The 121,896-nt window shown below is 37.4% G+C and overlaps 4 protein-coding genes across 7 annotated transcripts; 2 read left to right on the top strand and 2 right to left on the bottom strand.

Moving 5' to 3' along the window:
- The first annotated feature begins 58,230 nt into the window (after nt 1-58,230).
- LOC137243957 (large ribosomal subunit protein eL27-like) lies at nt 58,231-59,373 on the top strand. The gene is made up of 2 exons (XM_067772364.1): nt 58,231-58,367; nt 58,796-59,373. The coding sequence occupies exon 2, from the start codon at nt 58,804-58,806 to the stop codon at nt 59,209-59,211; it is 408 nt and encodes a 135-aa protein (XP_067628465.1). The 5' UTR covers nt 58,231-58,367; nt 58,796-58,803; the 3' UTR covers nt 59,212-59,373.
- Nucleotides 59,374-61,226: 1,853 nt separating this feature from the next.
- Nucleotides 61,227-66,308, bottom strand: Idh3g (Isocitrate dehydrogenase (NAD(+)) 3 non-catalytic subunit gamma). Of its 2 annotated transcripts, XM_067758178.1 has the most exons (8): nt 66,120-66,308; nt 65,907-65,984; nt 65,168-65,839; nt 63,911-64,018; nt 63,662-63,848; nt 63,525-63,600; nt 61,884-62,370; nt 61,227-61,797 (listed from the first exon to the last, which is right to left on the bottom strand). In XM_067758178.1, the coding sequence occupies exons 1-7, from the start codon at nt 66,174-66,176 to the stop codon at nt 62,355-62,357; spliced, it is 1,194 nt and encodes a 397-aa protein (XP_067614279.1). In that variant the 5' UTR covers nt 66,177-66,308; the 3' UTR covers nt 61,227-61,797; nt 61,884-62,354. The 2 variants fall into 2 exon arrangements, with proteins under 2 accessions (XP_067614279.1, XP_067614282.1); XM_067758181.1 differs by lacking the exon at nt 61,884-62,370 and having other exon boundaries at nt 66,120-66,307.
- A 5,857-nt stretch (nt 66,309-72,165) lies between these two features.
- subdued (anoctamin 1) lies at nt 72,166-121,418 on the top strand. 3 transcript variants are annotated; one of them, XM_067758183.1, is made up of 16 exons: nt 72,166-73,170; nt 93,649-94,063; nt 94,127-94,195; nt 99,174-99,245; nt 100,975-101,135; nt 101,201-101,369; nt 104,625-104,745; nt 104,814-104,925; nt 104,999-105,566; nt 105,639-105,842; nt 105,904-106,162; nt 106,240-106,445; nt 106,535-106,710; nt 106,778-106,883; nt 119,744-119,882; nt 119,946-121,418. In XM_067758183.1, exons 1-16 carry the CDS (start codon nt 72,515-72,517, stop codon nt 120,002-120,004), a joined length of 3,492 nt encoding a protein of 1,163 aa, XP_067614284.1. In that variant the 5' UTR covers nt 72,166-72,514; the 3' UTR covers nt 120,005-121,418. The 3 variants fall into 3 exon arrangements, with proteins under 3 accessions (XP_067614284.1, XP_067614286.1, XP_067614288.1); XM_067758187.1 differs by lacking the exon at nt 72,166-73,170 and adding an exon at nt 83,704-83,809; XM_067758185.1 differs by lacking the exon at nt 99,174-99,245 and having other exon boundaries at nt 72,167-73,170.
- Nucleotides 108,647-115,580, bottom strand: LOC137244016 (uncharacterized). The gene is made up of 4 exons (XM_067772469.1): nt 115,195-115,580; nt 109,241-109,362; nt 109,010-109,172; nt 108,647-108,944 (listed from the first exon to the last, which is right to left on the bottom strand). Exons 1-4 carry the CDS (start codon nt 115,382-115,384, stop codon nt 108,814-108,816), a joined length of 606 nt encoding a protein of 201 aa, XP_067628570.1. The 5' UTR covers nt 115,385-115,580; the 3' UTR covers nt 108,647-108,813.
- Nucleotides 121,419-121,896: the final 478 nt, after the last annotated feature.

The raw sequence follows: 121,896 nt of genomic DNA on the forward strand, positions 1-121,896 counted from the left end.
AGGCGGGTGCGTATTTTGGCTGCAACGAGATAATGGTCCGAATCTATGTTAGGTCCTCGGATCGTTCGCACATCTAAAACACTGGAGGCATGCCGTCCGTCTATCACAACGTGATCGATCTGATTGCGAGTATTTCGATCGGGAGACAGACACGTAGCTTGATGTATCTTTTTATGCATGAACCTCGTGCTTGTTATGACCATGTTTCGAGCTCCGGCAAAGTCAATCAGCCTCAGTCCGTTAGGAGAAGTTTCATTGTGTAGGCTGAACTTTCCGACTGTAGGGCCAAGAACACCTTCTTTGCCCACCCTGGCGTTAAAGTCGCCAAGCACGACTTTTATATCATGACGGGGGCAGCGCTCGTATGTGCCTTCTAATTGTTCATAAAAAGTGTCTTTCACCTCATCGTCTTTCTCCTCTGTCGGCGCATGGGCGCAGATGAATGATATATTAAAAAATGTTGCTTTTATTCGAATAGCGGCGAGACGCTTGTCCACAGGCGTGAACGCCAGCACTTGGCAACAAAGTCTCTCTCCCACCACGAATCCGACGCCGAAACTGCGCTTATTCGCATGGCCACTCCAATATATGTCACAATTTTTGATCTTCTTTCTTCCTTGCTTCGTCCAACGCATTTCTTGGATGGCGGTGATTTCAGATTTTGCTTTGACGAGGACATCAACCAGCACCCTCCAACCGTACCGTTATGCAAACAAAATTAATATACTCTGAGAGCTCTGCTCTGCTGAGTATAATTAATGAGGTTACGACTGCGAATTTGTAATTGAGATCGAACAAGGACACAAAGAATCAAACTTTTGTAAGGTTGAGATTACTACATTGAACCGGCCAGTCAACAAAGACCACACATAAACTGAATGTGTCCATAGCGTTACCGAAATTTGTTTTAGGACCAAAAGGAAGAACCACAATCAGGTGCCAGGACTGAGTTCTGTCCTCTTGGAAAATACTAGACGTTTTCTAGGATCTAGCTTAATTGCCATTTCGAGATATGGCTAATCTGCCGCCACTAATAGCTGGAGCCTTGACTTGGCGAGCGGAGGATACGAATACTGTTACTGACGAGACCTAACTTATAAGCATGTGGCGCCAGAAGGCAATGTCCAGTTAGTATGCCTCTGGCGAGCATCTGCAGAGATATATATTGGGACGCCTTTTTTTGTTGTTGTTGTAGCAATAAGGACACTCCCCGAAAGGTAAAAAGCACAATTAAGGTACCAGCCCGACCATCTCGGGAACGATGTAGTATGAACACATGAAACCTTCAAGGCCATACCGCCCTCCCACTCCCTAGATCAGTGAGCAACTTGGAGTCGCCAGAGCCTCGGCTGTTAAAGTAACAGGATTCGCTACGGGTAGGTGAGGTTGACAATTGGGTTGGAGGAGCTACAGCAACACCTTGAAAGTGTTGCGCTACACAACCCCTTCAATCAATTTGATATTTTTGTCGCCTCTTACGACACGCATAGCTGCCGCGGGTATATTCTGAGCCCCTTAGCCCGCTGGGGGACGTCTTTTGTCGTTTCAGCGATTGTTTCACCCACCCCCCTTTGCCAACACATCGGCCTTTCCGTTACCTTCTATTCCTTTATGACAGTGAACCCAGAATAGATGTATGATTTGTCTTGAGCGAAGTTTTTCCAATGCTTCTTTGCATTCCAGAACACTTCTTGATGAAGTACTATTTGAGATTATTACCTTAATCGCCGCCTAACTATCCATATATATATTAACGCAACGAACGCCTATGACAATAAACCTGGAAGAACTCTATCGTTACCTTGTGACCCAAATAATATATTTCCTCTTTAAATGATGACCACTCTACAGAACTTAGTTTCAGACTATCACCAGCTTTTCGAAAAAAACCCTGCAAGATCTTAAGTTCTTTATGTCTTTTTAAAAGGTACATCAAACCTTCTTTCGGGTGTAGTACTTTTTCAAAACCTGGTCCATATGCCTCATGATAGTGTAACGGTGTAACGGTTGCAGATTAGAAGCCAAAGATCATTCTACTTCAATTCAAAAAACGCTGAAGAGTTTTTAAAGGAACAAATGCACTCATAGAAGAGGTGCCCTTATTCAGAAACAATATTCGATCTTTTGTGTTACTTGGACCCTCACTTAAACCTGCAACCTGTGGTGTGGTAGGCTAGGTAAGGGGAAAATATAATTAAATGCAGTTACCAGCTTATGGGACTTTGCTTAAATCATCATAGCATCAAGCATATTCATCTGTAGGTTTGTAACACTAAGCCTCTATAGAAATCTTGTCTTTTACAATAGCACAATACGCATTAATAATTATCTTCTTAATCATTCAAGCAATTTACGCAAAATTACAATGCCGCAAAAGATAACCAGCTTTAATTGGTTTGCCATTAAGGAACTCAAATATTTAACAAGCTTGAATTTATATACGTAAATGATTAGAACCTTCTCGGACGCAACATTAGCAGATCTTGTAAAAACATTCTTAAAATTTATTTTCCTATAAATATCGTTCCATTTTACTCAGCTGCCCACATAATAATGAGTATTTCAGTCGAAACCGCAGTTTGGAAGCTAGAAAGGGGGAGAGCTCCCCTGAGTTGCGAGAGGCAGGTGAAGGACGACTTGACCTGCCTTGGTGCCCCCAACTGGCGTTAGTAACCGCGAAGCAGGATAGCTGGCGTGACTGGTTACGAAACGTCCAAAATCGCTTAGGCGGTTAGAACCAATTAATTGTGATGATTAATGGACATATAATAATCCGACTCTCACTGCAGCTGCCACTCTCACTCCACTCTCACTAAATGCGAGAAGGTTTAATGGAGTTAAGTTGATGAATCTCCTTTAATAACGCGTCCTAAAATATCAAGAGAAAGAAGGCACACGGCTTAGGGTGAAGATAAAGCACTGATGCCCAAGATACCAACGGCCAAGGGTTGAATACTCTGTCTGGTGAGACTGTAGGCCACGCTAACTATGTTGCATCTTTATAACGCGAATATACATATCAACACAGGATTGAGAGGACTTCGCGTTTCTCGACCCACGTAAGATATTGGAAGTGGAAAAACTGTGAACCTTACTAACAACCCCTATACGCAACAAATAAGAGTGGTAGGAACAGATCTATAGAACGAGGAACTAAAGGGAAAATTTATGAAGTAGGCGTAGTTGCGGAGGTGCAAGTAGGGAACAAGCACCTCAATAGTGCAAGCCTTCCAAAGAACTATTATACGATAACAGCATGGGAGGTAGAAAGCGATCAACAGAACCTGAAATTAGTGGCGAAAAACTACAGCGCGTTGGTGAAGAAGTTATAGAAATACAAACAGCTCAATGGCGCTGCGAGTCTTACAAATAAACAGCCAGTAAAGTGGCATGGAGCGAGCTATTTCTGACTCTTGAGGAGGAGTCGGTTGATGTGGTGCTGATGCAGGAGCCATGGCCCTTATCTGAAGTAAAGGTTTCTCAACTCAACACACGCCGATTCAGCGTTTATTACGCAAAGACAGAAAGCAGGGTCAGAGCAGCAGTAATGGTAAGGAAGCACCTACACTCGTGTTCTTATTTTAGCATTGAAGGCCGTGCGGTTGTGATAATATGAGAAGTTTAAGAAAAAGTGCGAACTGGTATTCAACATATATTGGTATTCATTCAGCACCCCTTAGATTTTGCTAGGTTTTAATTTAATCAAAAAAGGCGCATGGAAAAATTGTAACAGGTGGCACTGTGAGCAGAAATTTCGTTCTTCAATTCAATTACAGTTTAATGCGTAGCGCTGTAGGGCGCTATGCTCGTCTGTGGGATCAAGCTGACTTAATTTCTGATAATCTCAGTTCACTATGGGAGATGGAAGCCAGGAGAAAGAGAAAGAGGGATATGGGTGAGAGAGGAAAGAGGGCTATAGAGCTCTTTGATTATATAAAATGATTCATGCACCTGGTCCTTCTGCCAAGTTGGTGTGAGTGTTCTTTTTCTTCGCCTTCCATAGATAGACGTAACTAAGAGTACCTTAGGACCTAGTCAGCGTAGACATTGTGTTTTACCTCTCTGGACCATGTTTTGTGTCCACGTAGACACTTTTAAATCTATGAACTGCATAGAGTTCACACAGCTCATCAGTAGATCTTTTGGGGCGATAGTTGAGTACATGAAAATTGTTTAAAGACAATGAGCGGTATAAACTTCTGTGTTTTCAATTAAACATTTCCTACATTTGTAGATACATACACACAATATTTTGGGACTGTTCTGTTATGAAAAGCCTTTCTTTGTTAGATGTTAAACCATTAGAAGCTATGAAGTTTAATAAGCTCGAAAAATATTGTTCTGTTTTAAAGATTAACGTAAGATATCAGGAGCGTAAAGAATATGTGCAACTGCTTTTAAGTGCAAAACGTGAATGAAAAAAAAAATACAAGGTGCGGTAACCTCCGAAGAGATGTTGGGCCGAGCTTCTCTTCTGATTAGCGTCGTGCTCCTACAATTTTTCCTGCAAATTGGCGGGACATGACCTACATGTTTTACGCCGACTCCGAACAGCATCTACAAGTCAGGTGAGTTTTCACTGAAAGCAGAAAGGGAGGGACAGTTTGTTATACCTTTCATGAAAATGAAATGGTATATTAAGTTTGTAGCGAATCTCAAAATTGGGAATTCCAAAAAGGAAAAGAGATAGACCCACCAAGAAATATACCGAAATGATCAGGATGAAGAGCTGAGTTGATTTAGCCATGTCCGTCTGTCTTTTTGTATGGAAACTAGTCCTTCAATTTTTGAGATATCTGGATAAAATTTGGTGAGCGGGTATATTTAGGTGCCCGGTTAGACATTTGCCTGTACCGGCCGGATCGGACCACAGTAGCATATATCCCTCATACAACCAATTTTTCAGAAAAGAGGATGTTTGTCTTATCTTCCTCAATTTATCCGATTGAAGATTCAAACTTCACCATATACTTTCGTATATTGCACATATTGTTGTCTGAAAAAATGGATGAGCTCGGTCGTATATATCCCCACAACCGATTGTTCAGATAAGAAGCTTGTCGTAATTACGGCCCCATTTTAACAGCTAGAAGCTTCAAATTTCAACAAGCGCTTACGTATACAGAAGCTTACGTCATATCTTGTTGAGATAAGTAATTCATGGTCATAGCTATTTCAAGCAGGCCACAAAAAACTTGAAACCTTGCATCCTCACACAAAGTACCTACCTATTTTTTATATTTTATAAAAATCTTGAGTATGTACATCTGTTCACTATATATGTATTTCATATCTTATACAGCTGATTATTCGGATATTACGAATGGGATAAGATTATTGTTCAGCCCCATTCATGAAATGTATGAAGTCAACGGCACAGCAGACAGTCCCGTCCTTACTTGTTTCTAGTTGAAAAAGCTTCTTTAACAAGTAAGGACGGGACTGTCTTCGGCTGTGCCGAAGACTTCATACCTTTCATGAATGGGCTGAACAATAATCTTATCCCATTCGTAATCTCCGAATAATCGGATGTATAAGATAAGAAATATATATTGTGAACAGATCTACATACCTAAACAATTTTTAAGATAAATATAAAATAAAAAATAGGTAGGTACTTTGTGTGAGGATGCAAAGCTTCACGTTTTTTGTGGTCTGAATGTAAAAACTATGACTACAAATCTCGTATTTCAAAAATATATGACGTAAACGTAACCATTTGATGAAATTTGATGAATTTTGAAGCTTCTAGCCGTAAAAAAGGGGCAAAAATGACAGTTTATATGAAGTATATAATATATATACCACCGATCTCTATGATTTTTTCAGACAACAATATATGCTATACACGTAAACATTTGGTGAAATTTGAACATATCTAAACGATTTTTAAGATAAATAAAAATAAACAAGTAAGGAAGGCTAAGTTCGGGTGTAACCGAACATTACATACTCAGTTGAGAGCTGTGGAGACAAATTAAAGGAAAATCACCATGTTGTAAAAGAAACCTAGGGTAACCCTGGAATGCGTTTGTATGACATGTGTATCAAATGGAAGGTATTAAAGAGTATTTTAAGACGAAGTGGGCCGTAGTTGTATAGATGGACGCCATTTAGGGATATTGCCATAAAGGTGGACCAGGCCTGACTCTAGAATTTGTTTGAACGATATGGGTATCAAATGAAAGGTGTTAATGAGTATTTTAAAAGGGTGTGGCCCTTAGTTCTATTGGTGGAAGCCTTTTCGAGATATCGCCATAAAGGTGGACCAGGGGTGACTCTAGAATTTGTTTGTACGATATGGGTATCAAATGAAAGGTGTTAATGAGTATTTTAAAAGGGCGTGGGCATTAGTTCTATAGGTGGAAGCCTTTTCGAGATACCGCCATAAAGGTGGACCAGGGTGACTCTAGAATTTGTTTGTACGATATGGGTATCAAATGAAAGTTGTTAATGAGTATTTTAAAAGGGCGTGGGCATTAGTTCTATAGGTGGAAGCCTTCTCGAGATATCGCCATAAAGGTGGACCAGGGGTGACTCTAGAATTTGTTTGTACGATATGGGTATCAAATGAAAGGTGTTAATGAGTATTTTAAAAGGGCGTGGGCATTAGTTCTATAGGTGGAAGCCTTTTCGAGATACCGCCATAAAGGTGGACCAGGGGTGACTCTAGAATTTGTTTGTACGATATGGGTAGTATCAACTGAAAAGTGTTAATGAGTATTTTAAAAGGGCGTGGGTCTTAGTTCTATAGGTGGACGCCTTTTCTAGATATCTCCATAAAGGTAGACCAGGGGTGACTCTAGAATTTGTTTGTACGATATGGGTATCAAATGAAAGGTGTTAATGAGTATTTTAAAAGGGTGTGGCCCTTAGTTCTATTGGTGGAAGCCTTTTCGAGATATCGCCATAAAGGTGGACCAGGGGTGACTCTAGAATTTGTTTGTACGATATGGGTATCAAATGAAAGGTGTTAATGAGTATTTTAAAAGGGCGTGGGCATTAGTGCTATAGGTGGACGCCTTTTCGAGATATCTCCATAAAGGTAGACCAGGGGTGACTCTATAATTTGTTTGTACGATATGGGTAGTATCAACTGAAAATTGTTAATGAGTATTTTAAAAGGGCGTGGGTCTTAGTTCTATAGGTGGACGCCTTTTCTAGATATCTCCATAAAGGTAGACCAGGGGTGACTCTAGAATTTGTTTGTACGATATGGGTATCAAATGAAAGGTGTTAATGAGTATTTTAAAAGGGAGTGGGCCTTAGTTCTATAGGTGGATGCCTTTTCGAGATATCGCCATAAAGGTGGGCCAGGGGTGACTCTAGAATTTTTGTGTACGATATGGGTATCAAATGAAAGGTGTTAATGAGTATTTTAAAAGGGAGTGGACCTTTGTTCTATGGGTGGACGCCTTTTCGGGATATCGCCATAAACGTGCACCAGGGGTGACTCTAGAATGCGTTTGTACAACATGGGTATCAAATGAAAGGTGTTAATGAGTATTTTAAGAGGGTGTGGGCCTTAGTTCTATAGGTGGAAGCCTTTTCGGGATATCGCCATAGGGGTTGACCAGGGGTGACTCTAGAATTTGTTTGTACGATATGGGTATCAAATGAAAGGTGTTAATGAGTATTTTAAAAGGGCGTGGGCATTAGTTCTATAGGTGGACGCCTTTTCGAGATATCGACATAAAGGTGGACCAGGGGTGACTCTAGAATTTGTTTATATGATATGGGTATCAAATGAAAGGTGTTAATGAGTATTTTAAAAGGAAGTGGGCCTTAGTTCTATAGGTGGATGCCTTTTCGAGATATCGCCATAAAGGTGGGCCAGGGGTGACTCTAGAATTTTTTTGTACGATATGGGTATCAAATGAAAGGTGCTAATGAGTATTTTAAAAGGGCGTGGGCCTTAGTTCTATAGGTGGACGCCTTTTCGAGATATCGACATAAAGGTGGACCAGGGGTGACTCTAGAATTTGTTTGTACGATATGGGTATCAAATGAAAGGTGTTAATGAGTATTTTAAAAAGGAGTGGGCCTTAGTTCTATATGTGGACGCCTTTTCGAGATATCGCCATAAGCGTGGACCAGGGGTGACTCTAGAATGTGTTTGTATGATATGAGTATCAAATTAAGGTATTAATGAGGGTTTTAAAAGGGAGTGGCCCTCAGGTGTATATCTGAAGGCGTTTTCGAGATATCTACCAAAATGTGGACCAGGATGATCCAGAACATCATCTGTCGGGTACCGCTAATTTATTTATATATGTAATACGTTTTTTTTTTTATGTAATACCACGTACAGTATTCCTTCCAAGATTCCAAGGGCTTTTGATTTCGCCCTGCAAAACTTTTTCATTTTCTTCTACTTAATATGGAAGGTGTCACACCCATTTTACTAAGTTTTTTCTAAAGTTATATTTTGCGTCAATAGAGCAATACAATTACCATGTTTCATCTCTTTTTTCGTATTTGGTATATAATTATGGCATTTTTTTCATTTTTCGTAATTTTCGATATCGAAAAAGTGGGCGTGGTCATAGTCGGATTTCGACCATTTTTTACACCAATACAAAGTGAGTTCAGATAAGTACGTGAACTGAGGTTAGTAAAGATATATCGATTTTTGCTCAAGTTATCGTGTTAACGGCCGAGCGGAAGGACAGACGGTCGACTGTGTATAAAAACTGGGCGTGGCTTCAACCGATTTCGCTCTTTTTCACAGAAAACAGTTATCGCCCTAGGAGCTAAGCCTCTACCAAATTTCACAAGGATTGGTAAATTTTTGTTCGACTTATGGCATTAAAAGCATCCTAGACAAATTAAATGAAAAAGGGCGGAGCCACGCCCATTTTGAAATTTTCTTTTATTTTTGTATTTTGATGCACCATATCATTACTGGAGTTGAATGTTGGCATAATTTACTTATATGCTGTAAAGATATTAACTTTTCTTTTAAAATTTGAATTAAAAAAAATTTTTTTTTAAAAAGTGGGCGTGGTCGTTCTCCGATTTTGCTAATTTTTATTAGGCAGACATACAGTAATAAGAGTAACGTTCCTGCCAAATTTCATCATGATATCTTCAACGACTGCCAAATTACAGCTTGCAAAACTTCTAAATTACCTTCATTTAAAAGTGGGCGGTGCCACGCCCATTGTCCAAAATTTTACTAGTCTTCTATTCTGCATCATAAGCTCAACTCACCTATCAAGTTTCATCGCTTAATCTGTATTTGGTAATGCATTATCGCCCTTTTTCGATTTTTCGAAATTTTCGATATCGAAAAAGTGGGCGTGGTTATTGTCCGATATCGTTCATTTTAAATATTGATCTGAGATGAGTGCCCAGGAACCTACATACCAAATTTGATCAAGATACCTCAAAATTTAATCAAGTTATCGTGTTAACGGACAGACTGACGGACGGACGGACGGACATGGCTCAATCGAATTTTTTTTCGATACTGATGATTTTGATATATGGAAGTCTATATCTATCTCGATTCCTTTATACCTGTACAACCAACCGTTATGCAATCAAAGTTAATATACTCTGTGAGCTCTGCTCAACTGAGTATACAAATAGGTAGGTACTTTGTGTGAGGATGCAAAGCTTCACGTTTTTTGTGGTCTGAATGTAAAAACTATGACTACGAATCACGTATTTCAAAAATATATGACGTAAACGTAACTATTTGATGAAATTTGATGAATTTTGAAGCTTCTATCCGTAAAAAAGGGGCAAAAATGACAGTTTACATGAAGTATATAATATATATACCACCGATCTCTATGATTTTTTCAGGCAAAAATATATGCTATATACGCAAGCATTTGGTGAAATTTGAAGCTTCTAGCTGTTAAAATGGGGCCGAAATCGCAAAAAAAAAATATATATACTATATACATATACCATCATATATATATTATATATATCACCGATCTCTATGATTTTTTGACACAACAATATATACTATATGCGTAAGCAATCGGTGAAATTTGAAGCTTATAGCTGTTAAAATGGGGTAGAAATTTCGAAAAGTTTCTTATCTGAACAATCGGTTGGATGAGATATATACTATATATACAACCGATCTCTATGATTTTTTCAGACAACAATATATGCAATATATGTAAGCAGTCGGTGAAATTTGAAGCTTCTAGCTGTTAAAATGGGGCTAAAATTGCGAAAATATATATATATAATATATATATATACTATATATACCACCGATCTGTATGATTTTTTCAGACAACAATATGTGCAATATACGAAAGTATATGGTGAAGTTTGAAGCTTCAATCTGTTAAATTGAGTAAGATATTACAAAAATCCTCTTTTTCTGAAAAATCGGTTGTATGGAGGATATATGCTATAGTGGTCCGCCGGTTCCGACAAATCGGACACCCAAATACACCCGCTCACCAAATTTTATCAAGATATCTCCAAAATTGGCGGACTAGTTTGCATACAAACAGACAGACGGACAGACGGACATGGCTAAATCAACTCAGCTCATCAACCTAATTATTTCGGTATACTTAATGGTGGGTCTATCTATTTTCCTTTAAGGACTTACAATTTTGGGTTTCGTGACGAAATTAATATACCATTTCATTTTCATGAAATGTATAAAAATGTTTGGTGTTGATTTGCCGAAGAACCCAGGACCTTCGGTGTGGTAGACGAAGCACGCGGCCACCGTGAAAAAAAAATATTATAAAAGAACTTAACTTACAAATTTATATATGTCTCTCTTTGTACATAGAGTTATACTGTTATATTCACTATCGGCGTGTAAAGAACACATTTTTGTCATGAATGACAGCAAACGGCATTTCGCACGTTCAGCTTTGCCTTTTTTATCTCCGCTGCAATTTCATAAAAGTGCAAAATTCTTTTGGGAAATTAACAACAGGCAACTCAATGAATTTTCATTACGTAAACTGTAATAGCCCAATGGAAAGATAAAAAAAAATTTACATTAAAATAAAATTAAAAGAAAGAAAAATACACACACGGCCAGCAAACGGCGTTAGTTGCGAAAAACGTAGCATAGCCAACAGGCGCTCTTGTTGATTTTGCCATGACACTGACTATTTGCTATTGCTGGTGCTGCTACAAGAATACAAATTACTACACCCGTTACACACACTAAATAGCGCACCTGTTTTTTAAAGCTACGCCTTGTGTTATGCAACTCTATTTTGACACACACATGTATACATACTATCTACATTATTCACCAAGAACGAGCAACGTGTAATTGTGCTCATACCTGCACGTGTCATCTCTGTCAACTGTCATGGTGCTACACTAACACAAACATACATAGCTAGATGTGCATGTGTGTCAATTCGAGACTTTTTTATTGAGCTGTTGGACGGAGTGACAACTTGGTAAAACGTGACTTTTTTTATCAGACAAAGAAAAAAAGAGAGGAAAAGAAAAAAACTAAATGAGCAGCACTATTTATTAGGGATGTTACAAAAGTACTTTACTGGAAGCGGAAAATAATACGTGGGTATTACAAATTTATGCTCCCTGACTACCCATAATGCAATAGGACCACCGCTCTTGTACTACACATATGCGGGTTCGTAGCCTACTTTCAAACAAACAAATTGGAGCGAGCTGCTCCCCTGTGAAAACACTCTGCTCAAAACTGCCATCTGCCCGTCTCCTTATGGCAGCTGTACATCATATACACCTCGAGGCCGAAAGGCTTTCTCTAAGGGAGAGCTATGAAATGCTGAGTAAACAGTTTCTGTTAAATCCTCGCTTCACCGTAACATAAGCGAGCATCTCCGTACACAACCAACAGCGGAAGCACTGCTAAAATCCCAATGTTGCTAAGCTCTTGAGAGCGCCTCTGTAAGTATTCCAAACAATTTGGATTCAAAAGCTTATAGAATTAGTACGCACCTAATGATGTATAAAGGAACAGAAACAAAAAGGCAATACTTAGAGACCAATTGCAAAGCGAGCAGCGGGGCATTAATATGACTGAGTGGTAAATGTTGGAGATTTCGAGTTCAATACTCAGCTCCCGAGAAGCTACCTGGTGAAAAAATGAAATATGTCCTAGTAACCTTCACCGTTTGTAAATTTTTTAATTTTTCTCTAACATCAATAACAAATCCGTTGCTTACTTTTCATATCATCACCTTGTTTCAACTAACTTCATTCCCTTTCTCTTCCACTTCTCTCACACTTCTTTGTTATTTTCGGATTTATTTCCTTACTAATTTTTTTTCAGCTTTATCACCGTTTTCTATTCTTACCCTTTCCCGTTTTGCTTCCTTTTCCACTCTTTTTCCCTCTTTTTCATCCTTTATAATCTCTTTACCTCGAATATCTATTTATTTTTCTCTTCTTCCGCCCCGTTTCTCACTTTTTACGTTCCTATTGCTCATCACTCTGTTTCCATTTTTTCCCTTTCCGTTTGCGAACCCTTCTCTCTTTTCTCCTCACCTTTCGCTTTCGCCCTTTTGATCTTATCCCTTGTCCCCTTCCCCCTCCTTCTTACTCTTTAAATCGTATTCCATATGAATGGGGACTCTATGCCAAGTACTTGATATCTACTTCATATCAATTGAGATATAAAGAGCTTAGGCCTTCTTTAGAAAGGGGCGTGGCAGCACGCACTCTTTCTAATTTGTATACTGTTTTATCTTTGAAGCACATACATCAAATCCTTTTTAAATACTGGCCTTATATTTTAGAAGGTTTCTATTTTTATTTTTCCTCTCTTTACCATATTTCGTTCATTCTCTCTTCTTACATCCTTTCCCCTCCTTTGTTTAGCTCCGTATCTCCTCATCACATTTATTCCCGACGTATACATTTGACTGGGTCGATTTATTAACCGAAATTGCGCCATCGATTTTTCGATAGGATTTGAGCTCAGGAAAAAAGTTCCACTACGCATACCCCAAAAAAGTGTTCAAGCCTGCGAAAAAAAATGGCGAAAGAGTAAATTTTTCGACCAAAACACTCCCCAAAACCCAAAAAATAAAAGAAAAAAAATATTTTTTGGGATTTGGAGAGTGTTTTGGTCGAAAAATTTACCCTTTCGCCATTTTTTTTCGGAAGCTCGAAAATTATTTTTTTGGGTATGCGTAGAGGAACTTTTTTTCATGAGCCCAAATCCTATCGAAAAATCGATGGCGTGATATCGGTTAACTTTCATCCATAAAAATTGACCCAGGTTAGTATACATCTTTCCAAACTTTCATTTCTCTTCTTCAGCCTCGGGATATATACGCATTTCCTTCCCCCTTTTCCACCTAATTTTTCCCCTCCCTCTTCCCACTCACTTACGACCTTCCAATCTTCTTAAGCATAGATATTGTGAAATCTATCAACGGATATAAGCGAGTTTGGTTATTTTCCCGATTGGGTCGTGACTTAACCCATTTATACAGACCTGAGTCTGTTATACGTTACGACGTATATATCCAAAAATCTGGCCATGCCTTTCATTTTGGCGTAATATCCCTATTTATATCATTAAATAGCGCTTCGCCGCCAAGGCGAGGTTGATGGTTTCGTTACTAATCGCCAGTAATCTATGTCGCACGAGAACTGACATCAATTGAAAGAGTTCTAGTCTTCCCACACCCCTTTGAAGTCCGTGGAGGTCACACCATCCTCTGCTTACAAATATGGGGCCCATATGAACAGTTTTTGAGCCAAAGAATATTCTTTTATTCTCACAATATATCTTAGCCAGTGACGCTTTTGGGCTTTTATTCGATGCACTATATTCTTGTGCAGGCGGCCACCGTGGTGTGATGGTAGCGTGCTCCGCCTACCACACCATATGCCCTGGGTTCGCACCCCGGGCGAAGCAACATCGAAATTTTAGAAATAAGGTTTTTCAATTAGAAGAAAATTTGTCTAAGCGGGGTCGCCCCTCGGCAGTGTTTGGCAAGCGCTCCGAGTGTATTTCTGTCATGAAAAGCTCTCAGGGAAAACTCATCTGCCTTGCAGATGCCGTTCGGGGTCGGCATAAAACATGTAGGTCCCGTCCGGCCAATTTGTAGGGAAAATCAAGAGGAGCACGACGCAAATTGGAAGAGAAGCTCGGCCTTGGATCTCTTCGGAGGTTATCGCGTCTTATATTTATTTTTCTTTTTTATGTTCGTGTGTGCACAAAACTCACGCAGCTCAGCGTTAAAACTGCTGCGATGCGTAGGGACCACAGTTTTAGTGAGGAGCTTTTTTCACGAATATTCTAAAGGCATCCCTTCTTCCCTTAATACCCTCCATAATGTGGAGCCTTATATAAGCCAGAATCGCCTATGCTTACCGCCAGTTTATGATGTTGTTGATGTTATCAGGACAGGTGTAATAAGAGACTAATTGACTTTGGTTCTTACTCGTCGAGAGAGAACGTTACTTTTTAGTTTATCCTCCATATGATTTTTATACGGCCGATGTTTTAACGGTTAAGATATGGTGTCCAAGTATTGCAATAACGAAAAAATATGCTGAAGGCGGCACAGCGTCGAAACCGGTTTGTCTTCAAACCAAATTTAACAAGGGATGACGGAAAATCGTTCAAATATACTAATGGCACTAAGCACTTTCTTTCGAAATTTTTCAACACAATACCCATTTCTTTCACCTCATTATTCAAGCAAGAGAACTTACGCCATGTTTCTCAAGGTCAATGATGCCAGCATCATAGGAAGCTGCTTTCGCTGAAGCCTAGTTCAGTTGCAAATATCTCTAAGGAGTCTTTCACTTAACAAAGCAGTATAAGCTTCATAGGGAGCTTTCATACTTCGAAAGCAACGACTTTTCAAAAAGGGAAACGAATCTTCCAAACATCCCTATCACTGAACTAACTAAATATTTTAACTTATGCGATTTAAAACTATACGTAACTTTCTATACATGCTTAGCAGGTACGTAGATATATATAAAACCTTCATATCTTACTGGTGTAAAAATCGCCCGAAAAAGTCTCATTTAAGTACTTGACAGTGTGGCAAGTGAATGGAATAAGTAAAACTTTTTAACGCTACCGATAAGAATGTTGTAACAATGCCCCTAGGTCAAATAACTGTGCATATAAAATGGTCAATTTGCATTGACACAAATTTGTATTTATGTAAATATAGCAATTTTTAAAAGTTGATAAGATTTGTAATGGTCATTCAGTTTGGCTCTAAAGGATAATATTTGTTGATAACCAGTGAATATTGAATTCTTGTTCTCTCAATGTTAGATAACAATTGCATGGCCAAAGCGTTGAGAAAATTTTTCAAATAACATAACATACAAAAATTTAAAAGTGCATAACTAAGTTAATGTATTATAACAAAGTATTCAACTAAACGACTCTCCTTCCCACCCCACTCCCACTTTCACTTACAATCTCACTTCCACTTGCATTCTCACTCCCACTCTCACTACCATTAAAACTGCCACTCTTAAAAAATAAATAAATGTAAGGCGCGATAACCTCCGAAGAGATCTAAGGCCGAGCTTCTCTTCCAATTTGCGTCGTGCTCCTCTTGATTTTCCCTACAAATTGGCCGGACGGGACCTACATGTTTTTTGCCGACTGCGAACGGCATCTGCAAAGCAGCTGAGAGCTTTTCATGGCAGAAATACACCCGGAGTGCTTGCCAAACACTGCCGAGGAGCGACCCCGCTTAGAAAAATTTTCTTCTAATTGAAAAATCTTATTTCTAAAATTTTGATGTTGCTCTGCCCGGGAGTTGAACCCAGGGCATACGGTGTGATAGGCGGAGCACGCTACCATCACACCACGGTGGCCGCCTGCCACTCTTACTACTACAAATACTCCCACTCTCACTCCCAATCCCACTCCTACTAATAATCTCTCTTTCACCCCCAGTCCCACACCCACCCCCACATCTATCTGGGAAATGATTTGTTTTGACCACTTCGAACTTGCTAGGTTACCCCTTCTATCCCAAACGGTACTTTCGTAATATGCGCTTCGTGTAGGCGAGGTTGACAATTGGGTTGGAAAGTCTAAATATCTAAAAAGCTATACAATGTGCTGAAATAATCCCCTCAATTCCCAGGAGGCCACTGCATCCTCTATAACTGTTAATATTTAATAATACCAGTCCACCTTTACTACTTCTTATTGGTAAACGGCGCACTAAATTGTATTTGTTGTAATTTGCTTTTCCATGCCCAAAAGGTTATGGTGAATTTCGAACGAATGTTTTTTAAATTTCACTCTGTAAAAACTTGCGAGATGGACGCAGTTCAACGCGCATAACGGAAAAGCAAATCGGTTGAAAACGCCCTTCACGAAAAGTCAACTTCATCGATAAATCATTAACCTACAAGGCTGAAGGCTTCCTCAACATTGAGGTTGCCTTCAACAACCTTTAAACGAATGCCATCTGCTGATCACTTATACGACATTGAACCCAAGACTTTACAGTTGCATGTATCGATTCTATCCCAGGAGAAGGGTCGTCAACGTAACTTTAGGAGCTGGCTCAGTTTGTAAAATGGATACCAAAGGCATCCCTCTGGGCGGCGGACTATCGCCTCTTTTATGGATACTGGTAGTTCATGAAGTTCTAGTAATCTTCAGGACCAGAGGAACAAGAGTAGTTGCATACACCGACGACTTAGTTATTCTGATCACAGGTTAATTCCTGTCAACCATTAGCAAGCTCATTTTAGCAATGGGAGTAAATTCAACAAAAGCAATACTTGCCCTGTTCACAAGAAAAAAAATCTCGACCTTGAACTTAACGAGGCTAAACTGGGCAACGATAAATCTCTCTTCTGAAGCCAAGTACCTTGGCATGATTCTCGACGATATTAAATGGCAAGATAAGGGGATGCCTAAATGGTAATGTAACTGACCTACCATCCCAGGGAGGAATGGGAGGAAGGCCTAAACAATAGTAGGGGCTTTTCAGCCTACACAGACGGCTCGAAAAGAGAAAAGGGAGCTGGAGCTGAACTGTATCCAAAACATCTGCAGGTAAATCAGTCGTATGGACTTCTAGACTTATACAGTGTTTCCATGCGGGGGTTTATGTCGTATATTGAGCAGCCAGACTGTTCCGGGCAGTAGGTTCCTTCTCAAGCTAAATAAATCTGCAGTCACAGTACCTACAGGGCGTAGCGCTTTTGCACCGACTTTCCGACCTGGCGCATACCAACAAACTCCATCTACAGAAGCTGTCGAGATGAAACTTTTATCACGTTTATAACTTTGCTACACAGACGTTTTTTCCTACACAATTCAAAATACGCCCTATAGTACATATTGATTTGATAAACTCATTCCAAACAATTCACATTCCGAGTCTTTCTACTTTAATTAAATTTTTGGACATTTTGCTTTATTATGTTAAGCCTAAAAGTATGCAGCAACATACTTAGTGTCACTTACATGTTTTGGCATTTCAATGAAGGCAAATTTTTCTTTTTATTAATAAATTAACAAAGTATGTATGTATATAAATGCATGTTGGGGTCCTTTGTACGCATGTCGGTGTCATACTTTTATTTAACAATATGTTTTCATGATTTTATTAATATGCCATCAACGAAAGTCTTAATACTTCCCTTCCCATAGATACAAACCGAAAAGCCACTGTCAACAGTTTTTGGCCATAGTAGACAGTCGTTTTGCATTAGTGCAAACTGTTGATATATAAAAGCCAGTTTCGGGAGTACATGAATTGACAGCTTTTGTTTTTGTTTCAAACAAAACCACGCTTTGAAATACTGATCGTATTTGTCCTTTTCACTCGAATGTATACTTTTAGGCGTCAATAAAGCAATAATGAGGTAAGTGCTGTATTCACATGCTAGAGTTTCGGGCCTCAAAGTCCACAGCACTCACTGGATGCGAGCCGTTCCCAGCCACTTTGCTAGTGAAATACACTTATGTTCATCTAACTTATAGGAAATTTTTTGTAAAGGTGGATACACAATAAGTTCTTTTGTCGTTGACACATGTGTTCATTGTATGGCTTAGGTTCGGCCTCGCCTTCTAGGTTAATCTAGCCTATGTTCGGAAGGTTGGCCTTAAAATCTATGGCTAAGTATTAATAATATTATATATATGTACATCAAAACTTGTTGTGGAATTCGGGAGGAATAATTGAAGTTCGGTTTATCTTTTATACACATTTTACTCTAATGGACTTTAACTATGGCTTTCCTAACAGCGCATGATAGTGATCTCGTTTTCTTTCTGGACAACATCCTAGCATTCAAATTGCTTAAATCAAATATTCTTAACATCCCCACTCGCACTTCTAGTTCTACTTTCACTTCCACTCCCACTTTAACTCCCACTCCTTTTCACACTCACACTCACACTCCCATTCCCACTCTGACTTCCAGTTTCACTCCTACTATCGCTTCCACTCCCGCTTCTACTCCCAGTCTCCCTCCGATTTTTATGACAAGAAGGATACAAAGTAGAGCTCTAGATCAGAGGTTACCAACACAGCAACTGTTTCAATTTTAGTGACCACTGCGCTAGATACCCGGGTATCGTGGACTTCGAGTACCTCGACACTCATTCCAAAGTCGTTACAAATATAGTAAATACATACATGGAAAATTTTGGAGCTAACAATTTTCCGCTAGAAACATATCACTGATGCACGGGAGTATCCTGCCACTTTCTGGGGATAAGTAGCTTCATGAGTCTCGACGTACTGAGTAGCTCGAGACACATTGTCCTATGCAAGGACGGCATTGCAATATATTGCAGTGATGGGTTATATCAAAACTTCTTCAACAAATTGAAAGATTTTTGACTTCGTGGCTCATTCAGTGGCTTCCAGGCGGAGGTCTATGCGATTGAAAGAGCAACCACACTGCTCCGGGATAGTAAATCCCCAGACATCAATATTATGATCTTTGTCGACGGCCAGTCCACCTTAAAGGCAGTAGAATCCAACGTCGGATAGCATGCGGAGGTGTGTTTCCCTTTGCTGATTTTCGTGGCACAACAATATTGAATGGAAAAAATTTGCAGATGAGATGGCCAGAAAATGTTCCGAAATAAACATAAGCGAGGCGGACAGCTCGGTACGACTACCGCTGGGTTATCTCCCGAGGAATATGGGATTATGGCAACGGACTTGCTGTGGACCAACGAGGAAAATTGCGAGGTCTTATGGTCATTATGGCCATGTTTGCATAAGAAAATGTATTCCTTTTCAAGCTAAACAACTCTGCAGTGAGTATACTTACGGGTGTCATGTTGTTGTTGTTGTTTTAATGATAAAGTCTCTCCCCGAAGGCTTTGGGGAGTTTTATCGATGTTGATGGTCCTTTGTGGGATGCACATCCGGTACGTTCCGGTAACAAAGCACCATTAAGGTACTAGTCCGGCCATTTCGGGAACGCTTAATATAACCACATTAAACCTTCTAGGCCATGCCGAGCTCCCCAACCCCCTAGTTAAATAAGGAGCTTGGGGTAGGCAGAGCTTCGCCTGCTAAGTACGTGTATAATACAATTCATATGCGTAACAGGATTCCCGGCGCGTAGGCGAGGTTGAAAATTTGGTTGCGGAAGCTTTGAAGATATAAAGCTTTGTATTGCGTTTGTCAGCACCTTGAATCACTTACGAATGTCATCACAGGTCATTGCGCTATTGACCAACGCTCGACTGTGGCGCACACCAACAAGCTCCCTCTGCAGAAGCTGTCAGGAGGAAAAGGAGAGGAGTAGATTTATCACGTTCTCTGCCAATGTGCAGGACTATAAATAAGACGACTCAGATTTCTTTCTGGACGCACTGTTTTTACACAAGGTTGGAAAGCTGGATCTTTCACAACTTCTTAAGTTCGGCAGACAAACCAAGTGGTTCGTTGAGAACCACTGAAAAGTAATCTGGGACGAATGTGCTGTCTCCCGGCATTTTATGGGGAACACGCAATGGACAAAAATGTCCCCTGGTAGAAGTGTGGGATTTTTTCACGTACACCCTCTTAAACTAAACTAACCTAACTAAATGATGACGTTTTGCGATGCCGATTTCTCAGTTTTGACAATTCCGAATAATGAGCAGTTGTGCGAGTAATAGTGACTCGAATACCCGGGCCCGAAAATGTGCGAAACAAATCGGGAGCTCTAATATAAACAGTATCAATTTACCGAACATTTGTTTGTCCCCAATACATGTGACTATCAAATGCGCGCTAATACCACATCCTCTCGAACTGCGCATAGTCTCTCCCACTCTGCATGTGGCATTATAGCTGTGTATATGAAAATCGTGTGTATTTTCAATTATTCATTGACATGTCCTTTAAAGATGTTTGGGTGTTCAAGCGTATTATTCATTAACTATTCAGCGCCGAAATGTTTTAGGTTTGAATATGACCGTTAATACCAATAGTTTCACACTGAGACCGCACTCATCAAAGTTGTCTTTTGTACTCGTACTTTATATGTATGTGAAATTGTTTTTGTTGTGGCTTGTGCAACTGAAAGGTGTCAATTTAATAATCGATATTTCTAATCATAAATTAATAACAGCATATGAAACTCATTTGCAAAAACATCTCACACACCACCCACTTGTGGCATCAAATATCAGCAAAGCTGACAGTTTACGAGGTGTCAAAAATTTGAAAAGGGTTCAGAATGTTAAGAGCCATTGAATTGGCAAATATTTGTTAACGCATATTTTCGAATACAAGCTGCACACTTTAAAGTTAGATTCGCAGAGCGTAAAAGTGTTGTTATATGTAGCGATAGGGAAACTCCCCGAAGGCCTTGGGGAGTGTTATCGATGTTGATGGTCCTTTGCCGGATGCAGATCCAGTACGTTCCGGTAACAAGCACCATCTCGGGGACGATTTAATATGACCACATGAAACCTTCTAAGCCATTCCACCCTCCCACCCCCTCGATCCATGAGTAACTTGGGGAAATAGGGTTTTCCATGGGTAGGTTAGGTTGACAATTGGGTTGGAGAAGCTATACAAAGCGCTGGCAACACCTTGAAAGAGTTGCGCAACACAGCCCCTTGAATAAATTTGATATTTTAGTCACCTCTCACGAGAGGCATGCCTTCCATGGGTATATTCTAAACCTCCTAACCCGCTGGGGGTCTGAAAGACGGCATTTACGTCTTTGTGTGGCAACATTTGGTCGTTCCGACTTATACGACGTAGTGCTTAACAGTATTTCTCCCTGTCTGATTGACAGGACCGCTCTGAGAATCGTCATCATCCACGAAATTGACACTTAACCGTAACGGATAGATAAGATGTTGATTTTAGAAACGTTACACTCCATCACAGGAGAAATGATGGTAGGAGTTTATATGAAACGATTGGATCTGTAATAAAAATATTGTGACGAATACTAGCAACACTAAGGGGTATTATCATCTCTAAGCCGATCCTAAGCAGTGACTTGCATGCACATCAAGACGATGCGATTTAAGGACATGTATGTGCCACTTAATTTCGGCTACGAGAGAGGCTACAGCAGTAAGCAAGTGCTGGTGGAAGAGAGTCAGCAAATACCACCAAAATCAGAAACAGTGATCTGGGCAAAGGTTGATAGAGATTGTGGGAAAACAAATTGTGGGTTATCGAAGCAGCAAACAAATCAACACCGAACGTACTTGTAGGAAAAACCCTGGCTATAACAAAACAAGATGGATGTATCGCGGTAAGAGTAATCAATGAGCTCAAGTCACCGCTCAAACTGACCAGAGGAGCTATTTTGGGAAGATGCCAAGAGGCTGAAGTAATAATCAATTGTGAACAGCTCCAGGACGAGGTTTGAACTAGCAATATTGAATTTTCAGATGACATCATGGCAAGGACGGAGGGACTAAAGGAAGACTATCAGAGTAAGGCAAAACAACTGCCCCTAAAGTACGCAAACATATTTGACCAGGATGGTTCCAAACCAGGCCGCACCAATGTTGTGAAACATCAAATTGACACTGGAGACGCGAGGCCGATACGTCAAGCTCCTCGTAGTGTTCCACTGGCGAAGCGGGAAGTTGTGAGTCAAATCGTACAAGAAATGAGCGACAGCGGCGTCATCGAATCATCAGCTAGTCCATGGAGCTCACCGGTGGTACTTGTATAGAAGAAGGATGGGAACATGAGGTTTTGCGTGGACTACCGCAAGTTGAACGACGTCACGAAAAGGATAGCTATCCATTGCCAAGAATTGACGATACTGTGGACTCGCTATCTGGTACGAAATGGTTTTCCACACTGGACTTGAAAAGTAGCTACTGGCGCAAGTGGAGGTGAAGGAGGAAGACAAAGAGAAAACAGCCTTCAGCGTCGGAGATGGTCTTTGGCAATGTACATTAATGCCCTTTGTACTATGTAATGCACCAGCTACTTTCGAGAGACTCATGTATCAGGTATTGAAAGGACTAGATTGGAAAACATGCTTGGTGTGCCTGGACGACATCATCGTATTGGGCAAGAACTTTGATGAACATCTTAAAAACTTAGAAGAAATTTTCCAGAGAATAGCTGGCACTGGTCTGAAACTAAGTCCCAAAAGTGTTCGTTGTTTAAAAAGGAAGTAAATTACTTGGGTCACAAGGTAACGACAGAAGGTATCTGTACAGCGAATGAAAAGATAAAGGCAGTAAAGGATTGGCCAAGACCACAGAATTTGCATGAATTAAGAAGTTTCCTTGGGCTGTGCACATATTACCGCCGATTTGTACCAAACTTTTCCAGCGTAGCCCATAGCCTCCATGAGCTTACACGAAAAAATAAAGATCTGGAATGGAAAAAGGAGCAAGAAGTGGATTTCCAAACATTGAAGGAGCGTTTCTGCACTGCCCCAATGTTGGCATATCCGATTCCAGGAGCAACATTTATTCTAGATACAGATGCGAGTGGATATGCTATAGGAGGCGTTTTATCACAACCAGTGGATGGACAGGAGAAGGTAGTTGCATATTATAGCCGTTCGATTGGAAAACCAGAGAGGAACTATTGTGTTACACGGAGAGAGCTGTTGGCATTGGTAGAGTGCATTAAACATGTTCACAAATACCTCTACGGCCAGCGATTCCGCGTCAGGACAGATCACGCAGTGTTGAAATGGCTTCTGCAGTTCCGTAATCCGAAAGGACAATAGGCACGGTGGATCGAGCGACTACAAAGCTATGACTTTTCCATTGAGCATCGAAAAGGTAGTACCCATGTAAATGATGATGCAATGTCACGAAGACCATGTAGTTTGGAATGCAAGCACTGTTCAAAGACCGAGGCTAAAGAAGACATTATAGATGTCCGGCTAATGGCTATAACGTGTACGGATGAATGGGACAAAGAACAACTAAGAAAGTGTCAGCTAGAAGATACAGATCTGTCACATGTTATGCAAGGGCTGGAACGAAACGAAAGACCAAACAGAGAAGAGATGTCAGCAGAGAGTCCCATTGCGAAGTCATATTGGGTACAGTGGAACAGTTTAGAATTGATATCCGGTTGCTTGCATCGAGTAGGGGAGAGTGAGGATGGTCAATGCAAAAAGAAACTAATAGTTGTTCCCAGAAAGATGATTCCTGACGTGCTCAACGAGCTGCATAACAGTCCAAACGGAGGTCATCTTGGAATCACGAAGACGCTCGAGAAGATTAAACAGAGATTCTATTGGGTTGGTTGCCGTCAGTCGGTCACTGAGTGGATTGCGAACTGCGAGGTTTGGAGCAGAGCGAAAGGGCCGAAAACCCGAAGTCATTGCCAGATGAAGCAATATAACTTAGGTGCGCCATTTGAAAGGATCGTTAGGATGTCGCAGGTCCATTTCCTACTAGCAACTGCGGAAACAAATATGTACTGGTGGTTATGGATTATTTAAGAAAATGGCCAGAGGTATACCCAATCCCAAATCAAGAAGCGGAAACAGTAGCAGAAGTGTTTATAAACAATTGGGTTGCAAGGTATGGTGTACCAATGGAGTTACATTCTGACCAAGGCAGGAATTTCGAATCAGCTATGTTCCAGGAAATGATTAAATCATTGGGCATTCGAAAAACACGGACAACTGCATTGCATCCTCAGTTCGATGGAATGGTGGAACATTTCAATAGAACATTGGAGGAGCATTTAAGAAAAGTAGTAGACAAGTACCATAAGGAGTGGGATACACACATATCATTATTCTTGATGGCTTACCAATCGGCAGTGCATGAGACAACGGGCCAAACTCCCGCAAAAGTAATTTTTGGCAATGATTTTCAACCGCCAGCTGATTTAAAGTTTGGGATAGATGCCGATGCGGAGAGAAATGTCAAGAAATCCACTGGTGTCTTGGAAGAAGAGCTGAGAGAGATACACGATCTGGTAAGGCAACGAGCAAAGATTATGAGTGACAAGATGAAATTCGGAAGGGTTTCAGGAAGGAGATTTGGTGCTGTTATACAACCCACAACGACAAAAGGGTTTGTCCCCGAAATTGCAGTGTAATTGGGAAGGCCCACACAAAGTTGTAAAACGGATCAACGATGCAGTGTGCCGCATACAAACCATTGGCAAACCACGAACCAAAATGAAAGTGGTTCATTTGGAAAGGCTGGCAGCGTTTAGATCGAGAGATTTGTCTGATCGGGAAGATCAAACTTAGGTGGAGGGCAGTGTGACGAATACTAGCAACACTAAGGGGTACTATCATCTCTAAGCCGATGCTAAGCAGTGACTTGCATGCACATCAATAATTCAATCATTATGTTTACACATATGTACGTACACGCAGCGGAGAAGCAACGCACAACCACATGCACATATCTTATCTAAAATGCTCACAAAAGAAGGCAATAATTTGTGCAAGTATCACTCACATATACACGCGCATATGAGAAGCTATAAACGTAGTTATAGCTGGTAATTTTATAGCTGATAACTAACTAGTAAATTCTAGAATAGAAAAGCCCAGAAATATGCAACGAGGAAACCAGACAGTATAAAAGGCAGCAACAGTAGAGGCACGACAATCAGTTTTGGTTAAGCACGCTATCTATCGAGCAATAGAAGTGTTATTTTGAAAGTAGTCTAATAAAGACCATTTTGCATTATCGAATATTGGAGTTATTTATTCAACAGTTTAGTGATTCGAACGTTAGCAGAAGGTTGCAAATAAGCGGAATTGCACTAAATTCGTTGCAATATAAAAAAATATTCATTAAAATGGGTCCAGTTTTTTAGGAGGAGTTTAGTCATAAACAAACGTGCATTTGATGTACATATATATTTTAACGTAGGTATGATAGGAATAATGAAGATACCATTACCTAAAAACTCACAAATTTTGCGTAACGCCTCATTGCCAAAGCGAGAGAGATGATAAACTCTCTAACATAGTCCATGAACCTGGTGCCAGGACAAACATCGTACTGTGAGGAGGTGGAAATGCAAATATCTCGACTTAAAATCAATGAGACACAAAATAACATCTGACCACTAAACTTTTTAAACTAGGAAGCAAAACGATGCATAACGCAAACTTTTAAATATAAAAAAGCATTTTGCATTGACCAATGTAGTAGCACCTGGTGCCGATATACCTTAGTTACACTTCACTTCAAACGCTGCTGAAGTTTTATACGGACGACTTGTCATTGTCTGATCTAATATTATTTATAACAATATGGTTCAGAACAGGCAACTATGAATGGATCAAAAGATCAAGAATACGAGAAAAATGTTTTCCGCAACATTGATGGTGTTTACGTTATGCCAACTGCACGTATCCAAGAAAATTGAAAAGTATGCTGCTTTCCTATAGCCACCATCCTTTGATAGCGGAGGAAGGAAAGGAGATGCCCTTTCTTAGCTGCGAACTTTAAGAGGATAATGATTTTATATTCACTGGTGTTTCCAAATGCTTTCAGTTACCACTCAGAAGAAAAATCTGATGAAATAATGAAAAGTGTGACCCGAAAAGTCACCCACATCAACCGTAGTAAGTTCCTGTACACAAACTGACTTGTAGTTTTGCAATTCCCTTGACGAATGGAATGGGAAATTCGAAAGTAATTTTTCCATTCCTTGTAATGTAATTGGAAAATTTTCAATTACATTTGCAATTCCTTTCGAAGGTACTGGGAAAAAAATTATAATTGCGCAAAGTATTTTTACACTCAGCTCACAGAGTATATTAATTTTGTGCACATAACGGTAATCCGTAACGGCATAAACTAATCGAGATACATATACACTTCTATATATCAAAATGATCTGGGTGAAAAAAGAAATTCATTTAGCCATGTCCGTCCGTTCGTCTGTCCGTTAACACGATAACTTGAGTAAGTTTCGAGGTATCTTGATGAAATTTGGTATGTAGATTTCTGGGCACTCATATCAGATGGCTGTTTAAAATGTACGAAATCGGACCATAACCACGCCCACTTTTTCGATATCGAAAATTTCGAAAAATCGAACTTAGTTCACGTACTTATCTGAACTCACTTTATCTTGGTATAAAAAATGGCCGAAATCCGACTATGAGCACGCCCACTTTTTCGATATCAAAAATTACGAAAAATTTAAAAAATTCCATAATTCTATACCAAATATGAAAAAAGGGATGAAACTTGGCGATTGGATTGGTTTATTGATGCAAAATATAACTTTTTAAAATACTTTGTAAAATGGGTGTGACACCTACCATATTAAATAGAAGAAAATGAAAAAGTTCTGCAGGGCGAAATCAAAAGCCCTTGGAATCTTGGCAGGAATACTGTTCGTCGTACTACATATATAAATAAATTAGCGGTACCCGACAGATGATGTTCTGGGTCACCCTGGTGCACATTTTTGTCGATATCTCAAAAACACCTTCACATATGTTGTAAGGGCCACTCCATTTTAAAACCCTCATTAATACCTTTCATTTGATACCCATATCGTACAAACAAATTCTAGAGTCACCCCTGGTCCAACTTAATGGCGATATACCGAAACGGTGTCCACCTATAGAACTATGGCCCCCTCCCTTTTCAAATACTCTTTAATACCTTCCATTTAATACCCATGTCATACAAACACATTCCAGGGTTACCCTAGGTTCATTTTCCGACATGGTAATTTTCCCTTATTTTGTCTCCAAAGCTCTCAGCTGAGTATGTTATGTTCGGTTACATCCGAACTTAGCCTTCTTTACTTGTTTTTCAATTACAAACACAAAAACTTTTGTACTCGAGCCTCAAAAAAACAAAATTACTTTTGGTATTTTTTTTTTTTTTTTGAGGAATTGAAATGTAATCAATTCCTTTACTGTGGAGGAGAGGAGAATTTAATAGGTAATGTGAGGGAATTGAATTTACCCAGCTCTGGATGTATTAACAATTTTTGTTGTTATATCGGCCTACTGATTTATAAGATCGCGGGTTCGAATCCAGCTCAAGACCTAACAATAATTATTTTATTATTATTATTGTTATAATAATTTTTTCCTTCACATCGTTTCTGCAACAGATGTTGCAGCGCTGTGAAAATCAATCGGCAAGAACCAGGATAGAGTAGAAATAATGAAGACAAATTAGAACTTAGCAGCTCCCGAAATGCATATATACAACGAGCTTTGGCAGTTATCTAAATTTTTTCTTTCTTCTATTCTAAATTAAAATTTGTTTCGTATTAATTGCTTTTAAATATCTGAAAACATTTATTTGAAGCATTATTTATGAATTATATAATTGGGAAAAATTTAAACAATGTGACATCAGGACGGACAAGGCGACAGCTGGTTCGAGTATACCTTGTAAAAATCCGGGAGAAAGGGATTTGAAGAGTGTTACAAGGTATAATGGAAACTGCTGTCGCCTTGTACGTCCTGATGTCACATTGTTTAAATTTTTTCCAACATAATAAATAAAAAAATTTCATTTAAGGAAAAATGTAACAACACAATAATAATAATAAAATAATTATTGTTAGGCCTGTGCACGATTTGAACCCTCGATTTAAGAAAAATGTCTAGTAAAAATGGCCTAGATCGAATTATATAATATAATATAATTATATAATTAGGTTTTTTGTCTTTTCCAAAATGCTATATATACAAAAACTGGGCGTGGTTATCATCCCATTTCGCTTCAAATAGCAATGGGAGATGAGTGCCAAGGAACCCATATATCAAATTTCAATAAGATATCTCACTCTTTACTCAAGTTATCGTGATTACATGGCTAAATCAATTCCTCTTTTCATCCTGGGTATTTTGATATATGAAAGTCTATATTTATGTATCTCAATTTGTTTATGCCGTTACGATCAACCGTTATGTTACCACAGTTCATAATATTGAAACATATCGAAAGCTTCAAGTTTTAAGTACATTTCCTTAAAATGCTGATATGTAATAAATATGCAAAATAAACAGCAGAGTAAATCCAACTTCGGTTACACACGAACTTAGACTCCCTTATTTTTGGGGAACAGTTTGTGTAGAATTATAAAAGTAGTTTATCTGAAATGAACTATATATTTGAAACTCACGTTGAGTATATAATGTTCTGTTACACCCGAACTTAGAAACCCTTATTTATTTTACATTTGGTTTGGGTCTAAAGAGTATAAATGGTGATATCGTCCTTAAAGATTTAGCTACGTTTATGTCTCTTCTACCATGTTCCCACTTTGGATTTCTATTCCGCATCCGTTAAATTCACTTCCGTAGCATACCTAAAATATGTATGTATGTATGCAATTATACATAAATACATGCTGCTATAAACACACAAATCTCAAATTTTTGTGAGATAAACTTGAATTACCGTTCCTACATTGTTGCATCGAAAGGCACTTTGGGAATGTGAACAATGTTGAAGGAGTCCAGTTACATAAATTCTAATTCCGAAGTACATAGGTAAAGTATACCACACATATACACAAGTGTCACACATACACAATACATAGGTGTTAAATGTATAAACTACCAATTTCTTTCAATAAACTCGAAAAATAGTAATATTGCACTCATAAATACGTTTTACAGACGTGTTACGTATTTGTCCTCATACCTACCCTGCAATCAAAATACAAACTTGTTAGGACACAGGCGAGTTTATAACTAGAATTAAATGATTGAGATCGACCTACTTTTCCCAACATCAAACTTATACCAACTTCCAATCTAAAGTTGAGCATAAAACAAAAGTTTTCGCAGTTAGGAGAAACGAGAACAAATTTATTGAAATGTTCCCGTTTTCGTCACTGGTGCTCGAACCCAGGACCCCTCATATGCTAACTTGCGCTTCACACACGGCCTGTCATATTTTTACATCCTCTATCCCTGAATATTCTCTGCCGAGTCAAAAAACCGGGCATAACCCGGTCGGGTTGAACGCACATGCTACACCGCACCCAGTTCTATTTAATGGTTTCTGGTGACCGCTGTTAGCATCGACAATGGCCCTTGCATTTCTCTTCTTTTTCGGAACCGCTTCCTTCTTGGTTTCTTGCCCTGATCTCTCTTTCTGAGATACTTTACCGCCCGAGTCTGTTTGTTTGCAGTATTAGAGGCACGGACGCTTTGGGAGCTTCTGTACTTTTCTACCTTCGATTTGTAGTAGGCGAGGTCTTTAAAACCGCTTGCGGCGTCACCGTTTTTGGCTTTTCAAGCACATACATCACCCGTTGGTTTCTTGGAGTTGGATCTTATTTATATGGCCACATTAAACCTTCAGGCCATCCCTCCCTCCCCATGCCCATGCTCTATGAGGAGGTTGGGGTCGCCAGAGCCTCGTCTGTTAGTGAAACAGGATTCGCCACGGATAGGTGAGGTTGGCAATTGGGTTTGGAAAAGCTACATATTGCGCTGGCAACCTGAAAGCGTTGCGCTACACAGCCCCTTGAATCTGGTATTTTAGTCGCCTCTTACGACAGGCATCCCTACCGCTGGTATATAAAAATTATATAAGTTGATTGTGGCCGATTTCTATGTTTCTGATCTGCAATTAAATCAGCCACGCGCTGGCCATTAATCTATCGGCACTTCTAGCCGACCACCTTATTTTAGGGCAATACTCTTGTAGTCGAAGAAGGATGCATACCAACCTATTGAATATTATTTTTACCTCTCATACATATTTAAGAAATGAGTGCATTCCTTTCAGTGCACCACTGTTTCATGTTTCGTACATGTACGCATATCTCAGACTGTAGTTTAAGTCCCCTCTCCGCGAAGTGGCCAGAAATGAGGATTAGTCTTCTTACTAGTTGTGAGTTAATTTGTATCTAGTTGGCTTGGCTGGGCGATATGCGTGTACTTTATAACCTACCTTAGTATACCTCAACTCTGCGAGGAAAATTTATTTTTCCGTTTTTACCTTTATCGGCAGCTTCTAATCCTCAGCATTTCGCACATTCAAATGTAACTAATTTTTTGTTTGAATTCGAAGGTGTGCTTGCGTAAGCCTAGTTAATTGCTTTTCCGAATTATGACATTGACATATATGAATAAGACATAGCACTCGAAGCTGGGTTATACGCAAATTAAAGTTTACAGCAAATGCCACTTGAACCTGTTCTTACTAGTAATTGGCTACTGGAATTTTGAAAAATGCAGGGAAATTTTTAGATAAACGGAAAGCAATTAATAACCCAGTAAGCATGAGGGGTTACCTCGTCCATGTGATAAAACGGAGCCACCATCTGCATGTTGGGCAAAATGACCCGCCGAAACAAGTAGGAGGGGAATCGGCCGGATTATTTGCACAGATTTGCCACACCATCTAAGGGAGCTCTGATACCAAAAAGAGGGATGACTCTTTTTTACTTCATTGTAGAAGAGGGTCTCTATATAAGTTACAAGAAAGGTGGTCCGGGAGGAGTAAATTACCGTCGGGCTAGAAACTCTGCATTGTAAATTTAGTAATGTTTAAGCGATAACTTAACCTACTTAAGAGTAGTCAATCAGTCTATCGGGACTCGAGGAGAAATATGCACGAAAACGTTAAAGGCTGCAATGAATATTCGAGACTCAGGGGCATTTTCTCCTGGAGTCGGTTTGGGTACCTGCCTGTTGTTTAGGGGTATTTAGAGCTCAAAAGATGTGCTCGGTGTGCCTTCCCAGACATAGAATATCAATATTCTGGGACCTGGTTGGCTAAGGGCTCTGATTGATTTCATTATCCAAGTTCAGTGCAACATAACTGTCAGTAAGGAGTGCTGCAATCCATCGGGAGATGTTTCCGTCGGAACCTATTTCAAGCCACAAGTTTCCGCGATACAGCCATGAGTACAACTGTAGAGGAGTGCCTAACCTCTCTTGCGATTGCGTCGAACTATTTTAAAATTAAGATCATCTGAATATCGTGCTTTAGCAGCGTTCCGGGCAACTAGTATGCGGATCCCTTGGCTCGCATGTGTACAACTAAATCGGATATATATTTGGCTGTAGGAAACTCGGAGCGCTGTTGGCAACTAATCAAACGCTGAACGGACATTGCTCGTTTTTACTATCGAAACTTTTTTGGTCGAAAGTGGATAGCAGGACGTATGCGGGAATTGTAGGGTTCATCAGACTCAATGATGATTGGGGTTATAATTGATCATTCAGAAGGTCTTAACGCACTGGAGACCCCTTCTGCCGCAGCACACTACAACATCCTTATTAAAAATATAATCAAAAAGTTGTTTTTATGCTACCGCATGAGGGGACCCTCTTAGTTTTCACCTTCGCTACGCCGATCACGAAGCAAGACACCATCCAATTAACAGTACACACCTCATCTTTGAGATCCTGCAGGATTTTCAACAGGTTCACTCTGTCCGTGTTAATCCTCCGAATCAGTACCGAAGCCCGGTGTCTTTTTTAGATTGTCTGGAGCTTTTATACTCACATTTGATCACCATGAAGTTGCGGACAACCTCCGCTAAGTCGAGGGTGGGAGAATAACCCCCAGGCGAGTTATTATAAAGTCGATTCTCATCTGATATAGCCTAGTGTCGTTCTTCCTTCACTTGTCAAAGACGGGTTTCCCACTCTTTGTTGGCGTATCGACTACAGCACCTTGCATCTAATTCCGGACCACTTCCGCAAATAATTCTGATCTCACCAACACTCCAGCTGATGTGGGAGCATCTCCTCAGTTTTGTCGCCCAAAAACGTTCTACGGGCGACCACATCCTTAGGATGAACGATAGCATATGGCCTGTTTCTTTCTATTCTACCTAAGACAGATAGAGCAGCCTGCTACGCAAAAACCGGTCGCTTCCTAGCAGCCCTCGTGAATTCTTATTCTTCATTCCTAGCCTTAGTCCGCCCTTAGCTTGTTTTACTGGCGCCTAATCTTTAATTAAAGTTTCACAAAAATTGTTGTAAGCTGGGTAAATTGTTTAAGAATGCATTTGTAAATGTGTAAGTGAATGAAGAAAAATGAGCATAAGCTTTTAGGCTCAGCAAAAATTAAAGTTTTGCAATTAGTAAGAATTTTATGAAGTAAACCCTGCACTACCAACATTTGCAGGAAAGGCAAAGAAAATGCATTAAAGGAAGTAAAAAGGAAATGCTAAAAATCAGACAGACAGATTGCCCTACGGAAGTATATGCATACATACATACGTAAACTTTTTTTTTATTTTATTCAAATAAGTTGGAAGCAAAGTTAAATTGATGATATGCAGAAGCAGAAATAAAAGCTGTACAATCTGCTAATCGACATGATCGATGGTCTCACATAGATTCAATGTACCAGTGGTGTTTTATAGGTGGAGACTAACATTTGCCTTATATGCGTCGTATTTTGTTAACTACCACATACGTATGTACTGTTGACAAATTGACACACTTAGATGAAAGAAATGTACAACTGGGCCCATGAGGTTTAAAATAAGATACTTAGGCAGATTACATGATTAACAGCTTAAGGTACTTTAATGATAGGTGGCAAACGTATTGTCACGGATATTAACATCACTAAGTTATACCATCACTAAGGCGATGCCAAGGCCACGATAAGCAGTATTTACGTCAATAATCAAATCATGTATACACATATATAAGACAGCCGAAAATGTCACACACAGATGCATTTACTTATACGCCTATGTGCGCGCGAGAGACTGTAAACTACAAACATTCACATCAATAATTCAATCTTTATGTATCTACATAAACGAATAAATAATTGCGTCTACACATATGTACCATGTACGAATACGAGCAGCGGTGAGTCAATGCGCAAACACATGCATATAGCTGAGAAGTTTGAGAGCTCATGGACAATGCTAGTCGATTCTGGAAAAATGCGAACGAGGAAACCAAAGGGTATAAAAGGCAACAGATGTAGAGGCGCTAAAATTCAGTTTGAGTTGAGCTATCAATCAGTTTGATTAAGCACGCGATCTGTCGGCCAATAGTAGAGTTTCATTTGAGTTATCAATCAGTTTGGTTATTAAGCCAGCGAGTAGCAAAGTATACGTGTGATTGTGAAGTACTTTAATAAAGGCCATTTTTCCATTCTTCAATATTGGAGTTATTTATTCAACAGTTTAGTGATTCGAACTTAGCAAAAGGGCAAATAAGAGGATTTGCAGAAAATTCGTTACAGTATGTATATGTGTATGTAAAATCTTCTTCTATACCAACTTACAAAAAGCTGCCTTCGGAGTGACATTAAAATCGTGTAATGTAATGTTTTATTAGGCTTTGTAATGCCGTGTTATGTTAAGTTATGCTTTGTCATGTTATGTTGTATCATGTTAGATTATGTTATGTCATGTTATGTTTTGTTAGATTATTTTATGTTATGTTGCGTTATGTTATGCAATGTTGTATTATGATCTGTTCTAATTTTATTTTATGTAATATTATGTTTTGTTATGTAATGTTATTTTGTTATGTTAAGTTTAATATAATTTTGTGTTATGTTATGTTATTTTATGTTATGTTAAGTTATGTAACGTTGTGTTATGTTAAGTGATGTAATGTAATGCTATGTTATGTTATGTTTGAACTGAGATTTTGGTCTTTGCAACAGCAAGTGCCGCTCTGAAAACTCTGCATTCTCCAAATGCAGTGACATGACAGGTACTTGGTGTCATCAAAAGCAGTGTCATCAAAAACATGACCTACCGAAGAGGCAGATGGGATACGGTCAGCACATATATGAGGTATGTACTTATCAGTAAACGAGAAGACGGATGCCTACCCCATAAGCGTGAGAGTAGCCATAGAGCTCATGTAGCGCGCACCCGTACCCGAGGTAGTGCTAAACGCGGTCCCAGGTACGGGAATTAGCGCGGGCCTTAGGGGGTTAGATTTTAGTGGATAGCCCTTCATGAAAGAAGGAAGAAGGAAAGTCTTGCAGTGAGGCTTAAATATGCAGGCCAGTGCATAAAGCATTTCTTCCTACCACGAAACACAAAAAAAATGTATGTATGTTACGTTTTTTTATGCTATAATTGCTGCCTCGAAATTTGGCAACTGCTAGATCTGCCGCCCTCATTAGCTAGAGCCGACGAACAAGAACTTCGGCTTCAATCCATGCACTGCCTGCTTGACAAGTCATATGCAACTCATGCTCCATCCATCCATATGTTTCGAATATTGGACCATGCCTTGCTATGCGAGATTATCGCATTATGGTCCACTTGGTTGTCAATGTTAAAGTTGACACGGCTGTACTTTACGCAGTTTTCCTTCAGTTACTTGCTTTGGTGTCACAACTTCCACCCGCAAAGCGCTGAAGAGATCTGGAAGCTAGAACCATCGGCCTTTTACAGGATCAGCACAGTACACAGTATAAGCTGCCACACTCTGTCAGTTTTTATACTCAGCTGAGCAGAGCTAACAGTGTATATTACTTTTGTTCCCATAAGGGTACCCTGTAACGGCATAAACTAATCGAGATATATATAGACTTCTATATATCAAAATGATCTGGGCGAAAAAAAAATTCATTTAGCCATGTCCGTCCGTCTGTCCATAAACACGATAACTTGAGTAAATATTGAGGTATCTTAATGAAATTTGGTATGTAAGTTTCTGGGCGCTCATCTCAGATCGCTGTTTAAAGCGAAAGTGAAGTGTTCTAGGCAGCTCGTCTGCTCTGCAATTGCCTTCGATATCCCTGTGCCCAGGTACCCATATAAGGCTGATACTGAAGTGCTGAGCCATCTCGTTAAGAGATGTGCGGCATTCAGTGACCGACTTTGCGTTGTCGACAAATGATTCCAGGGCCTTTAATGCGGCCTGGCTGTCTGAGAAAATAAACACCCGTTTACCATCCTTAGGCATAGACCCGAGATGGTTCACAGCCCTGTGTATTGACAGCATTTCCGCTTGGTAGGAATCACCTAAGCCGTTTTTCTTGTTTTCGAAGGTTTTCTCTGTGTTTATGATCCATTCATGTTATTTTTATTTTCAACAAACACTTTTCCATGATAAGTAAATGAAAGGCATTGAAGGGCATGCGAGCTCAAGAGCTTAAATACAAAGTGCCTAAGTGTGAAGAGAGTTATGCAGTGAATACATATAAGCCTATATGAGCATAAAAAGGCGTGGCGCAATTGGTATGAATCGCTTTTATATAAGTTTTTAGTCTCGTACAGCACAGAGGGACAAATGCGCCTTTGTTTTTTTTTTTTTTTGTATAACTTTCATTTTATGAATTTTTGTCTTGAGCACTGACTTTGTTGCTGTTAGAGAACTTGGAAGACTGCCCAACATTGGGCGCACATTCATATAGCTCATACTTCATAACAATTGCTTCGCTTTAACCTCTTTACCACTTAGCTAAGTGCTGCAATGTTAATAGTGTTGCAGGCGCATTTACTCAACATTTTGCAGCCAACTTTATTTGAATTGTTGCTACTGCTGTTGCACAGCTGACGATATGAATACATCTACATTTGAATGTATGAAAAAAAACTGTTTAAACGTTAAAATTTCCTTGGATAAAACTATTGCAGCTCTTATGCTTTTATAGTTCAGTTCGAGTCTAAATTCGGCAGACCCTGTGTGTGTTTTTGTCTGTATGTATGTATGTACTTGTTAAAGTATAGCTTTGAAGTGCTAACATCACTTCCGGTCTGTAGTTGATTTGCATTTAGCATTGTTGCCGGAATAACCACTCCAACTTGTCGTCTTGTTTCTTTTCGTTCTTCCGTGCTTTGTTTCCTGTAAATTTTTTGGAAGTTGGTTTTTTTCTGGGCTGGCCCATTTGTGGAGCTCAAAATTTCGTGCTTGATGTTTTGCCACTTTGCGGCTCATTTATAATTCAACATTGGTTCATTTCGTGTTGAGCTCATAATGTTCTGTCACTTTGATAAACATACAAAACTATGTACATGAAAAAGGAGTGGTGCTAATTCACAGCAATGCCCAAATGAATGCGTTGCCCTTCACTTAACTATGACATATGAATATTTAATTTTCACGCCGTTTGTTTACGATTTCGGTATGTCAACTTAAAATTTGAGTATTTAACATCTTATTGATAAATTGACTACAGTTATTAAAATTTAATGCTTTTAAGCTCTATGACAATTGCAATAATACCATTTATGGGTGCTTTTGTATTGTACGAGGGATGGCTGTTAAGATTGAGATTAAGTTTCTAGGCCTGGGTGCGAACATAACGATGATTTGTAACCCTAGCGGATTAAGGGGCTTAGGATATATCCGCGGCCGTTTATGCCTGTCGTGAGAAGCGACTAAAATACCCAAATGATTCAAGGGGTTGTGAGCGCAATTTAAAGCATCGTCAAACAATTGCGAGCCTCACCTGCCTGTGTTGAATACTGCATTTTTAGCAGGCGAGGCTCTGGCCACCCCAAGTTCATAATAGAAGTAGGGGATGGAGGGTGGGATGGCTCAGAAGGTACAATGTAGTAATATTAAATAGTTCCTTATATAGCCGTGCTTGTACCTTAATGGTACTTGTTACCGAAGCGTGTCGGGTCTATATCCGGCAAAGGACCATCCTCATCGATAGCAATTTCCAAAACCTTCGTCTTTATCGCTACAATAACAATAATAATATGATTGGTTACCACGTGATTTTACTGTTAGTGGCTTAGTGGCGGAGTTGGAAAGAATGATTCGATAAAAGCTGAGTGATGGTGCTACCCTCCATGGTGGTGCTCTCCCACATAAGTTTGTCAATGATATTCATGATGACTAGTTGGTGTGGTTGTTGCATGCTCCTCCTGCCGCACCGAAGGTAATGGGTTCAAGTTCCGGCCAAAGCAATATAAAAATTTATAAGCAATTATTTTTCAATTAGAAAAAAGATTTTCTAAGCGGGTTCGGCGGGGATTTGTCAAACACTCCGAGTGTATTTTTACCATGAGAAGCTTCTCAGTGAAAATTCATCTGCCTTGCAGCTGCCGTTCGGAGTCGGTATAAAGTATGCAGGTACCGTCCCCACCGCGATCTTTCAGATCATTAAAGTGAAACTAAATGTACGGGCCAGGATAGTGTTCCTGAGTATGAACGTTTTCTATATGAACAAAGCAATGAGCAACAAGGGGGTACAGAAGGGAAAACAGTATAGTTTCGGAAAAACCAAACACGGTGTGGGACAGAACGTGGCAGACTGGGAAGCCAGCGACAGCAACACGCGTCATCGTGTGGACTTGCATTAAGACGGACGGCACGCCGAAAATCACCCAAATAACGGAGTGAGAATAAACATCCCTTTCAACGGTCGAAGTGCTGAGCAAACTAATATGATTGAGCTAGAGCTAAAAACAACCTCGAGAACTAACAAGTACAGCAGATCCCCATGAACAACAACAACTGGAAAAGCCCTCGTAACAGAATGGGAACGTGGAGCGATGGAAGGGAGTTGAAGCCTACTCATGACACCGCCTAAGCATCCGAAAAGAAGCCTCAGACGTAAATAAAGGAGATTGGACATGTAGACAAGGCACAATCCATTTTTTTATAGGTTATAATAGAAAGAGTATCGGCTGTCAAATACACTTAAGATTGTTTAAACATCCAAATCACAGTACGTAATAGCATGATACAAAAAATAGAGGTAGTTCCATTTAGTATGACGTTAGCGACTTGACTTTTGCGGGAACAATGACAATTTCATCAAAAACAAGCCACCAGATTGAAAAATGTTACGCATTTTTCTAATATTGATGGATTTTATATTAACGAATACGACTAAATTACTTTCATAGTTATTTTAAATATAAAAGAAAAAATGATGCATGCGTTGGAAATATTTTAATACGAAATATCAGCCTAGAAAAGAAGGTTTTTAATAAGTTTTTCGAGCTCTCGAAAATTGCTTTGGTGGAAGAATCATGGGTCGAAGTATTATTATTATTATTACTAGGTCTGGAAACACTGCGACCTTTGTGTAGATCTATTGTGGGTCAAAGTATATAAAGCAAGGGAGTATAGCCTTCTTAAGTGTCCGTACGTTTGCTCAGAACTTGTTGACAAAACATACACGTTTGTCAATTGATTGACCAAAGGAGGTCCTTATAAACCGATACCGCAATTTCTAAAGAGTTTGGCATATTTAAACGCTATTTTTATGAAATTGAATGGTGATAAATTGGCTACAAGTCCACATTTTTTATTTATTGTATAATTCAAGCGTAGCTTTTGAGGAGGGAATTGTTAAACCATTTTTTAAGGAGAACATTGCCCTGTAGCTCTGCAGGTTAGCCACTAGTTATGAGAGTTCTTTTGCCCATTATACCAGGGGCACCTTGGGGCAAGCCTCACCTACACATATTCTGTGCCCTTTTAGCATTGACATGGACCTGGCGTCCCACAAACGTAACAAATTAAACACCTACCACTCACTGCAGACTTTGGAGGTAGACTTTTTCTCAACATGCCTTGAGAAATAGAGAATAGGGCCATGCTAGAACAACAGAATTTTTCGTGTATTTTTATCTGTCTGGGGGTCAAGATGCCATAAAAGTATGAGTCATTAACCAATGCAGGAGTCATTATCCACTATTTTTCAATAAAATTCCATATTTTACTGTATTCTCAATCGATATTTATGCACATAAATCATGCTAAGCATATTATTATGGTCTCAGATGACCATTGCGTTTTCATCCTGAAGCAATTTCAATCTCGCCTTAAACAGTAACGGTATGGCAACGCTTTTAGCAGAACAACAACCATTATGAAACTTCAAAAATCCCCAAATACGTCAAAAAAATTTAGTGGAACTACCTTCTTTTTATAACTAAGTAGTAAATAATAAGCGGCCCCAAGCTGACGCTGCAAACCTCAAAGTGTCCTTAGTCGGACTATGTTAGTCCATCCCACATACACCCCTCCCCCTCTCCCCTTAAGTAGACCACAACTGTTTAATCTTTATTTTTACTACATATTTTTCACAAAATTTACAAAACTTCACTTTAAATTTCTGAAAAAAATGTCAAAACACAAATTTCCGTTGTAAGGATAACAAAACATAAGAAATGTAAATGAATTGCAATGCTCTAGCACTTAGTACATAAATACATTCCGTTGCGTCTTAAGATGCTTTGAAATATTTTCCTCATTTCTGTTGTTACGCCTTTAAGCGAGACATTTATATACCTACTTATTACATTACGCCATTTCTTTCTGCAATTCTTTCCTTTTCGTGCATTATTTTGACATGAAAATCCTCATAGTAATGGCGAATTTCCGCCTTTTTCCGTTTGCTACAAATTCTTTTGCGAGCATTCAAATATAATTTTCTTTTTTTTCTTGTCCTTTCTCTACTGTCATCAAAGGACTATTTTGGAGGGAGACTTTGGTACACCATTAACATAGTGAGTCGCAGTACTTTTCCCCGCATGTTAAATGGTCAAAGAAATACAAAAATAATTTTGCGAAAATTTTGTCAGAATTAATTTTTATTGCTTAACCATTGGAAAGAAGTCCAAATAAGATTTAATAAAAATTTAACTGTTGGCTCACCATCTGACAGAGCAATAATTAACCAATGGCTAATGTTTGAAAATCGGATAGTGCTTCTTATCCTACTACACTCATGGCATTGGACTGAAATGCCTAAGTTGTTGCAAGGACCAGACATCAAACAGTTTTGAGAGATATAAAGGAAAACTGATCCAATAATAGCTGTTTATTTACATGTTTACACATATACACTTAAACTCTATATGGACTGCTAAGCGCATAACTTTATCTACACTTATGAATTTACTGCGCAAAAATTTAGTACTGCTAAATTTCAATAAGCATTATACTCAGTTGCAACTAAAATGTGTCTCTCCATTTTATCTCTATACTATTCTCCACTTCTATGACCGAAAAGTTTGTGTGTCCATGATTCATCGCTACCGATTCAGCTATAGGTTATACACCATGACAAACAGTATGGTGCGTGTCTCCGCTATTAAGCACAACTCGTTTTGTAGCGAGTTATTTAACACTGCAGTGAGTCTTCATTAATTGCCGCTAGATAGGTCTCCTAAACATTAGACAAGTGATTAAAAGCGGTCTTTTACCCACAAATGTAGATGTGTAAACACGTACGAGGGAAGTTTAATTTGAGCTGCATGGGCTTTGTACGGATATGAAAAGGGTACAGAGTGTACTGCAGTTTTACGTGGGTACCTGTCAAGTATGACCTAACCTCACATTGTTCTTAAACAAACAGATCAATATATGTACATTGCTCAAATGCCCAATAAAGTTAGTACCAGTAGATCGAGGTTCGTGTCAAGTCGACCAACTTTGGTGAAGTATGAGGCCTATCGGAACCTCTACATTTTCTCGTTGCTCCATTGTAAGTTCCCAGCCTGTTTTCAGTAACCCACTCAAGAAGTGAAGAAGGCCTCGACGACACTTTATGCATGTAAAAGAATGCTGGGGTGTACGTGAGTTCCATCGCCCTCATTGGGTATTTACAGCGATTGTTAAGCCTATCCTATACTATGTAGTATTTAGGGTGTATGCAGGCTATCAATGCTTAGCATTACGGAAGCCCTGAAAACAACCCCGATGGCTTCACTGTATACCGTTCTGCTTATTTCACCTGTAGACCTGGTGGCGAAGAACATAGGGTTAACAACTGCAACGATCTCAGTGCCGTACAGCTGCTTGAGTGCAGACCATATAGCCATAATATATCGGCATCAATTACTAAATGAACATACTACCTGATTCCGTATCTGCGCATCGATCTTGCATCTTGAAGCCACAATAGAGGTGGCTGGTTGGCGCCACGATATCCAAATAGCGGAAGAGGCGAAGTAGTAGCCGAAACTAAAGCCGCGTCAAGGTTTATATTGACAGCCAAACAGCAATAAAGGCAATAATCTTCCATAACACAGCATCCAAACTGTGTTAGAGTGTAAGCAATCCCTAGAAAGAATCGGGATAGGGAGAAGCATACATCTTTATTCGGTCACAGGGCATATGGGAATAGATGGGAATTAAAAAGCGAATGATCTAGGGCATCCCTCTAAGCATGCTATGTAGACGTCCCAATTAGATCAGGCGAGATTAAGAGAACGCGAGAGTTGCAGATGATCGACCAAGCGGCAAAGGCATGGACCCAAGCACGGGGATAAAACTTATATACAGTAAATAGCTTGGCTTCCAGCTTCCCCAGGGACTCGTTTTTGTTGAGGTGGGTCTCACAAGAGGTAGACAAGGTAGCAAATTGTTACCTTTAAATAAGGTCACCTTACTACGAATATGGTACCCTTGGTCTTTTCGCCCGGCATGCCTGCCGCGAGTATATTTTAAACCCTTAATCCATGGGGGAGTGGAAATTGTACAGCAAACAAAAACCCTAAGTCTTCGGTGGGTACATCGTGTATGGACGAAAACGTTTCTGTTTCGCCAGCCGCATTTTCCAGCAGGGTAAGAAATATAGCTCCACTTAGCTGGGAGAAGAAGTCAACATTTCCTGTGATTTCCCCAATTTGCATTATTGATCGTCAATCAAAGGTGGTGGAGAAAAACTTTGCCTCCAAGTACCCTGTTGGAAGCCTGATCAACCTATGAAGCTGTAAGTTACATATCCACGCAGTATCATTCTATTAGGCCTTGATGCAATGCGACCTTTATAAAAATCTATTTTGCCTATCCCGCCGATAACCCACTCTCCTTGCTTGATTGCGCCAAACATACTTATTTTCTCTTTAACTTTTTTGTAAATATTTTGATTATGCATTTCAACGCCACAATTTAAAAAGAGATTAATAGTTTTTCTGCTAGCAAGAACAATTCGTATATAAATTTTTTTTATTTTCAAATAATGCACATTAATGCCAACCACCACGCTGGTGCGCTGTGTTGACCACAGCTACTGAGCATTTGCTCATCCATTTACTCATCCTTATATATTTTCATTCCTCCATGTAACGACCACAGCGAAGTGTTCCGGGCAACTGCCGCCGCATAGCACCACAAGTTAACCAACACACGCCCAATTACAGCCTACCACACCGTATGCCCTGTGTTCACACCCCGGGCAAAGCAACATCAAAATTTTAGAAATAAGGTTTTTCAATTAGAAGAAAATTTGTCTAAGCGGGGTCGCCCTTCGGCAGTGTTTGGCAAGCGCTCCGGGTGTATTTCTGCCATGAAAAGCTCTCAGTGAAAACTTATCTGCCTTGCAGACGCCGTTCGGAGTCGACATAAAACATGTAGGTCCCGTCCAGCCAATTTGTAGGCAAAATCAAGAGGAGCACGACGCAAATTGGAAGAGAAGCTCGGCCTTAGATCTTTTCGGAGGTTATCGCGCCTTACATTTATTTATTTTTTTTATTTATGGCGGCAACTCAACGAACCAAAGAAACTTTTACCGCCATCATCCGTCGACCCACCTCTACGCGTATTTGCATTCCCAATAAGTAATTCTCTTGTACAGTCGGAGTATAATTTTCTTCTCGTGTTGCTATTGCATCTACCGTTGTACAGTGGCGCCTCTGCCGTTAAAGCATGGCAAAAATCAAAAAATCATGAAAGCGTTCGCTAAATCTAATACATGTTTCAAATAGAGAATTTTCTAGGGATCAAGAATATACAACTGCTTTTTCACGGAAAATTATTGTTTACCAGGTAGAGCCGCTCATATTTGACCAATTTTCAACATTGGGAAAAATTTTAAATTTTTCTTCTTTTTCCGTGTATTTAAATGGTTTTGTGAGTAAATAAGGCGGTCGGTTGTCATTTTCTTGTATAGCAATTAAAGATAATTTAATTTAGGATTGAAACGAAAAAAAAATTGTTTTGCATTTGGTAAAAGTTGGCGGATATACCTGTTTTTCGAAATGCCTATTTTTAGGCCCTTTTTAAAACTTTGTTGGAAAAAAAAAAAATTTTTAAATATGTGCTCCGTCAAATTAACAGTAGTTAATTGTGAAATATTTAGTTACCTAAATTCATAAAGTCTACCCGCGTCCAGCTGCAACTTCACTTTTTATATCAAATAAAGTTAAACAACCTCGGGCAGAAATACGCGCCTGAGCAGGTATATATAATTCAGTACGGCCGTAAGGTCGTTTTTGTTATTGGAACTTATTAACAACATACATTTTTTTAGTTACGAATTGTATACCTCAAATTCATTTTAATAATTTGAGTAGGTATATAAAGCTATCCATCATACAATGCACATTATCATTCGTCTTTTGGAGATTAAGGAACTAAGTATTCTGTTTACTTAAATGAAGTGAATAGTATTTTTAAATATAGTTCACAGTTTAATATTTAGTCAGATACACTTGAAGCCAATTCTAATATGTATCTAGAAAACTCTAAACTATTTTCGGTGTTTAAATCTACAAAGTCAAGACGGGACTTCGCTGAGGCAGGCCTGGAAGAAAAAATTTGTTTACAATACATTATGATAGAAAGAAAATGGAAGGACTTCTATCGGAACAATTCAAAATTTCTCAGTAAGCATGAAAAGTGGCTGACAAAATTTTTTGGACGAAGAAACGCCTAGCACGTCAACCAATCCAACTAGAGGGAGACCAACAAAACCCATAGAAGAGTGTTCTACCTACACAAGGAAAATGCAGCTGTCTGATACCACAAAAGCTATGGCCACGACTCATCTTTCAGAAGCACTGGCTATTAAATATAAAACAAGTAAGGAAGGCTAAGTTCGGGTGTAACCGAACATTACATACTCAGTTGAGAGCTATGGAGACAAAATAAGGAAAATGAACCTGGGGTAACCCTGGAATGTGGTTGTATGACATGTGTATCAAATGAAAGGTATTAAAGAGTATTTTAAGAGAGAGTAGGCCATAGTTCTATGTATGGACGCCATTTAGGGATATCGCCATAAAGGTGGACCAGGGCTGACTCTATAATTTGTTTGTACGATATGGGTATCAAATGAAAGGTGCTACTGAGCATTTTAAGAGGGAGTGGGCCTTAGGTCTATCGGTGGACGCGTTTTCGAGATGTCCCCATTAAGGTGGACCAGGGGTGACTCTATAATGTGTTTGTACGATATGGGTATCAAATGAAAGGTGGTAATGAGTATTTTAAAAGGGAATGGGCTTTAGTTCTATAGGTGAACGCCTTTTCGAGAAATCGCCATAAAGGTGGACCAGGGGTGACTCTAGAATATGTTTGTAAGATATGGGTATCAAATGAAAGCTGTTAATGAGTATTTTGAAAAGGAGTGATCCTTAGCTCCATAGGTGGACGCCGTTTCGAGATATCGCCATAAAGGTGGACCAGGGGTGTTTCTAGAATGTGTTTGTACGATATGGGAATCAAATGAAAGGTGTTGCTGAGCATTTTAGAGTGGGCATTAGGTCTATAGGTGGACGCCTTTTCGAAATGTCGCCATTAGGGTGGGCCAGGGGTGACTCTAGAATGTGTTTGTATGATATGGGTATCAAATGAAAGATGGTAGTGAGTATTTTAAAAGGGAGTAATCCTTAGTTCTATAGGTGGACGCTTTTCGAGATATCGCCATAAAGGTGGACCAAGGGACACTCCAGAACGTTTGTACGATATGGGTATCAAACGAAGGGTGTTACTGAGCATTTTAAGAGGGAGTGGGCATGAGGTCTATAGGTGGACGCCTTTTCGAGATATCGTCATTAGGGTGGGCCAGGGGTGACTCTAGAATGTGTTTGTACGATATGGGCATCAAACGAAAGGTGTTACTGAGCATTTTAAGAGGGAGTGGGCATTAGGTCTATAGGTGGACGCCCTTTCGAGATATCGCCATTAGGGTGGGCCAGGGGTGACTCTAGAATGTTTGTACGATATGGGTATCAAACGAAAGGTGTTACTGAGCATTTTAAGAGGGAGTGGGCATTAGGTCTATAGGTGGACGCCTTTTCGAGATATCGCCATTAGGGTGGGCCAGGGGTGACTCTAGAATGTGTTTGTACGATATGGGTATCAAATGAAAGGTGGTAAGGAGTATTTTAAAAGGGAGTAATCCTTAGTTCTATAAGTGGACGCCTTTTCGAGATATCGCCATAAAGGTGGACCAAGGGTGACTCTAGAATGTTTGTACGATATGGGTATCAAACGAAAGGTGTTACTGAGCATTTTAAGAGGGAGTGGGCATTAGGTGTATAGGTGGACGCCTTTTCGAGATATCGCCATTAGGGTGGGCCAGGGTGACTCTAGAATGTGTTTGTACGATATGGGTATCAAATGAAAGGTGGTAATGAGTATTTTAAAAGGGAGTAATCCTTAGTTCTATAGGTGGACGCCTTTTCGAGATATCGCCATAAAGGTGGACCAAGGGTGACTCTAGAATGTTTGTACGATATGGGTATCAAACGAAAGGTATTACTGAGCATTTTAAGAGGGAGTCGGAATTAGGTCTATAGGTGGACACCTTTTCGAGATATCGCCATTAGGGTGGGCCAGGTGTGACTCTAGAATGTTTGTACGATATGGGTATCAAACGAAAGGTGTTACTGAGCATTTTAAGAGGGAGTGGGCATTAGGTCTATAGGTGGACGCCTTTTCGAGATATCGCCAATAGGGTGGGACAGGGGTGACTCTAGTATGTGTTTGTACGATATGGATATCAAATTAAAGGTATTAATGAGGGTTTTAAAAGCGAGTGGCCCTTAGATGTATATGTGAAGGCGTTCTCGCGATATCGACCAAATTTTGGCCAGGTGATCCAGAAATACATCTGTCGGGTACTGTTAATTTATTTATATATGCAATACCACTAACAGTATTCCTGCCAAGGGTCCAAAGGCTGTTGATTTCGCCTTGTAGAACTTTTTCATTTTCTTCTACTTAATATGGTAGGTGTCACACCCATTTTACAAAGTTTTTTCCAAAGTTATATTTTGCGTCAATAAACCAATCCAGTTACCATGCTTCATCCCTTTTTTCGTATTTGGTATAGAATTATGGCATTTTTTCATTTTTCGTAATTTTCGATATCGATAAAGTGGGCGTGGTTATGGTCGGATTTCGGCCATTTTTTATACCAAGATAAAGTGAGTTCAGATAAGTACGTGGGCTAAGTTTAGTAAAGATATATCAGATTTTGCTCAAGTTATTGTGTTAAGGGTCGAGCGGAAGGACAGACGGTGGACTGTGTATAAAAACTGGGCGTGGCTTCTACCGATTTCGCCCATTTTCACAGAGAACAGTTACCGTCATAGAATCTATGCTCCTACCAAATTTGAGAAGGATTGGCAAATTTTTGTTCGACTTATGGCAATAAAAGTATTCTAGACAAACTAAATGAAAATGGGCGTAGCCACGCCCATTTTGAAATTTTCTTTTATTTTTATATTTTGTTGCATCATATCATTACTGGAGTTGAATTTTGACTTAATTTACTTATATACAGTAAAGATATTAAATTTCTTGTTAAAATTTGAATTTAAAAAAATTTTTTTTTAAAAAGTGGGCGTGTTCTTCCTCCAATTTTGCTAATTTTTATTTAACACAAATATAGTAATAGTAGTAACGTTCCTGCCAAATTTCATCATGATATCTTCAACGACTGCCAAATTACAGCTTGCAAAACTTTTAAATTACCTTCTTGTTAAAGTGGGCGGTGCCACGCCCATTGTCCAAAATCTTACTAATTTTTTATTCTGCGTCATAACCTCAACCCATCTACCAAGTTTCGTCGCTTTATCTGTCTTTTGTAATGAATTATCGCACTTTTTCGGTTTTTCGAAATTTTCGATATCGAAAAAGTGGGCGTGGTTATAGTCCGATATCGTTCATTTTAAATAGCGATCTGAGATGAGCGCTCAGGAACCTACATACCAAATTTCATCAAGATACCTCAAAATTTACTCAAGTTATCGTGTTAACGGACGGACGGACATGGCTCAATCAAATTTTTTTTAGATCCTGATTATTTTGATATATGGAAGTCTATATCTATCTCGATTCCTTTATATATGTACAACCAACCGTTATCCAATCAAACTTAATATACTCTGTGAGCTCTGCTCAACTGAGTATAAAAAGACGAAGAAAACGTGAAGTCTCATATAACAGAAGCAGTTGCGGTAGCAAGTCCAGTACGACTGATGAGGATCAAAAACCGCATTCCCACACCACCAAATGCGCTACCTAGGAAATACACTCCCGAAGAAGCTTTGGCGCTGTTTATAGATCTCGGTTTAACGAAGAAAAAATATATTATATTGCGTAAGTCATTATTGCAACGTAATGCCGATATTTTACCTGGATACAAAAAAATTTACTGAAGAAAAGTTGAAATCACTGCCAAAGGAGCTAGCATTGATAACTAAGTGGTGCTGTTATGCATCATCAGGACAAAGCGCATATAAACAAAGAATAAATGTAGACGATGAAACAATTACAGATAGTAATATGTTTATGGCTTCTATTGTTCCATTACGACTAAAAGATGAAGCTTCAGAATATTGGAAAAATTTACGTCCGTCATCAACTATATTGTGCCACCCGATATTTTTTCAATACGAGAAGGAGTCTTCCGAACTCATAAAATCTACAGTGAGTGATATAAAAAATCAAATTGCCAAATTAGAACCAACAATAATTGAAATTGAAGAGGGGAATGTCATTACAATAAAGCATGATTTTCTTCTAACAATGGTCGATGGAAAAGTTTTGAACTTAATAACAAATACGACATCTACAATGAAATGTCCAATTTGATTCAATAACTGACGAACTAAATTATGAGTATGGAATATCTCCTTTGCATGCTAGGATAAGATGTACGGAATTTGTTTTGAAGCTGGCTTATACACTACCACAACAAGAAGTTTTCGACGACCATACAACATGTAAGGAGAAACAAAACAGGAGAAGAAAATAATTCAGGATGCATTCTATAAAGAGATAGGCTTTAGAGTTAACTGTCCAAAGTACGGATACGGAAATACAAATGATGGTAACTCCTCAAGAAGATTTTTTGAAAACGATGAAGTGACTGCTCGCATAACAGGAGTTGATAGAGATATTGTGAAAAGATTGGGAGTAATTTAAATATTTTAAACTGCCACGAACCAGTTAATGGACCCAAATTTGGAGAATATGCATCTAAAACTACAGAGTTGCTGCATCAAAAGTATCCTGAGACGAAACTTACACCAACGGTACATAAAATTTTAGCACATGGAAAAGATTTAATAGAGTACCAATGCTTACCATTAGGAAAATTGTCTGAAGAAGCTCAAGAATCTAAGAACAAGGACTACAAAAGATATAGATGTATGAACACCTGCAAAGTATCAGGAGTTAGACAAAACGAAGACATTTTCAACATGTTAGCTATCTGTTCTGATCCAGTCATATCATCTATGAGGTATGTAAGAACACAAAAAGATCTTACGGATGCGTATAGCTCAGAAATGGTTGCTTTGTTAGATATATGTTCCAGTGACGATGACTATTAAGATAAAAGAAGTTTCTCACTTCTTATCACAACAATTAAAAATAGATTTACTAATCAATTTTGTTTCTTTATTGAAAAATAAGATATCTATGTAGGGTAGAAGGGGGTGGCTTCGACATGAGGGAGGCTTCGACTTTTTCAAATTTGGCCGCCGTTATGACTGCCATTGTTCTTATTCCACGAATAAACAGTAACCAAATTGAGTGTGACGCTGTCATGCTTGTGCAACGGCGATAGTATGCAGACGAGGTTCTTTATTTTTGAAAAGTGTTGATGTAAAAATTGTTGGTAAATATTCGCGTGTAAAGTGTACAATATAGAATATATAACATGAGTTTTCCGCCCATTAATATTGCAATAAAACTAAGATTTATTGCTTTTAAAGACTTTTTCAATAACATTAAGCTGTATTTTTTGAAGCGAAAAATCTGAAATAAGTGCACGGGGGAGGGTTCGACAATATGTTTTGGGAGGCTTCGACAAATTGGCGAAGCCTCCCTTCTAGCTTTTTTACTTAGCAAGTAATATTTTACAGCCATCAAGATGCCAAATATCTACAAAAGAAAGTTCCCTGAAAAGATCAACAACGAAGACAAAATGATAAAAGCCATCGAGGAGATAAAACAAAAAAAAGAAACACCATCAAGGGCTGCTCGGAAATATAACTTGAAGCGGACAACACTAATATCTCGAATTTCAAAAGAGCAAAGAAATTTCGGAACTGTTAAAAATTTTCGGTCGAAGTTTTCTTCCAATCAAGTACTTACAGCTGCAGAAGAAATGTTCAAAACTTCATCATGGATCGACGTATGACTTGGCTAGACGATTCGTTTTTATGCTCAGCTGAGCAGAGCTCACAGAGTATACTAACTTTGTTCGCATAACGGTAATGGCATAAACTAATCGAGATAGATATAGACTTCTATATATCAAAATGATCTGGATGAAAAAAGAAATTAATTTAGCCATTTCCGACCGTTCGTCTGTCCGTCCATCTGTAAACACGATAACTTGAGTAAATTTTGAGGTATCTTGATGAAATTTGGTACGTAGGTTCCTGGGCGCTCATCTCAGATCGCTATTTAAAATGAACCAAATCGGAGTACAACCACGCCCACTTTTTCGATATCGAAAATTTCAAAAAATCGAAAAAGTGCGATAATTCACAACCAAAGACGGATAAAGCGATGAAACTTGGTAAGTGCGTTGACCTTATGACACAAAATAGAAAATTAGTAAATATTTGGACAATGGGCGTGGCACCGCCCACTTTTAAAAGAAGTAATTTAAAAGTTTTGCAAGATGTAATTTGCCAGTCGTTGAATATATGATGATGAAATTTGGCACGCACGTTACTCCTATTACTATATGTGCGCTAAATAAAAATTAGCAAAATCGGATGACGAACAGCCCACTTTAAAAAAAAAAAATTTTTAGTCAAATTTTAACAAAAAAATTAAAATCTTTACAGTATATAAGTAAATTATGCCAACATTCAACTCCAGTAATGATATGGTGCAACAAAATACAAAAATAAAGGAAAATTTCAAAATGGGCGTGGCTCCGCCCTTTTCAATTTAATTGTTCTAGAATACTTTTGATGACATAAGTCGCCAAAGCTCTCAGCTGAGTATGTAATGTTCGGTTACACCCGAACTTAGCCTTCCTTACTTGTTGTTTTTGTTTTTATGTTCACTGACAAAACAAATTTCTTTTACACTGGTGTAGTCGTGGAAGTTGAAAATTCGACTTGCGTCGCGAAATTCCTCAGACGTCAAAGTAAAACCCAATATTTCTATGTACCGATTGTAGAAGACAGACACTTGGTTTCAAAGCAGGATATAATACGTATATTGCCCACACCTGAACATCCATCAGGAACGTCACGCGCGCAAAGCAAGTTTATTTTTAACTTTGAGTTTTTAAATTTAGATGTTCGTTAAAAGTACAGTTATACTTTATTTTATGCTTACATTTTTTATGTTTTTTTTTCGAAAAATTGGTTACTGTATTAAAATAAATAACATCAAATATGAATTAAAAATTGTATTTAGAGTTTTTTCCAACATCCTTTTTTATTTTGCTGGTTAAATGGCTATATTTGATAAATTTTGAAACCTCCCACCCAATGTCGAAGCCACCCAGATGACTGACAAAGCCTCCCTGAAAAAGGGAGGTTTCGTCATATTTTTTGTTTTTGGTTATTTGATTATAACTTAAAAAAAAAAAACATGTGGAATATTAACCACAAATCCGAAGTGTCATAAACATACATGGCATCAGTAATTATGAAAGGAGCTATCTATTTCTCATTCTAGTTTCTCTAAAAAATCATTTTTTCTTAACCTGTCGAAGCCTCCCCCCTCTACCTTACAAGTTAATTTTTTATTTCAAATAAAAGAATTAATTAATTTAGTAATTTATAAATATATACTTTTCGTTATTGCATTTCTTTAAAGTTTATCAAATTTATTTTAAAACTTAGGCATTTCGCCTTCAAACGATTATTAAATTTTTATAGAAATCAATACGTCTATCGAGTTTGGTACAAATTGGTAAAGCGTTACAAAGATCAAACTTTTTAGCATAAATGGGCAGTGCCACTCCCCTTTTCCAAAATTCGTTGGCTGTTTAATCTTTAGCTCAAATAAAATTTCATTGAACCATTTTCAATAACTTTTAGTTATTAATAAAATACATATTTGGCTTGTAAATTAAAAAAAAATATGTAAAATTTTACGATGAATTTTGAAGCACCTTGTTATTGTGGCACCAAAAACGGACATTTGAGTTTTATAAGAGTATTTCCATTTAAAAGAAACAATACGTCTATCGATTTTGGTAGTTATTGATTACGTGACTACTTAGATACAACTTTTTATCATAAGTGGGCAGTGCCACGCTATCTTATCAAAATCATTAGTTTATCTTATTTAATGCTTAAATACGTCATTATAAGACAAATCTCATTTTATTTATTTTTTTTTTTTTACTCAACAAATTTTGTTTTTGCATTTTCTAAAAATTTTCGACTTTGACGAATTTTTTTTAAGCACCCTGTATCTGTGACATTCTGAACTTTCACACAATAAATTAGCTTTCATTTGCATTTTAAATATCTTCATTGGTACAAAAGTTATGATTTTTGCAAAGAAAAAACTCAAAAGGCGCCACTGTGCGTTGGCTGTACATTACCTGGGCAAGCATTTATTATTGCCATTTCATTGGCGTTCTGCTACTTATTTTTTTTTTTAGTTTAATTATTGCAATATTATTTTATTACATTTACAGACGATGTAGTGCAGTGAAAAATCGTTGTGTTTGTGTACCGTTATGTTTGCCGGAAGTGCAAAAATGGTGCCCGTAATGAGAAGAGAAAATCGATTCGTGATTTAAAAGTATGTGTTAAATAAAGAAGTACCAAGTTGGTATAGGTCTCATTCCTGTAGTCTTAAGAACGTGTTCTTTATAACGGAGATCATGTCTCGGCAATGTTGTGCCACAATGCCTCCCAAATTATTGTGTCCCACAAAAGTGTAACAAAACTGTTTTTCAGTTAGAGAAATTGTACCCTGCCTGAAACCGCATTTGTACTTGAACAAACAAAAATGCAGCGATTTAAAAGAAAACTTAGTAAATAAGTTTGAGCTTACCTGAAAAGTCAGCATGCAAAATTAAGTAGAGATGAAACAGTAAACTCACCCACAAAGAAAAGTGTATTTGTAAACCTCAGTGCTTAGCGCCCACCGTATCAGAACGTATCACTATAAAATACAAAAAGTACTCGCACAATTTCACTACCCGTAGTTATGGGTTAACATTAGATACTTGTGACAAAGTTCATTTTTTTTGTATTCTCTTCTAAACTTTCAACTGCAAGTGCAGTTGATTTTGACACTTTTAAAAAGTAGCGGTACCCATCACCTGATCGATGAACATGATTCAATTACTAGAGGTTTGTTCTCCAATGATGACAGATCTTTGACACTCCCAAAGTGAAAAATCTGGACGGGTTACTTTTACGAAGTAAGGAAAACGGGGAATAATTCAATCCCCTTCAGCGAAAATTGTAGTAGAAAAGTATCTTTGGTAGTATATTAGTAAAAAAAAAAGAAATAAATGTAAGGCGCGATAACCTCCAAAGAGATATAAGGCCGAGCTTCTCTTCCAATTTGCGTCGTGCTCCTGTTTGATTTTCCCTACAAATTGGCCGGACGGGACCTATGTTTTATGCCGATTCCGAACGGCATCTGCAAGGCAGATGAGTTTTCACTGAGAGCTTTTCGTGGCAGAAATACACTCGAAGTGCTTGCCAAACACTGCCGAGGGCGACCCCGCTTAGAAAAATTTTCTTCTAATTGAAAAACCTTATTTCTAAAATTTTGATGTTGCTTTGCCCGGGGTGCGAACCCAGGGCATACGGTGTGGTAGGCGGAGCACGCTACCATCACACCACGGTGGCCGCCAGTAGTATATTAGTAGTGATAGCAAATTTGTAAACGCCAAAAGTTTTTGGGGAAATAATTCATTTTCTACTAAATATTTCGTGAACTGATAAAGTTATGTTGGTTTTGTCATTCTTTCAGAATTTGTTTGAAGAATGCTTTGCGTTAGAATTTTATTCAAAAATGCACTATCTCAAAATTTGTTTCAAAACTCCCTATATAAGCATAGGTTCAATGCATTTTGACATAAAAGGGAGTTAATGAAAAGCATTGTGAGGAAAAGCGTTCTTCAATCTAGCTCTAATATATGGCGGTTTTGTGACAAATCCTGAAATGGGAAATTTTTGAAAAATATTTTTAGATAGCACGATTTTGAACAGGCAGCCGACATGGGATGATACTTTACTCAGCAGCCGTAATGAACTGACACAAACAAAAATAAAATAAAATGGCTTAATGTCTTAAAACTTTATACTTCGACCTTGACTTTGAAAGAAGAGTTAAGCTTGTGTGCGGTCCTGTTACACAGGGAGTATTCGCCTTTTTATTCTGAAATATCGGAAAGCTCTTTGCCGTTAACTATTCATGGAAGTGTTCCGGATGAACCGAAGGTCGACTTCAAATACGCGCGCAAAAATATCGACAGAGGCGTATTGACCTCGATAACAATAATTCGAAGGCTGAAATAAAAATTGTATTTCGTTCAAAAGATATTAACGAAAAACCGAAAAGTTAGACCGGGTTTCGTTGGCGGCCTTCAGTCGAGCTTATAAAAAATTACCCTGGCCGGTGGGATCAATGAGGTGGAAAGGATGACGAAGGGTAAGTGAAAAGGAGTCAGACGGAGCATAAAGAAAAGGGGACCGCTGATAGCCGAAATAATCGAGCGGTCCAAGGTAGGGTGGGCTTCCTACGAGGTGTGTGCATCTCTACAGGAAGAGGAGATGGTTGTAACATCCGCCCCGCATCATGGTGGACAAGGGTTGAGGACCCCGACCCTTCACACTGAGCTAGCTGGGGGAAATCCACCTTGATTGCGCAAAGAGGCGGATTCATACTAGGTGTACGTTACAATAATTAATAATAACATATTAATTAATAATTGTCACGTACACCTGTTAGAGGTGAATCCGCCCCTTTTCGCAGTCAAGGTGGAATGTCCCCCAGCTAGCTCAGGACGAGAGGCCGGGGCCCTTAACCCTTGTCCACCTTGATGCGGAGCGGATGTAACAATCGTCATTATATTACCTTCAATACACACCCCTCGCAAGAAGCCCACCCTACCTTGGACCGCTCGAGTAATTCGGTTTCAGCAGGTCCCCTTTTCCTCTGCTCCAAATGACTCCTCCTACCTACGCTAATGTCATCTTTCCCCTCCCCAACCGGTTAAATTTAGCAAAGCATTTTAATTTCTTCTTTCAGTTCAATTTACTTCTAACATATTTATTTAAATTTCTTAAAACTATCCAAGGCTGTAAAAAGGACTTTGGTTCCTAACTAACCACGTATCTTAAATGTACATTGAGTTATTTAAAATGGAATATGTATACCGAGATTTTTACATTAATTACACTATTTATGAGGTGGGATCAAAATTAAAAGCGTGCAAAATGTACACAAAATCCTTTTCAGAGCACAACAACATTACTACAACCACACGAAAATTGTCAACTTCATCTGCAAATATCTCCGGACAGAGATACAATTTTTCTGTTCCGCCTTCGGATTATTGTTGTCCACCTCTCTCGATATTTTTGGACGCGTATTATTAGTCGACTTCTGTTCTAGAGTACATTTCGTTATGGCATCTCCATTATTTACTAATGACATTTTCACATGAGTCGTGACTAGTCCGGTTTTTGACGTTGAACGATGAATTTTGAATTGGTTCAGGTTTCGTATGTTCATAGGTTTACGAAAGTGAACAATTTCTTGGTGTCCGTACTTTTCATAAAACCTATGTTCAGCCACACTAATAGATCGTGGCATAGTTAATAAATTCACAATAAAATTTAAAAAAATGTTCTAAGGAATTATGCAGTTTGGTATTTATCGGGTATTTGTAAACTGATTGCTTCCTATTTCTACTACTAATATTTTTCGAAAAATCGCAAAGAAACAACACAGTTAACGGATGTCAATTCGATTTGGGAGCAAAATGGCTGCAATTGTCAAAAAATGTATCAGTCGAACAAACCTCTTGTGATTGAATCATGATCGATGAATAAATAAAAAAAGTAGGGCTGCCATGTCTGGAAAAACTTCACAAAAACAATTAAATACTCGTTTGAGATATTTCCATTTGCTAGCAAGCTGTGATTTTAATGAAGATTTCGTTTGAACAAAACAGGCTTGAGCTCGTTTTGAACCCGCGATCTTATAAATCAGTAGGCTGACATGAAAAATTGTTAATACATCCTAGAGAACGGGGAAAAAGTGTCAATAAATATGGCACTATGGCATCATTGCCTTGATACAAATTCAATTTTCACATCGTTTATGCAGCAGATGTCGCAGCGCTGTGAAAATCAATTTGCAAGAAACAAGGATAGAAGTAGAAATAATGAAGGCAAACAAACAACCGCTGTAATAGCCGAATGGTTATAGCAGCGGCGCCTAAGCGATGCTGATGAAGGAATTTAGCAGTTTTTTCTTTCTTCTATTCTAATTTAAAAAAAAATTCATTTAAGAAAAAATTTATCATAACAATAATAATGATAAAATAATTATTGTTACGTCTTGAGCTCGATTTGAACCCGCGATCTTATAAATCAGTAGGCTGACATGACAACAATAATTGTAAAAAAAGGAACATTTTTATTGCCTTTTAATTTTTTCGTGCTGAATTGCTAACGTCAGGCTAAACGTCATACAGTCAGGGCCCGTATTACGTGTACGATCCGTGATCATTTTTTAAATCACAATAGCTCTGAAATGGTGGATCAGATTAATGGCATATTTGAACTAGCGACAAACAGTACTCGTTAGATCCATAACTTATTATAATTTTTAGAAATAGTTTGACAGTTGCAAGTGAAAATGGTTTTCAGTCACTGATCGTGACACGCAATACGGGCTAAGGCTTAACGTTATACAAAAGTGTATTTCAAAAATGCAGAAAGGTAAATTTTCTGCCCTGTTAAGCTTTGACAAGGTGGCCGATTGCCCTGCAATTCAGTTGCCGCTAGCATAATTTGGCGGATTAGTTTGGTAAAACTAATAGTCATAGTAAAATAAAATAGGTTTTAAATTCAGTTGCAGCTTTTTGACATAATTTTCTATGAGCTATCTGGCAAAAAAGCTACAACTAATTTTAAAACTAATTTTGGTGGCCTTTTGGATAATTCATCAGCTGCAAAATTAATTCTTTGATGGTGGTCTGAATCGATCTTTGTATATCCAAGGCCGCGCACATCCAGGACTATGGTGCTTTCCCTGCTTCAACATGATAGGCGTTTTTCCGCTGTTTTTGACCAGGTGACTGTGAGGTAAATTAAGTTTAGTACTACGATTGAGCCATTTTTAGATGGTTATTTTTATATTATCGTGGAGGAAATTCTTATTTTCTATCTGGTTTCGTTCCTAAAGCAGGAGGCCTAACCACTCAAAAGGCTTTAAAAAAGTCAATATTTATCATAAATTTCAGAATTTACCTAAACATAATGGTCAGCGCTGACTTCGGCTCGATGAACTTAGCCCAAAACTCATACTGGAAAGACTAATCGGTTGAAAGGGCCCTACACGAGGTGGCTAGCGTCTTCGAGAAATCCTTGACCTGCATAGAGAGGAAGAAAGCGGACTTTCCCGACATCTTTCAATAACGTTAAAGCTGAGTCCATCTACATGCCACTTATACCAAATGGAATTGACTGGATGGGAAAACTATTGACGCGGGATTGATATGCAGAAGGCTGTGTTGACTCTCCTATAGATACTACTAATAGTAAAAAAATCCTGGAAACCTTCAGAGCAAAAATAACGAGGGCAGTCGCCTACTGCAACGACTAAGTAATACTAGGCGAAGGGTCAGTAACACGTCTTGGAACATCCATGCTATGCACCTTACAGAAATTTGAAAGATTGCAACGTATGGCGTTTTCGAGTTTGATGGACGCACTAGAAAAAAAAATCAATTTACTTAATGTTGGGCAGGGGCAAAGCCTAGTACATTTACCTGGAAATATCAAGTACAGTGAACAGACTGAGAGAATCCAACATGAAGAAGCCAAGTACGGTCACACAAGGATATTGGATTTGCACGCGGTCATTTTTCGGTTTTTCGTTTTTACTTTTTGACTTCGGATTCTCGATCCTGTGGATCCAAAACGCGTCTTTTGGTAACCCTCTTAATATTTTTGTATGTGTATTAAGAATGTCTTGCTGTCGTATAGAAGTATTCCCTTGACTCCCAGAATAACGCCAAATCCTCCGTAGCGATCTCAAGCACTGCCGACATTCCTTAAGGGCCCATTACTGATACTTAGCATAGACTTGACTTGACTTAGCAACTTAGCCACGATTATACTCCACTTAGCGCATACAATTTGGCATAATAATCAATAAATGTCAATTTGTATGACAAAATGTCAAAATGAAATGGAAACAAACAAATGGCATCTCGAAATGTAAACGACACTTAGAACTTACATAGAAAATCAAAATTCAACAGACTTCTAAGTTAAGTGTTGCTAAGTTTTGAGTAATCAGTAACATGCAATGTTCATTTAACAGAACTGTAAGTGACAGTTCTCAAGTCAAGTCAAGTATATGCTAAGTATCAGTAATGGGCCCTTTAATTTAATTTGAGTATCATTTGGCACACACACTGCGTTAATTCTATGGCCCATAGTCATAGTCAAAATAAAATGGATTTTACATTTAGTTACAGCTTTTTTGACAGATAGCTCAAAGAAAATTAAGTCAAAAAGGTGTAAATAAATTTAAAACCTATTTTATTTTGACTGTGATTATGCGCCTATAATTTTCCTTTGCTGAATTCTCGCTGCTGGCAATGCTTGTTTACGCTGAATATAATGACATTTGGAAAATGTCAAAGTGACGTGCGAAATGTCAACCCATTTCTCTTTCTCTATATCCGTTCAACCATAAAACCTGTAAGTGAAAATTTCGTTGAAAATTATGTATTTTCCATAAAATCATGCGAAATATGGAAAAATCACAGTAAAAGCATTTAATAAATTGTTAAATGATGCTTTCGTACATATTATGGAGACGTTATTTTGTGGGATTCGTTTGATATAAACGGAGTAAAAGGGTGCTAAAATTTGGCTTAGCTATATTATATTTGATTATATATCAATGCAAAGTTCTCAAGGCAATTTATGGAAACAACTTTATTTTATTATGCTGTTATTTAAAAAATTTTGTGATTTTAGGCATTGCAATTGATTTGCAAAACAACTATGATGGTGCTTTGTATTTACATTTGTGCCCACTTTTCTCTTATATTTTCATGTATCTACCTGCATCCATACATCATGATGCTCTCACAAATGGCATTGTTTTCCTCTGCTAACAACAGCCGCAAAGATGAGGAAAATTATGAAACAGGGCAAAATCGTAATCGTCCTTAGTGGACGTTACGCAGGCCGCAAGGCTATCATTGTGAAAACGTCAGATGACGGCACACCGGAGAAACCATTCGGACATGCACTCGTCGCCGGCATTGATCGGTATCCACGTAAAGTGACGAAGAAAATGGGCAAGACCAAGTTGAAGAAGAAGTCAAAGATCAAGCCTTTCCTCAAAGTATTAAACTACAATCATCTGATGCCAACTCGTTATACTGTGCATGATATTTCTTTCGATAAGCTGTCGCAAAAAGACTTGAAGGATCCCGTAAAGAAGAAGACACATCGTTTCCAAACGCGCGTTAAATTCGAGTCGACATACAAGGAAGGCAAGAACAAGTGGTTCTTCCAAAAGCTGCGTTTCTAAATATTAGTTTAATTGGTACGTAGTTAAGCCCCCTTTAGTTTTTATACATTTAAAAACATAATTTTTTATGTTTTTATTGTGATGAGATCAGTTGGAGATGTGAGAGTGTTATAATGCAATCAATAACATTCTTAAATAAAATGTTTCTTAAAAATAAACAAACGATGTGTTCTTAAGTAAAAATTGATGTATAGGAGAATATTGTCGTGGTTTCATTTCAGTAATATTATCAACATAACGGTTAAACCCAACAAATATTCGGACTCAGAAAGGTGTCTTAATCAGATCGTCTATGCTCATTTATTAGTCCGGAATGAATGTATTTCACTTCTTGCGATGGTCGAGCGATATAAGCTTAATTTCAAATAAAAGTTGGTGTTGGTGTTGTAGCGATTAGGTTACTTTTCGAAGGCTTTGGGGAGTGTTATCGATGTGATGGTCTTTTGCCGGATACAGATCAGGTACGCTCCGGTAACACAGCACCTTAGGGTGCTGGCCCGACCATCTCGGGAACGATTTATATGGCCACATTAAACCATCAGGCCACCCCTCCCTCCCTACCCCCAAGTACCATGAGGAGCTTGGGGTCGCCAGAGCCTCGTATGTTAGTGAAACGGGATTCGCCGCTCGAAGGTGAGGTTGACAATTGGGTTGGAGAAGCTATATATTTCGCTACGCAACCCCTTGAATCCCCTCAAATAAGAGTCCAATTTGACTCCTATAAACTCATAATTTGCTTCATATAAGGAACTAGATTGGCTAGATCAAGGGCGGATTTTGGACGCATGGCATCAGAAATGGGAAAGTATATCAATATAAATGTAGGGCATGCTTAACGACAGGCTCGAAAGACCAACCTGAGATGATTAGATAGAAGCGTCCATGCCAAACTAAATCGGCAACAGCAATACATAAGCTATAATTTTATTCAAATTGAATATAAAAGAAAATGGTTGCTGAACACTCTTGGCATATGACTTATAATTTTCATCATATCGGTGTCACAAATGACCTACATATATGATCATAATTCTGAGGGTCATATTTTGGACTCATATCGGTTTCCTAAATTATAAGCGCTCTGAGGATGTTTGAGGGGTTTGGTGCTTTGAAAAGCTAGGCTAGCTAGGTTTTACAAAATTTCAGGATTTGGCTGAATCATGATTCAATGAAATAGCTTCCATATGAAAATTTGCTACACAACGCTAAATTATATCGCAAACCAGTCAAAGATGAAAGTGAACAAGCGACCCCTTGAACGTTCTAGTCGAATCTTAAGACATACGGCCTACCGCAGTTATATTCTTGAATCCTCATCTGGGATGTGAACCTTCGCGCTTGTGTAGACGATTTCGTTCTTCGAAACTAACAACTGGTAAATAGCTAAGGGATTAAACTCTGCGGCTCTAGTCTGACATTGACATCTTGACACTTGAATCTAAAAGGAAGTTACTGAAGAATGAAATTTTTAAAAGTGCGTATAATATCCACCGATATGTATACGTGATCAATAATCGATTACTCTTTTGCCGAGTCTTTCGATCGCTGTTAAGATCCAGGTAGTGATACTTTCTGTATGGACAGTTGTTAACGTATCAGTGCTTTCTGTTGTTGAGTCCGTACGTCCGTTTACATAAACGTGATGTATATAACATGTCTATATTTAAATAGCAGCACTGTGAGTATGAAACGTGGCATTCCGGGACGTAGACCTGGCTAACGTGGGAATAATGTATGCGGTAGGGCATCCCCCGTTGTTGTTGTTGTAGCAATGCTTCGCCCCACCTAATAGCTGCGACCGATCACAAACCTCCGTAATGTTGTGCAGTATTTTGCCGGACTGAGTCCGCAGCTTTCACCTCTTCACAAGACCCTTGATCATACCGCGCCTTGGTTACAATGCTGCTGAAAAGAATTTCCAAACATTTCTGTTCAATCCCCTATGATCACTTTGCAGATATTCCTTAAATACAATACTGCTTCAAACTTGACTACATGAAGAACAAATTCTGCCATTTTTCGTTTACAAGTCAAATATTTATTTGCACAGTTTCGTTCTTAATTTACCATATGAGATTTTAACAATTGTATAGCAGTTGGTAAAATAATGTATGTTTAGCAATTATCGCCCAGTAAACGGCGTATATGCCTTTGCTAAACCGCTTATAGAACATTGTCGTACATGCAAGACGACTAAGCTAGACCACTTATGGCAATATATTAAATAAACATTTTAAGTATACTCCACATCGGATAAGTCTGTTTTGCAAAGGCATAGTAGATATGAAATAAAATCATTTAACAACTTTTTTACTTAAAATAATCATAAATAAATTAAAAAATATAAAAACATTTTAAATATTGTAGTACAACTTTAAACTATAAGGAGATGATTAACTTGCTATTGTATATTGTAGTATAGCGCTTTATCTGACTTAAGTAATTAATAAAAATATAAATTTGCATGGTTAGCGTGCAAAATAAAAAAAGTTAAGAAAATGAGATAGCAAAAATTAAAAAGTGTAGCATAGTTTAAAGATTTCTTGTTGTCCATAGTTGAGGGTCGCAGTAGCCTTCTTGTAGAATCTGTAAGAAAAAATAAAAGAAATGTTTAGTAGGTTTGCGCGTGAATATGGAAATCATAAAATATTCTTAATTGTTCTAAAAATTACCTGCTACTCCACTGCCCTCCAAGCACGCAACACAGGGAATTACATGAGGACTTGGCAATACACATCTCAATTAGTAGCGCACGTACGAGCTGCTGAAGGTTTTTCATAAACGAAGCGGGGTTTTTTCGACATTGAACATTTTAAAATTTTGCAGCTTAGGTGAATAGACTTATGATTTTGGTATACATAAAACACTTGGAATTAACAATTTTTTTTTTTTTAATTTTTTACCAATTAGCTTAGTTGCTGTGGAAATTTTATGCTGATTTTTTAAGCTGTTAAACATTTGGCTGCTTACAATTATACAACATAAATAGACATAGCTTAGATAAAACATATGGAAAAGCAATCAAATATTGACAATAATCACTCGTTTTGTTCACATAGAATTTGTTACTGAGTTATGCTAGAATTGATTAATTTTTTTTTTTTTTTATTAATAATTTGTTTTTTTATTATTATTTAAACACGTTAATCTCCTTGAGGCCTGTTTGGTGTATAAGCAATACGTTGTGTGGTGTCCCACATAACCAGTTTATGTTATTGGTTGACAATTAAACGGATATCGGATAAGCAGGAAAGGCAGCGTGAAAGTAAATTTGAGGTTTTTGTTTTGTGATAAAAATCGGCATAATTAAGTTAAATGTACAAGAAAAGGTATTTAAAATTTTTAAATAAAATTCAAATAACTAACAAAAGGCTGCCAAAACCAATGCAGAAAAACAGAGGCACAATACTCTACGTTTACTAGTTAATATTGGTGTTGTGTATGTGCTTTAAGATGTCGATTTGTATGGGGTTTATTGTAGAAAACGTGTACGATACTACTAAAAGATAAATATAAAATATTAGTAGCAAATAGAATTACACTAAGTAAATGCAATCGGTACCATACACTAACAAAACTGGCAACGCTATAAAGAACGGGTTAGCTAAAACACAATAGAAGGCAACCATTTCTTTTCAAATATAAGCTAATAACTTATGCATAAGCAAGTTATTAGTAAAAGCATGTTAGACTGTCAAAAAAATACAAATTGCTTAGTAGTAATTAGTAAACAAAATTTCATAATTGAAAAAAGGTACTTATAATAACATTACGGTAGGTAGGTATCAATAAAATGGTGAATAATTAAGAAAAAATATAATTTTTAATACATATACATAAATATTCAAGTGAATAAAGGTACAATAAAACTAGATACGAATTACAATTTTAACCGTTCAATGCGCAGTATCATTCAATAAATTTGATTAAGAAATATGCTTAAATAGATACTGATGAACTATAATTCGATCAAAAACAAGAAAAAGACTGCTAAAGTTCTAAGAATCAATATTTTTATGACTATGCATGCATTGAAAGGTTAAGCACCGTTCTCCCAATATACGCATAACCACTTGACACTGAATTGCTTGATAAATCACAAAACTATTTATAACAATGTGGCGTTAAACGTTAAACGTACATTGAGTGATAAGCACCAAATCTTTCACATAACAAACTAAGAGGAAGGCACTAAAAAAGGTATATTGTCATTATTAGATAAGATTGTGACCGGTGTACAAAGTTTTTGTATGCAGGTAGACGTGACACATTGTAAAAGATAGAGGCAATTTCATTTGATGCAATAGCTTTACCAATTCACACGTTTCTTAGCCAAAATCTTGAGAATATTTTCGACTATATCAGTGCTGGAATGAGAGCCACCCAAGTCTAAAAAAAAGAAAATTGTTAACTTTTATTTCCACTATTGAACTTGTATTAGTCATTATACCTGGCGTGCGTATACCATCGGTAACAATTGTTTCGTAAACTGCATCAGATATAGCACGAGCATGTTCTTTATGTCCCAAGTGATTTAACATATCAATGCTGGCATTTATCATGGCTACAGGATTGGCAATGTTCTTGCCAGCAATTGCTGTACCAGTGTTACGGGTGCCAGGCTCGAAAACAGCGAACTAATATTATCGGGATAAAAATGTTTTAATTATATGATTATATGGTATTTTATATATGTTACATGATCTCCATAGTTGGCTCCTGAAAGTAGGCCAGCGCCACCAATTAAACCGCAAATAACGTTAGATACGATGGAACCATACAAATTGGTCATGTTCATGACATCGAACTAAAAAGAAAGAAAACAAATAGTGTTTTGTTGTTTTTGGACACATTCAGCCCAATTCTAAACCAAACATCCGTGCGAGTTTTTTCCCTTCTCCCATTCCTCGTATTCTAAATAAAAATTCATTGTGAGTTTTTTCACATCTCCCTTTCCTCCTATTCTGAACAATGTTCGAAAAAGGGGAAACCGGTTATTGGAGAAAAGTAGGTATTATGAATGTGAGGGAGAGGGAGATTTCTCTGCCATTTCATAGGAACTTTTTCACTTGGTTAAATTAAAGGGAATGCATCAAAATAGTTAAAGGAAATTGGTTCTTTTAAGAAAGAACCCTTATTTGTATAAATTTGTGCTAAAATATGTATTTGCATTCTACCACAATATTCTCACTGTTAATACAACAACAACTTCAACCACAATATTCTTTATTTTAAGTAGAAAAGTATATCATAAGCAACGGTAGAGCTCTTGGTATACATATTTGATGCAGCCATCCAGAAATTGCGCAAGGATTTTTTAATAAGGCTTAAATAGATTTTGGCATATGACGAAGGACGAATTCAACTCAACTTGGCCGCCAGAAAATTGCTTTGCTGAATGAAAGCAGGCAACTACGGCAGGTTTGTGTTATGCGGCCGTCTTCTTCTTATGTTTCGTTCTTGATGTTACTGTGGCACCAATTCATTACTCATTTCATTGCATACCACATGAAATGCAATAAATACTGTGCATTGTTTATATTTTATTTCTTAATTTCCAACAAATTTGCAACAATAATTAAACTTCAATTTTTTAAACAAAATAAGAAATGTGCAACGAAATTTCAATTGACAAAACAGCTGCCTTCGAAAATTCGAAACTCCTATTCCCCAATTATTGTTCTACCTAGGAGAACAGAATTGGAGGAATTTTTCCGCGGGCATAAAAAAATTCGCGAGAACAAAATTCCGCGAGAATATTTAGAATTGGTCTGATTTAATTTGTTGTTGTTGTTTCTATTGGTACTTTTTATCTTCCAAAATTAAACTTTGCATTTGGTTCAACACCGCACATGCCGTTAGATAATCACTAAGACCACCCATAATTTGATGTGAGTTAGGCAAGGTTGAGTGCGGCAATAAAAACAAAACAACAAATATTTTCTTCTTGGCTTACTTGATGTGGATTGGATACCAATTGCATGCATGTATTATCAATAATCATATTGTCATGTGCAATTTCGGGATAATCCTTATGCACAGCTTTGGCAACATCCAGGAAAAGACCATCAGATAATTTCATAATATTGGCTTTGTGTATTGTTGTAACCTTTTTGCGATTATTTTGTTTAGCATATTCAAAAGCATAACGTGCTACACGTTCAGCATTTGCAGTAGTCACCACTTTCATACTTTCCACAATACCGCGTACAGACTCGTGTTCCAACATAGCATATTCACCATCGGTATTTTGACGTACCAATATAATATCTACATTTTTGTGTCTTGACGGAATGCCAGGATATGAGCGACAATGTATGACATTAACATACAAGTCAAGTTCGTTACGTATGGCTACATTACGTGAAACCTCATCTATACCATGTGATATTGTTTCAATGTTACCCTTAAGGGCAACACCATTTCGTTTTATTGAAGTGATGGCATAGTCCAAGTCTTCATTACCCTCAGTGGAGGGATCAATTTCAATAACTTCGAAATCAACAGGAGCTCCAACAAAACGGAAAATTTCGCGAATATAATGCATCAGTTCAGGTCCGATACCACCACCGGGTAGCATAGTGGCTGCATGACGTCCGCCATATTGTGCCGATGGTATATCTTGCCCCTAAAGAGTAGCGAAGTTAAACGGTTAACTCAATAGATTTCATATTTGTTTGAGTATAAATCCTTACCGTCCATTTTTTCTGTAGTGAGGATTTAGTGTGTGCAACATCTTCTGATTTCTCTTTGGTTACAAGCATTGGGTATCCCTATAAAAATAAATAATTTCACTGTTTTGTTGGTTTAAGCCTTTCTTTCTGCAGTTTCTTATGTAATTTGCCATTTGCATTTGCCACCTTACAGGTTTTCCTTGTAGGTGCATTTGATTGAACTTGATAACTTACTCGCGCCATAAACGGGACTTGGTTTTGCAACAAGCGTTGTGTAAAACGTAAAGCCATTTTTAATTTATAACACTTTATACTTAATAACTCAATACTAAATAATTTTCCAAACCTAATTGCCGAATTCTACAGTGACAAGTGAAAAGTTGACTCGAATATGGGTATGCAAATTTTTACAGAACAGCTGTCAAAATTAGTGATCGTGCGATGCAAGCACTGATGACGATGCTAGCACTAACGATATCTTGCATGAACGAGTACGGCCGGAACAAATGAGTAGTGAGTCAAGTATCGTTAGCTCAATTCACAAAGACCGAATAACCAGCGGGTAAAGGGGTCAGAATATACCCGCGGTTGGTATGCCTGTCGTAAGAGGCGACTAAAATACCAGATTCAAGGGGTGTAGCGCAACCCTTCAGGTTGCCAGCGCAATATATAGCTTATCCAAACCCAATTGTCAACCTCACCTATCCGCGGCGAATCCTGTTTCACTAACAGACGAGGCTCTGGCGACCCCAAGCTCCTCATGGAACTTGAGGGTGGGGAGGGAGGGGATGGCCTGAAGGTTTAATGTGACCACATAAATCGTTCCCGAGATGGTCGGGCTAGCACCTTAATGGTGCTGTGGTACCGGAGCGTACCGGATCTGTATCCGGCAAAGGACCATCACATCGATAACACTCCCCAAACCCCTCGGGGAGCAACCTTATCGCTACAACAACAACAACAACCAGCGGATTTTCTGAAAATATTTTTCGCAGATTTTGGTACGATATATTAATACACAACTTTTTGGAGAATATGCATAGTCGAAATACAGTATGCACTTAAAGTACGATAAAGCTTTTTGACATACCCTGCAAAAATTGTTGGATTACATATTCCATTTTCTTCATGTTGGAGTATTCTAAAAATACTCCTTTGCAAAGCGTTTGCGAACCACAATCAGCCGATCATTGCTGGTTTTTTAACGACCGTGATCACGACACGATGACGATCGAACAGAGTTGCCAAAAATAAATTATTGCATACAAATAACTGATAATAAAATTTTACTATGGCAACTCTAATAAAATGCAACCGCTTTATGTATAGGGAGATATTAGTTTCTTTATTCACGCAAATGCTAACCTTTCAAAAAACCCGAGTACTACATAAATAGTGTAAGGAATACTCCTTTAGGAGTATAGGAGTGTTCCAAAACTAATCTGTATTCAGACAAAAAATGTGCTCCAATTAACATTGCGATGTCCTAGGAGAGGAGTAGTTGATCCCACTCTCGCTTTGTTTGTGAGTATTCCATAGAGTACATACGTGAGAGTACATTTCAAAGTACTTTCACTGTAGTACTCCATGGAGCACCCACAGAGGATCATATGCCAAAGTATTAAAGAGGAATTGTGTTGTCGGAAAGAAATATCGGAGTGAATTTAACTTAAAATGAAAGTAAAAGAAGAGGGGCAATACAACTTTTATATTTTATACTACGAATATTCTTATGTTATTTAGCATTTGCGTGAATGAAGAAACTAATATTTCTCTCTACTATAGTATGTATACATAAAACCAGTGCGCGGTTGCATTTTATCAGAGTAGCCATAGTAAAATTTTATTATCCGTTACCCTTCAAAAAACGCGAGTACTCTATAAATAATGTAAGGAAAACTCCTTTGGGAGTATAGGACTGCTCCAAATCTAATCTGTATTCATACAAAAAATGTGCTCCAATTAACATTGCGATGTCCTAGGAGAGGAGTAGGTGATTCCACTCTCGCTTTGTTTGTGAGTATTCCATAGAGTACATACGTGAGAGTACATTTCAAAGTACTTTCACTGTAGTACTCCATGGAGCACCCACAGAGGATCATATGCCAAAGTATTAAAGAGGAATTGTGTTGTCGGAAAGAAATATCGGAGTGAATTTAATTTAAAATGAAAGTAAATGAAGAGAGGCAATACAACTTTTATATTTTATACTACGAATATTCTTATGTTATTTAGAATTTGCGTGAATAAAGAAACTAATATTTCTTTATACTATAGTATGTATACATAAAACCAGTGCGCTGTTGCATTTTATCAGAGTTGCCAAAGTAAAATTTTATTATCAGTTATTTGTATGCAATATTTTTATTTTGGCAACTCTTTTCGATCGTCATCGTGTTGTGATCACGGTCGTTAAAAAACGAGCAATGATCGGCTGATGGTGGTCCGCAAACGCATTGCAAAGGAGTATTGTTAGAGTACTCCAACATGAAGAAAATGGAACACGTAATCCAACAATTTTTGCAGGATATTTTTATGCAATATTTTACTTTTGGCAACTCTGTTCGATCGTTATCGTGTCATGATCACGGTCGTTAAAAACGAGCATTGATCGGCTGATGGTGGTCCGCAAACGCATTGCAAAGGAGTATTGTTAGAGTACTCCAACATGAAGAATATTGGCAAAAAAACACTGTGTTTTCATAAAAATTTCACAAAAAAGTTTTTGAAAATGTTAAAAAATACTTAAATTGTGGTTATTATATATAAATAAAATTTTTTCACATTTCCACAACGGTGAATACCTACCGCGATTTGATGTTGGTGGTTCTCTTTACCTTACGTCTCTGCTTAAGAGTACATTTGACTCTTTGAGTATTTTTAATGATTGTTGATATCGTTCCAAACTTGTTACGAAAGTTCATCACTAAGCAAAATTTGACAACAAACAACCTTGACGAATAACGCTAAAAGCAATTGATAAAAAGACAACAAAAATAAAAAGGAAATGTAACGAAAATCTGTGGAAAGCAGTGTTGCTCACACTTAAGGCTGGTACACATTCGCCTTCAGGGTCGTTTTGCCTTTGTCGAAACCATGGTCGAAACGTCGACATAAAGGTCAAATTAATGGTGACTTATAACCATAACCAGATAAAACAGCTGATCGAACCTACCTTATGGAAATCAATTTAATCGATTAATGGTGCATGGTATGGTACGCTAACGCCATAACCATACCATAGCCAGCCAATTGGTTTTTGGTTTCTCGCCATATGCATAACCTAAAAATATTTGAGTTGGTGAATTTATTAACTTTTTGTAGATTTTATTCATTGCTTAGGTTACGTGATGACTAAGAGACTTATTTTTTGTGGAGAATGTTTTTAATTTTTTGCGTTTTCTTCATTTTTATGAAATTTAATACTAGGTTCAAACACACACCAAATTGGCAATTTATACTATTTGGGCAATTTATTACGCAATTTGTCATATAATAAATTGTAATAATAAATTGCCAATTTAAAAAAAATTGCGTAATAAATTGTTTCAAACTGCAAATGCAACATTGTAAAGTGTGTTTATTGAGTACATTTAAACGTCAGTTACGCATGGCTAAACTATATGGTTGGCTAATCTCATCAGCTGATTTTATGTCTTTCAGTTCACTGAAGTAGGGGTTGTCAAAAGAAGATGCCAAACTCAAAATGAAACTAAAACATTAAACACATTTTCTTACAACACACAAAAATTTCAAAATTTTATGTTTTCATTCCATTTCATTCGCCTAATAATGTGCGTGTTTATTTTTACAGTCTGAACAAAGGTATGTTCTTGCTGTAGAGATGAGCCAACCACTATCAAATTACTATTGTGCAAGCTAAATCGAGTTGTATGAACAGCACTCAATTCAAATCGAAATTTCCTAAATTTATTTTTCTGTTTGAACATAGTATAAGGCACCACTAATCGATCACATTGGAGATGGAGATGGATATGGGTATGGTTACGACTATGGCGTTAGGGTTAAGGAATTTTAATTTGGCCTTAATGCTAGTAATGTCAAAGAGAATTGATATATCTATTTGCTATTATCGGCAATTCTCTTTTGGTGTCGGTAAAAATGTTGCTCATTCCTGGGCCTGAAACTGGAGCTGGGACTATGGCCCCTATTATGAGACAAATTCGATCTTCGACTGTGGGCGAAAGAGCTGATCGAATGAATTTTCATTCCGTATTACGACGCGCGTTCGATGAAGGCAAGCGTTATTGTGAATTTCGATAAATTCAAAAATTCACAATAGCACATTTCCAATACTCTGTCAAATAAAATAAAATAAATAAACAAAAGCAGAACTAGTTATTAAATGCAAATATTAAAAATAAAAGTATGACTACAACGGAATTGTGGTTTGATGATTCGTCAGATGAAGAGGAAAGCTTACTGGAGCCAGCCAGAAGTAGAAGACGGGGGAGATGCTTCAAATCCTTTGGAAATGAATACCACCACGAAAGTGTAGCTTTCTAAATAAGTTGATAAATTGTTGAAATTATAAGTTTTCTTATAGATTTATTCAAAATTTCAGAGTGTCCAAAGAAGCGTTCATGGACTTGTTGTCCAGTACAAATGAACTGCTGCAGCAATGCACAAGAGCCAAGTATATTCCTAATATTTTTTAATTTTGGCAACAGTTCTCCGATTTTGTGCTCAGGGATCCTACCAACTGAGCGTTGAAAACGAAAATGCACTCGGACTTGCCCAGCCGACTGTGTCTGTGGTACTATCAGAGGTGTTGAATGTCTTGGAAAATTTTATTTGTGAAAGATGGATAAAATTTAATTACGAGGAGGCTGAGCTGCATTAAGTAAAGTTGCATTTGTATAATGTGAAAGTTTCTTTGCTATATGGGGATTTAGTTCCATAATTGAAACCAGTCTTTCAAGCTGTTGTTTTGTACTCACGACCTTGAACCTATATAAAATTATTTCAAATAGTTTAAAATTACTAGTAGGTAGTAAAAAAGGAGAACATAAATACAAAAAACTAACATTTTAAACAATTCTTTTTCTATTCGATACAGCATCGACAACAAATTTCTATTCGCTTGAAAATTAGATACACAGCGAAAATTTCGACAGAGATGAGTTGTCGTAATACCAATTTCAAATTCGATTTTCGATGTTCGATAGCCAGCGAAGATCGAAGATCGAATAATGCTCATAATTGGGGCCTATGACTTGGAATAAATGGTGGAGAAGAATAAAGTTAGAAAATGATAGAGAGAGGAGAAAAGACGGAGAAGGAGAAAGGGACACAGATTATGAGAAAGACAGAAGGAGTGAATAAAAGGATATGGTAAAGGGGAGAAAGGAGGAGGGAGAGAAAGAGGTAGAAACTTCTTAAACATTATGCAGATAGACCAAAATTAGGACCAAACAACGTCTGCCAGATTATCTATAAATCCACATTTTTTTTTAAATAAAATTAAGTTTCAAGGGCATTCGAACGTCTTTTTTCGATCGAATAGAAATTTGTAAGGCTTACAATTTGTTGGCTACGTTCACTGTACTCATAATACCACATTACGATAGCAGCTATACGTTCACGTTAGCGCCAATTAAGTAAGTAAGTATACGCTTACGTATCACTTGATACCAAAAACGCAACTTTTATAACGTTTTATTTTCTGGCAAAAGTGTTACGGGTTTTGTACGCCGCACAAGGGTTGTTAATATATTTTGTTCTATTCTAAAAAGCAGGTAACGCCTTTACGGGGAATTTCGTTCTTTTGTGAAAATTGTTGTCTGCTCGCAACGCAAAAGCGTTACACTTTTACTTACCCTGCATAAAATGGCGGTGTGGCAGTACAACTCTGCTAAACCAGCTGATCGTGACAATTTATTTTCGTAACTTCACAAATTTTTAGCGCAGAAAATTGAAATGAAGGAAATAATTTTTTATTATCATTGACAGCGCGTTTGTGAAAATCAGCTAATACATGGGGTAGCCATTTATGTTCTTTGCATGCACTACAAATGTTCAAAATTGTCTGGAGTAGAAGTAACTCTATTAAGGCTTTACCATTTATTTAGGTAACAATTTATTTCAGAAGAGAAAACGCGATTAGAGACCAGTTTTCAGTTCACGGAATACCTAATACGGGCCCTGTATGTAGTTGACAGTTTAATGAAACGAAACGAGAAATCGAGTTTTCCGTAAATGCGCCGGCAGCCCTATAATCAGCTGTTTTTGGTAGTTAACTGTCAAATCAGTTCTTGTTTGTTTTCGGCGTTTTTCGCAAAGAAAATTTTAGCGAAGTTGCGAAAGAATAGGTGATACGTTCAGCATTGCGCTGCTGTTTATAGAACGACCCAAATAGCTTGTCCAGCATCCGATCAAAGTACTAATTTAATAAGTGTAATGCATTTGTGAAAGCCATAGCCAATACCCTGGTCTAATTGACAAATTATTGGCAGCTAATAATTTGCTAAATTGCGTGCGTGTAAAATTGTTTACTGGCTAGAAATGTTGCCAAAATAGTCAAATGATATATTTGTCCAAATCTTCTAATAATAGAAACCGACGATGATGATGATTTTGGCAGCAAATCAAATATAATTGTAAAACAAATGCAGTCAGACGAATCGTATGAATTGTACGCGACCAAAACAACAGCATCGTTGGAGACTCCACCGTCAACACCGCCGCACGAAGACCCTAAAAATACTAGTATATTAGAAGCTGACAAACATAATAAAGATAATAAACATAAGCAGCACAATCGCAGTGACGAAGATCACACCACTACTACAGCTTGTTCGCAATCCGAGCACGATGATTCAAGTCTGGTTTTTTTTAGTGAAGGCGACTTGCCGGCAGTTGCATTCCAGGCTCCATACACAGCACCTCTTGCACCGTTGCTTACTCCAAAGGAGTGGAAGAGGAAACATAGTAACAACAGCAGGAAAGAAAAGCAAGCGGATCATCGATCGAAAGCGAATGTAAAAACTAGAAGTCGATGTTTGAGGGCAAGGCCTAAAGAAATAATTAAAAGTTATGATAGTCTTTGCGAGATGTTTATCAATCGTGAGAGATATGCTAGTGCGTCCGGAGATGCGGGAAGTGAGTTGGGTATTAGTACTTATGAGCTTGATGACAAACCGAGCGGAAGGGAAAGCATGGAATTTTATCATGATGACAAGGGCGATGGTGGTGGTGTGGATGAAAATGTTGAGCTTGATGACACACTTTTGCAAGGACAGGTACACAAGTATGGTGATAAAAGGTAAGTGAAAACGATACGAGAACAATTGCATTTGACTGTAGATGTGCGTACGTCTAAACATGAAATCAGTCGCGTTGGCGGTCTTTATTCGCGAGTTTGCGTTATGATAATTCAAGCAAATAAACATACATATTTATAGTTATTATAATCGGCACATATTTATTTAATTTTTTAGGGCATCTTTGTTTCTAGAAGAAGGTGGTTAGGCTTAATTTTTAATGTGATTATCTCATTAAACAAATCTAACGACACAAATTGTGCAATACAACATAATATGTATATACATATTGTAGCTCGCAGTACATATTGGGAGATAACTTGATCGGTAGTAAAATATATTTGCACACCTACTATGTCTTTTTAGATTTTATCAGGTTAAAAAGTCCACTTTTAAGCCAACTTTCTTGAACGTCTGATTGCTGTAGTAACGACTTCCCACTTCCAAGGATTTGAAAAACTGATACATGTCAATCTCTGGCGGTTGAAAGTATAATGACGAGGAATGTTTATCGTAAAACGCTATTTACTGCCCTTCAGGCGAATGACACTTTCCCATTATGTTTTGTTAAGTTAGACAACTTACCCACATGAGCATAAGTTTCAGGTTGTTGTTGTAGCGATAAGGACACTCTCCGAAGGCCTTGGGGGGAGTGTTATCGATGTTGATGGTCCTTCGCCGGATGCAGATCCGGTACGTTCCGGTACCAAGCCCGACCATATTGGGAACGAGGAGGAGTTCGGGGTCGCCAGAGCCTCGGTTGTTAATGAAACTGGATTCGCCACGGATATGTGAGGCTGCCAATTGAGTTGGAGAAGCTATATATTGCGCTGGCAACCCCTTGAATTCATTTGCTATTTTAGTCGCCTCTTACGACAGGCGTACCTACCGCGGGTATATTCTAACCCCCTAACCCGCTGGGGAAGGGTTTCAGGTCCTGATGTGCTCTTCCTATTTGGCTCGTTAATATTTATCGATCAGTTGATTGATGATATCCCTTATTTGGCATATCTGTGGTTGAAGTGTCGTTGATTACGTTCCTTCGCTAAGGCTGCGGTTTCAGTTTGAAAATTTAAGTTATAGCGATAAAGACACTTCCGAAGGTTTTGGGAATTGTTATCGATGTTGTAAGGTAGTAGCCTGATAATGTTTTAATATGACAACGTTTTTCTATTGTTTAAATATTTTTTATAACTTGAAGAATGTATTAAAAATTTGTAATAAGTGTATTAATTATCAACTATTGGCCCCACGGCGTCACTATTCCCAAACCGTCCTCGTACATACATATATATTTACATGTGGGTGTATGTCCATGTATATAGATATGTCTACGTATCAGTCTGCCGTAGTGGTTTTACGGATTGTAAAATATGCGTTTTTAAATATTGAATATTGAACCCAGCAAACATTCAGAGCAAAAAAAGACTCAGAAAAGATATCTCATTCTGAGCATGTATGCTCAAATAAAAGCACGGAATTAATCAATTTCAATTTTTGAGTTGGTAGTTCCTTAATAGTAGATTGCAAAAACCTGTTTCCATAAGAACATTTTTGTTCTGTTAATAAGCTTGTAGATCCACAACAGTTCCGTGCATTCTCCAAGCACTCCTCTCGGTTCACCGCTTTTGCTCCTTAAAGAACAGCATTTATTGTACGAATTTACTAATGCCTTGGTAACGATATTTTGGATTACCTTGAAGTGGTGCAGTGATAATCTCCTAAGGTCTAAGAAGTTTTGGAATTTGGTCCTTGCTCTTCTTAAGCGCATATGGCAGTGCCTGTCAGTATCTTATTTCCTAATGTTGTTGTTGTTGTAGCAGTGCTTCTAATCAACGATGATTCTTATGCTTACATAAGCACTTATGTACATTTATGTATGCTAATCTCCTAACATTGATGTAGGTTTATTTGTATGTGGCAAAACAGGGTGAATTACAAAAATTTAAACTTAAGAATTTTACGTAAACAATCTAGTTCGTCTACCCGCTTTACAGCATTGTCGGGTAGCAGCCTAGTTTTCGGTTGCTGACAGACAAAGTGACAGTAAAAAAAAAATACTCTGCGTGGTTTATCTCCGAGGAGATTAAGGCCGAGCTTAACTTCCAGTTAACGTGGTGCTGTTTGGTTTTCATCAACTTACTTAATTTGTTGTATCCACATTGTACTTATCTCACCTTGTACTTTACTAACCCTACTCCTAAAATTTATCGATTAATCTTAATATCAAGTATTCGTCAGCACTACTTGTTAACAATCACTACTTTGAACAAAACAAAAGATATTAGCAGCAAAATTCAATCGTGTTGAGTATTTATTTATTTTCAATGCACTAAAGTTAAGGTAGTGAGTTCTTTTTCTATTAATGTATCCAACATTAAATGGTGCCGAACCCGGGAATAACTGATTCTACAATCATCCCACATCAATTGCCAAACTTACCAGCTAAGTAAAGAAAAGTAATCACGTGGATTACCTAACCTCTTTATATCTATACACTTTATAAAAATTTCTAATATGGCCACCGTCGATTCGATGATCGAGGACCAGCGAAAGACATACAAGCAACTACAAAGGTTCCAAAAAAACTTTGACGAAAAACCCACTGCATCAAAAACTGCGGGTCTTATACAAGGCCTTCTTATAGAAATTGAATTGCTGTTCCGTACTTTTAAGCAAGGCCACGACGACATCTGCGCGGAAGTACGAGCAAACTCTATTGCTGATGCCGACGTTCCTTACCTAAAAGATGAGACCTTTTACGACTGCTATGATCTTTTTATCAATTTCAAATCAAAACTGTTAGACTTACAATTGGAACTTGCTTTGCATACGACACCTGGTACAAACAGTACATTCGCCGTCACTACTTCACGCAACGATAACATTTCAGCTGCCGCTCGCTTGCCTAAAATCGATATTCCTACGTTCTCAGGGGATTACTTGGAGTGGATTCCGTTCCGCGACATGTTTCTGTCGCTCGTACACAACAATACCAACCTAACGCAGGTGCAAAAATATTTTTATTTAAAGGGTTCGTGTACTGGAAATCCCAGAAAAATGGTAGAGGAGTATCCAGCTACAAATACCAGTTATGAACCAGCTTGGGCTGCGCTCGTGAATCGGTATCACAACAAACGCAAACTCGTTGACCAAATTCTAAGAAAATTGGTTAATGCTGAAAACACAGACGGACGTCTTCGTACTATACAACAATTGCTAGACATAACACGCAATTGCTTGGCGCTTTTAAGAACATTAGAGGTGGACACCTCGAACTGGGATCCAATTCTTATGTTTTTGTTAACCCAAAAAATTGACAAGCAAACTCGAAAGCAGTGGGAGCAATTACTTCACGGCAGCACTGAAGCACCACAAGTGAAAGAATTTCTGGAATTTTTAGATTCCAATTACAAGGCATTAGAGTTTGTTGAAGAAGGGCTTCCTATTGCGAAACTGGCAAAACCTTCTGTCAATTCCCATAAAGATTTACGGCGTGGTGCTTACGCAAAATCAGAACTTACAGCAACAACTGCCACTGCCAATAACAGCTGTTCCTGCTGTCAACAAAACCATTTTCTTTATAAATATTTTAAATTCGCTGCGTTGCCAGCAGTGGATAAAAAGGAGTTCTTTAAACAAAACAAACTGTGCATGAACTGTCTAGGTAAGGGTCACACCTACAGTAACTGTACAACAACATCACGATGCAAAGTCTGTGGAAACATGCATCATACATTACTTCACAGCGATTCCTCAATTGGAAACTCAACTTACAACTCTCACCAATCTGGCGTATCTAACACCTCTAAAGCTGCAACCATGCAGTCAACCAACGTTCACACTTTGTCCACTAATATTAGTACACAAGTACTCTTAGCTACCGTTCGCGTAATAGTCGAAACGCCCAGTAGGAAATTTTGATTCAAGGCTCCTGTAGATCAAGGAGCTCAAGCGTCTTTTATATCTGAGGATGCAGCTCAATTGTTAAGGTTAAATACACGTAACGTTACTGCAAATATTTCGGGTATTTGAGGTTCTCAATTTTTTACAACAAGAAGGGCTGCCCACATAAGTTTGCGGTCAGCTTACAACAAGTACCTTAATCTAGAATGCCAATTTCTTTTACTGCCAAGGGTTACAACATACTCTCCTACTGCAATCGATCCCAATTACCTGAAGGATTTACCAAACGTATTCCTTGCAGATCCAGAATTCAATTCTCCATCTAAAGTCGATTTTATTTTGGGTGCTGAGCTTTATTGTAACATTTTGCTCTCGGGAATGATAAAATGTGAAAATGGTTTACTACTGCATGAAACCTACTTTGGGTGGATGATTTCAGGTCCTGTAAAAACCAATTTTAATGAGTGCACTCCTTCTGCAATCGATTCCATCGATAACCAACTGCGTCTGTTTTGGGAACAAGAAGATATGGTGGATCTTCCTTTAATTTCTACTGAGAAAGCTGCAGTAGAGGAACATTTTTTGGAAACTCACTTTCGTGACGACACTGGTCGATATCAAGTCCACTTGCCATTCAAACGTCTTGTTTTGCAAAATGAGTTACCAACGTTCAGTCACACCAATTTTAACGCCCTTCGAAGACTGAATCAGCTCGAAAAACGATTCAGATCTCAACCTGAGTTTTCGAGGCTTTATAGAAACTTTATGGAGGAGTACGTTCGTTTAGGTCACATGAAGGAAATCGGAAACTATCCGCAAGATCTTCCAGCTAACTCATATTTCCTATGTCATCACGGCGTCTTGAGAGACAGCAGCAGCACTACTCAGTTAAGAGTAGTATTCGATGGCGGAAATCATCATCAAAACCAAAACTCCCTTAACCTGGAACTCACTGCAGGAACTCCTTTACAAAATAGTTTGCCGCTTATATTGTTTCGATGGAGACTACATTGCATAGCTTTTACCGACGACGTAGAAAAAATGTTTCGACAGATCAATATCTGTGAAGAACACCAGCTGTTCCAATGTATACTCTGGAGAGACGCTCCTGCAAAACCAATAAAAATATACAAACTCTGCACAGTTACTTACGGTACTACTTCAGCACCTTTCTTGGCCATACGTGTGCTACATCAGCTAGCAAATGATGAGCGGAGCTCATATCCTCTTGCAAGTAAGATCCTCCTAACTGACTGCTACGTCGATGATATACTTTCAGGTGGAGACTCTATTCAAGAGGTAACCGAATTATACCAACAGCTGACGATGCTTACCAAAAGTGGTGGTTTCAATTTAAGGAAGTGGAACTCTAACTCGGCAGAGTTGCTGGAATCTATTCCACTAGACCACATTGATAAGCATCACTCATTCGGGGTAACTTCCGAAAATTTTAATGCGCTTGGACTTCATTGGGAAACAAAAGATGATAATTTCTACTTCAAAATTAACTTTGAATTTTCTGCCACCGTAACTAAGAGCAGCCTTCTTTCTGAAGCGACCAAGCTCTTTGATCCACTTGGTTGGCTAGCTCCTACCATTATCATTGCAAAAATTATATTTCAAAAATTATGGTTAGAAGGACTGGATTGGCAAGATCCGCTTCCACCTCAACTTCATTCAGAATGGGTTCGATATCGTCACTCTTTGAGAGAGCTAGAGCAAATCAAGATTTCAAGATGGATTGGCTGCAAACAAACAAGTACAGTTGATTTACACGGGTTTTTCGACGCCTCTCAAGCCGCTTACGGGGCTGTAGTGTATGCAGTAGTATGTACAGATGGCGTTCTCTCATCAACATTAATACAATCGAAAACAAAGGTAGCGCCGCTTAAAGCCGTATCCATTCCTCGACTTGAATTATGTGCAGCAACACTTCTGGTAAAACTAATGGCCACAGTAAAAACTTACTTCACGTCAAATCTTAGAACTACTTATTACTGGACCGACAGCACCACTGTTCTAAGTTGGATTCGAAGTCATTCGAATCGGTGGGCAGTATATGTCGCGAATAGGTTTGCTGAGATTCAACGGCAATCCAGCACATCTCAATGGAAATACGTTTCAACTAGCGAAAATCCCGCCGACTGTTTAACACGAGGTCTAACACCTTCAAAACTTCGCACACATGTGCTGTGGTGGAATGGACCACCATGGATAGCAACTCCATCTCGTTGGCCGACGCAAAATTTGAATTTAAATACTGAGCTTGAAGAACAAAAGACTAAGGTCAACTTTCACAACACTGCTGTAACCTCAGATAAGCATGAATATTTTTCTTTAATTACCAAATACTCTACTCTTTCGAAGCTTCTTCGCATTACAGGGTACATTCTTCGGTTTTGTAATACGCTTAAATCAGCTGCGAACAAACGCAAACAGCAAATGCAAGAGAATGTAAGCCACGAAACAGGTTTTTTAAAATCGTACGAGTTAAAGCGAGCACTTGTCACTATCGTTAAAGTAGTCCAACGTGTCGACTTTGCAATTGAAATCGACTGTTTATCAAAGAAGAACACGTTAGGCAAAACCAATCGCCTCCTACAACTTGCTCCATTTCTCGACGACAACAATATACTTCGAGTGGGAGGCTGACTGTCTAAGGCCAACATTGCCTCCGACAGTAAACATCCAATAGTGCTAACTAAGCAAAATCCAATATCGTTACTCATATTTAGAGATTCTCACAATGAAACACTTCACGGTGGAGTGCAACAAATGATGGCATACGTTACGCGTCGATTTTGGATCTTATCTGCCCGAAGCCTGGCTAGATCAGTACTTCGACACTGCCTTGTGTGTTTCAAATATGTTGCGAAAATGCATGAACAAAAGATGGGTGATCTACCAACAGTGAGACTTCAACCTACCAGACCATTCAAACACAGCGGACTAGACTATGCTGGACCCGTTTTAATAAGAAATTCTACATCACGTAAAGCGCCAGCTGTTAAGGCTTATATCTGCATTTTCGTCTGCATGTGCACGAAAGCTATTCACCTTGAAGTAGTATCCAGCTTAACTACGGAGGCCTTCATGGCAGCTTACCGAAGATTTATTTCAAGAAGAGGACGTTGCACAGACTTGTATTCTGATTGCGGCTCAACGTTCATTGGAGCCGAAACAGAACTTAAAATTTGCTTCGAAATTCAAAAATTAGAGTTACCCGAGTATTTGGCAGCTGGAAGGAACCACCTGGCATTTTATTCCGCCCGGCTCACCTAACTTCGGTGGTTTATGGGAAGCGGGTGTAAAATCCGAAAGGCATCATCTGCGACGTGTTATGCGTGATCAAAGACTTACATTTGAAGAATTAACCACGCTTTTAGCCCAAATTGAGAGCTGCTTGAACTCACGACCACTGTGTCCTTTATCCGGCCAACTTTCCGACAACCACGCGCTAACTCCCGTACATTTTCTTGTTGGTGAACTAACAACCTGTGTATCTGAATATGATCTACTAGCTTACGAGGAAAATTCTTTAAGCTGCTGGAAGTTAGCTGAACGATTTAACAGCATTTTTGGAAGAGATGGAGCAGTGAGTATATTCACACCCTACAAACACGTTCCAAATGGCCTCATACTAATCGAAACCTAGAAGTTGGCGACATTGTTTTACTGCAGCACGGACGAAGTGCACCAGGGTGCTGGCCCTTAGCGAGAGTACATCAAACCCATCCTGGGACAGATGGACTGGTAAGGGTGGTTACACTTTTACTCAACGGTAAACTGCTGAAACGTCCGATATCCAAGGTGTGTCTGGTACCAATAATGGAGTCTACCAACAAGGACCAGGAACAACCTGAACCACAAGATAACACCTAAGTAATTCAAGAACAGTCGTTCTTAGTTTGGTTTTCATCAACTTACTTAATTTGTTTTATCCACATTGTACTTATCTCACCTTGTACTTTACTAACCCTACTCCTAAAATTTATCGATTAATCTTAATATCAAGTATTCATCAGCACTACTTGTTAACAATCACTACTTTGAACAAAACAAAAGATATTAGCAACAAAATTCAATCGTGTTGAGTATTTATTTATTTTCAATGCACTAAAGTCAAGGTAGTGAGTTCTTTTTCTATTAGTGTATCCAACATGTGCTTCTTTAAAATTTCCTTACAAATTGGCGGGACGGTACCCCAACGATTCCGAACGACATCCGTACAGTAGATGAATTCACTGAGGAGCTTTTCATGGCAGAAATATACTCGGAGTGTCGGGCGACCCCAATACTAATTGACAACATTTTTTTTAAAATTTTTGATGCTACTTTGCCGGGGACTTGAATCCAGGACCCTCGGTGCGGTATACGGAGCTCGCTACCACCACACCACGGCCGCCGCCAAATTAAAAGCGATGAGATATTAATACCAAGGTAGGAAACAATGGATATTACTTCCTATAAATAATTGTGAATGCTTGGAGATGTGACACACAGATGAGCTCGGGCCAATTTGACCTAATATGTGAATTACCCCAGCCAATTTCTTATATCCTAAACAAGTTTTAATTATCTACTGCTATGCAAAGATTGCAATCGCCCAACCATTTCCTCAATAATTTTCACAATTTCCGTAGTCGCAAAGGCCTAAACTGCATCATCTTAAATTTATTAATTCTTCCGGTAACAAGCACCATACCAGGCACTGGCCCGACCTCGGGAACAATTTAGTATGACCATATGATACCTTCGAGGAGCAAGGCCTTGGGTTTCGCTCATATATAAATGCCTGTTAACTCTTTGCTAATTTTTTCGTCCAGCGAGGAGGGAGACGGCTCACATAGAAATTCCCCTTAAAGATTTGCGGGTACCCAATTTTTTTCTGACTGCTATAGGAGAGCGATCGGCGACTAATTGCTTCTAGTTAAGATTTTTATCAACAACCCTGTATATGATTTGTATGTACGCATGTGTGTTAGGGTGGTTTTTATAAATCAATTAAACAACTTTTTTCTAGTCTCACCCCTTCAAACGGCAATACCAAGATCAAAATTATCCTATACAAGTTTTGGTATTCGTTGGAAACGGTTTGGGGGTCTCGCACAGGGATCAACAATATTAACTTTGGTAATATAACGGTTGATCGTAACGGCATAAACGAATCGAGCTAAATATAGACTTCCATATATCAAAATCATCAGTATCGAATAAAAATTTGACTAAGCCATGTACGTCCGTCCGTCCGTCTGTCCGTCCGTTAACGATAACTTGAGCAAATATTGAGATATCTTAACCAAATTCGGTATACGGGCTTACCTGGACCCAGTATAGATTGATATTGAAAATGAGTGAAATCGGATGATAACCACGCCCACTTTCTATATATATAACATTTTGGAATACGCAAAAAACCTGATTATACACATAGAATGTTGAAATTTGATGTGTGGACTGATATTAAAATTCTTGAATCATTCTTGATAAAAATTTTAAAACATTTTTGAAAATGTTTCGGGAGCCATAAATCGAAGAAAAATTGACATATGGTAATAACATTGGAAACACAAACTTTCTTTATAGCAGAAAATATTTCTAGTAAAAAACGGAAGGAATCGTTTAAGGACCACGTCCACTTTTATATAAAAGATGTTTTAAAAGGGTCGTAGACTAGAATAATAAGGTATATCTTAGCGAAAAATAGTTACACCCGAACTTAGATGCTCTAAATTTTTTTGTGAAAAGTTTGTGTTTGAAATATGCCTCAAAAGGATAAGAAGTCATTTATCTAAAACTCACGCTGAGTATATAATGTTCGGTTACACCCTAACTTAGACACCCTTACTTGTTTTAAAAATTTTTGTTTTCTAATACTCAAAATCGGTAATATTATAAATCGAATACCGGGTGGTATCAGCTGCCGTTATAGAAAAACGACCTGTTTAAGAGCATAATTTTTTTGTATTACGAAACGAACGTTCGTTTCGCCTCGGAGTCAAGTCACTAGTGTTTTTCACTATGTTAAACGATGGCAACATATAATTTCACTATTTCTTTACCTTCCTGTTTGAAATAACGTAAGAAACGTAAATGCCGAACGAAAATGATAAAGAATACCATTGCTATACGAACTCGCTTGGAGGCGTATCGTTTGTCTGCGCTATCGTTCGCAATACAGAATGAAGCAATAAAGCTTTGTTTGAAGAAGCCCTATCTCGGAATTTGTTTCAAAAACGCCCTATCCCAGCAAAAATTCAATATTTCTTATATTAGATAGGAAATTTATGAGCAAATTCTGAGATAGAGTATTCTGCAGCCGAAATCTGCAATTGAATGTTTTCAAAAAGTTTCCAATATACGGTGTTTGCTACTGACAGCCGAGATAGGGCGATATTCGACGCAGCAGTTGAAATTGCGATATAAATAAATTTTTATTAAAAAAGTTAGTTTGTTGTATGAGGACCACCCTAATGCATATATACCTATGTACATCTGCATTAAATATTGCACAAGCGCTTTGTTCTTCCACTGCGTGGGGCTGAATTGCGATACATTGAGCCGCATGAGGCTGTTAAGACGTCCAGCAAAAATGAAAACTTAAACAGTCTATAAAAGAAATTCGTCGTCGTTGCTAATATGTGTGCGCTTTCCGTTTGCTTATCAATTTTATAGCAGCCGCGAAATACTTTTTCACATCTTTCAGTGCGCGCATATAATGGACTCAAAAAAGAGGCAAGAATAAAAATAGTAGTTATAATGTTTAAAAGTAAAAATAAAAAACAAAACCTATTACGCAGGCACAGCAAATATAATTATGTTTAATATAATATAAATTTAACTACCTGGCTATGAAATGTATCCGTATTGACTAGGGTGTTTTAACCAACTAATGTAAAAAAAAATTTTAATATTAATTTGTATTTATGCTCGTACATTAGACCGTTGCTGAAAACGGGTTTCTTTTTGTCTTCCTAGCGGTATTAAAATTCTCGATACGTGAAGAAAATGGAATGCTAACACATATATGAGCTCGTTATATGAGTTTTATAATGTCAAGCGAAACTACCTTATTCTAGTATGAAAATTGTTCCCCTTCTAGGTATCTGCCTTGCAACGAATTAGGTAACTTAACATTGGAGGTATCATTCTTTTCCGCATTACCTGTGCATAAGGGTGTACAATACTGAAACGTAGTACTTAAGAACGATTTATTTGTATGGACCTTCCAGATCTAGTATTAAAACTGCTTACATGATCTAGTCAAGACTAGTTTAAATATTAATTATCATGAAAAAACCGAAGATATCATAAAATTAAGTTTCATTTAACGCTCGTTTGTCTGAAAGTCTTAAAGTCTATTCTCTGCAGTTTCAACTGTTGGATGGTATAATTCATGTGGACATTTTTCTGATGATTTTCTTGAGGAAGGCATTTTCGAAGGTATTAGGACAAGGTTCTGCAATATATAACACAAGTCTTTCGTTCAAGAGTGCACCGTGAAGCCATCAATTGCATTCAAGCAGGGTCGTTTAATTGTTCTGTAAACTTTAACCCTAGAAAACCATTGCCAATGGGTAAATGGGACAAGAGATGATCCGTACACATTTATACAAGTAAAGAACGTCACATACCAAAGGGGACGCGAGTTACTCTGGCTCCTGTTCAAGTAATGAGTAAAACTCTTATCGAAGCTAGGTTGAACTAACCGATTCGTGAGGACTTCACCTAGACTAAATGAGTCCATTGAGGATAAATCTTGACATACCTAATGTATGCCCCAACAGGAGGGTCTTCAAAGCACACAAGTTCAACTGTATATTCTATAAGTGACAAGACATTTGCTAACAGCAATATCACCATGACCTGACCTAATATCGCTGCAATTCCTTGATTCTGAGAACTGCGGTTGGAATATCTTCTTGATAATCCTAAGGGAGGACCTAACGAATTATTGTTTGGGAAACCCCACGATTGTTTTTGTATCATGCAAAGCTTAAATTAGTGGTGTTAGATGAAATTGTTTTAGAACGTTTTTTTACTGCATATTCGTTTGAACGCTAGCAGAGTGGAAGTAAGAGTTATTTTCTGTGTATACAAAAGTTCAACGACGGTTTGGTAGTAAAGGGAAATATTTTTTTTTTAAGAAACGGTCTAATGTAAGTATAAAAACCCCAGGGCTAGTTGTTTTGCAGTTCATAACCAATTTACCATTCACGCTAATTTATTAATCATCAAAGTTCATTGCAGTAAATGCAAAATTAACAAAAAGCAAATGTAATGTAAAATGCAAAGCCAAGATACATACAGCAGCGGACACAAAAATAGCACAGGCATTTTTTTCAAATATCGTCAATAGTAATTCATTTTTTCTTTTTTCGATAGTTAACCATAACTGAAACGATGAAAACAAATCTTAAAAAAACGTTTTCGAAAAACTTCGAAAATTCGAGAAAACTACGAAAATTTGGTTTTTTATACTCAGCGTGCTTTGCACACAAAGTATATTAACTTTGATTGGATAACGGTTGGTTGTACAGGTATAAAGGAATCGAGATAGATATAGATTTCCATATATCAAAATCATCAGTATCGAAAAAAAAATTTGATTGAGTCATGTCCATCCGTCCGTCCGTCTGTCCGTTAACACGATAACTTTAGTAAATTTTGAGGTATCTTGATGTAGGTTCCTGGGCACTCATTTCAGATCGCTATTTAAAATGAACGCTATCGGACTAGGTAATATATAAAGTATAACCACGACCACTTTTTCGATATCGAAAATTTCGAAAAACTGAAAAAATTGCGATAATTCATTACCAAAGACGGATAAAGCGATGAAACTTGGTAGGTGGGTTGACCTTACGACGCAGAATAGAAAATTAGTAAAATTTTGGACAATGGGCGTGGCACTGCCCACTTTCAAAAGAAGGTAATTTAAAAAATTTGCAAGCTGTAATTTGGCATGATGAAATTTGGCAGGAACGTTACTACTATTACTATATATGTGTTAAATAAAAATTAGCAAAATTGCCCTCTTTAAAAAAAAAAATCTTTTAAAGTCAAATTTCAACAAAAAATTGAATATCTTTACAGTATATAAGTAACTTATGTCAACATTCAACTCCAGTAATGATATGGTGCAACAAAATACAAAAATAAAAGAAAATTTCAAAATGGGCGTGGCTCCGCCCTTTTTCATTTAATTTGTCTAGAATACTTTTAATGCCATAAGTCGAACAAAAATTTACCAATCCTTGTGAAATTTGGTAGGGGCATAGATTCTATGACGATAACTGTTTTCTGTAAAAATGGGCGAAATCGTTTGAAGCCACGCCCAGTTTTTATACACAGTCGACCGTCTGTCCTTCCTCTCGGCCGTTAACACGATAACTTGAGCAAAAATCGATATATCTTTACCAAACTTAGTTCACGTATTTATCTGAACTCACTTTATCTTGGTATAAAAAATGACCGAAATCCGACTATGACCACGCCCACTTTTTCGATATCGAAAATTACGAAAAATTAAAAAATTCCATAATTCTATACCAAATACGAAAAAAGAGATGAAACATGGTAATTGGATTGGTTTATTCACGCAAAATATAACTTTAGAAAAAACTTTGTAAAATGGGTGTGACACCTACTATATTAAGTAGAAGAAAATGAAAAAGTTCTGCAGAAATTAAAATTCAAATTCAAATTCAAATTTATTAGTTGAACAAAGTGGTTGTGACAGTAAGACGGAGTCTTTTATAGCACATCGTCCGTTTTATAAATACAATATAATTACCATAAAACTATATTCGAGTTTAAAATTAACAATAAAACGATTTTCTTATAATTCAGATTAATGTTAAAACTAAATTTAATGTTAAACCTTAAATACACACTTAAGACTAAAGAGTACAGCCATTTAAATATGGTAGGACAGAAAACACAGAGATAGGAAGTGAAAGAGATGTAGTCATGCAGTTATGTTGAAATCACAATATTCACGCTGAGCTGAAGTAATCATGGATCACCTTATTGTAATTGCTCCTACTCAAAGTACCCTTGAGAAAATCAGGTATAGAGTTCCAAAGCCTTACAGCATTTACAAAAAATAGCCTCGATGAGGCCAGATAGTAATGTTTGGGGATTATCAGATTGCGGTGCCTACAAGACTTTGGGAATTTAAGCTTTTCGTAAAGATATTGAGGGGTTTTGAACTCGATGAGCTTGAACATATAAATACAGTTTCGCGCCTCAATGTACTCAAAAAAAAAAACATCCTTGTATTTCGCGCTTAAATAGAGAGATGTGATCATATTTCCTTAGGCCGTAGACATAAAGCATGATATTGTTGAACGCAACATCAATTTTGTGGTACGAGGCAGAATCAAACTGACTATAAACTAGCTCTGAGTACGTTATGTGTGGGACTATAAGCTGAACAGCTAGCTTTTTTCTCTCAAAAAGGCGTCCATCTATAGAACTAAGGCCCACTACCTTTTAAATAATCATTAATACCTTTCATTTGGTACCCATTACGTACAAACGCATTCTAGAGTCACCCCTAGTCCACCTTTATAGCGATATCTCGAAAAGGCGTCCACCTATAGAACTAAGGACCACTCCCTTTTAAAATACTCATTAACACCTTCCATTTGATACCCATGTCATACAAACACATTCCAGGGTTACCCTAGGTTCATTTTCCTACATGGTGATTTTCCCTTATTTTGTCTCCAAAGCTCTCAGCTGAGTATGTAATGTTCGGTTACACCCGAACTTAGCCTTCCTTACTTGTTTTATTTAGATTTTATTGAAAATTTTTGAGTATGCAGTATAGGTTATGTGTACATAGGTCTCTTAAAAATCGTATTGATATTTTAATATTTTTTTTTCGAAGAACGTTTTATATTTTCTTCCAAGCGAAGGCCACAAAACTTTATTTTATATGTGGCAGAAAACCCTTGGAAAAAATTGTAAAAAATCAATGAAAATTTAGAGAGACCTATAACTTGTACTTTGTTATACTGAAGTTGATTGGGCTACAAAACTGCATACTCAAACAAATTCAGAAAACCATAAATAAAAAAATTGAATTTTTTGCAAAATTTTCTCGAATTTAAGAAATTTTTCTAAAACGTTTTTGAGATTCGTTTCCGTAGTTTCACTTACAAATTTATAGACGTTTTTTTTAGTTATCCAAAATAATTTAACTTTTCGTGTCCGCTGCTGTAAATCAAGCGTTTTCCAATGCTTCTTGATTTTAAAGAGGACTAGCGTCTAAGCACATTTTTTTCAGTTCAACATTTGTTTGTTTGCAATTCTTCCAAGTAAAATAGTTTTATTGCTTGTTTTATCAACATGACTGTGTTTTTTTCTTGTTTTGTTTGATGATATTTTTGTATCTATCATCTATTTGTGATAGAGGTGCTATCTTTTCTTAATTTTGTGATTTTCACGTTTTTTGATGCTTCTTTGACAACCTATACTATATAGTATAAAAAATTATACAATTTAAAGAAATTATTTCTATAAATGTTTTTGCTTAACACATATTTTTGCGGTTTTATCGGTGCTTTCTATAGAATTTAATGTTTGTCACCTATTTGGTGAATAATAAACGAAAACATAGTGTAGGTAAAATATGAGTGGGCATCGGTTAGGAGTACGAGGGTCCAAGCAAAATTTATCAAATTTATTTGTGTTACTAATACCTAGTTTAATTTTTTACCCAGCTGTACTTATACATAGGGCAATATAACTTTGGTTCGATAACGGTTAGTTGTACAGGTATAAAGGAATCCAGATAGATATACTTCGACTTTCATACATATGTATACCAAAATCATCAGTATCGAAAAAATATTTGATTCAGCCATGTCCATCCTTCCGTACGCTAACACGATAACTTGAGCAAATATTGAGATATATTCACCAAATACGGTATAAGGGCTTTTGATATTGATGTATCTTGGAACGATTTTCAGCCATCCCTTGTCAAATTTGGCTTCGAAACAAACCGGTTTCGGCGTTGTGCCATCGTTCGAGAACGAAAATCGACACTGATTTGAGCTTTTGACATTGAAAATTAGTGAAGTCGGACCATAATCACACCCACTTTTTCGTTATCGAAAATTTAGAAAAATGGAAAAAATGAGATAGTGCAAAAACGAATTCCGCCAAGCTATTGAAATTTGGTAGGCGGATTGGTTTTATAGAGCAAAACATAAATTCCAAAAAATTTTTGAATATGGGCGTGGTACCACTCACATTTAGAAGAAAAAAATTTGGAAGTTTAACAAGCCGTAAATCAAAAGCCGTTAAAGATATTATACTGAAATTTGACAGAGACGCTACACTTTCCAAATTATATAGACTGAGCGAAGATAATTAAAATCGGTTAAAGACCACGCCCACTTTTTCTAAAGGTCTAATCTTAACAAAGTTTGCAATAACTATGGTATTCCACTACATTTGATTGATATTCTAACTCAGTAGTGGTATGGTTGAGCCAATAAAATTTTGTTCTGTTGTTGTTGTTGTATCAGTGCTTGTTGTTGTTGTTGCATTAACGATAAAGACACTCCCCGAAGGTTTCCGTTACAAAGCACCTTTGAGGTATTAACTCGATTATCTCGGGAACGATTAATATGACCATATTAAACCTTCTAGGCCATAACTTGAAGCTTCAACGCGGGTGGACCAAAGAGAAAGGGGTGTTAGAGATGTTGGCTCCACATTGTAATTGAAGAGCTGGTTGGTGTCATGTGAGGACACGTTACAAACAGGACGTACATTATGAATGTCGGGGCTGATTATGGATAGGTAAGAGTTTAACGCAGTGAGAGTGGGGAAGTTGATTTCTTCTACTGCGAGTTCAGTGTATTTGATTTTAAAAACGTTGCTCACCAGGAAATTTCTGGCATAGAGGTTCGCAGGCTTTTTGTGAATATCGCTGAAGGCCTTTTTGTGTTCTTCTACATGCAGCTGCATTCTCAGGCGCCGTATTTCCTCATAATAATGAGATTACTTATTTAGTTCCTGGGAGGCGGGACCTCTTTAATCAGATATCTGCTGGGATGCCCAGGCTTCTGGGTTTTAAACAAACCTGTTTGTTCAGCATTTCATTTCTCTCGCTTGTGGGTAGTACGCTCGCCTCACGGTGTAGGTAATGTTCTTGGGACATAAGAAGACAGCCCGTAGCATTTATAAGAGAGGTGTTTTGATAGGCCTTTTGTTTCTTTCATTGTGTATCTCAGCTCGGCGACTATATTTTGGATTCGTAGTATGTAGGCTTTATAATTGGTAAACAGCGTTTCTTAATATTTACGCCAAGTGCTGCCGGCAAGAGATATGAGTATTTGTTACGGCTCTGCATTTTAGGTACAATTGCGGATCCATGCTCGCCAAAATGTAGATTCGGATCGAACGTGACACCCAGAATTTTTGGATGTAACACAGCCGGCAGCGTAATGCCACCGACGTGGATGTGCAATATGGTCAACATTTGCCTTGTCCACGTTGTAAATAAGGACGACGAGCATTTGGTCGGTAACAATGTCAGGTTCCGCAAGGCGAAGAAACTGGAAATACTAGGGAGATAGTCCTTTATTTTATTGCAGAGCACATCAATGGGTGGGCCGGGACATGTTGCTATTATAGTGCAGTCATCGGCGTAGAATACAATTGTACCTCCCTAAAGTGGCGAAAGGAGTTTCGATATATAGACAGAAAGTATCAAAAGAAAGTGAAAATCGGTTGATGTAAGGAAAATCGACGAATATTTGGTGATAGTAAATGCTTAGTAAAATTCAAAAGTTAAAGCTAGTTCCAGATTTGCAATAAACTGACGAATGTCACTGTATACCATCCAGTGGCACCGCCGAGTATCGGCTGCTAAAGAAATAGGATTCCCCACGGGTAGGTGAGGCTGACAATTGGGTTGGAGAAGCTAAACATGGGACGCCCTTGAATCATTTGGGTATTTGAACGCCTCTTACGACAGGCATACCTCTCGTGGATATATTCAAAGCTGCTGGTAGTACACTAAGCTCTCTAGTCACTGGTCTATACGTACTCTGCAGTCAAATCAAACCCGTATCTCCAAAACGCGTGATTTCGTTTGAACTTCTTTGACATCTATCAATAATTTCTAGTCGTGAACTAGTATTTTTTCTTACATCTTTGGATTTTTCACTGTTGGCTATTTGCATTAGTCCGAACCATTTGAAAGATGTGTATATCTCAATTTTCATTTTGTCCCACGAACATTCTTATAAAATTTCATGCAAAAACATCAATGTTAGGACTGATCGGTCGCCATTTAGTGGTGCTGCGTAGAGTTGTAAAATGCATGAAGCTTCAATTGCGTGTAAGGCATGTGAAACGATTAGTGTTTCGGTTCTTTGGGGCGCTTTCTGTTGCTGTTTTTCAAACGAGCTGGCCTAATGTACAGACATAATTGTGAGTAAACGCATAACCATAACACGAACGCGCTATATTGGCGCCAATTAAATAGGTCATCCCATGGGAAGAACAATTTAAAGGAGGGGTAAGGATGGATGTGTTACAGAAATCATATTGCTGGATACTACCCTTGTATATGCACTTATGTACATTTATGTCAAGGCCAGTGCCCATCCTAAAGCAAATATCCTGCTAAGAGAGCATTATTACTTTGGCGAAACATTTGCTCTAATTTCCTTTCAAATCACTAGCGTGCGAAGCAAGCTAGAAGTTTTATCAGAAACTTGTTGAGCCTTTTGTTATAGCTTTTGAGTGTGGAAGTATGTACGTATAAGCATGTATGTCTGGTATCCTTTTAGGTGCGTAATATACACACTAGGGAAGCTCCATATTATCATATTAATTGTATAAATTGGCATAACAGCGAATTTCTATGCATAAAGGTGCACCCTGGAGTTAAGAATGTGATAAAAGACCAATCATTTGTGGACAGGCATGTACATTAGACTGGGTCAGTGCCACTGAGAAATAAAAAAACTGGCCATACACTGCTCGTAAATTTTAAGCTTATGCTCAGAGGGTCTCGGAAATATTTATTTTTTTTATACCTTGGTTATTTGACATGTGATTTATAAAATTTATGTGTCATTGTTTTGGTCTTGTGAGTCCTTTTAATGCCCTTTTGAGCCCTGCAGTCGTTTACACATAGTCGTTTTTTCATAGTTTGATTAAACTTGAAGCATAATTCAAGGCGCCACATTTGTTTAACTGACAAAATCGATACATCTTTCTTATAAATCGAAGTCCTTAAATATCAATAATAAAATTGCAGTTTACTATGAATCACTTGAAATTAAACTTAATTAAATATTTACTTTAATATAGCCAAAACTTTTTGACATTTATTCAAAAAAGGGTAGTTTGTGTGCGTGTTCGCTGTCAACCATCCGTTTTAAAATGCGTTCAGCGAGATCATTCCACCACATCAGATATTGATTAAGTTCAAACGATGAATAAGGCCAGCTTTGGCATGCCTGCCTACGTATATTTGATTTCGGCCCCATGTACACATTGAAACAGAACCGATTAAAGCCACATATGTACATCTTTTGAAACATATTTTGTTCTTAAAACTTTTAAATTATTGGTAAAAACAATATTAAATATCGACTGCTGAATGGAATGTCACCCTATCTCGGCTGACGTTTTAAAAACGCCATATCTCAGAAAAAATTTTAATAATGCCCTTTTTCAGAATTGGTTTCTAAAACGCCCTATCTCAGAATTCAGTTAAAGAACTTGATTCAAAAACGCCCTATCTGCGCTCAAACTCAAAACGTTTTGACATAGGCTAAGGCGTTTATGAAAGAAATTTTAAGATAGGGCGTTCTTAAAGCGAGGTTTGAGATAGAGCCGTTTTGAAACCAATTCTGGAATAGAACTTTATTTTCTTAGATATGATGATATTCCACTCAGCAGTCGATATATGCATGTTGTCCCACTACACTCAGCCGAGTTTGTACCTGTCAAGTTTATTTGGTGAAGTGGACCAGAGATCGCTCAATTTTAAGAAATGATATTAAGGATGCGACTGCATACATTGATAGCTTCTTGCCTACATTTCAGGTCCTTACGACAGTATTTTTAAGAAATAGAGGAAGCGGCGATGATGTCAAAAATCGAGAGGACGGGAGAGACAAAGAGACAGAGAGAGAGAGACAGCAAGAGATGCATGGAGAAAGGGAGAAGAGGCTAATAAAAGGAAGAGGGAAGGGTTGAGAGGAGGGAGCAGATAGATCAAAATTAGGACGGAACAACTTATGCTGGGTCTGCTAGTTATATAAATTGAAAAAAAAAAACTCTCAGCGACTTTTAAAATATTTTTTTCCGCCCAGTCTTATGTAATGAATAAGTAAAAGCTAATAATTCTTACTAGAAACTGCAAAAGTGGGCTTGTGCATATTTTCGCATTTCAGTGCTAATTAAAATCTCCAACTTTCCGTAAGAAACAAAATAAAGCCAATTTGGTTGTGAAAGCCAAAGTACTAAATTGAAAAAATTGCAGGTATAAAAATATTTTTACTAACTTCATTCCTTTCTTTATTTTGCAGAAAACTGTCGCACTCAACGAGTTTAATACTCGATGCAAAGTCAACGCAACAGCAACGCAATCGTCTCGACGCAAATAATCGGCATTATCGACGTAAAGGTAGTTCAAATAATAATAGCTCAAAATATGTAACAACACCGTTAGCGCCAATGACTGATAATAATATAGTAGAAAGTAATTTTGTTAATGAAGAAGATCAAGAAGACTGTTGTCCACAAATTAAATTCAATGAAACGCTATTCTTTTTGGATGGTGTACGTTCAATTGATTTTGTGCTTGCCTATAAAGTAGATCCGTTGCCAAATCAGGAGGCACTGAATGCACATAAACGATTCAAGTTTGAATCGAATCTAGCGGAAAATGGATTACATATGGAATTGGATTATAAGGAGGAGCAGCAGATACATTTTGTTAAGGTGAAATAAAAATTTATCTATTTCATTTTTCATTTTGCTAAACATATTGTTTTATTTTGTTAGATACATGCACCATTGGATGTACTACGTCGCTATGCTGAAATTCTAAAGCTACGTATGCCCATGAAAGAAGTAAGAGACATGATTATTTGTGATTATTTTATTGCTATGGGTGGAGGAAGTTTTTGGGTGGCAGAATTCAGTTTTTATGACCCGTTTCACAGATAATGCACTTTCTTCATCAGGTTTAAGGATATCGCTTTCGTCATTTCCCTCGCTTATAATGGTCGCTCCTATAATTTAAATACGATCTGTAAGTTGGCTAAAATGTACCCGTTGCCTTTTGGAACCTTCAGTCATAGCGTATAGATAAGTTCCTATTTGCAATGGTTTCCTTTATATTGTGGAATATTTCACTTTGACTTATTATACAAATTATGTATATACAAATATTATATCTACATACATACATGTTTATGCATAAGAAGGGGTTAGTCTCCATTAGAAACAAAAAAAATTTTTTTAAAAGCTGTCTCTAAATTTGCTTAAGTTGAGTCTTAGCTACCCCGTTAGGAAAAGCTCACTAGGAAAACATGAAAATCCGTTGTAATACCACACGAGATAGCGGTGATATAGCCATAGCTACTTAAAAATCTATAGTTTCTAGTAAATCCGAACTGAACTCTGCCTACTAATAAGCCGAAACCGAACTTTCGCCTAGTTCTGCCAAAAGTTGGACAGTCGAACGTGTCGCAGGAAGGATTTTATATATTAAGAACGTAGCGGATGCTCGCTACAGTGACACTCTGTACGAATGCATCATGCGCTCTAACGTTTTTAGGAGAAGCGAAGCCCCTCGGGCGTACGTTGAGAGCCCTTACCAGCCTTTCCAACAAAGGTAGCTTTGACTATATTTCAATAGTTCGGTAAGTAGCGAAAGAACATTGTCAGTCAGCCCTGGAGACCTGCAGGGGTTGCTAGAACTAATAGCCGGCGTCAGTTCTCTTCCCGCAAAAGGAAGGATACCACTGATCCGGCAACCGTCGGCGATACATGCTGCGGTTACTGCGACACCGGGACATAAGGAAAATAATTGTGCAACAACAGTAAAAATGATTCCTGGCTACTCATCATCCAGCTAACTTCCACATTTTTCAAATGCCCAAAGGCGCAGGATTCCTTAAGATAATTTTGCTGACCCTCTGTTGAAGGGCCGCCTATTTAAAGTTCAAAGGTCGACCAGAGATTCCACTTGTTCTTCCCCCTATAAGTTTTCGTTGGGCAGGACTATTGGAAGGTGCTTTTAATGGCCGAGGTTGACACAGCTGCAAATTAGTCCAAACCCACGGCAGGAACTGCCGGCAATATCACCTCCAACTTCTTGCAACACAGGATGCTTTTAGGGTTTCTAAAATATATCTTATCAAAGAACTGAATGAACCAGTGATAAGAGAAAGTTGTTAGTTAGGAACCCTCCAACCTCATATCCGATCCTTCAGTTCTCTACAAGGTTAGATTTGGTTAACAGGGCGTGCATGAGAACTTCTCAAAATTGCTTTCGAATACATTTTGTCCATAGTGAATGTCTTCGGCAAGTACCGGGCGAGCTCACGTTCATTGAACCATGTAGCTACTTCCTTATTAATCTTCAATAAACCAGTTTTGAGGTATCTTGATGAAATTTGGTATGTAGGTTCCTGGGCACTCATCTCAGATCGCCACGCCCACTTTTTCGATATCGAAAATTTCGAAAAATGGAAAAAGTGCGATAATTCATTACCAAATACGGATAAAGCGATGAAACTTGGTAGGTGAGTTGAACTTATGACGCAGAATAGAAAACTAGTAAAATTTTGGACAATGGGCGTGGCACCGCCCACTTTTAAAAGAAGGCAATTTAGAAGTTTTGCAAACTGTAATTTGGCAGTCGTTGAAGATATCATGATGAAATTTGGCAGGAACGTTACTCTTATTACTATATGTACGCTTAATAAAAATTAGCAAAATCGGAGAACGACCACGCCCACTTTTTGAAAAAAAAAATTTTTTTAGTCAAATTTTAAAAGAAAAGGTAATATCGTTACAGTATATAAGTAAATTATGTCAACATTCAACTCCAGTAATGATATGGTGCAAAAAAATACAAAAATAAAAGAAAGTTTCAAAATTGGCGTGGCTCCGCCCTTTTTCATTTAATTTGTCTAGGATACTTTTAATGCCATATGTCGAACAAAACATTACCAATCCTTGTGAAATTTGGTAGAGGCTTACGTTCTAGGACGACTACTGTTTTCTGTGAAAAAGGGCGAAATCGGTTGAAGCCACGCCCAGTTTTTATACACAGTCGACCGTCTGTCCTTCCGCTCGGCCGTTAATACGATAACTTTATCAAAAATCGATATATCTTTACTAAACTCAGTTCACGTACTTATCTGAACTCACTTTATATTGGTGTAAAAAATGGCCGAAATCCGACTACGACCACGCCCACTTTTTCGATATCGAAAACTACTAAAAATGAAAAAAATGCCATAATAATATACCAAATACGAAAAAAGGTATGATTCATGGTAATTGGATTGGTCTATTGACGCAAAATATAACTTTAGAAAAAAACTTTGTAAAATGGGTGCGACACCTACCATATTAAGTAGAAGAAAATGAAAAAGTTTTGTAGGGCGAAATCAAAAGCCCTTGGAATCTTGGAAGGATAACTGTTCGTGGTATTACATATATAAATAAATTAGCGGTACCCGACAGATGATGTTCTGGGTCACCCTGGTCCACATTTTGGTTGACATCGCGAAAACGCCTTCACATATACAACTACCACCACTCCTTTTTAAAACCCTCATTAATACCTTCAATTTGATACCCATATCTTACAAACACATTACAGAGTCACCCTGGTCCACCTTTATGGCGATATCTCGACAAGGCGTCCACCTATAGAACTAAGGCCCAATCCCTTTTAAAATACTCATGATACCCATATCGTACAAACAAATTCTAGAGTCAGCCCTGGTCCATCTTTATGGCGATATCTCGAAAAGGCGTCCACCCATAGAACTAAGGCCCACTCCGTTTTAAAATACTCATCAACACCTTTCGTTTGATACCCATATTGTACAAACGCATTCTAGAGTCACCCCTGGTCCACGTTTATGGTGATATCTCGAAAAGGCGTCCACTTATAGATTTAGGACCACTCCCTTTTAAAATACTTATTAACACCTTTCATTTGATACCAATAACAAATTCTAGAGTCAACCCTGATCCACCTTTATGGCGATATCTCGAAAATGCGTCCACCTATAGAATTAAGACCCACTCCCTTTTAAAATACTCATTAACACCTTTCATTTGATAGCCATATCCAACAAACAAATTCTAGAGTCACCCCTGGTCAACCTTTATGGCGATATCTCGAAAAGGCGTCCACCCATAGAACTAAGGCCCACTCCCTTTTAAAATACTCATTAACACCTTTCATTTAATACCCATATCGTACAAACAAATTCTAGAGTCAACCCTGATCCACCTTTATGGCGATATCCCTAAATGGCGTCAACCTATGGAACTATGGGCCACTCCCTCTTAAAATACTCTTTAATACCTTCCATTTGATACACATGTCATACAAACACATTCCAGGGTTACCCTAGGTTCATTTTAGTACGAGATGATTTTCCCTTATTTTGTCTCCATAGCTCTCAACTGAGTATGTAATGTTCGGTTACACCCGAACTTAACGTTCCTTACTTGTTTATATGTAATTAAATAGGAGCGAAAGATCAGGTTTCCTTACCTACGCCAGACTACCAAAAATCTGAGTTATCTTATTAGCACCCCAAGCCATCCACGGTGAAAGTGATGAATAGACGTTGTAATAGCACAATGGCTTGTGTGGACGGCAGTAAGCTTTGTCCAGTTTGAGGAGGAAGTTTGTTCCTTTCCACATCTCATATTGGTATGCAATTTCTCCAGATGACATGGCGCACCAACGGTCAGATCGACTCCTACCCCTTGCTTCGCAAATACCTTGCCAAAGACGACCCCATTCCATCGTCATAGGACCAAAACCTCTTACAAATTACCGTGGACTCTCTCGACGCTGACTGTAATCACTCCTTGCTGTTGAAAAGTCGCCACAAATATTTAGCGTCTTAAACACAATTCTTTCATTCTTCTAAAAACAGCCAAAAAGGATTTTTTCAATTTCGTTATTTGATATTTGATTAATAAAATTGATATCAATTATTCGGTAAAAACGCCTAAAGAGCTCGCACAGCCAAACAGAAAAAGTAGACGGATCTATGGGTTATAACATATCTATTCACGTATGTTTCGATGATCTGAGACCGGGTGAAAGTATAGGTTTTTTTCAAAGTAAATCCGTTTTCACATGTGGCTTTAAAATTTATCAGCCCTACAAACACAAATTTTGTTCACTAAGAATAATGTTTTTATCGGACAGATAAACTTTTAAGCTTACTTAAGACAACGGTTGTTGTTGTTGTTGTTGTAGCGATAAGGACACTCCCCGAAGGTCTTGGGGAGTGTTATCGATGTTGATGGTTCTTTGCCGGATGCAGATCCTGTACGTTCCGGTACCAAGCCTGACCATCTCGGGAACGAATTGTTATGACCACATGCGATCTTCTTGGCCATAACCACCCTCCAACCCCCTACATCCATAAGGAGTTCGGGGTCGCCAGAGCCTCGACTGTTAATAAAACAGGATTCGCCACGGATAGGTGAGGTTGACAATTGGGTTTGGAGAAGCTATATATTGCGCTGGCAACCTGAAAGGAGATGCGCTACACAACCTTTTGAATCTATTTGGTATTTTAGTCGCCTCTTACGACAGGCATACCTACCGCGGGTATATTCTAACCCCTAACCCGCTGGGGGAGGCAACGGTCCTTAATAGTTTAGTTATAGAACTTCTCTGACTGTGTAGTTTATAATAATAACACGATTTTCTCATAATTTACACTATATTCATACTTTAGTTGTTAAGAAAATATTGGATGTTGTAATATGTTTTTACAAAAAGCATTAATTATTTGCCAAATTCTATTTCAAACATATTGCACTACAATTACAGGAACTTTGTAGGACCACATCTTACAGCAATTACAGTCGTTTTCAACATGCAGCGCAGTTTCTTTCACGAAAGGTCTGAATAACATACATACACACGCGCTCTTGTTTCACATTAATTCCAATATAATTTAACGCTGCTCACTATTGACAAAACTTATTTTCTTAAACATTTTCAACTGCTTCAGCTCAACAAATTATTCCTTTAAACAAATTAATTGTTTATTTGCGCTGCTGTTGTTATGTGCAATAATTTCCAGTATAAACTTTTTATACTCAGCGTGCTTTGCACGCTTTTAACTTTGATTGGATAACTTTTCGTTGTACAGGTATAAAGGAATCGAGATAGATATAGACTTCCATATATCAAAATTATCAGTATCGAAAAAAATTTGATTGAGCCATGTCCGTCCGTCCGTCCGTCCGTTAGCACGATAACTTGAGTAAATATTGAGATATCTTCACCAAATTTGGTACACGAGCTTATCTGGACCCAGAATAGACTGGTATTGAAAATGAGCGAAATCGGATGATAACCACGCCCAAATTTTGGAAAACACAAAAAATCTGATAATTTAGTAGATAATACACCTAGAATTTAGTAAATAATACACCTTGAAATTAGACATGAGGACTGATATTGAGACTCTTGATAAAAATTTGGAAAACATGTTTAAAATAGGCGTGGCACCGCCCACTTGTGATAAAATCAATTTTACAAATATTATTAATCATAAATCAAAAACCGTTAAACCTATCGTAACAAAATTCGGCAGAGAGGTTGCCTTTACTATAAGGAATGCTTTGAAGAAAAATTAACGAAGTCGGTTAAGGACCACGCCCACTTTTATATAAAAGATTTTTAAAAGGGTTGTGGACGAATAAAATAAGCTATATCTTTTCAAAAAAGGGCTTTATATCAATGGTATCTCATTTCCCAAGTGGATATAAAACAATAAATAGGAAAAACTTCAAATTTTAAAAAACTGGTCTGGCATCGCCCCTTTTATGACTAAGCAATTTTCTATGTTTCGGGAGACATAACTCGAAGAAAAATTAACGGATCGTAATGAAATTGGGTACACACATTTTCCCTATAGCAGGAAATATTTCTAGAAAAAATGGACGAGATCGGTTAAAGACTACGACCACTTTTCTATAAAAGATTTTTAAAAGGGTCGTAGACGAAAATAATAAGCTATATCTTAGCGAAAAAGAGCTTTGGATCAATAGAATTTTACTTTTTGAATTGAATTATAACATTAAATTGGAAAACACTAAAATTTTTGAAAATGGGTGTGGCACCGCCCCTTTTATGACTAAGCTATTTTCTATTTGTCGGGAGCCAGAACTCGAAGAAAAATTAACATATCGTAATGAAATTGTGTACACATATTTTCCTTATAGCAGAAAATATTTCTAGTAAAAATGGACGGGATCGGTTAAAGACCACGGCAACTTAGATATAAAACAAGTCTAAAAGGGTTGTAGCCTAGAATAATAAGCAATAACTTAGCAAAAATAGTTTTGAATCAATGATATTTCACTTATCAAGTTTTATTGTAAGAGGAAATCGGGAGACATTTTTTTTAAACGGGTGGTGCCATGTGTTATGTAGAAAAGTAATTTATCTGAAATGAAATGTGCAATTTAAGCTCACGCTGAGTATATAATGTTCGGTTACACCCGAACTTAGACACCTTGACTTGTTTTCTATTTACGTTTTAACTGTACTTTTACTAATATTTTCTTAACACCTAATTTTTACAAAAATTAACAAAAAATTTGAATATGCTTGTTTTTAGATTCCTGGTATGTCCGCTGTGAATCGTTCTACCCGCAGTATGTTCTCTAGTCTCAAAAGTGTTGTACAATTTTTCCTGCGCAATATATTTGTGGATGAAAAATATTTTCCCCGTCGTGCACATCGCTTTACTGCCATCTATAGTCGTGATAAGGAGTATTTGTAAGTGTAATTAAATAGAAAAATATTTATTTTATATTCTTGGGTATGCTTTCCTTAATTTGTAGATTCGATATTAATCATCGCTGCTTCTTCACCAATTCCGTCTGCTCACGTATTGTACAATTCATTCTGGATCGCCAATATTTCGAAGATCGTAGTAAGGATCCACGCGCTTTCGGCATCGATCGCTTGGTAGCGTTGAATGTTTATTGCGCAGCCTATGCCCTGCATGATGTGAGTGAAAACTTGTAAATTATTGTTTATTGTTTCTTTTGATAAAACAGTTTAAAATCAGCGATCGCAATAACACGATCGATTCCAATAACACTTTGATAACAAGCCGATAACTTGTTAATAACACACCGATATCAATTCAAATTGATAACTTTCGATAATAAGGCGATAACTTTTCGAAAGAAAAACTACCTGTTTTCGATTACAAATCGATTTTTTTTCAATAATAAACCGATAACTCATCGATAACAATTGTGTCGTTAATAAGTCGATAACCAGCCGATAAAACGTCGACAACAAACCAAAAACGACCCTATAACTTTTCGTATTCTGAAATAAGTTTTTCCGAACCCTGCAAAATGATTCCAAATAGTCACAGAAATAATCCCTTCGTAGTTGCTAATGTAATATCAAAATAGTTCTGGAATAATCCTAAGATAATTCCAAATTAAGCTCAAAATAGCCCGAAAATTATCTCGAAGTAGTCGTGCAAACAATACCGAGTTGTTATTTAACACTCGAAGTAGTACCTATAACAATTCCAAAAAAAAAAAAAACAAAAACTAAATAATCCCGAAATCATCTCAAAAAAGTCCCAGAATGATTTCAGCATTACAAAAAAAAAATGTCTTGAAATGATCCGAAAAAGTCCAGAAATTATCTCAAAATGGTCCCGGAAATAGCCCCAAAAAATATACCATCGAGACGCAATGATGTGGTGGTAGCATGCTCCGCCTAACACACCTAAAGTTGTGGGTGCAAGTCCCGGGCAAAGCAACATCAAAATTTAGAAAGAAGTTTTTCCAATTAGAAACAAGTATTTTTTGAGTGGGGATGCCACTCGACAATGGCTTGACAAACACTGCAAGTATTTCTGCCACAAAAAGCTTCTCAGTGAAAATTTATCTGCCTGGCAGCTGCCGTTCGGAGTCGGCAAAGAGGTAGATCCCGTCCCGCCAATTTTTAGGAAAAATTGAAAAGAAGCACAACGCAAATCGGAAGAGAAGCTCGCCCTAAATCCACTCGGCGTTAAATCGGACCGACTATTTATATATTTTTTTCGCTTCTTCGCCGTATTCCCTTTCCGCCCCCTTTTTTCCTCGTTTTGCTTGCGCAGGGATTCTCCGAAGGTGTTGGGATGTTTTATTGATATTTATCGTCCTTTGCCGGATATATTGATACGTTACGTTCCGAAAACAGGCACCGTTAAGGTACTAAGATTTGAGCAAGTTGAACTTTATAGGTCATCCAACTCCCTACTTACGTATGGAGCCAAAGCATGCCCTGCTAAATAATCCGAGTTCGCCACGGGTAGGTGAGGCTGATAACTATCCACTCTCTTTCATCCTTCACATTCATTTCCTTCCCACTTTTTGTATCCCAAATGGTTCATTAATTTTCCTCTCATGCTACACACTCCTGTATTGCAATTGCAGCCGTACAACATTCTGCAGCATCAACACCACATAAATTCAGACTGTGGGTTGCACAAGGCGAGTAATCTTTTAATAGGATTTCATGTTTACCTAGAGTATGGCAAATTAAATCAGCGATTTCCTCACCAGTTTTTTGGCTACAATCAAAGCCAAAAACCGTTTTCAAATTGTAAAATTTGTTACTTTCGAATTGAAATGGAGGTAGCTCAAAATGAACGCAGTCTGTTCAACGTGACTAGCATCAGGCGTAGCATCAACGATAATAGTAAAATACTTGGCTTTCTTCCGTTGATTTTATATAGATAATAGCAAAATACTTGGCTTTCTTCCGTTGATCTAATATAGTTTCCCTCACGTGTTTTGCACAAATTTCTATAAACTCGTTCTGAATGTCTGGGGAAAGATAGTGAACTTGTAAAAGTTTGTGCTGCTGTTGTGAAATCCTAACTTTCCCCAAATGATTTCTAAGTATCGGATCATAATGGCTTATGAGTTCTAAGAGGCCCAAAAAATTTGTATATACTTTCGCCTCTGAAAGCTAGGCCTCTTTCACCCAAAAATAAAGTAGTGTCTAAAATTCTATATAAAATTTCTTTCCCCTTTTGAGTTTCAGTGATTAGCTGTTCATTGATAAGTGTATCAATTGTAGCCTCCTTTTGAATTAAATTTTGTAAAGATCGCCACTGAATATAACATTTAATGTGATCACAACAAATTTTAGGTCGATTTAAAGTATTGGTCCTTAACAGACGACATGGTAGGCAATAAAAAGTATTGATAGTGGCACTCCACACCAACCAGTCACACTCCACTTTCTCTCCATTTGGCAAGATTCTGTTTAACAACGAGGTAGGAAATGCGTCATGACGATCACGTGGAAAAATGACAGGACACTTTTGATGACATCGACGATTTATTTCGTTGACTTCTTCAGATCGCTAAAACTCATTATTCACGATACCGATGTTAAAGTCGTTTAAATAATCTGGACTTTGATACAGAGTTGGTGGTATTGTTGGAAGACTTTTTGAAGATGAACCTTCATCAGTGTCACCACGAAAACTTTAAGATTTCGGATTCATGTAAACATACATTTTTGTTTGATGTTTTTATTGTCTCCTCACTGTTCGAAGGCCCAGGCAATAGTCGATTCGGATGCGGAACCTGAATGGTTTTGAGCCAGCGGCCAAATTAAATATTTCGGCTCGAAAATTGCACATGTAACAGCTAAGGACTCTCCTGAATTAAAAAAAAAATGTTTTAGTACCTCTAAATCGCGGGCCCCCTCAGAAACTCCTGGCCCGGAGGGAATGCCCCCATTCCCCCTCCCCTCTCGTCTGGTCTGCCTACACATCTCTATACCCACTATTACAAATATCCACTCTCTTTCATCCTTCACATACTTTTCCTTCCCACTTTTTGTATACCCAATGGTTCATTCATTTTCATCTCATCCTACACACTTCTGTCTTCCGCCGCCCTCTCCCATTCTCTCCACCCACTTATCCTTTCCCTCACCGCTCTCTTCCATGATGCTATTTCTCTTCTCTCCTTTTCCCTCTCTTTTTCCCACCTTATTTTCTCCTTTTCCCCCTACCTCGCTGCCACATCTTTCCAGCAGTTTTCTGTCCCTTTTCACCTCCTACACATCTCTAAACCATCTCTATACCCACAATTGAATACATACTTGAATTATTTTCTAAGATATACCGTATTGCACTTTTTTTCTCAAGGGGGCGTGGCACCACGGTATTTTCAAAGTTTGGAAATCGAAAAATTTATTATTGATTTCACTCATCTTATACTGTTTTCATTTCAGGGCGAAATCACAGAAAAAGGCACAATGCGTGAAGCTCTCTATACACACTGGGCTTCCATCAACAAATGGTATCGTTATCAACCGCTTGATTATGTGAAGGATTATTTTGGCGTAAAAATCGGTATTTTGCATATATATTAATTATATACAATTATCCTTTATAACATTGTTATCTTTACTTTACCAAAGGTTTATACTTTGCTTGGTTGGGGTTCTATACTTACATGTTGCTGCTTGCCTCTCTATTCGGTGTTTTATGTTTTATTTACTCTTTAATAACATTAAAAGATTATGTGCCAGTGTAAGTTGATGAGTAAAATGTCTTCTTCTACAACTTTAATGAGTAAAACTCTTATTTTCCTTTTTTTATTTAGTCAAGATGTATGTGTCAACAAACATACTGACAATCTTACTATGTGCCCTTTATGTGATTGGTGCAATTTTTGGTACCTCAAGGAGACATGTTTCTATGCCAAAATTACCTACCTCTTCGATAATCCCAGTACTGTGTTCTTTGCTGTCTTTATGTCCTTTTGGGCTACACTATTTTTGGAATTATGGAAACGTTATTCTGCCGAAATAACGCATCGTTGGGATTTAACTGGTTTTGATGCGCATGAAGAACATCCCCGCCTCGAATATCTAACACGTTTGGAACATTTGAAAAATATACGCACGCGTATTGACTATGTGACGAATATTAAAGAGCCCACAGTGCCATTTTGGCGTATGAAATTTCCTGCCACTGTTTTTAGTGTTTCTGTAGTATTTTTATTAATATTTTTGGCTTTTGTGGCGTTGGTTGCTGTAGTTGTGTATCGGATGTCTATGTTGGCCACTCTTAAATTGGGTTCCAGCACAATGACCACATCGAGCGCAATTATGTTAGCTACAGCATCGGCGGCGTTTGTAAATTTATGTCTACTTTATGTGTTGAATTATGTAAGTATGTCCATAATTAATTGAATGAACTGAGGTATTTTGAATTACAATATTTTCTTACTTCCTTTACAGATGTATACGCAACTTGCCGAATACCTGACTGAGTTGGAAATGTGGCGCACGCAAACACAATTTGACGATTCATTAACATTAAAAATTTATTTATTGCAATTCGTTAATTACTATGCATCAATATTTTACATCGCATTCTTTAAAGGAAAATTCGTGGGACACCCGGGGCAATATAATAAAATATTTGACTATAGACAAGAAGAGGTATGCAGAGTAGCAATATTTCTTAAGAGACAAAGTTCAACTGTTTATAATGCTTTTCTAGTGCTCCTCCGGTGGTTGTTTGACTGAACTCTGCATACAATTGGCAATCATAATGATTGGAAAGCAAGCTTTTAACTCCATACTGGAGGTGATAATGCCAAGGATATGGCGTAAAATAATGGCCATACAAGTGGGTCTGTCGCGTTTGTTTAATATTAATAAGCAAGAAGTTAATAAAGAAAAAGTGGAACGATATCTGCGTGATTTAAAATTGTTGGAATGGGGTCCACGTAGTTTGTTTCCCGAATATTTAGAAATGGGCAAGTGGTTTCTTTAATTTCTTCATAAGATTTTTCAAAACTCACTTAACTAACTTCTCCAACTTCATATTTTTCAGTGCTACAATATGGGTTTGTTACATTATTTGTTTCCGCTTTCCCTTTGGCACCATTCTTTGCATTAATCAATAATATTTTTGAAATGCGTTTGGATGCGAAAAAGTTGCTGGCCAACTATAGACGTCCAGTTTCACAGCGTGTACGTAATATTGGCGTTTGGTATAGCATATTGGATAGCATAGGAAAGCTGAGCGTTATAACCAATGTTAGTTAAGATTTTTCTTCTTGAAAAATATAAAAGTTTCTCTAAGTTTATTATAGTTAACTAATACATTGCTTTTTTGTTTGCCACAGGGTTTTATCATTGCTTTTACTTCCGACTTCATACCTCGCCTTGTTTATAGAGCACAAGTATCAGCCGATCATACTCTTGCCGGTTATTTGGATTTTACACTTTCGGAATATAATATCAGTGAATCAGCAGCTTTACGCAGTTTAGCTGGAGATAATTCAAATATAACAACTTGCTTGTAAGTACAATTAAATATTGCGTATCTTTTTTTAAAAGCGAATAATTTATGCCATCTGTCATTTCAGCTATGCCGACTATCGTGAACCACCTACCTCAGAACATAAATATAGTTTAACTAGCATGTATTACATTATACTCGCTTGTCGGTTGGCTTTCGTTGTTGTATTTGAGGTGAGTTAATCTATATAATATAAAGTTGTGTAGTTCGCGAATGAACTAGTTTAATGGTACGACTCAGTTCAATGTTGACCAATGCCATTCAGCGAAAATTATTTATTGCAAACGACGCTGTTAATTCTTCATATTAGAGACAGTAAGTTGCTTATCTAGGCACCGACTTATATTCAGCCTTCATACGTACGTAATGGGCTTTATACACGTACACAACCCGGTCGTCAACAGCGAGAGATTTGAGTACAAAATTTAATTTTCGTTTAATTTAAGAGGTAAACAAAGCGAGTTGACGCCGCATTTTTAATGAGTACAACTACACCAACTCATATTCATCCTCTGTATCCTCTCTTTTTGATCTTCCAGCGTGATGAATTTTACCCCATAGCAAAAGAAAACTTAAAACAATAATGATAAATGGTAAACTTCACTACGTGAACGACATAGTCCTCTTTTGGAAAATTTATTAATTCTTTCACCTTTCGGACTTTAAACTCAATAAATTAGCGTAGCCTAGCGTAAATAATGTATGTTGCCTCCTAAACGGATGTACCGATCAGAACCAAATTTAAAGGAGTGTTTGGATATCTTACAGGGAAGGATGTATGTATATGCGTACATCAGGGGCGTGGCATCGTTGATTCTAACTAAATCTTTCTTACTGAGTATGTGTGGTAGTATTTACCGCCGTGGTGTGATGGTAGCGTGCTCCGCCTAACACACCGAAGATCCTGGGTGAAGCAAACTCCAAAATTTTAGAAACAAGTTTTTTCAATTAGAAGAAAATCTCTCAGTGAAAACTCATCTGCCTTGCAGATGCCGTTCGGAGTCGGCATAAAACAATTAGGTCCTATCCCGCCAATTTGTAGGAAAAATTAAAAAGGACCACGATGCAAATTGGAAGAGAAGCTCGGCCTAAAAACTCTTCGGAAGTTATCGCGCCTTGCATTTATTTATTTTATTCATGTTCGATTACATAAATTAGATAAGGAGTTATATGAGGCTAATCTATAATACCTCCAGAAAACAGAAGTGCAATGGAGGAGGCGTCGAGGCACAAAAAGGACCATTCACACTGCAGGCAGAAAGGGATCTGGAACCTCCCATATATACATATGAGTATTTCGTACTGTATTTCTCTGGAAATATTATTATTAGAATTTTGTTCATTTGTATAGAATAATCTCTAACACTCTTTGAAAAATAGGGGCTAAGAGAAAAGGGCATCGTATAATATTAAATTTCTACTACCAGCGCAGTCGGCATACTTTCTTCTACAGAACTTTAACCTTCAACCTTTATTCTTATTCTCATTTACCCTCTCCCACCTCCACTTTCTCTCCGTACATTATTCTCCATATAGTTACGCGAAATAACAACAACAAAGTAAACAAAGTGTAAAGATATTGTAATTATCTCAATTATATCTTTGGGGAAGAGATAGAGACCGTGTTAAGGTAATACATTTGGGGTAGTAACCCTTTTCGTGTAATTTTTAAACTTGTCCAATATTAGCATTAGTACCCTTTCGTTGTTGTTGCTTTACAAAGAAAAAACGTATCAGCGGAAAAGCTTTAACGCATACTTATTCGGGCAGTCATTTGCGGGATTGGATCCCCATTACCGCGGGGAGCCATCCCATTCACACATCAACTCACTTTATCTATCCCACTCCCACACTCACTTTCCTCTCTGTCCAACAGAGAGTATGACTGCGTTATCCACTGCTACTTAACAAACAAATCTGTATTGGGTTTATTTAATTGAACTTTTGCACAATAGCGCTTTATTCTTCTTGACTTTTTAAAACTTTGCCTTCAAATAAATAAATGCATTTTCGACAACATACCAGCAATAAAATTACTGTTATGCTGTGCTAATAAATGCTTGCAATATTTCTTCCTATGAGACTAACAAATGAGAAACAAATCTAAACTTTGACATGCTGATAAAGTCCAGCTGCTTCCACAATACTCTCCTGTAGCGTGCGATTTTCATTAGCGGTGTCTTTAAGCATTTTATATAAAGAATAAATGCCAAATACCGAAAGCGCATTGAAAACTACAAACAAAAAATAATAATAAATTAAAAAGTTTTATACACATTTAAAAACTACAATATTATACCCATAAATACACCAAAAATGACACTGTGCACAATTCGTCGATCCAATGCAATTTCCTCTTCAAATTCATTCATTTTAATTTCCATGAATATAAAAACGGCTATCTCAATGCCAATCGAAATGCTGGTGTTTATAAGCCAGGGAGCAATGCAAACAAGACGTTGCTATACATATATGACAAGTAGAAAAATTTCAAAAAAATCTTAAACAAATTATTTTATAGCCAATTTACCTTTCTTATACCGTCCATGAGTATTGAAGCAACAACTAAGTTTATCAACGATTTAATCCAAACAGTAACTGCCAAAACCATATAAAATGCATCAGAGAAGTTATGTACGAGAACATAATCAACTGAAAAAAAATTTTTTTTTAACAAATCATATAAAACATATTTGAATGTTTTGGGACAAAATTTTTTTAATATTTTCTTGTATTTGTATTAGTTCTCAACATACCCAATTCGAAAAACACTTTCTCACGGCCCTATTTCAACATCAAAAATATCGTACCAAGTTTTTATACTCAGTTGAGCAGAGCTCACATAGTATATTAACTTTGATTGGATAACGGTTGGTTGTACAGGTATAAAGGAATCGAGATAGATATAGACTTCCATATATCAAAATCATCAGTATCAAAAAAAAAAATTCGATTGAGCCATGTCCGTCCGTCTGTCCGTTAACACGATAACTTGAGTAAATTTTGAGGTATCTTGATGAAATTTGGTATGTAGGTTCCTGGACATTCATCTCAGATCGCTATTTAAAATTAACGATATCGGACAATAGCGACGCCCACTTTTTCGATATCGAAAATTTCGAAAAATCGAAAAAGTGCGATAATTCATTACCAAATACGGATTAAGCGATGAAACTTGGTAGGTGAGTTGAACTTATGACGCATAATAGAAAAAAAGTAAAATTTTGGACAATGGGCGTGGCACCGCCCACTTTTAAAAGAAGGTAATTTAGAAGTTTTGCAAGCTGTAATTTGGCAGTCGTTGAAGATATCATGATGAAATTCGGCAGGAACGTTACTCTTATTACTATATGTCTGCTTAATAAAAATTAGCAAAATCGGAGAACGACCACGCCCCCTTTTAAAAAATTTTTTTTTTTAAATTCAAATTTTAAAAGAAAAGTTAATATCTTTACAGTATATAAGTAAATTATGTCAACATTCAACTCCAGTAATGATATGCTGCACCAAAATACAAAAATAAAAGAAAATTTCAAAATGGGCGTGGCTCCGCCCTTTTTCATTTAATTTGTCTAGGATACTTTTAATGCCATAAGTCGAACAAAAATTTACCAATCCTTGTGAAATTTGGTAGAGGCTTAGATTCTAGGACGATAACTGTTTTCTGTGAAAAAGGGCGAAATCGGTTGAAACCACGCCCAGATTTTATACACAGTCGACCGTCTGTCCTTCCGCTCGGCCGTTAACACGATAACTTGAGCAAAAATCGATGTATCTTTACTAAACTCAGTTCACGTACTTATCTGAACTCACTTTGTATTGGTGTAAAAAATGGCCGAAATCCGACTATGACCACGCCCACTTTTGCGATATCGAAAATTACGAAAAATGAAAAAATTGCCATAATTATATACCAAATACGAAAAAAGGGATGAAACATGGTAATTGTATTGGTCTATTGACGCAAAATATAACTTTAGAAAAAAACTTGGTAAAATGTGTGTGACACCTACCAAATTAAGTAGAAGAAAATAAAAAAGTTTTGCAGGGCGAAATCAAAAGCCCTTGGAATCTTGGAAGGAATACTGTTCGTGGTATTACATATATAAATAAATTAGCGGTACCCGACAGATGATGTTCTGGATCACCCTGGTCCACATTTTGGTCGATATCTCGAAAACGCCTTCACATATACAACTAAGGGCCACTCCCTTTTATAACCCTCGTTAATACCTTTAATTTGATACCCATATCGTACAAACACATTCTAGAGTCACCCCTGGTCCACGTTTATGGCGATATCTTGAAAAGGCGTCCACCTATAGAACTAAGGCCCACGCCCTTTTAAAATACTCATTAACACCTTTCATTTGATACCCATATCGTACAAACAAATTCTAGAGTCACCCCTGGTCCACCTTTATGGCGATATCTCGAAAAGGCGTCCACCTATAGAACTAGGGCCCACGCCCTTTTAAAATACTCATTAACACCTTTCATTTGATACCCATATTGTACAAACGCATTCTAGAGTCAGCCCTGGTCCACGTTTATGGCGATATTCCGAAAAGGCGTCCATAGAACTAAGGCCCACTCCCTTTTAAAACACTTATTAGCACCTTTCATTTGATACCCATATCGTACAAAATAAATTCTAGAGTCACCCCTGGTCCACCTTTATGGCGATATCTCGAAAAGGCGTCCACCTATAGAACTTAGGCCCACTCCCTTTTAAAATTATCATTAACAAACACATTCCAGGGTTACCCTAGGTTCTTTTTACAACATGGTGATTTTCCCTTACTTTGTCTCCACAGCTCTCAACTGAGTATGTAATGTTCGGTTACACCCGAACTTAGCCTTCCTTACTTGTTTCAATTAGAAACAGTTTTCTAACCCCGGGTCGCCTTTCGGTAGTAATTTGGCAAGCACTCCGAATGTATTTCTGCCATGAAAAGTTTCTCAGTGAAAATTGATCTGCCTTGCAGATGCCGTTCGGAATCGGAATAAAATACGTGGGACCTACAATTTGTGGGAAAAATTAAAAGGAGCACGGTGCGAATAGGAAGAGAAGCTCGGCCTAAAATCTTTTTCTGCAAATTCCTTATCAAAAAAAGAAAAATTTGCTGTGAAATTTTTCTAATTCGTTGAAATGCAGTGAATTTGATTTTAAGTGCTGAACTTTAAATCTTATAAAATCGGGCACAGGATGCATTATATTTTATTTGAGAATTGACAAAACAGTTTAAGATAGTTTTGAATCATGATTCAATTACTAGAGGTTTCTTCTCCAATGATGACAGAGCTTTGACACTCCCAAATTTAAAAATCTGGACGGGTTGCTTTTACAAAGTAAGAAGAACGGGGAATAATTCAATCCTCTTCAGCGAAAATTGTAGTAGAAATGCACCTTTAGTAGTATTGATAAAGAGTTATGTTGGTTTAGTCATTTCAGAATTTGTTTGAGGAATGCCGTACGTTAGAAGTTTATCCAAAAATACACTATCTCAAAATTTGTTTCAAAAACTCCCTATCTGAGCATTAGTTCAATTCATTTTGATATAAGAGGAAGTTAATGAAGATCATTCTGAGATATGGCGTTTTTCAATCTAATTCTAATATAGGGCGTTGTTGTGACAAATCCTGAAATGAGAAATTTTTAAAAAATATTTTGAGATAGCACGATTTTGCACAGGCAGCCGACATGGGGTGGTACTCAGCAGCTGCAATGAACTGAAAAAAAAAATAAATAAAAGAAAATGGCTTATTGTCTTTGAACTTTACACTCCGGCCTTGACTTAGACAGAAGAATTAAGCCTTTGTGCGGTCCTGCTATACAGGGACTATTCACCTTTTTATTCTGAAATTTCGGAAAGCTTTTTTCCGTTATGTATTCATGCAAGTGTTCCGGATAAACCGGTATTTTAGAATAATCGGAAGACGTTCGTTTTTGACGTTGAACGATGAATTTTAAATAGGTTTCGGTTTCGTATGTTCATAGGTTTACGAAAGTGCACGATTCCTTGGTTTCCGTACTTTTCATAAAATTACCTATGTTCAGCCACACTAATAGATCATGCCATAGTTAATAAATGCATGATAACATAAATAAAATTGTTTCTACTACTAATATTTTCCGAAAAACAACACAGTTAACGGACGTCAATTCGATTTGGGAGCAAAATGGCTGCAATTGTCAAAAAATTTGTCCGCCGAGCAAACCTCTTGTGATTGAATCATGGTTTTGAATACTGTTTTAAAATAAAAAGTGTGCTATTTAGGTGAACAAAACTCCAAAAATAAAACAAAACTACATACATATGTAGGTATTTGCATATGAAAATAAAGTTTCTGAGCAAAAATTTAAAAAATTGAAAGCAACTTTTATTTTTCAAGCTAAATAAAAAACTCAAAAAATAACATTTTTCCCAATGTAAAAACCTTTTAGTATTTGCAAAGTGCACGGAGTTGTTTTAGTCCTGGAACATAAGAACAAATTCTGGCAATGCACATTCTGTCTATGTGAGATCTTTATTTAAAGGTCAGTTCAACCTAGTGTTGCTGGCATACCACCTCGCACTAGATACCATTTCAGTAATTCAATTTTCCGCGTGCCTCATAAACTCGCACTTTTAAATTCAATATTTCTTTCCAATAATAAGCTGAACGGATTAGTCAATATACTCCGCCCAACCGACAAGAGGAGAGCATCCGTTGACGCGCGGCTTAAAGTGTTGTGCCAAGTCGTTTCAAGGCAGTGGTTTGTTAGCCGGCGCGATCTAAAATTGCTGGTGTAAAATCATTTTCATATAGAGCTACCTCTGGGGTTCCTCAAGGTAGTATCCTTGGTCCTCTATTTTTTGTTATTTTCATCAACGATTGCTCAGAGTGTTTTTCCTTGTGTGAACATCTACTTTATGCCGATGATTTAAAAATTTTTAAAAAAATAACAAGCTTCTCTGATATTCAAATTATGCAAAATGAGGTTAACAAATTCCAGGAATGGTGTGATCGAAATATGCTAATGATCAATATCGAAAAATGCTGCTCGGTCACCTTCAACAAAATTAGATTGCCACTCACATCTTCGTACTCTATTTCTGGCTCTGTCCTCAGTTCTAGTTACAAAATCAAAGACCTTGGGGTTGTTTTTGACTCGAATTTCACGTTTATTGATCACTTGAATTACATTATACCTAAAGCTTATTCCTCTCTAGCTTTCATTAGACGGAATAGTTCTGAATTTAAGGATCCTTATACTAAAAAATTGCTGTTTAGTACATTTGTACGGTCCAAATTGGAATATGCTTCTATAATCTGGAATCCGTTTTATGATGTGCTTTCCAATAGACTTGAACGTATACAAAAAAAGTTTCTAAAATTTGCATTATCCAGTATTAGGTTTAATATGCCTATTCCATCTTATATTCCGCGGTGCAGACTGATCAGTCTGCATACTCTTGCCAGTAGGCGATAGATATCTGGCTTCGGTGAATGGCTTTGGAAGTCAATAAAGATGGTGCACGAAAAGTGTTCGGAAGTCATCTCATTTTTTGGCGGATTAACGGTGTCAAATATCCCAAAAAGGTAGCCACAAACAACATGTATTCCATTTTCGAAATCAGCGGGTGATACAATTTGCGTAGTGGCATCCAATGACAACTTAACCTTTAGTTACATATTCGAAATATTTTCTAAGTTATATTACGCCTGCTTTCTTTAACTTCCATTAGGACCCAATAAACATTTGAGTTTCAGTCACATTCGAGCTTTAGCTGCTAGCTAGCATACATCTCAAATCTCAAGCTTCATTTTCTCAACAGTGGCTCAACTTGAGAATCGTAGCTTTCTCAACAAAATATGATTTTTATACGACAAAAAATGCTGTTTCTCAAGTTGAGAAAAATATAGTTCTCCACTTGTACTCAAGTGTGATTTTCTAATTTGATGAATGTAAGATTCTAAAACTGCAGTATTATTAAAAAAAAATATTTTTAATTTAAAAATAAATAAACGATAACCTCCGAAGAGGTTTAAGGCCGAGCTTCTTTTCCAATTTGAGTCGTGCTCCTTTTAATTTTAACTACAAATTTTCACTGAGAGTTTTTAATGGCAGAAATATACTCGGAGTGCTTGCCAAACACTGCCGAGGGTGACCCCGCTTAGAAAAATTTTCTTCTAATAGAAAAAACTTGATTCTACAATGTTCGATGTTGCTGATGTGAACCCACGATCTTCGGTGTGGTAGGCGGATCACACTACCATCACACCACGGTGGTTTCCAACCACTGGTTCATTTTTGCACAATAAACCTTGGAGAACATTTTTATTTTCAACTACGCTTCGACTTAATATCCAATGTGGAATACCAACTGGAGAAACTTGCTGGATATAGATTTGAGAATGGTGTTGGTTATCAATTCGAGAACTGTATATTTCGCGAATGCTAGAGAAATATTTTTTCGTTGTTTGCCGGGAACTCACCCAACGTTGTTATTAAATTGCCCAACGGACTTAATATTTTCACATCGTCCTGTGGCCAATATGACACATGTACAATATCCGTCCATAAATGGTAGGAGCATAGTGCCAGAGTACCTACGGCCACAATAATATCAAAGCCGGCAACAACAAAGCCAAATGAGCGTAAATTAAAGCAATTAAAACGTTTCATAGTGAATTTAGATTTGGTTGTGGATGTTGGTAATGGTGGTAATACTCCAGTTTCTTCAAAGTCCGGCGTAAAAGTATACGAACGTATCTCAAACACAGATTTAAGGCAATCCACTTTAATGTTTTTTATTGCAATTTTTTTTATTTCACTCAAAATTTGTAAGTACTTAAAGAGCACTTGACGCGTTGCTGATGCTTTGACGTTACCAATTGTACTAAATTAAAATATTACAATTGCATTTGCTATGACATTAAGACATTTGCTGCATAAGTGAGATATGCTGCCGATATGTTGTTTGCTAATTTTATTGAGTTTAGGCCAATTGGTTCGTGTTGCATGGCATTTGTCGCATTCGCTTTGCTGGTGATTGATTTGTAAGCAATCGTGGCTGCGGCATTGGCGGTAGCCGAAGTAGAAACAATGCAGCGGTGCTGTGAAAGTGCAAAAGTTTAATGATCTGACACACTTTGATGCAGGGCCAATTAGTAGTGGGTTGGCGCCGGCTGCAATTGTATGTTAGTGATGGGTAGTTGTGCGACAGCTTGTGGGTATAGTAAAATGAGGGTGGTAGGTGACGTGAAGTTTATAAACTTCGAAGTGGTTGGCGCAAGTAAACATTTTTGAGATTTTAGCAAAGTTAATCTGGAATGGTAAAAATTATTTAAATTAACCCTTAAATGCTTTTAAATTCCCTTTTGGTGTGCTAGTGTCCACCCGACAGTGGCCTTAATACCTATTGAAGGCAAACTTATATGGTGTTCAAACGGCACCTTTTATTCGTAATTTGTTCTCATGTTCATTATTCAGTTTCCAATAACTATCGAACTATCTTAAATTTCATACAAAATTCTAAGATAGTTCACTCTCAATTATGTCGCGAAGTACTCTTAAATTAAAATAATAATTTCTATAATATTGTTGGGTACAAAAAGGGTTTACATCAGGCATGCTTAACCAACAAACCGATATCATTTCGTTACGATAATTAACGTTAATAAACGAAACAAAAAAATTTCTTTTCGTTTATTAACGTTAAGAACGTCAAATTAACGAAATGATTTTGTTTCGTTTTCTGCCATATCAAAACAAAGTCAAATCGTTTATGTTGATTATTAATTTCAAATTATGCTGGCAAAGCTGATTGATGGCGGAGTCATTTAAGGTGAAAGCATTAGCCAAGCTGATTGCAACTTTTCTCATGAATTTTGACAGTACGAACATTTCTCAGAGTATTTTTGACATTACCACCAACGAATTACACAAACAAATTACATGGAGTTTGTGTATGTCCGCTCGCTGTTACCACCTTACGGCTTCACCATGGCTATAGCATTGCCAGCACAATTCAAACATAAAGTATCACGTTTTTGTTAACGTTTTTAACGTTAACGAAAGCTTTTCGTTTCGGTTAAAAACGAGATACAATTTATCTTGACAATTTCTGTATGGATAATATTTCGAAGTGTTTCAACGGAAACGGTGGCATTTTTTTAAAAACGATTAGCTTAACGATAAGGTGCATCCCTGGTGTGCATTATGCTCAGTAACAAGCAGTTACAAGTTTATTGCCACCTAAATGAAACGCGAATGAATTAGTAATGCGCCGTGTGAACAATGTATTACGCGAATTACGTATTGAACTATTTCAAGCTACAATTATTCAATAGGTAAATGTAATAGATGTCGCAAAAAAAAAACTTCACAAATAAGCTACCCTTTTTGTCAATGAATCTGTTTTGCACTTTTACGTCTTCTCACCTAACACATGACCCCGTTTCCGAAATTGGGCTAAACATTTTAATTTGGAAAAGTGCTTCTCTTACAACATTGAATTATTTATTACATAAAACAAATATACAAATGCACAAACTCATCATAATGTTAAAAAATGAGTGGCAAGCTTCTTTTATTTTCATTTTTAATTAAATCATATTTAAACATATATGTATGTGACTAAATGACCGCGGTTAGAAAAGGCTTCGCGACGCAACCTAAATAAATCGGAAAATTAGATGCAATTGGGATGGATTCCATATTATTTGTTAGTTTAATTAATGGGGCTAAGCTGCCTAGGCTATTCTAGCCATTGTGTAGTAAGCCCCTCCAATCATCCCTGCTTTGCGATAACTGACGCCATTTGGGACCACCAAAGTCCTTATCAAACTATTTCTCCCCTATTCCTCTGCTACCGAATAAGATCATCGATAGATGTATTTTCGGATCGGACTACTAAAGATGATGATGATAGTCATATCTTCGTAAAGGTCATACAGCTCATCATTAAATTTTCTGTAGCATCACGGAAAGGACCACACATCTTCTGGATAACTTTTCTATCGAATACTCCAATTAACATTCTATCTTATCTCGACACCGTCCATGGTTCCCAACTATTCATCAGGACAAGTATGATGATTATACTTTTCAAATGCCTACTCAATGCAATGAAGTGCATACATATTGGCAAGAGTGTGTTGCCTTTGAATCGCAAGGCTAACACTCTTTTCGCTGTTTGTGCTGAGTCCCAATAGACGAAGTCATTCACAGGTATCTGCCAATAGTGATGAGGCTTAATTTAATATATCTAAGGTGGTTTTTATATTTATAACACTTCCGTGAATAGAAAGCAGGGATAAAGATAGGGATTGGAATATGGATTCAATGTTAGAAGTTTTGTGTTGGTTGTTTGGTATAGTAAAGCACCTCCAATTCGCGCGAACGTGCCGCTTTGATATAACTCACTAACCAACCAATAAACAATATTGTAAGAAAACTGATAGTTCTTAAAAAGGCTCGATGGGAATTACATTATATCCATCCCATTTATTTATAATATTTTTGATGCACCCGAGTTCCAGGATGCACTCAAAAAAGAGGCTACAAAGAAGTTTGTTTCTACTTCGTAGTGCCGTAGACGTCTCAATCAGATAGGACGAGATTTGGAGAAGCCGAAAGTTTCGCATGATCGACCAATCAAGAAAGACGTGAAACCAAGCGCGGGGCTGCAAATTATCAATGATCATGTGCAGATCGTACAGCCTTAGATTTGCAAATTTAGTCTGATTTTTGAAAAGAGGTGACTGGAGGCTCATGATGGGTATTCTCACTGGACACTGCTTTCTGGCGTTACATGCTTTTAAATTAGGCCTTGTCAGTGATAGCAGATATAGGAGTGCCAGTTGGATGAAAAAACGACCGATCTAAAACTCAAGCCATTAGGGGCGGCGCTGTTTTCATATCTTAAAGCAGCAAGTAGCATAAGTCCCAGAAAGCTTCTAGTATATGCCAAGCGGAAATATTTATTTTATAATATATTTCCTGGCTTCCGATAGGGTTGCTTATTTTGGACGTTGAGCAAACTTCTGGTAAAACTATGGACTCATACAGTCTATGTGAGATCCTCATGCAACAACCAGTTCAACTTAACCTAACCTACTTTGACAGTGACACAGCTGCTTCGCCATTTTTTTCGTCTACTCAAGACTGCAGATTCAAGACGTGAAACATTGTGTTGCAACCCTTGGATTAAAAAAAAAATTGATAAATTTTTTTGATAAAGCAAAAGGCAATTTCCGCTAGTAAGTACAGTTGCGAACACGAAAATAGCAGTGTACATTTTAGGCAAATATCATCAATAATATTCTTTTTTTGGATAATTTAAGAAAAAAAAAATTTATGTCAAACAGAAATTATGCAAACCAATCTCACAAACGTTTTTGAAAAATTTCAAAAATTAGAGAAACTTGCATGAAAATTTCGAATTTCTTATTTAGAGTTTGCAAAATTTTTGAGTATGCAGTTTTGTAGCCCAATCAACTTTAGTTTAATAAAGTACAATTTATAGGTCTTTCAAAATTGGCATTTTTCATTCGAAAGGGGTTTCAACTTTTCTTTCATATAAAAATAAAACTAAGCACCTTTCGTTTGGAAGAAAATATAAATCTCCCTTCGGAAAAAAATTTTCAAAAATCAATGCGAATTTTGACAGACTTATAACTTGTAGGTTATTAGACTATATCGTTTGTGTTACAAAAACACTCAAAAAAATTCTGATACAAAAAAATTTTAAATTTTCATGCAGACTTCATACTCAACAAAAAAAACTCTTAAAGTCCTAAATAATAATAATGAAACTATCATGCAGACTTTTGGGTTTTTCGAAAATTTTCGAAAACCTGTTTGAGATAGACAATTGAAAATATAAAATTAGAAGAATATAATTGATGAAATTTGCTAAAAATGTCCACTGCTACTTTCGTGCTTGCAGCTGTAAATAAAAAATAGTGCATACATATATTATAGATTAAACTCACCTATAAGTACTTCCTATATAAAATAATTTTTATATTTTTTTTGCAGAATTTCGTTGCACTTGTTATAATTATGGTACGTTGGTGTATACCCGATATGAGCGTTGAGCTGCGCGATCAAATACGTCGGGAAGTATATTTAACTAATGAAATAATTATTGGCAAAGAGACGGAACGTGCACGTTTAGGTAAGTTGTAAAGAAATGCACTTAAATTTATGTAAATAAATAAATTGTCAAAATATCTTTTAGGCTTGGATAGACGCAGTTGCTCAAATTGTGGGCATCATTACCGCGCAGACACAATGTAAATATAAAGACACACAACGTTGATGGATTAAGTTTTGGAATCTCTATGCTTTAATATAATAAGCCACAATTGTTACTATAGCAAACACAAAAATATTTTAGTAAAAATATTTATTTATTAGTATGTAAGGTGAAATGTGAAAGTGAAATTATATTTTTTAACTGACTACATATATTTTTTTATATTATACATACTTATTTACAAAAATTTCACTATCTCAAATTAAAAGAATTACGAAATTTCAGAATATATAATATGTACTTTATTTATTGTTAAATATCTCATATCTACATATACATATGTATGTACACATATACGTAAATAATTAGACTTTTTGAATTCTTCTTTTACTCATGAACCTCATTGCTTAGCTATTTTGAAAAACACATATTTAGCACACTCTTTTTTTTTCTACTTGGTTGTGGATGCTGTGAGAAGGTCATGTAATCATATTTTTATACCTTTCATGAACATGAAATGGTATATTAACTTTGGTCCGATGTTTGTAACGTTGAGAAATATAGAAGATAGACTCACCATTAAGTATACCGAACGGCACAGCCGAAGACAGTCCCGTCCTTACTTGTTAATAATTAAATTTTAGTAAATTAAAATTACATTCGTAAATTTTAATGAGCTTGAGACGTATTTTCTCATATTAAATTATTGTAATTTTATCATGATGGAAAAACTGGAAGGAATAAAACATACTAGCTGATATAATAGCATATATGTAATACTCTTATATTGTTAAAAGAAAATGCTCGCAATGTGTTTTGAATTCGAAATCAAAATAAGACAGGCCTATAAAATTTTTGTGATTGTAGCAGCATAAGTGTGACAAGATAAAATTTAAATTTAGGTACATTCGATTATTGAATACAAAAACGAAAACATTTAAACAGCAATATATCGGCACTCTGATGTTTGGGAATGTACCTAGCCTTTTGTAGCAATATAGGAGTATTACATATATGTATAATAGCTATTTCGACTCTGCCAAAGATCTCTTCAGATATCTTTGTATTTTTAAATTAGAAGTTACACTCACTCCGAGTGAGATTCGAACTCGAGCCGTCAAATTTCTAACACCGCAGGCCTACAATTAGGCTATCACTGCGTCTGTTGTATGTGGATTTACTTCAGTTTTCCCGTTTGTTTGTTATTTTAATTTCATTTACATGTAATAAATTAATAGACGATTAATCAAAGATCGTAAACTAAAATTGTTAATTAAATATAATGTTTTATTTTTTTTTACAAAAGTTACTTAATGTATTCTAAAGTTTGTATTAATGTTCACTAAGGCCAAAAATGTAAACCAGATATCTCGTATATTGCAGAAAGGCAAACAATTAGTTTATAAATAATTTATCTAGTGTTTTTAATAAATTGGAGCTAAAAATTTAAAAAAAGATACGTTTCATTGAATGTAGCCAAATAGAGTAAGTCTGAGTTGCTCTCAAAATAGTTCTTAAGTTTATGCAATATGTTTTAAACACCTAATTTTTTATTTGTATTAATTTGGGCTGTGAAATGCTTAAAATATTTGTATTGATTAAATTAATTAAAATAGAAATCGTTGTTAAAAATGTTAAATACAAACATCGCACGTTTTATTGTAAACTTATTCAACTCAAAATTTTGAGTTTTTTTTTGATATTTATAGAATACTCAAAACGACTAAAATGGCGCACATAGATTTGAATCTCGTTTTTATAATGGAAATATATGAAAAAATAAAACTTTGTTTTCCTTTTCCTAAAATTTTGTATTACATCTGTTTACAATAAAACGTGGGACATTATCGTAAATATTTTCAAAATGCCTATTAAAACCCTCTGTTCTTAACTGAGTTATACTTGCATAGTGTTTTTATGTTCCTACATATGT

Source organism: Eurosta solidaginis, chromosome 1 (genome assembly GCF_040869045.1).
Source record: "Eurosta solidaginis isolate ZX-2024a chromosome 1, ASM4086904v1, whole genome shotgun sequence".
Lineage (NCBI taxonomy): Eukaryota > Metazoa > Arthropoda > Insecta > Diptera > Tephritidae > Eurosta > Eurosta solidaginis.

Excerpts from the sequence above, each read along its gene's own strand:
- LOC137243957 (XM_067772364.1), top strand. The coding sequence starts at position 58,804 with ATGAGGAAAATTATGAAACAGGGCAAAATCGTAATCGTCCTTAGTGGA.
- Idh3g (XM_067758178.1), bottom strand. The coding sequence starts at position 66,176 with ATGGCTTTACGTTTTACACAACGCTTGTTGCAAAACCAAGTCCCGTTT. Across the intron at positions 65,840-65,906 it reads CACTACAGAAAAAATGGACG|GGGCAAGATATACCATCGGC; the intron begins GTAAGGATTTAT and ends GCTACTCTTTAG. Across the intron at positions 63,601-63,661 it reads CGATGGTATACGCACGCCAG|ACTTGGGTGGCTCTCATTCC; the intron begins GTATAATGACTA and ends TCTTTTTTTTAG.
- subdued (XM_067758183.1), top strand. The coding sequence starts at position 72,515 with ATGCAGTCAGACGAATCGTATGAATTGTACGCGACCAAAACAACAGCA. Across the intron at positions 104,926-104,998 it reads TTAAAAGATTATGTGCCAGT|TCAAGATGTATGTGTCAACA; the intron begins GTAAGTTGATGA and ends TTTTTTATTTAG. Across the intron at positions 106,163-106,239 it reads TCCCGAATATTTAGAAATGG|TGCTACAATATGGGTTTGTT; the intron begins GCAAGTGGTTTC and ends CATATTTTTCAG.
- LOC137244016 (XM_067772469.1), bottom strand. The coding sequence starts at position 115,384 with ATGAAACGTTTTAATTGCTTTAATTTACGCTCATTTGGCTTTGTTGTT. Across the intron at positions 109,173-109,240 it reads TCATGGACGGTATAAGAAAG|CAACGTCTTGTTTGCATTGC; the intron begins GTAAATTGGCTA and ends ATATATGTATAG. Across the intron at positions 108,945-109,009 it reads CATTTTTGGTGTATTTATGG|TTTTCAATGCGCTTTCGGTA; the intron begins GTATAATATTGT and ends TTTTGTTTGTAG.